Genomic DNA, 136,997 nt, shown 5'->3' with positions numbered 1-136,997 from the left:
TGTTTTGGGCACTCCGGTCACTTACTCTCGAGCGGCCTAGTGGGAAAAGGCTTGGAACTATAAAAGCCAATTTCTCTTGTTTGTAACTCATTCTCCCATTCATGGAATAGAAGTGGAGTGTTCTCTCTCTCCCTCTCTCTTGCAACTCTAATCTAGCATGTGTGGTGTGATTAGGGTTAGGGTTAGGGTTTGGGGAGTGATAATCACTTGTTCCTCTCTCTCTCTCTCTCTCTCTCTCTCTCTCTCTCTCTCTCTCTCTCTCGTGATTAGGCTAACCAACGCGATCCTCTTTCGTGGATATCCCACATGATCTTTACGAGAGAGCTTGCATCACCCATTAGATTAGAGCAACTTCCTCAATGTGATGAGTGCGAAAGGACGGCGGTGACAAGCGGCTATGGTGGAGCTCTTAAGCCATGCTCAAGCTCGGTGGATAGGCAACTTCCCACGACATGGTTAGGGTAGGATTTTCTTAACATTTTTCGCGTCGCCTCCGGGGAGCACCATACTTGTCTACGCCATCTTTGATTCAAATCCGACGGAGCCCTCGTATCCCGGTGCCAGGTAGGCTCTTTGGCATGCGGTTTTTTTATTTTTTGTTGTATTTTGATGTTTTGTTTAGTTGTTTTTTATGTTTTTGTTAAGATTCATTTATAGCTTTGTGTTTAGAGTAGGATTATTACTTGTTTGAGTAAAAAAACTTGTGATTTGGGTGATTAGAGAGCCTAATCAAGAAAGTTTTTGCTTAAACCTATACTCTTTTTGTTAATTTTTAGCTTAATCTTATTTTTTGCTTAATTCCTTTGCATAGGTAGGTTAGCATTACTAGATAGAACACTAATCAAATAAAAAAATAAAAAAAATAAAAAAACCATTGACTATCTCTTAATTTTTACTAATTATCACTAACCTACTGGTTAGTGTGATTAGTAGACTTAAAGAGAGTAAAAAACTAAAAAATTAAGCCTAATTACTTGTAATTAGACTAATTAGAGTGGCATTAGTGTTCTAAACACTTGCCTTGACTCAAATCTATGCTTAGTTCACTCCAATTAGGCCTTAATTAGCAAGAATTAGCACTAATTTGGTCTCTTTTATCTAATTTTCTCTCTTTTGAGTGGATTAAGTAGTGACCTAATCAGTGAAATTATTTGGGGTAATCACATCTTTGGATTAGCATAAACATTGCTAATTCACCTATCAAATCCCCATGCTTAAACTCCTCACCAATTAGGAGTAATTTGAGAGCAAAGAAGAGGGTTAAAGAGTGATTAATAGTGAGATTAAGAGAATTAATCCTTTAGTTAAGCTAGAGGACCTCTAAATTAGTCGAAATCCACTAATTTAGAGGTAGCCTCTACCTTTAGCCCTATCCCACCCACCTAGCATTAAAGAGGGGGTCTTAAAGAAGGGGTCTTACTTGTCTCCCACTCACTTCCCTCCAATTTAAAATTTCAAAAGTATCCCAAGTGTCGTTCCCAAGTGTCGTGGACGCCCAAGTGCCATGGACATTCCTTCCCGGCCATTCCTTCCCAAAAATATAAAAAAATATAAAATTAAAATTTTCAAATATTTTGAGGTGCTTTTGGTCTACCTCCCCAACTCACTTGGGTCATTTTTACATGCATAAAACGCCTCAAAAGACCACTTTTAACCTTAAGGGTGGGTTTACGCGCAAGGCAAAAGTGAGCTAAAACTCATATTTTGGACCTGCGCGTGCACCAGTGAAGCCTCTTTAAGCTTCCCCGCACACCATGGACACCTTTTAGTCATGGTTGTATGTCCCCAATGCCTCCATTCCATTTGGCGGCACCCCGGCCTCAATTGTTCATTCACATGTGGTCGCCATGCCACACATGCTGGCCGGGAGGGCGAAACAATCTTTAAAGAGCCCTCATCTAGTGGGGGCCCTCCATACATGCATCCCAGCATGCATAGACGTCCCAAGAACATTCACATACCCTCTTCTCTATCCACCACCACGGATCTATTCCCACCCCCCACCCTTGCAACACCTCCCCTTACGCCACAACTTGACATTCCAAGCTTAGCACAAGCTCTAGGAAGGGGAGTGTCACAACACTTGCACCCACAAACATCACATACAAAACCTATGTGGGTAAAAATTTTCAAACTTCTACCAAAATTCTACAGAGTTGGAGACCTCGTATTCCCTAAACCACTTGTGCACACTATAGGTGCCCCCCCACAGGGAAACCACCTCTTATGTGTTTCCTCTACCACGAACCCCATAGAGTGGCGAATTGCCCTAAAAAGAAATGTTTGCCAATGCAACCACACTGTCATGGATGTGGAATTGACCATTACTATAAGGAATGCCCTTTGCAATCAGTTTCTCATTCCATAGTTGAAGGCGTGTCGTCCCTCAACGTGTTTAGTGTTCAACATAGGAAGATATCCACTATCCCATTGAATGTCGTCACATGATTGCAGGGCAAGCTAAAGAAGAAGCCACATCTCAAAAGAAACAACGCTCTAAGCACGTTGGCCATGATGACGATCGGGTTAGCATCCACATGGGCTCAACGATCGGGTTAGCAACCACATGGGCTCAACAACAAAGACCACATCATCCTACTCCTCGAGCAATGATCGTGCCGAACTGCCCCTCCCCCATGCAGCCCACAAAAAACTCACCAACCGAAAAAAACGGCTAGCCACATATCCTAATGCCATCCTTGAGAAGCAACATCTTTAGGAGGCCCAAGCACTGGTAGAGCAGTACTAGTCTCAACTTGAACAACCGCCCGTTTTTGTAACATTTGACCCCGTTCCAAAGTGCGCGCTATCCCCCATTGAACCTAAACTTCCACACCGGGTCACACAAAAGCCCCCGCACCACTCTAAGCTGAGGAAGATCCGTTCGCCAACATGATGTTGACAAATGACAATTTTTCCCCTCAAGCGCCTCCTCATCCTCCTATGGCTATTCCACAAATGGCCAATCCCAAATCCCCCGCTCACATCGAACAACTTGATGTGAACACTGACACAGAGTCCGACAGAGACTCATGAGGTCCACACACCAAATTTGCTGAGGTATTTTATCCTCCTATTGCAACCACCTCTCGACATCCACACCTGTCAAATAAGAACCAAATTGAACTTCCATATACTATTGCTGGTCCACCCTATGATCAAGGCCCCATCCCTCAAGAAGCCCCTACTCATCAACGTGACCTAGCCAGCCTCTCTGCCTTCCTTTCCTCCCAAATCCACATACCCATTGGAACCTTGTTAAAAGGTAGTCCAAATTTATGGAATGATCTTTAGGATTGGATGGAACACAAACTATAGGCTTATGTGGAGGAGGAAGCTCTAGATTCCTCGGATGTATCTGAGCCCCATCATCCTGACTTACTACATCACCACCGCCCACAACACAAAGATGCACCAACAATTCGTGTCAATGCACTCGGACAATACTTTGAAGGTGATGACACAAAAGCAACATTTTCCATTTCCTATAATGGACATGTGGTCGCATCCTGGATGGAGGTGCTGGTGTAAGCATCCTCACACAAACATGTTGGGAAAACTTGGGCCAATTGATCCCACCAAATTGGTGATCAAGCTTGCTGACGGGGAACTCTAGAAAACCCATAGGCCTAGTGCATGACCTCAAGGTCAAAGTCTGTGACATGACATTCCACGTCACATTTGTGGTCATGGACTTTCGTAATGCCGCCTATGATGCCATCTTAGGTCGGCCCTTCATAAGACAAACCCGACTAATCCATGACTGGGACCTGCATCATGTCTCCCTCTGCAAATAGTCTCAAATGCTTAAGGTCAATTTATATACCTGGCACTCACATCCCATGGCCAAATCTCCCTTTGCTGAAGATTATGTGACCACCACCAGGACCAATGATCTCTTAATTTGCGAGGCTTTTCATCAAGTCCTTGATGATGCGTGGGGGCGCCATGCTCGATCGCTTCTGTCAATAGTGACGAAGTTGACCCCCCACGATTGTCTTCAAATCCTTGCTACACTTGACACCCTCCCAAGTCGCAAACTTGGCACACAATTTGTGCTCCTCCCAAATGGCCACAGACCATTCATAAACCCTACAAGGCCATTGCCTCACTTAACACCCTGAGTACAAGTGTAGCTCCACAACCTGAAACAACCACCCTTCAGGTCAGGATAGATTTATGCTTTAGCAAAAACATGCAAAGAAAACATGCCTTGCGGTCTCCCACAGCTAGCCATAATGTTTTGCCATTGTTTCTCACTAATTTCCCTATTAGGAGAATGGCAAGACAATAGTCTGGTGTGGCAAACTAGTTAGGCAATTCCATGGGAGACATGAATACTCCTACCAGAGGTTCAGGTTTCAAACACCAATTCTAAAGTGGTTGCGGGGAATGCTCCGGACTTCTCTCTCATGGTGGGCAGGCTTGAGTGCAATGAATATGCATCACTCCCTTCCTCACTCAGCTCTCACTTAGCATGTACACATGAGCAGAACTACAACATAATCATTCACTACAAAGTAACAGTTGACACGAAAAGGAAGAGTAATAATAAGGTTGCCCTTTGTTCCATTCCAGAAGTATTACAAAGTGAGACAGAAGACATTTGTAAGACTCTAACACATTACAAGCTCCATGATATGACAGTACGGCTCCAACATGGTTATAGTCGGTCGCCTCTACACCTATGACACCGAGGTGGTGCTCACGTCATGCATTGTGAGTTGACTGCTCCGCCAACTACGACTGACCCTTCCACTGCTATTGCATCGCTAGGTGCAACACCTTGCATGCCCGGTGATAGAGCTTCTGCTTTCCGGACCAGTTCCCTTGATAAATTTTTGCTTTAACTTGAAGAACATCTCTGGGGGAGTATGATCCGAAATGTAAATTTTGTCAGAGCAGGTGGTGCTTTTTTGAATCTTTTTCATCTTCTCTGCATGTTCTTCTGAACAACCCAGACCCCTGTTGGTTGCTTGTAATGTCTTTTTATCAAAAAGTCTCACCACTAGTCAGTGGATTTTGCCCCAGAATCTTCTTTTCTTCCATTGGTATTGGTCTCCACTCACGCTTCTCTGGTGCTCCATTCCTATGTGTTGATACTTGCGGGTGGTTGCATTATGGGTGGAAGCATTCTCTTTCCTTGTGAGAATAAAAATTGGGTGCATGAGTGCTCCAAGGGAAGAGGTTTCTGGGTAAGTATAGACTTTATTCTTTCTGCATTTTTAAAGTATTGTGCAACTCTATATCCACCTTCAGCAATTCAAAAAACATTACATGACATGCCTTAAAGAATGGATTGTCTATGCTGGCCCATGGAGTTGAGGAACTGTTGACTAGTCGGTCTTTTAGGCGTTCATTTTCTTTGCGTAAAGCTTGGTTGGCATCCTACAGCTTCCAGACCTCAGCCAACAGTTCACCTCTTTCCTTTCTGGGCACACCGAGTGACAGCATCTGTGTGTTTTCAGTGCTCAGCTCCGCATTTGCTCTTACTTTTGCATTCTCTGCTTGGAGTCTGGAAATTTCCTCCTTTGCCTCCTTCAGCTCTAATTTCCATTGTAGCCTTGTTTTTTGGGTCTACTGCACTTTTTTGCGGCTACTTGCCATGCTTCTTCTATTTGCACCTCAAGGGCAGCTCTGTAACTTTCCCAGTCTTGCGGGTCCTTCCTTTCGAAGCTAGTTTTCATTTTCCATTCACACTGTTGCAATTCAAGTTCTAGTGCATTCAACTCCTTGATGGCATCCATTTCAAATTTTGTGCCTCTTTCCAACTTCTGCTTGTATTCCTCTGCTTGGTCTCTTACCTTGTCCCTTTCTTGAAGTGCATCTCTTAATATATCTACATACTCTTTTGTGGGCGTGGCCTCTTGCAACTCCTACTGCAATAACTTGTTCCTTTCCACCAACTTCTTTGCTTCCTTCTCCCAATGTTCCGCCTTCTAGGTGGTGGACTTTAGTGCGTATATTAGACTCTAATCTTCACCTTCTATTTGTTTCCCCTTTCCAGAGGTACCGGTTCTGGGGGATCTATTGCTATTGTTGTTGTTGATGTTGTTGATGTTAATGTTGTTGTTGGTGTGTTTGTTGTTTCTCCCCATCATTTTATGATTGTTATCCTCTAGGTTATGGATGACTTGTTGGGGCTTGAAAGACATTTGTTCCTAGATCTCCACCAGAGCTTGCAGCACTTGATCCCATACTCTGCTTAATATGGCCTTTGTTGTTCTAATTACTATTGCTTTGGCATCCAACGAAAGACATAGAACTCCTTCTTCTTTTGGGTTCTTTAGGGCTTGTGCCTCTGACTGAGCTATGGCCAATGTTGTTGTGCTGTCTAGCACCTCATTCTTCAGACCTTGAATTACGTCAACCCAAACTTTGGCTGGCTTCTTGGCCTCTTCCAACACTAGTAGCCTTCCTATCTATGACTGGAGTAATTGCTTGTCATCGCTGGTAAGGGCTTTGATTTTCCTTCACTCAATTCCTTTTGGTCCACCTCTTTTGCAGCTCCTCAATTTGTTGCGCCGTTGATTGTGACTTGAGTTCTGGCTCCTTGGTCTTGTTTGTGGCACTTATTAGCATACCATGCTTCTTTTGGTTAAGTGCACTGAGCTGTGTGATGGTACTCCGTGCCTTTGTTTCATATTCCTCTACTATAGAGAGAGTATGTGAGAGGATCTTCCAAGGCCATGATGGTTAGCAGCCCCTTGTCCTTGTGAAGTTGCTGGCTGGGGAGTGCTGCTTCCAAATTTTCAAGTAATTTATCCTGGTGACTTGGCCCTTCCTATGCCTTCTGTATGTTAGTGTTGTTACCCATGGTTGTAGTTCTGTTGGTATGATGAGCTCTATCCTGGAAGGCATTTTCCCTTTTTGGGCTGCTTCTTCCTTCTTTTTCTGTTGTTCCCCTTCCTTCTTCTTCTTCTCTACTTCCTCCTTCCTTTTCCTTTCTTCCTACTCTTTTCTTTTCTCTGCTTCTTCAACTTTTTTCTTTATTTCAACTTCGACAGCAGCTTCCTGTTTCTTCTTCTCCTCTAGTTCTTTTTTCCTTTCTTCTTCTTCAGCCTTCTGTTTCTTGACCTCGTCCCAGTCAGGCAATAGTTCTTCATCAACTCTATTTTTCCTCTTTTTACTTGCTGTCTGGGCAATCTTTTGCCACTCCCCTCATCGTCCACATCGTCCTCAAATGAGTTGAATGTTACCTTGGGTGCTTTTAAAGATCCTACGGCTTCCTTGTATTTTTGCTTGTTTGAGACAAATCTTTCTGCTTGAGCGATTGCCCTTAAGTGTGCATGAACCACGATGGGCTGCTTCTTCTTTTCCCAGGTGGCTGCCCTTCCTCTTAGCCATATTCTGCTTGTAGATTTCCGCCCAGTTTATATTTTCTCCCACTTCTGCTACTCTGAGTAATCTATAATTTTTGTTGGACATGTCCAGCTTTCCCATGAACATGATGTTCTGTAAGAAGGAGACAAACTGCTCCCGTCGTTCGTTTGCTACATCTTTCACCTGGTGCATGTTACCTATCTTAAGGATCTCTTATCTACCCTTGGCTTCATGCTGGTATCTAGAGCGCCATAGTGCATGGTGCACTGCGTTTTCTAAAATTTTTATTGGCTCCTTCTCCTCCACATGCACAGTGTTGGTTTCCAAGAACTGATTGATGAGATTCGCGCCATCTTTTGGGTCTTGTAGCTCCTCCCACTATCGATTGAGAAGTTTTTTGAACCCGCACCTTTTTGCCCATTCTTGATGCTCCTGCTTCCTCAGGTCTGGTATGAACATGGGAATGCTTTGGCTCTTCTCTGGTTTTTTGTCAGACCTGAGTGTTTTGTTGATTTTTGGCATGGTGCTATTGTCTAGAAGAATGCTGCAAATGGTTGAGATTGGTTCAAGAAAGAGCACAGAATGAGAACGCGAGTGTTTGTGCTCTTTTGCAGATGTTTCCTCTTCTTGGCTTCCTTTTTTGGGGTATTGTCATTTTTGGCTTCCCTATTTTCGATGTGATGTGACCTTTGATTTACATCATGGCTGCCACCTCGGTTTAATGGAATTAACGCACTTTCACCATTTTCTTGCCTTACTGTTTGCAAGTGGAGATTTAATGATGCTATGCCACTTTTTGATTTGTTGCAGTACCTAGGGATTTAGTGGTTTGATAATTCTTGTAGACTGGAAACTCCCCCACAGTCTTGCGATTTATATGATCTTTTGCATTGACTTCTACTTCTTCTCCTTCTGGCGAGACTTCCACCAGATGGCCTTTATACTTCCTCATTCCCTAAAACCATTGACCATTTTCGAGAAGGGCATACCATCCAAGTTCTCTAGGGAAAAAGCATTTTGGCTGACCGTGTATTTCACTTTGAATGGTCGTATCCACTTGATCTTGAATTTCCCTAGATGGGGTCCCAGTTTGGCATTGTAAACTAACATAGAGTCATCTTTTCCAAAAATTCTATGCTTGAGATGTCTGTCTGTCTAAGACTTCCTTCTTTATTGCGTTATTTCTGCTTTTAAGGAGCTGATTTGTCTTTCTTCTTCTAAGGCTAGGAGCTCCTGTATTCTATGCTCCCAAGATTCTTCCATTAGAAGCCTCTCTTGAACTGCTTATATAAGACTAGGTACCACATATTCCATTGGCATGACTGCTTCCAAACCATAAACCATTTTAAATGGCGTTTACTCAGTAGCGACCTTGAATGATGTCTGAAATGCCCATAGGACAGCATCTAACTTTTGGTCCCAATCATTCTTGTTTGCATTTATGATCTTCTTCAATATCTTGGTAAGCACCTTGTTGGTAACTCCGCCTGACCGTTGCTCTATGCATAGTAAGGCGAGGACTTCTTGTGATTAATCAAGTATCTTTCCATTAATCCCTTCATCACATTGTTCATTAAATGTGATCCTTGATCACTAACTATTTCTACTGGCAACCCGTGCCTTGCAATAATGTCTTTGAAGAGGAACTTCACCACTTCTTCTGCGGAGTTGCTTTTCATAACCTTGGCTTCTGGCCACTTGGTTGTTGCCACGATCATGTATTTGTTGAAATATGTAAGTGAATGGGTGTGTGCAGGAACAAGCCCTTAGATAGAGACTGTAAAAGGGAGTTTGTAATTGAGTGGGTAGCAATGAAAAGATGAGAAGAATCTATTGAATGAGATAATCAAGGGTAGCATGAGTGAATGTAGGGGTGTGGAAAGAATCTAGGAAAAGGTGTCCCAAGATGTAGGGGAGGTGGCACAAATCAAGGAGAAATCAGTGGGATTAGATGCTTGGCACCTTGTGGATGTAAAATCTATAAATTGAGTCATTGGTCTAATGAGAATTTGCTGGTTTTTGAGTATCCATGCCTACATTAAGCTATTAGATTAATTGTGCACTAATATCGCCTTAATCACCTTTTAATTACTTGCTAATCATGTTGATCCTTGAATTTGATCCACCATAGCTCATTACATTGCTGCAAAATTAACATGGTATTAGAGCCAAGCGTAGGATTCATCTAATTTTTAAGCCTAATTACCCTGCTAATTATAGATTAGGAGTAATCCTTTTTAGTCTTTTTCAACTAACCTTCTGCACCCGCAGCTGGTGGAGGGGCTTGATCTCCCTCCAGCCTTTAAATTAGGGAAAAATCTCTTAGCCACATTTAGGTAGCATCCCCACGCTTCAGTCTACCACTTCAATTCATCAAATCACCGAGAGAAGCTGTCGGTTTTCTCGATTTTTTGAAGGTGCCTTTTTTCTAGAGAAAATCCTAGATCTACACTCCCACAAGTGAAATTAGTATAAATCCTCTTAACCCTAGGGATTTTCAAGGGTGCTCTACATGCCTATGATCTCATATTTTAGAAATTCATCAAGGAGAAGTGGCATCAAGCTCTAGATCAAATCTGCAAGTGACTTTGGTAAAACAAACATAAAGCATTCAATATTTCATCAAGTCTTTTGTTTTTGGGCTTGATCCTCTACTAGACTAACTACTATTGATGCCTTTGAAAGTATTTGAGCTCATTTGAACTCTAAGGCACCAGATCTGGCCTCCCCGTACACTCTATTTTTTACATACAAAATAGGAGATTAATCTCACTAATTAGTGAATAATTAGCACTAATCAGTGCATTTTGGTGCATCAAACTTACCATTGGGTATCTGATATAGATCTCTATCACTTTAAATTGTAATTTTAAGTTGGTTTGATGTCCCAGCCATCCAATACAATCCAACTATCCTTGGCTTTATGCAATTTTTGGTGTATTCATGCTTGTAAACCTATTGTAATCATCATTTAACACCAAATTGGAGTTGTAAAAGGGTAGACATTGCCCTTGAATCCTAAATTGGATCAAGAGGTAAGACTCTCTTCACATCATTCATGAGCATTGCACAAGAAGTGGCTAAACTGCAAATGCACGCTTAGTCGGATTCAACTTCAGCCTTGTGTCCCTACATCTCTGCAAACATAACCTTAAGTGATAAATGTGTTTAGCCTTATCCCCGGACACACTAAAATCATCCACAAAAGCTTTCATAAAATATGTCAGGTAGTCATAGAAGATTTCCTACACCATTCTCTGGAAAGTTGTTGGTGCATTCTTCAAGCTAAACATCATGATAGTTGCGACAAAGACCCCCCATTCAATGACAAAGGTAGTCTTTTCCTGGTCTTTGGGAGCTACCTTAACTTGATTATATCCACTGAAACAATCTAAGAAGGAATACATCTCTTTTCCGACAACCTCATCCAGTAGGGAGTCCGTGAAAGGGAGTGAAAAAGGATTTGAATTGGTTGTTGCATTTAGTTTGTGATAATCCACACATATTTATCTTCATGTTCTTTTTGGGAACTACTACAATTGGAGATATCCATGCAGCTTTTTCTACAGGTACAATGAAACCTACCCTCAATAGCCTGTTAATTTCTTCTTTTACTTGTTTGCATAATTTGGGTTCATTATGTACCTCTGTTGCCTGACTGGTATGGATCCATCTTTTAAAATGATGTTGTGCTAGAATAACTTTAGGGTCAATGCCCTCCATGTCTTCATATGACCAAGCAAAGATGCCTTGATACTCCTTTAGTAGTGATACTAGCTTTTATTTGAATTCATCCTCCAGTTCTAGGCTGATCTTTACATTCTTTTCTTCTCTTCCTTCTCCTAGATTTACTTCCCGTAATTTGTCCGAACTCCCCTTAGCTGCATTATTTCCCTAGTTTTCTTTCTGCTTCTTTACCCAATCCCGGATCTCCTAGATTTCTTCTTCTTGTTCCAAGTTCTGAGCCCACTGAATTTCTTCCATGGCTTTTTCTTGCAGGGTCTTGCTTAGCTTTGAGCTTTCTACTTTCCCAGAATTTGCTTCTAATTTCATTGATTGATCCTTAACCACTTCCGTGTTTTCGACCTTTTGTTTAAGTGTGTTGCCTTATTGCTTCCTCCACATTTACCATGTACAATGGTACTAAGTCTGGGTGTTCATTCACGGAGTATTTTGGTTTCTTCATCATCATCACAACCTTCTGACATGTTGTATGTTTCGGCATGGACTGGCCTCTAAGCAGATTTTAGTGGTCTCTTAGTATCCGTGATATCAACATACACCTTCCGCTTACCCTTTCTGATGGTAATTCTTTTTTTGCCACAGTCCTGCTTCACCTTACCATGTCTTCCTAGTAATACTTGGTAGGACCCAGTGTGGTTTAGCCAGTGTCTTCCTAGTAATACTTGGTAGGACCCAGTGTGGTTTTCTGTGTGGTGATCACCACTAGATTCACCTTGAAGTCAACTTGTTTGATTCTTATTGATACATTTTTGATAATTCCCTTTGGTACCACTATTCTGTGGTCAGCCATTCTTATGTTGAACTGAATGGGTTCCCACTTGAGGCCTAAACATAATGTGGTTTCTTCTATGATCACATTCACCCCAGATCCTCCATCCAGTACTGCATCATTAATGAGAACATTGTTAAGTTGAATTGTGACTTTAGCCACTTTGTCATCTCTGGTATGTTGGTGGTTCTTCTGCTTGCATATTACCACATTCCGGGGTCTCTTCCTCCACCATGTGCTTTAATTCTTTGCTAAGTCCTTCAATTCCTGCTAACAAGATCTTGGCTTTGAACCTTGGGCATAAGTCTAGTAGTTGCTTCAGCTGAACTTATCTATCCAGCATCAATGACATTACATTTTATTGCAACCAATTAGCATCTCTCTGGTTCTCTTCCTAGCATTCCTTGTTGAAGTGCTTTGTATGCTTGCTTTCATTGTTTCTGGAATATCTACAGGGATTTCTCTTGCTTCATCCTCCTTTTGCTTGCCTTGCATGTGAAGTTAATGGTTCCTCCAGAACTTCCTTGGCTTCTTCTTGTAGAAAAATTTTCGCGACCTCTATTCCCAAACCTTTCCCTTCCTGGAGGTCTTCTTTCCGCTCCCTCTATGTTATTACACCATGGGAGCTCTATTTTTCATGTTGTACATACAATTCCATGTATTGTGTTGTACATGTTATAGATTGAACAAGTTGGAGGTACCATGCATTCCTCTTTGAGGTGGCCATCTTGTTTGCATTGTGAGAAGAACACATTTTTTTTGGAAATCTGCTTTTTTACCCTTTTTCATTTCTTGTACCAGCTGCTTTACCTACTACATTAATTCTCCGAAACTTGCCTGTACCTTTCTGGACTTCTTCTTTTTATCTTTTTTTTTTTGCTACTACCACCAGAGTGTCTTGTGAAGAGTCGCTTTGAATCGTCCTCTTTGGTGGTGACACTCTTCCTGGGCTTCCTTTTTTGTCTCCTTTCTCAACTTCTTTTTTCTGCCCTTTTGGCTAACTCCACCAATTCCTCAAATTATTCTTCAGTTTCCGCTTGCTTTGTGCTAACTGCTGTATGAATGTCCAGCTTAAGCCCTTGGACAAACCAGTTTTCAGGAATAATTTGCATCCGAGGGTCCTGCCTCAAGCTCAATAGCTTCGTTGCATAAGCTTCCACATACATGTCCTCTTCATGAAGCTCTCTCATTTGATCACATAGTTGAGTTGCGGATTTGAACTTGTGGAATCTTCTTAGAAAGGCAATCATGACTTCTTCATAGGTCTGGAAGTGGTTGTCTTGATATCTTGACACCCACTCCGTTGCTTTGTCCTTAAAGGTATTGAAGACATCTCTGTGAATTTCACTTAGCTCTGGTTCTTCTAAATCTCGAGGTCTAGCCACTTTTCCCTTGAACCTTCTCGGGGGGTTTACTTGTGGTTGTTCTTATTAGTTTGGTTGCACCTCCCTTCCTGGGTTTTCCAAACCTGGTTGTGGTTATTCTTGTTGGTTTGGTTGCTCCTCCCTTCCTGGGTTTTCCAAACCAGGAGTGTGTGCTACTTCTCTTTCTTTGCACTCCTTTTCTTGGTCCGAATTGTATCTAAGTTCTAAAGCTTCCTCTTGCTCGCGCGGGTTAGGGGATATTTCCACACTGTCTTCTTACGATGTGAAGTACTCCCAGCTGCGTGCTTCTTAGAGGGTCTTTTGGAAGGCACTACTTTTCACCTCTTCTGGCTTCTTGCATATGAGAATGGCATGCTTGAATGTGGTTGGGTTGTGCGATAAGCAGCTCTTCATGTTGAGTTTTCCAAAGGGTTCCCTCCATATTGTGATTTCACCGTGTGTCTACTTCAAAGCCCTCATACCCTTGCCTAATGGTGCAGATTGCTATGACAATCAATTAACATTGCAAGCTTACAAGGCTACACTGCAGTACACAGACCATGAGTCTACACACGCACATGCCAGCACACTCTCCTCATCCATCTCTCTCTTTTCTGCAGTAGTTAATCACTCTTTTAAGTTGTGCCTTCTTGATCTTGGCGACGGCTCCAAGATAGTTACAGTCCGTCGCCTCTAGAGGTGTGACACCGAGGTGGTGCTCACGTCGTGCGTGGGTTGACTGCTTCGCCAACTGCTGCCCCCACTGACCCTTCTGCTGCTATTGCATCGCCAGGCACAATAGCCATGGAAAACGTGGGTCTCTTTAGGCAAACCCTCTCTTAAAACTGCCCATGCCAAAGTTCAATTGCCTAGTGGAGAACGCATACAAAGCCTTGGGTCTTTTACACAAACTATACATATTGTATCTAACCCATTGGTTTGTAAGTTCTATGTGGTTCCCACACAGATGAGACAAAAGAAGCAATCATCCTTGGCAGAAGTTGGGTCCAAAACGCTACAAGTACAATTAACTTAGCTGATAACACAGCTACCCTCAAGCATCCCTAGGGCAAGGTAAAAATGATCCTCTGGGATGGTGAATGCATCGACTCTGATCCTGTGCCCCCACCAACTTCTTCCACAAAGGGTATTCTCACTCCACCCACACTAACTAGTAAGTCTTCCACTGCCCCTGAACTACCACCACAACTCAACTCACCAAGAATATGGATTGGACTCCCGACCAAGAATGGTCTATAATGGTGGCAAGCCCACATATATCCTATGGTCCACCCTAATCTTATATTCTTAGAGGTGTGGAAAGATTTTGGAAAACCCACACTAACAAAAGAAGACACTTACATTCAAATCTCACATGAAATGTGTCTCATGAGTGTTGGGTATTTCATTTCTAAAATTTCTATTGGAAATAACCAGTTGGAGTGCATATTTCGTGTTATAGATGTAGGAGCACTCCAAGGCCGGGATAATAATTGGAAAAGAATGGAATGATGCCACTCACTACCAAATTAATTAGCGCAAAGAAATGGCCACCATGGAAATCAATGGCAAAAGGCCACTATCCTCGTATGTCCCCAAGAGGAAATGATACACACACCCTCACCCCCGGGGATTACCCTTCCCCCTCATGCCCCATCCTCACTGGCAGTCTTTCTTGTTCCCACACCCCATGAATCACCAAAACCGATCTATCGGCCACTGTCGACACCATCCACGAATGACAATCAAGCCTTCAACTCTACATTCTCTCGACCACCCACTCTGCAAGCACCCCGAACTCATATCTTTATCATGACAATCAATGGTGGGTTCCCAAGAATCTTCTAGCCGCTCAGGGATTCTACAATTGTTACACAGAACTATGGATCTCCAAACGGCCATCTCTAAAACCCAAGCGCAAAAGGCCAACTAAGCTAACAACCACCAACCCTAAAATAAAGCTTCAACGTTGGCTAGTCCTGGACCACCTACTATGAGCACAAGGCTACTATGAAGGCAACACTCGCCTCTGGCTACCCAAGCATGCCGCATGTGCTCATTTCCCACAATAACTCCCCAGAAAGCCGTAACAAAAGGTCCCATAACCATGGGTTTCGTGATAAAAAACAGGAGCAGGATGTAACACACACAAGAGAAGCAAACCCTAATCCATAACCATCAATCATAAAGAAGGAGAGAAGCCATAGTCACCATCTCTCTCACACACACAAAGGAGAACACAACATAGTGTTATGTCCACACTACAAAGTAAACCTAATGTAATGTCCACACCACACATGACCAGCTGGACGCGGTCATAAACACACCACACGATATCTATCTACCATACTGTCACTCTGTCAGCACCCATGTGCTATCCTCCAGCTGTATACGAGCTTGATATTTCAACACTCCCCCTCAAGCTCGACATGTCCATCTCTAGGACTCCCAATCGAGTACGGAAATACTCGAACTTATCCTTACCAAGTGCTTTGGTAAAGATATCTGCAACCTGCTCATCTGTCTGCACATATGTCAAATCAACATGCCCATCTAGCACCTTCTCTCTGATGAAATGATAGTGGACCTCAATATGTTTGGTCCTGGCATGATAAACTGGGTTGCTAGCAAGTTGAATACTACTCATGTTGTCACAATGAATGACAACTCTCATATCACTCTGTAACCTGACATCATCTAGCAACTTCTTCAACCACATAGCCTCACATGCAGCTATGGCTGCTCCACGGTACTCTGCCTCTGTGGTAGATAAAGCAACTGTAGGTTGCTTTTTACTGCTCCAACTCACAGCTCCACTACCAAGGCTGAAAACATAGCCACTGGTAGATCTCCTGTCATATGCACTACCGGCCCAATCTGCATCTGTATATCCATAGACATGCATGTCTTTTCCTGCCTCATAGAAAAGACCATAATGCGCGGTAGTTTTGACGTATCTCAGAATCCGTCTCACAGCATCCAAGTGAGGTTTACGAGGACTCTGCATAAACTGACTCACCAAACCAACTACATAACTGAGATCTGGCCTCGTAATGGTCATGTAGATAAGGCTACCAACCATTTGCCTGTACATGGTGATATCATCAAGCTCACCACCCAAATCAGCCCTAAGCTTCATGTTTTGCTCTAATGGTGTCAACATTGGTTTGCATGCTGTCATACCATACTTTGCCAGCATGTCAAGTGCATATTGCCTTTGCACCAACCATATACCATTGCCTGTTCTAATCACCTCAATGCCAAGAAAGAACCTTAAATCACCAAGGTCTTTCATATCAAACTCTTTGCATAAGGAGGCCTTAACCTCATCAATGCCTTTCCCACAATCACCTGTGATAATCAAATCATCAACATAAATGACTATCATCACGATACCATCATGTGTCTTCTTCACATAAAGTGAAGAGTCTACATTTCCAACCACAAATCCAATACTAACAAGATATCTGCTGATCTTGTCACTCCAAGCACGAGGTGCTTGTTTCAAACCATAGAGTGCTTTCTTTAACCTGCAAACAAAAGTCGGATATTTTGGATGTACATAACCTTCTGGCTGTTCCATGTACACCTCTTCTTGCAGTTCACCATTCAAGAAAGCATTCTTTACATCCATTTGATGTAAAGCCCAACCTTTTTGTGCTGCTAGTGCAATGATAGACCTCACTGTAGCCATCTTAGCCACTGGGCTGAAAGTTTCATCATAATCAAGACCATAAGTTTGCGCATATCCTTTAGCGACCAGCCTTGCCTTATGTCTCTCTAGGCTGCCATCTGACTTGCACTTTACCTTATACACCCATTTGCATCCAATTGCATTCTTTCCTTGAGGTAACTCAGCCAATTCCCATGTATCATTTTTATCCAAAGCATTCATCTCTTCATCCATGGCTTTCTCCCATACAGGCTCTCCAATGGCCTCTGTATAGCATGTAGGTTCCACATGCTTTACCATAGATGTCATGTATGCATAGTGCATAGCAAAATCTCTATATGTCAGTCTCTCAACTGGATATCTGACTCTCTGGGATCTCCGCAATGCATGCGGATCACTCTGTACACCTGTAACTCTGGCATGTGGTGGCACATATCTGTCCTGCCTAGCACCAGGTGTGCGTACAACAGGTATCCCGAGCTCCTCATCCAAACTCTCTGAGCTAGAGGACTCATAACCTGTGATTCCAATTCCTTCGACTTTCTTCTTGCCTTTATCCATAGCACTACTCCCAGTGCTCACACTCTCATGCCTCAATCGTCCTGACCATGGACGTACACTGCTACTACTCTCAGCTTCTGCTGCTGGCCCAGACATAGTAGTAGAGCTAGAACTTGCTTGTGATGGCAAGTTCACAGGTACATTAGCCTCAAGTGTGTCAATGACTCCCTCATCTCTTGCTTTGTACCAACTAGCAAGCTCATCAAACACCACATCTCGTGAGATGACTACTTGTCTAGTTTGAGGGTTATAACATTTGTAAGCCTTTCGATCCTGTGCATATCCAACAAAGACACATTTCTCTGCTTTAGGATCCAACTTCCGTCTTCTTTCATCAGGCACATGAACATAAGCTACACATCCAAAGACTTTCAGATGTCCAATATCTGGCCTGTAACCTGTAAGCCGCATCTCAGGCGTGCTTCCATGAATGGCTGCTGTAGGTGATTTGTTCAGGATATACACTGCAGTAGCACATGCTTCTGCCCAATAGTAATCTGGCATGCTCTTTTCATTGAGCATTGCCCTTGCCACTTCACATATGACTCGATTCTTTCTCTCAGCCACACCATTCTGCTGAGGTGTATACTTGCATGTCAACTGTCTTCTTATCCCATGCTTCCGCAAGAAATGCTCAAATGCTTTTGAGGTGTATTCACCACCTCCATCTGTTCTTAGACACTTAATCCAACAGCCATATTGTTTTTCTACAAGAGCTTTGAAATCCATGAATTTTTCCAGCACTTCACTCTTCTCTCTCAAAAAATATATCCATGTCATCCTGCTGAAGTCATCTATAAATGTCACATAGTATAGACTTCCTTTGATAGATGGGTTTTGTGCTGGGCCCCATACATCACTGTGCACTATCTCAAGTGGTCTATTACTCATGTTTCCTTCTCTAGGAAACCTCAACCTTGCCTGCTTTCCAAACTGACAGGCTTCACAAACATGCATATGTCCATCATATTTAAATCGAGGCAATCCACTGACAATGCCTCTTGTTTGCATGTTCTTTAATCTCTGTATATTGACATGTCCAATCCTCTTGTGCCACATGTCAATGTCCTGCACAATCCCATTGCTCTTTGAAAACATGGCTGAGCTCAATTCTGGTATGCCTGCATCCAATTTGAACAACCTTCCTTCCTTCTTGCCCTTGGCAATCAATCTACAGCCATGCTTAAAATCTTCCACAAAACAGCCTTTCTCATTGAATCTTACTTGTAATCCCTGCTCAACCATTTGGCCTACTGATGCCAAACTCTTTGTAATGGATGGTACATATAACACTTCTGACATATTTTTCACATTTCCATCATGCATCTTCAAAGGCACACTGCCAACATGTGTTATAAGATGCTGAGTATCATCTCCTGTGACCACATAACCATTTGTATCCAATGGTTGCATCTTCTCAAACCACTCACCATGACATGTCATGTGGTTTGAGGCACCTGAATCCATATACCATGACTCATCTCGAGCATTCTGAGAATCCATTGTCCCCATAACATGCTTCATTGCAAAAAGATGGTTTGAACTCCCATCATTGTTACTGGTAGATGCATAATTTCCATGTTGTGGTCTTCCATTCCTCGCATCATTCTGCTTTTTGTAACAATCTTTTGCCAAATGTCCAAGTTTGCCACAATAGTAACATTCAATCCCATTCAAATTTTGTTGAGGACCTTGCCATCGTCCTCTACCACGAGCACCTGTTCCAAATCTCCCCCTATGGGATTGAAATCCACGACCTCCACGTGATCCAAATGATGACTGTGAATTCTGAAAATTCTGATTTGATTGTGGTTGAGTAGACATGTCATTCCAACCACGTCCTCCACGGCCTCGAGGGGTAAATCTCCCCCTGCCTCGAGAGCCTCTAGATGAGTAAAAAACCTGATTTCTTGCATGTTCATCATTGCTTGACGAGGATGCACCACCTGTAACACTCAGACCACCAAGGCCAAGCTTCAATTCTTCCATAATGAGCAATGACACAAGCTCATTAAAGTCTGGCATTCCTCCCAATCTTACTGAGATGGAAGTGTCAAAGGATTTGTATTCTTTGCCTAAACCACGCAATGTGAGAGCAACCAAATCATCATCATCCATTGGGGCATGAATCGATGACAAGGAATCAGCATAACCCTTGATTTTCTGAACATACTCATGTATACTCCTATTCCTTCGTGTTACACTGTGAATCTGTTGCTTCAGTTGTATCTTCCTTGCACCAGTGTCTGTCTCATACATTCGGCACAATATACCCCATGCTTCTTTCGGTGTATCTGCATCTTGGATGTGAATAAGCAAGGCATCTGTTACACATATTGAAAAATAATGCAACACCTTCGAAGATCGCTCTACCCATTGCTTGTGAGCCAGTAACTGAGCATTATTTGGTTGAGGAGGTAGGTATGGCTCTGGATCTTCCTCCGAGACGAGACTCCATAACCCTTTGCCTTTCAAAAAACTCTTCATTCGAAACTTCCATACTTGAAAGTTAGTGCGGTCAAGCTTCTCGCCAACAATCTGTATCGGACCATCTCCCATTGTTGCAAAAAAATAGAGTAGATGTACCCTTTCGATTACAATGTATGAAGTACTTGTAATGCTCCAAATCTCTCCAAATCACATCAAATGCTTGAAAATTGTGTGCATTAACATCCCACAATGATTCACCAACAATGTACACTCGTACACTCGATCAAAGTTGAAACCAAATGATACTCCTTCAAAAAAAAAAAAATTTCTGGTTTTTTTCTCGCCAGAGAACCAGTCAAAGATCTTGCTCTAAATCCTTCAAATCTTGTCCAAATGCAATGATTCAACTTGCATTAGCTTCCCAACACATTGCTCCAACATATCCTAGAAGGGTTTGATCAAATTCTTCAAGGGGAATGAGAACCACCAATTTTTGTAACCTCTGGTTTGAATTTTTCTGCATCTGTCAGGTACCACCTCTCACTAAAAATGCTCTATCTCCTTCAAATCATCTCCAAATCCAAAACTTTTTGATTCAAAAGTTTAGCAACTCATAGGACTCTACTTGTACCAGAGGAATTTGGCCAATTTGATATAGACAAGGATTAATGCCTTGATTAAAAATGCTCTGTTTCTGGACAGACTTTCTGCAAACCTGCACACCTCTGATAAATCACTTCAATCAGCTCCAAATACATGAAATGAGCTGCAACCAAGTATCACAAGTCCTTAGCAATGTCTTTGCTAAACTCTCCAAGCTTTAAATCATTCAATTTGGTGTCCAAATGAGTGAATTGCATGAAATCAAATGAAACTGTCCATCCTTCTGCAGAGGAATGCGCCGCCTGCTCTTGTGGGCTGTAGAGAGAGGGGAAATCAAAATTGACTTGATAGGCTTGTTAGCAATGACCTAATCTACCTTGGGTATGAAGGGTTTAGCTCAATTTTCTCTGTAGCTCCTGCAATTGATCCTCCACGGGGGGTATGTCCACTGTTTGTGTGAAAAAACAAAAACTTTTACATAAATCCACTTTCACTTGATTTTGTTCAAATCTGTATGCATCAATCTGCTTCAAGATTCTGTATGTTGCTTGTGCCCACTTTGTTAATACATTTGCAAGCCCAAATACATGTGCCTTTGTGTATACATTTGCCAAGAGTATACATTCACTTCAAGCTTTCCATGAAAGCTTAGAGAAAAAACCAAAATTTTTCACTTGCTTTATGCACTTCAATCTTCACTGAACCTGCTCTTTGGCACCTGCAATCCGCAGAGGGGGTCTTGCTACACTTACCAATGGTCCTTAGCTCTCAGATCTGATGCCGGTGTGTGCTCCACAGCTTTTCCTTTGCTCCAAGCTTCAATGGCTTCCTTCACAGCTTTTTCTTCTTCTTCCCTCTTCTCTCACTCACTCACACAACTCAGCTAATGAGCTCTTGGCTCTGATACCATGATAAAAAACAGGAGCAGGATGTAACACACACAAGAGAAGCAAACCCTAATCCATAACCATCAATCATAAAGAAGGAGAGAAGCCATAGTCACCATCTCTCTCACACACACAAAGGAGAACACAACATAGTGTTATGTCCACACTACAAAGTAAACCTAATGTAATGTCCACACCACACATGACCAGCTGGACGCGGTCATAAACACACCACACGATATCTATCTACCATACTGTCACTCTGTCAGCACCCATGTGCTATCCTCCAGCTGTATACGAGCTTGATATTTCAACATTTCGCAACCCCAAGCATATCGAAGCCAACACCGCTGGGTGCCTACCAATATGCTCCAAGCACAAGGCTTCCATGAAGGCAACACACACATGTGGCTTCCCAAGCCACAATCAAAAGCCTCTCCTCCGCGTTGACAACCACCTCATTGCTTAAAGCCTTGTCGACAAACAATCCGGAAGCCTCGCCAACCCCACGGACCTTCATCACTCGGCAGCATTGGGTGCCCAAATGTCTCTTAGAAGCCCAAGGCTTCCATGATGGCAATTCCATCATTTGGCTCCCAAGGCATACCCCTCAGCAATTCGTCCAAACTACAGTACCTGCCCAATCAACAAAGATGGTTGGCAGGCAAGTCCCCTCCTCGTCAACAAAATCCTCCGCCGGACTTGCCCACACCCACAACCATTAGCACTCCAAAGCTCAATTCGCCCAACCCTTTCAACCCAAGGAGCCTTATCCACAAAGCTCCACCCTGCCCCTCGACTTGGTCACCAAACCAAGGGGCAGTGCTACACATGGCTGAGCTTATCCAACCACTCAAAGATAAACACAAAGGTAAGCTCACAACTCTAGCCACATGGGCCACTCAATACAAAACTCTCTTTAGGGGTGCTGACCAATAAACACATGCAAAAAAAAAAAGTCTCTAGGTAATTAGGATTTAGGTAATTAGGATTAGGTGATTAGAACCACGAGCACACCTTTTGCCCTCGCCCATGCACAACACCTGCAAATCTCATTGGGCTCTATCCTATGCGCACACACTGCATAAAGCTTCATCATCGACAGCCCCCCAAGTACATCTCTGGATGGGGGGACCATGGTGGGTGCTAGCTTGGTCCATGGTATGACCCATCGCCTGGATCTTCTTAATCACCCCTACTACACCCGAATAACTGCACTTCATGTCTCATCAATCCTACCCAAGACTTCTTCTTTGGCTCAACACCTATGGACCATCAACTCTCACTTCATGTCTCATCAGTCCTACCCAAGACTTCTTCTTTGGCTCAACACCTATGGACCCTCGCCATCAACTCTCACTCTTATCAAAATAGGATCCCAGCTCTCAAATAGAGAGTAAAGAAAATGCAATTGATAGTGATAAAAGGGTGTCACTTAAAAAAAAGATAGTGGTTCAAAGGAATCACTTAAAAAAAAGATAGTGGTTCAAAGGAATCACTTAAAGAAGGGTTAATAAAGCAAAAAAGATCATTGGAAATTTTATTCCATCGATAATGGGCACTTGTTATATAAAGGTCGCATTTGTGTACCTAAAGAAGAGAATATTCATGAGAATATTTTACTAGAATGTCATGACAATCCAAGTGCAGGGCACTCGGGAATTTCTAAGACCTATACACTTGTTAAAGGAATAGGGCCCCTTGGTTCTTTTTTTTTGGTGGGCAATCGCTTCGAGGCGCACTCATTGTTCTAGTAGCATTTTAGCTTGCTATGATTGAAATATTTTTCCATCTTAGCCCTATCTAGGGTCTCTATATTTATTAGATGTTGAGGATAGATTTTTGTGACATAGTAGGGACCTTGGCCTCAGTATTTGAGTTTTGGTTTGGTGTTCTTGACACTGTGTGTGTACATGAGTACCATGTCTCCTATCTATTTGAATTTGTCTGAGTTAGTCATCAAACCACTACTTGCACCATCATCAATCCATATGTGGACTTTGCTCTAAGGGGTTTCTCCATTTAGAATTCTAGAAAGGTGATTGGCATGAACATGTAATGACTCCTTTCTTACTATGGATTTCATGGTAGGCATGAGGAAAATGTCTGTAATTTATTAATTTATTAATGTCCTTGTGTACATGTATACTTTTCTACATGTCTATTAATTTATTAATGTCCTTGTGTACATGTATACTTATCTATTAATGTCCTTGTGTACATGTATACTTATCTACATGTCTATAATTTTAAAATTTATGAATGTCCTTATGTACATGTATACTTATCTACATGTCCTTATGTACATGTTAAATACTTAGCATTGAATAACCCTATGAATCACACTAATTATTGGTTATAAAAGTATCTTTAATATTTTTCAATTAAAGCTAAGAAGATTATAAGGAATACTTAAAAATAAAAATAAAGCTAAGAAGATTATAAGGAATACTTAAAAATAAAAATAAAAATTCAAAGGTTTTAATCATAGAAGAACTATACATGCAAAAACTTAACAAGATTTATTAAATTAGATTAACTATTATATTAATAATTATATATTGTTAAAACATAAAAAATATTGCTAACGTTATTAAACAATAAAATATTTTGCTAGAGGACAAATGCAAGTGCAAAATTATGTAAAGTTTGCTTTGTAAAATTTAAAAAAAAAATTGACTTCTTAGATCATCTTATATTTATTTTTTAGACGTGACTAAACTAATTTTTATGAATTAGGCTAAAGAATAAATACATTTTAAACTAAGAATAAAAGTTCCAGTCTTTAAAATATATATATATATATATAAATTCTTTAACTTAAAGAAAAGTAGTGCTATAATGGCTCTATATCAGTCTATGATTATAATTTTGTCAAAGATCCTAATGGCCTTAATTTTATGTCCTAAAATTGTAGCTCCTCCTCAACTCATTGGATACAAATGAGAATTGTTACATCGAGGTTCACAAATTTTCCATATGGAGAGAGATTTCTATTATATCTAAAGAGTTATAATGTCATTGTCCCTTCTCAAAATTAATGGTATATATGATGTAGGAGTATAATCATCATTAGCATCATTATCAATAACTCATTTATGGAATCATTTCTATCATCCAAAATTGTGACGACGTTTCATTGTTAGCATCTGAAAAGATGCAGGGGAGAAGAGGGCTTGAGCTCTTGCAAGCACACACACACTCACAAAACCCTAATAGAGAATACACAAGGTGAGAGGCTGAAAATCTTCTTCTTCTTCAACACACCATATACAAAGATAAGAGTACACACATATGAAAAGGTACTCAACCAAATACATACTAGGGTTCTCTATAGTGTGAACCCAACTAAATGAGCTGACGCTATAACTATGCCAGTCTTTAGAATGGCTGTCACACAGCCTGTCATCCCACTGGCCGCATATCACCCATGATCTCACCAACCATGCCAGTGGTGTAAGTGTGGGGCCTATCCCCCAGGTGGGTCATCATCAGTGTCCATCGCCTCACAGATGAGCTCGATATCTCAACACTCCCCCTCGAGCTCAACTCCATCTCATGTACATCAAGCGAAGCCCTGAATCTGCGGAGCTTCTCTGTACCCAATGCTTTGGTGAAGATGTCAGCTAACCTGATCCTGTGTGCTGACATAAACAAGGTCAATGTCTCCTACCAAGACCTTCTCTCTGACAAAATGGTAGTGGACCTCTATATGCTTCGTGTGAGCATGAAAAACTGGGTTCCTGGCCAACTGTATACTGCTAATGTTGTCACAGAAAATGACAACTTGTCTATCCACTGATAGACCCAAATCTGCAAGTAGCTTTCTCAACCAAGCTACCTCACATGCTGCCATAGTAGCTCCTCTGTACTCGGCCTCTGTGTACTGGTGGATAGAGCAACCTGGATAGAGCAACCGTAGGCCTCTGTACTCGGCCTCTGTATTGGATAGAGCAACCGTAGGTTGCTTCTTGCTGCTCCAAGTCACAGCAGCACTCCCCAAAGAAAACATGAAGCCACTAGTAGATCTTCTATCTGCCCAATCAACACATCTGTGTACCCATGTACACATATCTCTGTCCCAGTTTCATAAAATAGTCCACAATGCAAAGTAGACCTCACATACCTCAGTATGCGTCTCAATGCATCCAAATGCGGCTTTCGAGGAACCTACATAAACTGACTCACCAACCCAACAGCATAGCTCAAATCCGGCCTGGTGATCGTCATGTAGATCAAGCTTCCTACTATGTGCCTATACATAGTAGGATCCTCCAAAGTCTCTCCTGAATCTGCACTCAACTTGCCATTCTGATCCAATGGCACTCAGATAGGCTTACAGCCTGTCATACCATACTTGGACAACATGTCCAAGCCATACTGTCTCTGCAGTAATCCAATACCATGTGGTGACCTAATCACCTCAATGCCCAAGAAATATATGAGCTCTCCCAGATCCTTCATCTCAAACTGTTGTCTAAGCAAGATCTTTACATCAAAGATCTCTGCATCATGGTCCCCCCGTAACGATCAAGTCATCTACATAGATGACAACAAGCACAACCCCTCTATCACCGTGTCTCACATACAGCGAGAAATCTGCATTGGCTACATGAAAGCCAATAGTGACAAGATATTCAGAAATCTTGTCAGACCATGCTCTTGGTGCTTGTTTTAAGCCATACAAGGCTTTCTTCAACTTGCAAACATGCTCGGTGTGACTCACATCCTCATAACCAGGTGGCTGCAACATATACACCTCTTCCTGCAAATCCCTATGCAAGAATGCATTCTTTACATCCATCTGATGTAAAGACCATTTCTTTGACGCAGCCACTGCTATCACAACTCTCACTATTGCCATCTTGGCAACAGTGAGGGCTGAAAGTTTCCTCATAATCAATGCCATATGTCTATGCATATCTTTTGGCTACCAATCTAGTCTTACCTGTTTATGCTTCCATCACTGTTATGTTTTACTTTGTACACCCACTTGCATCCAATGGCTTTCTTGCCTTCAGGCAATTGCACTAAATCCCAAGTCTCATTTCCATATAGTGCATTCATCTCCTCATCCATAGCTTTCTCCCAACACACATTTCCAACAGCCTCATCAATGCATGTGGGCTCTACAACCTGTACAACTTTTGCCATGTATGCATAGTGATGTGCCACATAACCATCATAGGTAAACCTCTGCACAAGATTCTTCACTCTCCCAGATCTTTGCAGCTTTGCATTCATGGCTTCCATAGCCTTCTTTACACCAGGTGTTCTCATAGCTGGTATCCCAAGCTCCTCATCAAGGCTCATCTCTAAGCCACTAGACTCTCCATCAACATCATGAGAATGCCCTGCAGAAATGTCAGGCATACTAAGGGGCTCAACCACTTTCTCTTTGCCTTTATGTGATGTACTAATCACATTTGCAGGACCTGTATTATGACGCAGCCTGCCACTCCATGGTCTATTAACTGAACCACTCGATGAGGACTCTCCTAGTCCACTCAAAGACTGTGATTGCTGACTTGCATTCTGTGCAACCACATTTCCACTCACATCAGCCCCAACAGCTTCTTTTTCAGCAGCATACCAGCTGCTCATCTCATCAAAGACATCCCTGCTTACCCTCAACTCATGTGTAGCAGGGTTATAACACCTGTATCCCTTTTGCTCAAGGGAATATCCAATAAACATACATTTTTCAGCTTTTGGATCCAGCTTAGTTCTCAACTCATCTGGCACATGCACATATGCAATGCATCCAAAGACTTTTAGATGAGACAAATCAGGTTTTCTGCCAGTAAACCTCTCCTTTGGAGTTACATCATGTATGGCTGTTGGAGTCCTGTTCATGATGTAAACTGCTGTAGAAACAGCCCAATAGCTACGCGGCATATTCTTCTCTTCTGTCAATGCTTGCGCAATCTCAACAATGTGCCTGTTTTTCCGCTCAGTAACTCCATTTTGCTGCGGAGTGTATCTGCATGTAAACTGTCTCCGAATACCATTCTTCTTCAAAAATTCAGAGAACTCATTGGAGAAGTACTCTCCCCCTCCATCTGACCTTAGGCACTTTATATATTTCCCTGTTTGCTTTTCAACCATAACTCTAAAATTCTGAAAGTGAGTGAACACCTCACTCTTCTCCTTCATGAAGTATACCCACACTTTCCTTGTGTGGTCATCAATAAGTGTCACATAATACCTACAGCCTCCCATAGACATGGTCTTCGTAGGACCCCATACATCTGAATGCACAACATCTAGTGCATTTCTGCTCACATATCTGTTATGTGGAAATACATGCTTTGTTTGCTTTCCAAATTGGCATGCTTCACATATTCTCTGCATACCTTCAACTTTAAACTTTGGCAGCCCTATCACGATTCCTTTAGTCTACATAGACTTCATTCTTTGCACATTCACATGTCCAATTCTTTTATGCCAAATGTCTGTGTCTGCAACAATTCTTGAACCATTTGCAAACATCGCAACACTCACTTCAGGCATGTTTACATTCAATGTAAACATTCTGTCCACTCTGTTGCCTTTTGTAATAACCAACCTGCACTTGTCTTTAAAGTCTTCAACATAACAACCATCAGGGTTAAACCGAACCTGCAGACCCTGCTCAATCATCTAGCCAACTGAAACCAGATTCTTTGTTATGTTCAGAACATGAAGTACATCTGCAAGTACTTCACTTTGCCATCCTGCATAGACAATGGCACATCTCCAACATGGGCAATTGGATGAGCAGTGTCATCCCCTGTTTCCACAAAACCCGGTCTTTCAAGGTTTTTCATCTCCTTGAACCAATAAAAATTAACCAATAGTACAAAGATATACTAAAAAATCAGCCTAGGACTCACACTTAAGTCCCTTCCCATTTTTACTTGTAAAAATTATAAAGATATCCTAAAAAAATAACATTTAAGTGGTTTTCATTTTTACTTGTAAAAAATGTCTACTTAATTTCAAAAATATTTATGTATTTTAGTTATAAAATTTAGCAATTTTTTTTTCCTTTTCGGGCAAATTGTTTTTCTCCTCGATGCTTGTGTTCTGTTGTGTACACAGAAAACTCTCCCGAAGAAGACGATGCAGGCTTCTCAAGAAGACGGGAAGGCATACGTTCCATACAAGCTGAAGCACACCTTGACGGGCCACAAGAAGGCCGTGTCCAGCGTGAAGTTTTCCCCAGACGGAAAGCTTCTAGGGAGCTCCTCTGGAGATAAGACTGTGAGAATATGGAGCGCTTCAGATGGTACCTTCCGGAAGCTTCTGGAAGGGCACAGTGAGGGAATCTCCGATTTCGCATGGTCCTCCGACTCCCGCTACATCTGCTCTGCCTCAGATGATAAAACCCTGCGCATCTGGGATGCCCAGACTGGACAAAATGTCAAAACCCTGAAAGGCCACACGAATTTTGTCTTCTGTGTCAATTTCAACCCTCAATCCAACCTCATTGTCTCTGGCTCCTTCGATGAGACCGTGAGAATCTGGGATGTGAAAACAGGGAAATGCCTCAAGACCCTTCCTGCCCACTCAGAACCTGTGACTGCAGTGAACTTTAACAGGGATGGCTCTCTCATTGTCTCCAGCAGCTACGATGGCCTATGTAGAATATGGGACACGGCAAATGGACATTGCCTGAAGACCCTCATTGATGACGAGAATCCCCCTGTGTCTTTTGTCAAGTTCTCTCCTAATGGGAAGTATATCCTGGCCGGTACTCTGGATGACACTCTTGTAAGTTCTCTTCCTAATCAAATGTATGCTTGTGAAGTTTAAAGTATGCAGGAAGGTAAAGATTAACATGTGCATTATCTGAAGGGGGATGTGTGTGTAGGGAGAGAGAGTATATTAATGTCTTCAAAAGACCCAGAGAGTCTTTGAGACCATAAATGATAAAGGTAGTACAATATAGCAATGATGAATACTGAACCATGGAAAAGAAGAGAGAGAGAGAGAGAGAGAGAGAGAGGCAGAGAGAGAGAAAGATATATTAAACGTCTACTAAAGACCCAATGGGCCTATGAGACCAAAGTGATACAATAATGTCCATGGCATATCTCATCATGGAATGGGAAATGAAATAGAAACAAAACATAAACATAGCTATCTTGTTAGGGTGATACAAAACTGTCCATGGAAACTCATCATGGAATACTAGGAACATAGAAACATGAGAGCAACATGAGCTCCGAGTAGATGGTATACTACTCTCCAAATATCAAGCATGGGGCTAATGGGTATGGTCGAGAGGTCTCCCTTAGCTATGTCACGTGGAAAGGTAGCTCAATGGCGGTGGAGCATGTCCTGGATGTGGAGCTGATGAGGAGGGGGGGGGGGGGGGGCGTCGGCCACGCTGGAGTGCGGAGGCCTGGTCCGAGGTAACTTCTCTCGGTCGAGGTAGGTCCGGGGCAGCTTGAGGTCAGAGTTATGGGAAACGGGGAAACGGAGACGGAAACGGAAATGGAAACGGCAATTTTGAGGATGGGGGAAACGGAAACGCCACGTCATCCCAGGTTATCCTAAGAGGGGGGTATGGGGAAAGTCTATAGTGTACATACTACACTGTACATTTATGAATCATGATTTGAAACTTTAAAGTTGCATGAGAAATCAAAGCATTTAGAAGTTAGAACTTGGCATAATCACAAAATAAGCTAAATCCATCACTCAATCAAGAGTCAAGACCAAGTCCTTAGTATGCAGACATTGTGGTAACTCCTACCACAAAAAGGCAGACACCGACATCATTGAGGACAAGGAACTTCCCACAATGGAAGCAAATTACTGTAATGATGAACGGGCTTTCTAAAGTCCTAGTGCGTGTGCATGTGTTTTTGTTTTCTTATTCATTTGTTATGGGTACAACTAGCCATTACAAAAAAGAGTAAAATCAAATGTCAAAGAAAGCTACTCTCTAGAGTCTAGATAGATTCTAGAGTCCTGAGTCCTGACTCTTCAAGACTCTTCTATGCTATAGAAATAGCCTCATTCTCCTGAAGCTCATCCTCATGCTCCTCTGGTGGAGCTTCTTCCATGCCATCTTCATGTGTTTGACCATCGCCCTGTGCCTCCTCAACTACATCACCAATGATGGAGACCGTGTTTATCTCTGATTTATGAAAGCCAATGTATTTATCATGCGTATACTCATGCTTCATCTTTGTTAGCAAACACAACTTTGCATTAACAAAGATGAGCTCATCTGCTTTCTTGCTCCCAAGGCGATTCCTCTTCTTTGAGTGTATGTGACCTAAGGTACTCCATAAACGCTCCAAAGCTGATGAAGAGCACACTTGCCCCAAAATACGAATGGCCAGGTGTTGAAGCTCTGGCGTTTCTGCACCATAGTCTTTCCACCAAGTGACAGTATCAACATGAAACCTACAACATGACAATTTGAAAAACCACAATTACACTTTAAACATGAAATAAAGATTCATATGACATAGATTTAAATAAAGGTTTAAAATTCAGCTTTCAACCTGTCATGTTGTGCGTCACTCCATCCAAACATTCCCTCTTTGTTGCGGTAGTTTGCAAGCTGATCCTTCACCTTGCGTCTTTCCTCTGGAGTACCAATCAATCTTTGCAAAGTGGCATTCCAACCACGTATCACCTCACCGTCTGCTTGCTGCTGTCTCCCCTTATGTTGAAACTCTGGATCAAGCACATAGGCAGCTGTATGTAGTGGAGAATCATATTGGTTCCATCTACTCCACTGCAAGATCCTCCAACTCTTGTCTTCTATTTGCATCGGTCTCTATCAAACGGATGTTCTCAACCATCCGATCCATGGCCTCATAAATCTTCCCAATGTAAGGCACATCTCCATCAACATGCTTCAAAACCTTAATAATCGGCCAACATAACTTGAGAAGATGCTCTACAGAAGGCTAAAACTCATCCTGTGTAATAGTAGCATAGCAAAGCTGCCCAAGTGCTTGCATATGAGTAGGCCATGACTCCCAATCAGGGCATGCCATCATAGGGCCGGTCTCACATGAAAGAGACGATGAAGCATCACGAAACTGTATGCAAAGCGGGTGTCGGAGTACTTCAATAACTCTTTCTTTGCAAACCTGCGATATAATGCAAGAGAGTAATGGTGGTGGGTTATGAAAGAAACAACCTCTTTGCCTGTGTCAATGGTGGCCTTTACCCAATGTAACTTTTCAATGTCTTTAAGCAAGTTATTGAGACAATGTGCCATGCATGGACTCCATGTAATGTGTGGTTACCTCTGCTCCAATAAGGCCCCTGTTGCCTTGTTGGTACTCTCACCATCTGAAACAAATTGAACCACATTTTGTGGACCCACATACTCAACAACCTCACTCCATAACTCACATAGCACAGGAGCAGTTTTTTGTCTCACCCCAGCTTCTGTAGATTTTATGTAGAGTGGATTCTACATACTGCAAGAACGCCTTCTAATGAATGGCTGCGTATATCACTCCACTCATCAGCCATTAAAGAGACCCCATACGTGCTCCATTTCTCCTTTACAGGTGCAATGGCTTCATTGATGGATGTTCTCATTCTTAAGCAATCTCTTGTTACATGCACTCTGCACTCAGTGCATGGTGACAAGATGGCTCATCATCAGCAATGCAACAGTTGTACAGTATTAGAACCCAGTAGGATGATATTTGTCGTACGCTGTGACCCCATTGTACATCCTCAGTCCAGGATAAGTCAGGCACGAGCTACGTAGGTCATTCCTCAACCTTAGCAGGTCAGTCAGTCAATCAAGTCCCTTAACCCACTTGGAGAGAATCATTCATGCATGTAGAGTCAGTAGAAGCCTTAGGGTTTGCATCAGAAAGCACTCTGCATCTTGCATAATATGCATTCATATGCTTGTGCATCATTTAGAACATCCCAGAAGCCTTAGGGAATTTACTAGGATTTATCTGGTATTTTTTCCATATTTTATAGTATTTATTTAGCATTTATTATCATTTATAAATATAAACTTTATTAAATGACCAGCCAACTTGACCAACCTCCAGTTAGTATAAATAGGCTTGCATAGGGCTTAGTTTATCATTCAGTCTTCAGTGTGCTAAGAGCTTTCCTCCTCAGTCCTAGTTCCCTTGCCTTCAGCACTAGACTAGTCTCATCCAGCCCTTGGAGAGCTTGAGTTTGCTTCAGCCTACCTTGGTTCTCTAATGCATGCATCTTCAGCAGCCCTACAGCCATAAGCGCATCAGATCAGCCCCCTGAATCAGCAAGAAGACCTGCGTTTTCTGCATATCCAGCAGCCGGCCTGTTCACAGCAGTCCCTATAGTCTGCGTTTTCTGTCCTTCAGTAGCCCTACTGAAGGGAGATGAGAGTTAGGGTTTCATGTGGGAGACATACACAGAGAAGAAGGGAGAGAGAGAGACATGTGGGGATAAGTCAACTCATAGAATATGAGTGTGTGACTCCCCCATCACATGTATATTTGCTCTAGTACACATATTGCACTTAGTACATTAAAAGTACTAAGTGTACTATGTACTATAAAACACATGGGCTTGTACACACTATAAGGGTGGGCATAATGCCTTTACCCCAACAACCTCCCACTTAAAGGCAAAGTGCCCTTAAATGAAGGAAAAGAAAAATCAGCATGTACATGATAATACACAAGGCCATATCAAGGCTGAAACTGGCCTCATCCAATGCCCATCAAGTGTCTGCAATGAGCAAACCGCTCTGGAGGCAAACTCTTTGTCAACAGATCAGCTGGGTTGTCATCGGTATGAATCTTGACAAGCTGAATCAGCTTGTTCTCTATCACCTCTCTGATGAAGTGATACTTCACATCCACATGCTTCGTCTTTGCATGAAAGACAGGGTTCTTTGCCAACTGGATGGCACTCTGACTGTCACAATGCAACAATGGAATATCCCCTGTATAACCCAAATCAACCACTAACCGAGATAGCCATAATGCCTCCTTGCAAGCCTATGTGGCTGCAATATACTCGGCCTCTGTAGTAGATAAGGCAGTGCACTTCTGCATCCTGGATATCCATGACAGCACCTCCTGTGAATGTAAACACATAACCGGTAGTAGACTTCCGGTTATCTGGATGACCGGCATAATCCGAATCCGTGTAACCATGCACTAATGCATCCTGTTTGCCAAAGCATATGCACATATCCTGTGTGCCCTTCAGGTATCTCATGACACCTTTCACTGCTTCCCAATGCTTCTTGCCAGGTTTGGCCATGTATCTAGAAACCACTCCCACTCCAAATGCAATGTCCGGCCTGGTAGCAACCATGGCATACATGAGACTGCCACAAGCTGAAGCATACGGAATCTTGGCCATATCAGCCCTATCACTATCCGACTGTGGGTTGTCCATAGCACTGAGTTTCATATATGGAGGCAAAGGAGTACTAGTCTTCTTCCCCCCATCTATATTGAACCTCTGCAAAACTTTGCCAATGTATTCCTTCTGAGACAAATACAACACATGCTGATTTCTGTCCCGAAGTATCCGCATATCCAAAATGTGATTTGCATCACCCAAATCCTTCATATCAAAGGTCTGATGCAGCCTCTTCTTCAAGGCATCCATCTCCTTACAAGATTTCCCGGCAGTCAACATATCATCAACATACAAGATGAGGATCAATAGACTGCCATCCAAAGCTTTCTTGGTGTATAAGCAATGATCTATGTCACTTCTCCTGAAATCCTGGGATTTCATGAATGTATCAAATTTATGATACCATTCCCTTGGTGCCTGTTTGAGCCCATAAAGACTCTTTTTCAGCTTGCATATAAGCTTCTCCTTTCCATTCACTGCATAACCCTTTGGCTGTTGCATATATATCTCCTCATGGAGATCACCGTGAAGAAAAGCAGTCTTCACATCCATCTGAATCAAATCCAGATCATCATGAGCAACCAAAGCTAATACAGCTCTAAGTGTGGTCATTTTGTGTCACATGCACTCTGCACTCAGGGCATGGTGACAAGATGGCTCATCATCAGAAGTGCATCAGTTGTACAGTTTTAGAACCCAATAGGATGATATTTGTCGTACGCCGTGACCCCATTGTACATCCTCAGTCCAGGATAAGTCAGGCACGAGCTACGTAGGTCATTCCTCAGCCTTAGTGGGTCAGTCAGTCAGTCAAGTCCCTTAACCCACTTGGAGAGAATCATTCATGCATGTAGAGTCAGTAGAAGCCTTAGGGTTTGCATCAGAAAGCACTCTGCATCTTGCATATTATGCATTCATATGCCTGTGCATCATTTAGAACATCCCCAAAGCCTTAGGGAATTTACTGGGATTTATCTGGTATTTTTTCCATATTTATTAGTATTTATTTAGCATTATTTGCGTTATTGGGCATTTATAAATATTAACTTTATTAAATGACCAACCTCCAGTTAGTATAAATAGGCTTGCCTAGAGCCTCTTTTATTCATTCAGTCTTCATTGTGCTAAGAGCTCTCCTCACCCTTGCTTTCAGCCCAAGACTAATCCAGCCCTAGAGCCCATAAGCTTTCTTCTCCAGCCCCTTGAGAACCATAGCTTCAGCCCAGCCCTAGGCGCCTGCCTTCAGCATCATTCAACCCTGAATTCAGCACTCAGTTCAGGCCCAGAATCAGTCCACAGTTCAGCTCAGTTTAACGCTAGATTCAGCCTGCATATACCTGCGTTTTTGCACAGCCGTACAGCAGCAGTCTGCGTTTCTGTTCCAGCCGTACAGCAGCAGCCTTGCAGTCCCCTGTTTCTCATGCGTTTCAGTCCACAGCATCCTCTACACTTCAGCGTTTCTGTCCACAGCAGTTTCCAGCCCTGAAGGTTCAGTCTACAGCAGTTTCCAGCCCTGAATCTGTTGTTTGCATCAGTGTCCAGCCTTCTATGCATCATCCACACATGCAGCAGTCATCTGGTGAAGGTAACACAGCATTCATAAGTGTTTTCAGCATTCTAACATAGTGTAGAACAGTCCACCTTCTTCTTCTCTCAGCCTCAGGTGTGCAGCCCTTCCTCATGCCCTTGGGAAGAGTGCATAGGCTCGAGCGACGAGATCAGGTCATCGAGGTGTTTCTACAGCAGTGTACAGATCAGCCACTCTCCGATCCTCCGAGATCTTGCGTTTGGCTTATCTACAGTCCACAATCATTCTCTCTAAAGTAATAAAGCAAATACTATCTCGTTATCGGGATAGGGGGCCCTTCAGTGGGTAATTCGGGACCCAATCTGGTGTACAGTTTTCATATCTCTCTCTCTCATCTCTTTAAAGTTTGAAGTAATGAAATGGATTGCTAAACTCACGAAACTCAGGATACAGAAGACGGTGTGAGCATTTGTGTGACAGGATCAACCAATACAAAGACTTCCGCTGCATATCACATTTTGACCACTGGAGAGAAGATCTCATCAAAGTCCACACCATATTCCTGCTTGAAGCCCTTAGCCACTAACCTGGCTTTGTATCTTGGCTTTGCATCAGCAGGTGCAACTTTGAGCCTGTAAACCCACTTGCATGGCAAAACCTTCTTGCCTGTAGGCAAATGCACCAACTTCCATGTTCCATTTTTGTGCAGAGAATCCATCTCTGACTTCATAGCACGCTCCCAAAGAGCCTTGTCTTTCCTCTGTAAAGCCTCCTTATAACATGAGGGCTCCCCACAGTCAGTGAGCATCAAGTAGTCAACCCCTGGAACAAACCTGTCAGGGGGTCTGGAGGGTCTTGTGGACCTCCATACCCAATGACCATCATTTGCAGGTTGCTGTCCAGCCTGCATATCACCTATTGGTGGCTCCTGTTCCATGCCATAAGGTTGAAAGATCATGCCCGGTATCTCCTCTAACTGTGGGATATCCATAGGGATATCTTCTGCCATCTCTGGCTGTCCATTTGGACCATTTCCAGCACCATTTAAGGGCTGGTTTTGTTGCTGTAATGGCTGATTTACAGCCCTTGGTTGTTGTCCATGATGTCCATCATCATCAAAGATGACTCTGCCAGGCTCCTGTTGCCTTGCAGGCTCCTTATACATGCATGTTTCATCAAAAATGACATCATTGCTGCGTATAATCTTTCTATTCACTGGATCCCAAAGTCTATACCCCATTTCACCTCTGTCACCATATCCTAGGAATATGCATTTGTGAGACTTAGGATCAAGTTTGGTGCGTATTTCCCTGTGTATGTGCACGTACGCAACGCAACCAAACACTCTCAAGTGCTTGTATGACGGAGGCTTCCCTGACACCTGTCCATACTTCCTCTGGCACTTTCCCACCAAGCCTCGTGTTAGGTGACCTGTTTATAAGATGAACGGCTGTCATAACAGCTTCAGCCCAAAAACCATGAGGTAACGCAGCATGTGACAACATAGAACGGACCTTCTCCTGAATGGTCCTGTTCATCCTCTCTGCTGTTCTGTTTTGTGGAGGATCATAAGGAGTAGAGAGCTCCCTCTTGATGCCTTTAGCATCACAAAAGTCCTGAAACTGTTTGGACATATACTCTCCGCCATTGTTGGAACGCAAAGCCTTCAGTGTTTTGCCAGTTTGATTCTCAACATGAGCAACAAACTTCTGAAACACTGAGAATGTATCACTCTTCAAACGAAGAGCATAAACCCACACCTTGCGTGTGGCATCGTCAATAAAAGACATAAAATATTTTGCCCCTCCCAAAGAAAGCTGAGGCATCTCACATACATCTGTATGCACAAGCTCTAACTGAGCATCTTTCTGTCCAAGAGCTTTCTTGTGGGGGCACTGGAGTTGCCTGCCATATATACAATGCTCACAAAAAAGAAAACTTGAGAACTTTAGAGAAGGCAAGTAACCAAAACGAGACAATTGCTCCATTCCTTTGACACTCGTGTGTACCAACTGGCTATGCCACATAAATATTTCCGGCAGCTCGGTTGCATTTACATTAGCATGGTGACAAACACCAGCATGCATGAAGTAAAGAGTGTCCACCTTAGAGCCTTTGGCAACAACCAGTGAGCCCTTACTAATCTTCCACTTTCCACGACCAAATGTGGTAACATAATCAGCATCATCAAGCTGTCCAGTAGAAAGCAGGTTCTTCTTGATCTCAGGCACATGCCTGACATCATGGAGCATAAGCTGTGAGCCATTTGAAAACACAAGCCTCACATCACCTCTGCCAAGAATCTTGCATGCATGGTTGTCACCCAAATAAACTACTCCTTCATTGCCAGTAGTATACCTGACAAACAAGTCTCTGCAACCTGTGACATGAAAGGAGGCACCTGAATCAATGATCCATGAGTGCATACCATGACCATCTCCTGCAAGAAGTGAATGGGCATCAAGTGAAGACGTGAATAGGACTTCATCCTCACTGTCACCTGCATGTGACACATTGACTTCTTCAATCTTGACTCCACTTTTGCCCTTTGGCTTTGCATCTTTGGCTTCATCTTTGTCTTTGTCTTTTCCTTTGCCCTTTTCCTTTTGATCATTCTTCCATTTGTAGCATTGCTTTTTGATATGTCCCTACTTGCCACAATAATGGCATTCCAAGTCCTTTTTGGAGCGGGACTTGCTCCTTCTCCGTTCTTGGCTTTTACCCCTTTGCTGGGATCTCCCACGTGCATTCATTGCATTGGACTTTCCAACAGAGTTGTTCTTCTTGTTCATCTCCTCTTGAAGGAGAGCACCCTCAACATTTGCATATGACAGCATAGCATTTGAATTGCTAGTGGCTGTCCTGAATGTGTCCCAACTCTCTGGCAAAGTGCATAAGAGAAAGGTGGCTTTGAACTCATCGTCCATGGCCAACTTTTGATTGATGACCTGGCTGACAATACCATTAAACTCATTTAGATGGGCTGTCATAGACGCCCCTTCCTTCATTTGAAGACCTATGAGTTTCTTCAACCAATACACTTTGCTTGAGGCACTTTGCTGGGCATACAAGTCCTGCAATCTTTGCCACATTTCCCAAGCTGTCTTCTCTTCACGTATGCTGAAAAGTAAAGTGTCTGACACAGACAACATGATGGTGGATCTTTCCAGCTCATCCATATCTTCCCACTCTTCAGCAGTAAGAGAAGCGGGCATTACACCCCTTTCTTTGATGGGCTTGTGCTTCTTCTTCTGGAGCAACACATTATAGCACTGGGTTTGCCAAATGTCATAATTATGTGAGCCTTCAAGCTTCTTGATGTGAAGCAATGAAGAGCTCTCACCTGTGGTTGCCACGACTGCATAAATGCAGTCGGCCAGCATACTGATGCCCACGACTGATAAAAAGCAGTCGGCCAGCAGCCCTGAAGCCCACGACTGATGAAGATCCAGTCGGCCAGCACTGGGGTGCTCCTGGCATCATGTGGCAGCCCTCCCACCACTAGGAAAAATGGAAAAAAATAGGGAAAATACGAGGAGTGTGGAAAAATGGTAAAACACCTCATAAGGGCGGGCACACCCACAACAAAGGCCTTTGGGATGGAGAACTGCAAGCCTATTACTTCGCCGATGGACCCGAACACAAAGTTAACCGTTACAGATCCTTGTGAGCCAGTTGATGCCTCGCAGTACCGGAAGTTGGTTGGTTCATTGATCTGGTTGCTGAACACCAGATTGGACTTGAGCTTCTCCTTGGGGCTGTTGAGCTCTTTTATGCAGACGCCATTGAAGACTCATTGGGACGCAGGATTGCGGATCTTGCGGTATCTGCAGAGTACGAAGGATCTGGGACTCTTTTACACAGGAGGGAATGGAGTCAAGCTCCAAGGTTGGAGTGACTCAGATTGGGGAGGAGATCCAGACACGAGGAGATCTACTTCAGGATACAGTTTTACCCTCGGCTCAGGAGCAGTTTCTTGGAGCAGCAAGAGGCAGCCAACTATTGCCCTTTCTTCGACAGAGGCAGAGTATCGGGCTGCTTGTGGTGCTGCTTGTGAGGTTGTATGGCTGCGGAGGCTGCTAGGCGAGATTGGGTTTCCATAGAGGGAGCCCACAGTCATCCAGTGCGATAACCAGAGTTGTATAGCTATTGCTCGGAACCCGGTTTTCCATGCCCGGACCAAGCATATAGAGATACAGTATCACTTTGTACGTGAGAAGATCTTGGCGCGTGACATCTTGCTACTTTATTGTTCGACGGAGGACAATGCGGCGGACCTCTTCACGAAGTCTCTACCTCAGGCTACGCTCAGGCGGCACTCCAGCTCCCTTGGGTTGGTTTCACAGCCAGGAGCTGAGAGGGGGGTGTTAGAAGTCATCTCCTCTCTATTTGTATACACCAGGGCCTTTGTTGTGGGTGTGCCCGCCCTTATGAGGTGTTTTACCATTTTTCCACACTTCCCGTATTTTTCCCTATTTTTTCCCATTTTTCCTAGTGGTGGGAGGGCTGCCAGATGATGCCAGGAGCACCCCAGTGCTGGCCGACTGGATCTTCATCAGTCGTGGGCTTCAGGGCTGCTGGCCGACTGCTTTTTATCAGTCGTGGGCATCAGTATGCTGGCCGACTGCATTTATGCAGTCGTGGGATTTTTCTCCAGTCGTGGGCTCTCTTGTTGCTGGCCGACTGCCCTATCTGGGATGTATATATAGCCCCTCAGCCCCTACCACTTTCTCATTCAGTTTTTCCGGGATCTTGTGTATAGAGAAGAGTTTACACACCTATCTCTCTGTGTTTCTTGTGCTGTTTATTTTCTGCAGTCTACTTGCTCTTGTCTACCCAAGTTTGGTTATCATTTCCGCTGCATATTCTGACATGGTATCAGAGCCCTAGGCTCTAGACAGATCTTGGGCGTTTTTCTGAGCAAGAGGGGGAGCAACAGGTTGCTGATTGGTGGACTGTTTCGGGCTGAACGGGACGAGAAGGTGCAAGAGGAAGGCGGGCAAAGGTGCTGGACAGCCACTTGCAGATTTTCAGATTTTTTTTCCCACCCACCCACCCTTTCAGGTTACTCTCCGCGATGGCAGATTTACTAGAGATGGCTGAGAAGCACGTGAAGATTCCGACTCTCCCCACGTTCCCAGTGGATCGTCAGTTGGACGGGTCCAATTACGGCATCTGGAAGGTCATGATGGAGTCAGTTCTGGAGTCATATGACCTTGCTGATTTTATTATCATAGGGGTGCCACGGCCGGAAGCTGAGGAAGGGGAGTTATGATCGACGAGGAAGGACCGAGAGGCACAGGCACACATGTGGTTTCGTGTCAACGCCAGGGTCCGGTCGTTTATTTTCCTCAATTGCACACCACAAGTGATCAACCATGTGAAGCACATGACGCTGGCGAGAGGCATATGGGAGCACTTGGCTTCTTTGTATAACAGGGTGTCAGTGGTCACCCATGAAACGGATATCCTTGGAAGTGCAGATGCGGGTTATGAACCCTGCAAAGTCTTTGACGATGCGGGAACACATCAACAAGCTGCAGGCCCTTCAGCAGGAAGTCCTTCAAGTTGGGAAAGAGATATTATCCGAAGATATGGCCATCACGTTACTTTCCCACTTGCCTGGTCAGTATTCTGCTTTCTATTTCTCGTTGATCACGAGTGGCAGGCTCAGCACCATTACTTGGGAGGAGCTTGTGCCAATGGTCTTGGACCAGGAGGAACGTTTCACGAACCCTCCTCACGGCGGAGGTTCGGAGGCCTTAACTGGCCAACGGTCGAAAGGCCGTAATACCAACAAGGGCAAAGGGAAGGCTTCACCGGAGAAGTCTTCTGAGAAGAAGCCTGATCCAGAACGAGAGAAGCTGAAGGCCGAAAGATCTTGTAATGATTGTGGCGAGAAAGGCCACTACTGGAGGAAGTGCCCTAAGCGGACAGGGAAGAGTGCTGATTCCTCAGCCTCAGCTGCGAAGACTCCGGCATTTGTGCACTTAGAGATGGTGGACTCCGATGCTTCATCATCTTCGAGCGAGGAGGCAGTTGGCTTCACCGCGAAGGATACTCGGGAATGGATTCTCGACAGTGGTGCTTCCAGGCACATGACTCCATCCCGTGACTTCTTTCTGGATCTGAAACGGCAGTCAGGTCGTATCTTTATTGGCGATAACTCCACTATTCCGATACATAGTGAGGGCCCGATGGAGATTATTCCCGACGGCAAGGGAGGCAAGCATGCTTCCCGTGTTCTTTATGTCCCTGCTCTGGGTTTTCATCTTCTGTCAGTGCATGAGGACTGGCTTTCGGGTGGAATTTGAGGAGCATTCAGTTGCTCTAAGGGACTGTGAGACAGGCAAAGTTGTTTGGGAAGGCGGTGTGGAGAATGGCATCTACAAGCTCTCTGCACTCTCCTCATTGACAGGCTCTCAGGTCGGAGATTTGTGGCACTTTCGTTTTGGCCACTTAAACGTGGATGCTTTGCGGCACGCCTTCCGGGACCAGATGGTGGTTGGCTTGCCAGATGTTGGTAGTAGGCAAGGACGCTGCAGTTCTTGCATACGTGGTAAGCAGCACAGGGAATCCTTTCCGAAGCAGGCTTCCAGGCGGGCTTTGAAACCATTGGAGTTGATTCACACTGACTTGTGTGGACCACAGCAGATACCATCCTTGGGAGGATCTCTCTACTTCATGCTGCTTGTTGATGATTGTACCAGATTCACGTGGGTCTACTTTCTTTCCCAGAAGGACCAGGCTTTTGCTCGGTTCAAGGATTGGCACGTGATGGTGGAGAAAGAGTCTGGATATCAGGTTAAGACTCTCAGGGCTGATAAGGGAGGTGAATTCTCCTCGACTGTGTTTTTCAGGTTTTGCGCAGACCATGGCATCAAAAGGGAATTGGCCAATACCGGATCGCCTTCGGAGAATGGAGTTGTTGAACGTAAGAACAGGACTGTGGTGGTGGAGATGGCGAGGACCATGCTGGAGCATCGTGATCTTCCTCGTCCACTTTGGGGTGAGGCTGTGGCAACGTCTGTCCATACCATTAACCGCTCTCCGACGACTTATGTACCCCATATGACTCCATTTGAGGCATATTTTGGCAGGAAACCCGATGTCTCGCACTTCCGTGTCTTTGGGAGTGACGCGTATGTACATGTTCCGAAGAAGCAGAGGGGGAAGCTTGACTCCAAGTCCCGCAAGCTGGTATTTATGGAGTATAACTCTCTTTCCAAGGGATACAGGTTGTATGATCCAGAGAGGAATGAGATTGTTGTCAGCTGGGATGTGGTCTTTGACGAGCATGTTCCAGCATCCACTGTCGAGGAGCTGCCACTTCTTGGAGATCCAGAGGAGTCTGATGATGATTCCCAGTCTATCACTCCAGTTGATCCACCTCAGTCATCACAGGAGGTTGAGCCCGCAGTTGGAGTTGAGCCCCCGCGATCACAGGAGGCTCCACGATCTGTTCGAGTACCTAGGTGGTTGTTAGACACCCTTCGGGAGTCGGGTGTCACGGAGCTACCCTCCGAGTGGACCACAGAGGACGGCCCTCGAAGATCACATCGAGTCCGAGATAAAAGCAACACGGCGGAGCTTCTTCAGGTGAACTATGCTTTGATGTCTCGTATCATGCGGGACAAAGAGCCAACTTCTGTAAAGGAAGCCCTTTCACAGGATACTTGGAGGAAAGCCATGCAGGTGGAACTTGATGCCATCGAGAAGAACAACACTTGGGAGTTGGTACCGAGGCTGTCGAAGCGGTCAGTCATTGGTGTCAAATGGGTCTTTAAGACCAAGTACGCGTCTGATGGGTCGGTGGACAAACACAAAGCCAGGCTTGTGGCTAAAGGTTATGCTCAGCGGCCAGGCATCGACTACGAGGATACCTTTGCACCGACAGCGCGGATGACCACGATTCGGACCGTTCTTGCCCTTGCTTCTTCTCAGAGGTGGCCCGTGTACCAGATGGATGTAAAATCTGCGTTCCTTAATGGTGACCTGCAGGAGGAGGTGTACGTTGAGCAGCCTCCAGGCTTTATTGTTCCAGGATCGGAAGGGATGGTTTACAGGTTACGTAAGGCCTTGCATGGTCTTAAGCAGGCTCCCAGGGCTTGGAATCAGAAGATTGATTCCTTCTTTATTCGGACTGGATTTTAGAGATCGGTTGCAGATCCGAAGCTGTATCTCTTTCGGGAACGCGGCATGGTCACACTTATCATCCTTTATGTGGATGATCTCATTCTCACCGGCGGTCGTGTGGAGCACATTGGAGTGACGAAGGCTGCCTTGTCAAAGGAGTTTGAGATGACCGACTTAGGCTTACTCCACTTCTTCTTGGGATTGGAGATCTGGCAGACCCAGAGGGGGTTTTTCGTCTCTCAGCAGCGGTATGTTCATGAGTTGCTTGAGGCCTTTGGGATGGAGAACTGCAAGCCTATTACTTCGCCGATGGACCCGAACACAAAGTTAACGTTACAGATCCTTGTGAGCCAGTTGATGCCTCGCAGTACCGGAAGTTGGTTGGTTCATTGATCTGGTTGCTGAACACCAGATTGGACTTGAGCTTCTCCGTGGGGCTGTTGAGCTCTTTTATGCAGACGCCATTGAAGACTCATTGGGACGCAGAATTGCGGATCTTGCGGTATCTGCAGAATACGAAGGATCTGGGACTCTTTTACACAGGAGGGAATGGAGTCAAGCTCCAAGGTTGGAGTGACTCAGATTGGGGAGGAGATCCAGACACGAGGAGATCTACTTCAGGATACAGTTTTACCCTCGGCTCAAGAGCAGTTTCTTGGAGCAGCAAGAGGCAGCCAACTATTGCCCTTTCTTCGACAGAGGCAGAGTATCGGGCTGCTTGTGGTGCTGCTTGTGAGGTTGTATGGCTGCGGAGGCTGCTATGTAATATGCGGAAGCTTCGGAGAAGGAATCGGTACTTCAAAACTCAGAAAACAGCAGTCTTTTCGCGACGGAATTAACGCACAAACTGAAAGACGATGTGCTGAAAATAGAGAGAGAAGGGGGAGATGGAGAAGGACACAGTATTGGGTCCCAATTACCCTCTGTAGGGCCCCCACCACGGATGGTGTATTTGCTTTATTAGAATGATGTGAATCTGAAACAAATACAAAGTACTTGACCTTTTCTTGGCTGGAAAACCTGCCCTTGACCTTCAGTCCTTCACCCCTTAGCTTTAGCAATGTTCTTGGCTGTCCTGGCCCTTGGTTGCTTGGAGCTCTTGGTGAATTATGAGATGCTTCTAATGAAACTATGGGCTGGGCTTTTATACTTCCCAAAACATCCAGTCGGCTGGTTTACTGAAGACCCACGACTGAGTTAAATATAATATAGTGTTTTCACACTCTATTCCTTCTGTCCAGCCTGCGCATGAGTTCACACTGCTGTCCAGCCTTCTGGGACAGCACCCTGGCTGCTGGGCACCATGCGTAGAGGTGTAGGGCTGCCCCCCACACCTGGTCGACTGGTTGAGAAGGCCTCTAACCCTGTCGGCTGCCTCTCTTGCAGCCCTAGGGCTGGCTGACAGCCCCTCCAGCCCATGCCTTGGCTGGTGGGCATAGCCTTGGGCTCTCCTGGCCCCTTGGGGGTGGTTGGACACCTCCCCCATGCCCATACTACAAATGCAAGCTAGATCCTCCAACTTGGGGTAGCCCTATGGGCTGGCCCCATCTCTACATGCAATCCTACATGCCTACAGAGGCCTGGCATCCAGTTGCCAACCAGATACACAGAACATCTGACATCATTCCAGAGGGAGACTCACAGCGCGGACTGGCACTGCTTCATGTGCAGGACGGTGCACACCTGACCTTAGACTCCTGTGCAGGACAATGCACACCTGACCTCGGACGACTGAGATGGATCCCTGGCTGACTCGTCCCGGACTGGGCTCACATGGGACCAGTTCACCATCCCAGGTCCTGCACCTTCTGTACAGAATGTCTACGTGGCATCCAAGTGCGGGATGCACGTGACATCCCCTTCTGCTTAACTTGACGGAAGCTGCATAGCCTCCAAATAATCCGTCAATAAAGCCGGATAGTCTTCGAAAAATTCCTTGTCTAGCCATACCGCTTCATGAGTTCCTCGGTCCTGAAACTTCGTGAGGAACTGTCGTAGTCTTCGGCCTGAGCCATGCTTGAAACGGTGCAGAAGGATCTGTTCTGGAACCATTACTTCGGCTTCATCAATGATGTCTGGTTCCGCTTCGTCTTTGACCTCTGAAGGGGGTGGACCTGCATATGGCTTTAACCAACTGACATGAAATACATCGTGCATAGTCCAACTCGGAGGTAGCTTTAACTGCATAGACACCTCATTAATCTTTTTCCGGATGGGGAAGGGTCCGAAGCTCCTGAAAGACAACTTTGGGCATCGCTTGCCCACCTGCTTTAATCTTTGCTTCATAATCTGAAGATATACCCAATCTCCTTCCGAAAACTTCATGTCCCTTCGGTCTTTATTGGCCTGTCGAGTGTAGGCCTCTTGCGCTTTAGCCAACCTGTCTTTGACGGACTCTAGGATCTCTTGGTAAGACTCCGTCACTCTGTTCGCCTTCGGTACTGAAGACGAGGTCCTGGTTAACAACGACTGGAAAGGCCTTCCAAACGCTGCCTCATATGGAGTCCTGCCAATAGCTGAAGAAAAAGAGTCATTTAAAACAGCTTGAACTAAAGGCAAAAACGATTCCCACTTACCTTGCTGATCGTGGACATAACACTTCAGCACATCAAAGGCCAACTGGTTGTATATTTCTGTCTGGCCATCTGTCTGTGGGTGGAATGCACTGGAAAAATTCAACTTAGTACCAAAATTATCAAACAATGCCCTCCAAAAATGACTGGTAAACTTGGCATCTCGGTCTGACACTATGGTCCTAGGAATCCCACCAATCGGGTACCAATGCCGAATAAATAGCTGGGCGACATTCTCGGCGGTCACATTGGCCCTGCAAGGAATAAGCATCACAAATTTGCTGAACCTGTCAACAATAGTCAAACACTGTGTATTACGCTTACTCGGACTGGGAGGCAGATTTGTGACAAAGTCCATCGAAATGTCTTGGAAAGGACCCTCAGGAATTGGCAAAGGCTGTAACAACCCTATCTTCTTTCCACGAGGAGCTTTCACCTTTTGACAAATGTCACAGCGTTGTACATAGGTAAACACATCACGCCTCATCTTTGGCCAATAGTATTGCCGTTCTAATTTCTCCAAAGTCGAATTCATGCCCCTGTGACCACCTGTAATGGCGTCATGGGCATCATGGAGAAGAGCTGCCCGGAATGATTTCATGACACACAGTCGGCCTTTGTAGTAAAGCCAACCATCGCGTATCAGAAAATGGCATGGTCCTGTGGCATCCAATGCCTGTTCCCACTGCGTACCGAATTCCTCGGAATCCGCGTACGTGTGCTTCATGTCTTCTAGTCCTGTACCAACAAGGTCTAGTCTAGTGGTCTGAATCGCGGATACTTGTCCCTTCCTGCTCAAAGCATCGGCCACTGGATTGGCCTTTCCTGGAAGGTACTCAATCATGCCACCAAACTGCTGGAATATCTGACTCCAGCGGTGCTGTCGATCACTCCACTGTGCACTTGGCATTGTCTGAATCCAGCGCAATGCCTGATGGTCAGTGCGAACCTCGAAGTCACGGCCATACAGAAAATGTTTCCAATGTTTCAAGGCCTGAATGACTGCTAGGAGTTCACGATCGTAGACTGAGTAATTCTTTTCGGCGGGCAGTAACTTACGAGACATGTAAGCTACTGGATGACCATTCTGTTGCAATACACCTCCAATTGCGATGTTACTCGCATCGGTGATCACCTGAAATGGTTCGTCCCACGAGGCAAGGGCTAGACAAGGCGCTTCAGACAAAGCCACCTTGAGGTTCTGGAATGCCTCCAACGCTCGTGGAGTCATTCGGATCTTTTGCCTCCTTGTTTTCACTCCCTTTAGCAGATCGGTGAGGTCTGCCGAGAGATCAGAAAACTTGTCAATGTGGGTGGAATATGCCTGGCATATACCCACAAATGATCTAATGTCATAAGCAGTCTGAGGTACTTCCCAGTTAACAATCTCGGCCACTTTAGCCGGATCAAGTCGAATGCCTTCGGCACTGATTATATATCCCAAGTAATGTACCTGGAACAGATAAAATTCTGACTTCTTTTCATTGATATAGAGCTCGTTGCTTTCTAGCAACTTAAGGACTTTCTCCACATCAATGTCATGCTGCTCAACTGTAGCTGAAAATATGAGTATGTCGTCCAGAAATATGAACACACACACTCCGATCAACTCCCGGAAAATACGCATCATCATGCGGTTAAATGTAGCTGGGGCGTTCGTCAATCCAAATGGCATAACCACAAATTCATAGTGGGCCCGTTTTGTACGGAAAGCTGTCTTGGGGATGTCCCCCTCAACAATCCGAACCTGGTGGTACCCACTCTTTAAATCCAATTTAGAGAACACCTTAGCTCCATTCAGCCTCTCGAGAATATAGTCAATTCGAGGCATCGGGAATCTGCTTTTGATAGTCAGCTTGTTGAGTGCACGATAATCGACACACAACCGAGAAGACCCATCTTTCTTCTTGACAAACAAGATCGGTGCTGCAAACGGCGACACGCTGGGGCGGATGAAGCCAGCTTGCAACAATTCTTGGAGTTGGCGGTCCAACTCCGATTCCATTGCCTTAGAAAGGCGATACGGAAACTTGCTCGGGGGTTCCGAGCCTGGGAGGAGGTCAATCTTGTGATCCTCCGGTCTGGACGGGGGAAGCTGGGGAGGGAGACTGTCCCGAAGAAAAATCTTCTGGAACTTGTCATGGAGAACCGAGTACTTCTCGGAAGCACTGGCCACCGTCTGGGCTGTCTGGATGTAAATCATCGCACACTGTGCGCCTTTCCTGACTGCTCTCTTAGCCTGCAAGTGGCTTATGAGCGGAAAGTTTGGAATACCTGGCTCACACTTAATGGTCACAGGGGTGTTTGACACATTCCGATCGATCTGGAACGTGTGCTTGTCCCACTTGACATCAGGAAGGAACTTGTGAAACCACTGGATACCCAAAATTATGTCTGCTCCTACAAGAGGGGCAACCATAAAATCACGCACAAACTCTATGCCCTGAATGACTAATTTAGCACCTAGAGCTTCATACTTGACGCTCGTAGTCATACCTGTGCTAAATCCCTCAACTTGTTTGTTCACCGGAGTGAGCTCGAAGCGGGCACGCCTAGCGGCCTCTTCCGTGATCACATCCTCCGTGCTGCCGCTGTCAAACAAGACGACGACTCTCTGGCCACCTATGTAGCCAAAGGACTTGAGCAATTCGTTGCGCTCATACTCCTGGTCATGGGCGCCCTTCTGCTTATCTTCGAGCTCCCGGCTAATAATTGCTCCAACTGAAGCACCGGGGGTTGAAGAACTAGGGGTAGCCGCTGGGATCTGTGGCGGAGCTGTGCTCACCACGGAAGCTGTGGAGGCGGCGGCGGGCTTTGGAGGCTTCTTCGGGCAATCCCGAGAAGTATGTCCTTTTGTGTGACAAAAGTAACATCTTCCCTCCTTCCTGTACTGAGCAAGCTCCTCAGCACTCAACTTGCCACCTGTCTTGCCTGCCTCCGCTTTCTGGTCTGGAGTAAGCTTAGACGCATTGTTCGAGTTCTTGGAGCCAGAGGCTCCCGGGCTCTGTCCTGGGGAAGACCCCGTCTGGTTCTGGCTTTTGCCCCCCGAGGTGTTAGCCTTGGGAGAAGCCGGCTGGGAAGTCTTGGGCTTGCCACCATTGTGTTTCATTTCTGCACTCTGCGCAAGCGAGAGTGCGTCCTCAAAGGTGGCTGGCCTAAACATACGCACCTCCCACTGGATTTGCGTGTCCAGGCCATACAAAAACTGCCCTTTCTTGTCCGCATCAGATAAGCCTAACTGTAGACACAAGGTCGAAATTCTATTGGCAAACTGAAGGACTGGTTGCGCGTTCTGACGCGCTCCCCTGAACTCGTCTTCGAGTCGCTCAAGGTAGTGGGGCGGTAAAAACCGCTGCTTAAGGTCACGGACGAACTCGTCCCACCCATAAGCTGCCATACCTGATCTGGTGTGGGCATGAGCCCACTGAGTCCACCAAGGAATGGCCTCACCTTCCAAATACCAACTGGCTAAGATCACTTTGTCAATATCTGTTTTCCTAACTGCGGCAAAGTAAGCTTCAAATTGATGTAACCATGAATACAGAGTAGTGGGATCGAGTTTACCATTATACTTACTGAAGTTCATTTTCTCGGGAAAATGATGCGAGGGCGCCGCCGGTGTCAATCTGGCGTCCAAAGCTCGGAGGTAACGCTCGTGTTCCACTCGTCGCATGGCTTCGTCTTCTCGTTGTCGAATCTCCAATGCCCGTATCTGCATCTCAAGCAAGGAGCTTGACTGCGGCTGTGACCCCTCGAGAGGGTCCCTGTGACGAGGATCTGGTATCTGGGGTACGGAAGGAGAGGGAGGAGGAGATGGAAAACGCGACGCTGGAGAGCGAGAACGCTCCTCCAGAGCCAAAATCCGCGCCTTCTGCTCGTCCAACTTGGTTGTCTGGTCTGCGATTGCTCGCATCATCTGCTGGAACATGTCTTGTACACTCAAGCCGGGTGCCCTAGCTGGGCTGCCTGGTGCACTCTGGTCCCATGGTTCTGGTTCTCTCTCGTCGCCAAAGCTCGCCATAGCGGGAATCTGCAATTCTTTTCCGGAACGCAATCTGACCATCCACTATCTGTGTGGGAGACTTCCGGAGGCTTCCGGAGGCTAAAAACCAACCGTCCTTCGAGGGACAGGAGTCACTCCGAAAGGGGTAGTCCACCGGCGTCTAAAAACCAACCACACGAGCGAAAAATTTTCTGGTTTTCTTTGCTGAATCTTCGTCCTTGAAGTAGGCTCTGATTGTTGGGTTTTACACGTCTGTATGCACCCACGGGAGTGCTAGTGATCAGTCTAGGACCACTGGGGCACTTTTTACTTCAGTTAGTGGAGGTTTTTTCCCCCAGTTCACTCTAGTTCAGTTTATTAGTTATTTGGTCCACCCGGCACACTTATGGCCGGCCCATGTGAACCCTTATCTTTTAGGGTCACCTTTATGTGGTGGGATTGTACCTCATTTTTAATATAGAATCATAGGAGCTGCACGACTCACTCTCTCTCTCACTGTGTGTGTGTGTTTGCTCTACTGTGTGCTAACCCTAATCCTTTCCCGGACCTTCATTTGGTATCAGAGCCTGGAGAGTACCCGTCGTCAGTTGCTGCTGCAGCCCGCCATCAGAGAGAGCTGCCCGTACTGCTGCTGTGTCTACCCGTACTGCCTGACAGCAGCCCGTACTGTTGCTACAGCTCTGCCCTTGACCAGAAGTCGCCGCCGCCAGCAACTCAGCAGACCAGGCCACCGCCTGTTGCTGTCTCCAGGCGCCGTACAGTCGCCGCCCTCCTGCATACTCTACGCTGCCCTCCTGCAGCTTTGCGCCGTACAACTGCTCCAGCTCCAGCTGCTACAGCTCAGCTCGACGTTCAGCCAAGCCAGCTGTCTGTCATCAGCACCTGCATATGTACCTGTAAGTGAATCTTCAGTTTGGGTTTTCCTTCTGTAGATTGTCTCTGCAGGCATTGGCAGAACATTTGGGTGCAGGTATTTGCAAAGCAGTTGGGTGCAGCATTTTTTTGGGCATTTCCAGGGTTTACTTGCTGCAAGGTTGGTCAGTTGGTGCATTGAAAGCACATTCAAAGGACACAGCTTGCAGGCAATTTTTGAGGGTTTTTGTTCTTTGCACACAGGTTGATACTCTTGTAGAGTATTTTTTTCTGCTTGGAAGTCTGCCAGCAGAGTTTGTACACATTTGGGCATTTGCAGGCATTTGTTCTGCATACAATGGCTGCTCCAGGGAATGATGTGTTCACTTTTGTGTCCAAAGAGGACAAGCTTGATGGGACAAACTATTCCTTGTGGAGTTTCATGCTGAAGAATGTGTTGGTCGCCAAGAATCTTTGGGATTATGTCAGTGGGGACGAGGCACGTCCAGTTCCTATTGCCCCAGAGACTCCTCCGCAGGGGGGTGCTCGTGGGAGAGGAGTACAGGTGCAGGTAGCCCCAGTTCAAAGGACAAACGCCCAAAAGGCTTGGGATTCGAGGGATGCACAGGCACTCTCATTGATTGCTTTGTCGGTCCAACGTTCCATTATTCCTCATATCCGGTCTGCGGGTACATCGAGGATAGCGTGGACGACATTGGAACATATGTATGCAGCCAGGAATGAGGCTCGTATATCCTTCTTAAAGAAGGAATTGGAGAATGTCAAGATGCATGAAGGAGAGGAAATGAGTTCACATGTGAACAAAATACAGGATTTGCGTGAGCAACTCATCAATGTAGATGAGATTATGTCAGATGCACAGATAGTCTCAAGGACTATGGATTCTTTGCCACCATCCTACCTCTCTTTTCATACTTCTCTTTCTCTTTCCATGCGACATGCCCGGGAACCGTTGACGTTCCAAGACTTGGTTGGGTTGTTGTTGCAGGAAGAGCAAACGAGGAAGAACTTGGGGGTGGATCAGGCAGCTGCCGATAAAGCTTATGCTGCTGATCATAAAGGCAAGGGCAAGTTTCAGCCCAAGTCAAAAGGTACAGGTGGTGGTGGCTCCTCACAGGACACTAAAGGGTCTGATGGACAGCCCAAGAAGAAGGGCAAGTGTCACTATTGCAAGAAGCCAGGCCATTATATCATAGATTGCAGGAAGAGGATTGCCAAAGAGAAGGAGAAGAAGGACAAGGAGTCAGGGATGTCTGCCACAGATGCCTCTCATTCCGTAGCATCCACTGAGACTGCTTCCTATGCAGTAGACAGGGATTATTGCTTCTATACTTGCAGTTATGCACCCTCTTTACATGCTCTCAGTATGACAGATCATGCTCGTACATGGTACTTTGACAGTGGTGCTTCAAAGCATATCACATCTCGCAGAGAGTTGTTTTGTAATGTAAGCCCTGCCCCTGTTGGCAAGTCAGTTCAGTGTGCCAACAATGCATCCTACCCAGTTCGTGGCATAGGAGAGATCCAGTTGACAGCCATTGATGGCTCCATTCTTCGCCTACAGGATGCCTTATTTGTGCCAGGCATCAAGAAGAACTTGCTCTCCATTTCTTCTATGGCACAGTGTGGCTTGCATGTCAGTTTTGATGACGATAGATGTATTGTCAGAAGCAAGGGGACGGAAGGTCTACTGCTTACTGGCACATTGAGCCATGGGTTGTATCAGCTTGATACATTTCAGCCTATAGATCAGTCCGCTTATGTACTCACTGATCGTACTCCATCTATGGTAGATGCGGAGTTGTGGCATGCACGCATGGGGCATGTCAATTATGGCAGCTTATTGTTGCTTCAGAGACATTCTATGGTCAGAGATTTACCTCTATTGGAGAAACCATTGGATCACATATGCGAGGGATGTATTTTGGGCAAAATGCATCGCTTCTCTTTTCCCCGTGATCAAGCTTTGAGGGCAACACAGAAATTGCAGCTCATACACAGTGACTTGTGTGGTCCGATGCAGACCAAATCATTGGGTGGCTACTTCTACTTTGCCACATTCATTGATGATTTCACTCGGATGTGTTGGGTGTACCCTTTGACTAGAAAGTCAGAGGTCTATGATGCATTTCTGGTTTTTGTTGCACTTACAGAGACTGACTCTAGTTGTAGAGTCAAGACCCTACGGTCAGACAGAGGGGGGGAGTACATGTCTTCCCGGCTGAATTCTTACCTCGTTGGAAAAGGTATTCAGCATCAGTACACTACAAGGTACACCCCTCAGCAGAATGGGGTAGCGGAAAGAAAGAACAGGTCACTTATGGAGATGGCCCGTTGCATGCTTAAGGGCAAGAAGCTACCACATGTGTTTTGGATGGAGGCCATCATGTGTGCTTGTCATGTATTGAACAGATGCCCTACCAAGGCACTGAAGACATTGACACCTTTTGAGGCTTGGTATGATCGCAAGCCTACAGTGTCACATTTCCGTACTTTTGGGTGTGTTGCATATGCCCACGTACCGCAAGAGTTGCGAAGGAAACTAGATGACAAGGCCACTAAATGCTTGTTTGTGGGGTACAGCCGTGAAAGCAAAGGTTACCGGTTGTACGACCCCTCCTCCAAGAAGTTGTTTGTCAGCAGGGATGTGATTTTTGATGAAAAATCAGAATTATCCATTGCTGATTTTGATGCTTTTCAGGCTACAAATGATGTCTTTGAAAACCTACTGCCTATGGATTTCTATTCCACAGATGGGCAACAAGTACATGATGCTGAAATTCAGCCGGTTGGTCCACCTATGCATGCTGAAAATCAGCCAAGAGCTGAACCGAATATTCAGCACATGGTACCTCAAGAACCCGTTGCAACACAGGGGGCAAGGCCGATACCGAGATGGTATCTTCGTACCTTGCAGGACAGCCATCTTGAGGCACCTCTTGTTGGCCGCACTCGTAGAGAGACAAGGTCATTTGAGCATGCAGATGTTATTGACATTGACATGGTTATGGCAGCCAGTTTACAGGATGATGATGAGCCTGATAGTTATGAGGATGCATGTGAAAATGTGCATTGGAAAACAGCCATGCAGGCTGAGTTTGATTCTATTGAAAAGAATCACACATGGGATTTAGTTGATTTGCCCAAAGGCAAAAGAGCAATTGGTACCAAATGGGTCTTCAAGATCAAGAGACACGCAGATGGCTCTATTGACAGGTACAAAGCCCGTCTCGTAGCTAAGGGCTATGCTCAGAAAAAGGGCATTGATTATGAGGAGACTTTTGCTCCTACATCCCGTATGACAACACTTCGTTGTGTAACCGCATTGGGTGCACATCATGGTTGGGTTGTTCACCAACTCGACATCAAGACTGCATTCTTGCATGGGGACCTCGAGGAGGAAGTTTATGTACAGCAACCCCATGGTTTTGCAGCACATGGTCATGAAGGCAAAGTATGCAGGTTGAAAAAGGCCTTGTATGGTTTGAAACAAGCTCCTCGAGCTTGGTATGCAAAGATAGATGCCTTCCTACTTGACCAGGGCTTTGTGAATAGTCCATCCGAAGCCACTTTGTATGTTAAAAAAACATTGACATATCTGCTGATCATCAGTCTATATGTGGATGATCTCTTGCTTATGGGATCACATGACGATGAAATTGCAGCTTTCAAGAGGGTATTGCAACAGACATTTGACATGTCTGATTTGGGGCCTTTACATTACTATTTGGGCATCCAGTTTGTGCAGAATGATAGGGGTATTGGTATGATGCAATCTCAGTATGTGGATACACTTCTGAGAAAGTTTAAATTTCAGGATTGCAAGCCCATGAGCACTCCTATGGAAACGGGGCTGAAACTGTCCATCCATGATGACAGTGATTCTTTTGATGTTACCACCTATGCACAGGCTGTGGGCTGCCTCATATACTTGTGTAATACGAGGCCAGATATTCAGTTTGCAGTCTCTCAGCTCAGCAGATTCATGCACAGCCCACATATGTCACATTGGCAGGCTGTCAAGCGTGTATTCCGTTACTTGCAGGGCACCAAGACCTTTGGCCTATGGTATGCCACAGGGGGGTCTATGCCTCTACATGCTTACAGTGATTCAGATTGGGCAGGTGATTTTGACTCTCGCCGTTCCACGAGTGGGTTTTGTTTCTTTCTTGGCTCTTCATGCATTTCATGGTTAAGCAAGAAACAAACCACAGTTGCCAGTTCATCTTGTGAGGCAGAATACAGAGCCGCATACACTACTACAGTGGAGTGCATTTGGCTACGCAGGTTATTGACTGATATGGATGTATTAGTAGAGGAGTCTACTACCATTTACAGTGACAGTCAGAGTGCCATTGCAGTGGCCAGGAATCCTGTGTTTCATGCTCGCACGAAACACATCGAGATCCACTATCACTTTGTTCGGGAGAGACTCCATGCAGGTGATATCAGTCTGATCTTCTGTCCTACAGATCAGAATGTGGCAGATATCTTCACCAAGGCACTTTCCAGAGAAAAGTTCGAGGCTTTTCGCACTGCCTTGCACTTACAGCCTCTTGGTGCTTGATATTTACAGTGATCACATATCACTCCAGGGGGGTTTGTTGGGTTTTACACGTCTGTATGCACCCACGGGAGTGCTAGTGATCAGTCTAGGACCACTGGGGCACTTTTTACTTCAGTTAGTGGAGGTTTTTTCCCCCAGTTCACTCTAGTTCAGTTTATTAGTTATTTGGTCCACCCGGCACACTTATGGCCGGCCCATGTGAACCCTTATCTTTTAGGGTCACCTTTATGTGGTGGGATTGTACCTCATTTTTAATATAGAATCATAGGAGCTGCACGACTCACTCTCTCTCTCACTGTGTGTGTGTGTTTGCTCTACTGTGTGCTAACCCTAATCCTTTCCCGGACCTTCACTGATACCACTGTAATATGCGGAAGCTTCGGAGAAGGAATCGGTACTTCAAAACTCAGAAAACAGCAGTCTTTTCGCGACGGAATTAACGCACAAACTGAAAGACGATGTGCTGAAAATAGAGAGAGAAGGGGGAGATGGAGAAGGACACAGTATTGGGTCCCAATTACCCTCTGTAGGGCCCCCACCACGGATGGTGTATTTGCTTTATTAGAATGATGTGAATCTGAAACAAATACAAAGTACTTGACCTTTTCTTGGCTGGAAAACCTGCCCTTGACCTTCAGTCCTTCACCCCTTAGCTTTAGCAATGTTCTTGGCTGTCCTGGCCCTTGGTTGCTTGGAGCTCTTGGTGAATTATGAGATGCTTCTAATGAAACTATGGGCTGGGCTTTTATACTTCCCAAAACATCCAGTCGGCTGGTTTACTGAAGACCCACGACTGAGTTAAATATAATATAGTGTTTTCACACTCTATTCCTTCTGTCCAGCCTGCGCATGAGTTCACACTGCTGTCCAGCCTTCTGGGACAGCACCCTGGCTGCTGGGCACCATGCGTAGAGGTGTAGGGCTGCCCCCCACACCTGGTCGACTGGTTGAGAAGGCCTCTAACCCTGTCGGCTGCCTCTCTTGCAGCCCTAGGGCTGGCTGACAGCCCCTCCAGCCCATGCCTTGGCTGGTGGGCATAGCCTTGGGCTCTCCTGGCCCCTTGGGGGTGGTTGGACACCTCCCCCATGCCCATACTACAAATGCAAGCTAGATCCTCCAACTTGGGGTAGCCCTATGGGCTGGCCCCATCTCTACATGCAATCCTACATGCCTACAGAGGCCTGGCATCCAGTTGCCAACCAGATACACAGAACATCTGACATCATTCCAGAGGGAGACTCACAGCGCGGACTGGCACTGCTTCATGTGCAGGACGGTGCACACCTGACCTTAGACTCCTGTGCAGGACAATGCACACCTGACCTCGGACGACTGAGATGGATCCCTGGCTGACTCGTCCCGGACTGGGCTCACATGGGACCAGTTCACCATCCCAGGTCCTGCACCTTCTGTACAGAATGTCTACGTGGCATCCAAGTGCGGGATGCACGTGACATGCTAGGCGAGATTGGGTTTCCACAGAGGGAGCCCACAGTCATCCAGTGCGATAATCAAAGTTGTATAGCTATTGCTCGGAACCCGGTTTTCCATGCCCGGACCAAGCATATAGAGATACAGTATCACTTTGTACGTGAGAAGATCTTGGCGGGTGACATCTTGCTACTTTATTGTTCGACGGAGGACAATGCGGCGGACCTCTTCACGAAGTCTCTACCTCAGGCTACGCTCAGGCGGCACTCCAGCTTCCTTGGGTTGGTTTCACAGCCAGGAGCTGAGAGGGGGTGTTAGAAGTCATCTCCTGTCTATTTGTATACACCAGGGCCTTTGTTGTGGGTGTGCCCGCCCTTATGAGGTGTTTTACCATTTTTCCACACTCCCCGTATTTTTCCCTATTTTTTCCCATTTTTCCTAGTGGTGGGAGGGCTGCCAGATGATGCCAGGAGCACCCCAGTGCTGGCCGACTGGATCTTCATCAGTCGTGGGCTTCAGGGCTGCTGGCCGACTGCTTTTTATCAGTCGTGGGCATCAGTATGCTGGCCGACTGCATTTATGCAATCATGGGATTTTTCTCCAGTCGTGGGCTCTCTTGCTGCTGGCCGACTGCCCTATCTGGGATGTATATATAGCCCCTCAGCCCCTGCCACTTTCTCATTCAGTTTTTCCGGGATCTTGTGTATAGAGAAGAGTTTACACACCTATCTCTCTGTGTTTCTTGTGCTGTTTATTTTCTGCAGTCTACTTGCTCTTGTCTACCCAAGTTTGGTTATCATTTCCGCTGCATATTCTGACACGTTTGTCAATGCCCGACTCCGTGCAAGATGTGCAAACACTGCACCAAAGCACACAAAGTGCTCACAGTTGTTCTCCCAAAGTTTATCTCCCACTGCGGAAGCACGAATGCAACTCTACTCCCACTGAATGTGATAAAATCACCAAAATCTGGTTGCTGCAGATTTATGACAGCACCTTAGATGTGCTATGTTCCCCTTCCAAAGTACTGTACAACAGTACTAAGTGCTCACCAATGATGTACCAAACCTGTACTGGCAAGTACAGCAGCTGAAAATGAGCCTTTTCCTCACTCAAATCAGTGTACAGCCATGCCAAAACTTGTACAAAGTTGTACCAAATCTGTACCAACAAGTACAGCAGCAATAAATGCTCTCCTGGCTGTCCAAATGAGTGAAAATCAGACCTTGACAGTCCCCACGACTGCATACAACAGTCCCGATCAGAAATTAGGCAAAAGCCCCTTGACTGCAAGTGGATTTCTGAGGATTCAAGGCATAAAAGTCTTCCCTGCTGCTTTGCCAAGCTCAACAAGCACAAAATCTTGAAAAGCCCCTTGATTCAAGATCAATTTCTGATGATGAATGGTACATTAATGCACATGAAGGCATCCAGAGTCTTCACAATGCTTCCCCCTGGCCACATATACATCCAATACATAAAAGCCCCTTGATTTACTGACACATTGAGTGCTTGACAGGCATCAACACATTGCCCAAAGCATCAAATGCCAGTGCCTGCATGCAAATCAACTCAATTGGCACAAAAGCCCTTTGATTTGCACTCCAATTTCCTGCAATTTTGGCCTGAATGTGAGATTGCTCACATCATACAGCATGTATGAATGCCCAATGGCACAATTACATCAAAAGCGCCAAATTTTGACATCCAATTTCCTGTAAATTGACTCGGAATGTGACCAATGTCACCCAATTTTGCCAATTTTGCTCAAAATCTGAGCCATTTGGACCTGTACCTGCTCAATTGATGAAAATGAACAAGCAAATCCCAAAATTGAAGGCAAATACCTCTGAAATCAGCTGATTTCTGTTGCAGAAAAGGGGGGGGCGTCAAATTTGCTGACTCGTGAAGGAGATGCTGCTGCTCTGGAGAGTCGTGCAGGTGTGAACGACTGAGAGTCGTGCAGGTGTGAACGACTTTGTCCGAAGGGGCTACGTGTGGGCGGCGGGAGCTATACGGGGACACGTAAACGTGCCGGAGGCGCTCTGTGGTGGCGGGTTGTGCTCGCCCAGCCTGGCTTTGACGGCTCGCTCGTAGGCGTGTTCGCCTGAGTATGGACGCCCGCCTGCCTGCATGCGCGTATCCGCCCAGTTGAAGGGACTAGATGGTGGCGGCTCTAATATCGCTATTGGTCCTGTAAGCGCACAAACGCGCACAAGTGATGGTGATGGCGAGGGCAGGCCTGGCTCTGGCAATAGCTGCGGCTGCGAGTGACAATGGTGGCCAACCTTGCTTGTTTAAGCGCAGACAGGGTGGCGCACTTCTCCAATGCTGGCGTACCTCGAGCTGGTTTGCCCTGTTCTGCACACAGCAGCTTCACATGTGCCTTAGCACCTACACAATCTTCTGCCCACGCAGCACACCCAGGCGACCAGTTCTGATGCAGCACGCAGGTCCGTACAGTACACGCAGGCTCTGATACCAGTTGAAGGGAGATGAGAGTTAGGGTTTCATGTGGGAGACATACATAGAGAAGAAGGGAGAGAGAGAGAGACATGTGGGGATAAGTCAACTCATAGAATATGAGTGTGTGACTCCCCTATCACACATGTATATTTGCTCTAGTACACAGTGTGCACTTAGTACATTAAAAGTACTAAGTGTACTATGTACTATAAAACACACGTGCTTGTACACACTATAAGGGTGGGCATAATGCCTTTACCCCAACACCTACACTCTGCGTTTTTCTGTCCAGCATCAGTACAGCCTGCGTTAACAGTTTGATAGCAGTTCTTCCTTGCGTTTCAGTCCTACAGCAGTTCTACAGCAGTTTCTCCGCCTATATGCATCATCCATACATGCTACAGCCATCTGGTGAAGGTAACACAGCATTCATAAGCATTTACAGTATTCTAACATAGCTTAGAACAGTCCATCTCCTTTTCTCAGCCTCAGGTGTGCAGCCCTTCCTCATGCCCTTGGGAAGAGTGCCTAGGCTCGAGATCAGTTCATCGAGGCGTTAAAGAAATAAAGCAAATACTATCTTGTTATCGGGATAGGGGGCCCTTCAGTGGGTAATTCGGGACCCAATCTGGTGTACAGTTCTCATATCTCTCTCTCATATCTCTTTAAAGTTTGAAGGATTAAAGTGGATTGCTAAACTCACGAAACTCAGGATACAGAAGATGGTGTGAGCATTTGTGTGATAGGATCTTCCAATACAAAGACTTCCGTTGCATATCACATTGGTATCAGATTCAGATTGTCCACACACACCGTATCCTAGCGTGGGGGCATCCTTGGATGGTTAGATTGCGTCCGGCACGACCATCGACTTCAGCATCATGTCTACAGAAGAGAGTACTCATCAGCCGGAAGACCTCTCCCCCGAAGGAGACCATGTTCTTCCGCCTACAGCAGACACCATAGCTCTTCTTAGAGCTCAGAACCAGCTGCTCATGGAGCAGCAGCACGTCCTTCTACACCTCCAACAGCACCCGACTACATCTCCCTCTTCTTTCACATGGAACAACAAAGGAGAGAGGATGAGGCCCGAAGGAAAAGAGAAAAAGCAGAAAGACGGGACTATGAGGAAGCCCAACGCAGGATCGACGAAGACCGGCGTCAGGTTGAACTTGCCGCTCGGGAACACCAACGTGAGCTTGATCGAGAACGTATGTTACTCGAGCACCAATGGGAAAAGGAGGCCATACATGTGAGGTATCAACAACTCTCCTCAGTCTCCCCAGTCATAGGTGTCACCAGCCAGCAGTCCGCAGCAGCATCAACCACCATCATTCGCAGTCAACCAAACTTCAGTCAGTATGATGGTAAGTGTGATCATTCATCAGTTAATCAATTTATTCATCAGTTTAATGCTCATTTTCCATAAGCTAGGATCACAGACCCACAAGACAAAGTCCACTTAGCGGCTCCCCATCTCATTGGTGAGGCAGTCACTTGGTGGCAGCATTGGTCTAGTATTCATACAGACCAGGCCACACGTGTCACAACCTTTGACTGGGACATCTTTGTCCATGACCTAAAGACCAAATTTCTCCCGCCCCAGTACATGAGCGGTCTGAAAGACGAGTTCTATGGACTCAGACAGAACGGATCCCCAGTGCTTCAGTTTTCCGGTAAGATTATTACTTTAGCACATCAGTTAGGGTTATCTGAGCAGGCTAAGATGGAGCAATTCATTCGTGGATTGGACTCTAACATTCGGTTGACAGTTCGTAACTTTGAACCAAGTACATATGACTGGGCTCTGACTCTCGCTCAGAATGAAGAAATGAAGATGAACGGAGGCAAGCCCAAGCAGTCATCTCAGTCCAGTACCAAACCCCAATAGGGGAAGGGTAATTCGTCTTCTAAAGACACTAAGATAGACAACAGTCCTCGCTCTAGTTCAGGGGGTAAGGAATCCAAGCCTAAGAAGACCCCTGAGGAAAAGGCTCAAGCAGTCATCACTGGAGGCTATCTTCCTCCAGAGGAGCAACGACAATATCAGTTAGAAAATAGATGTTTTTTCTGTCATACCATTGGGCATGGTAAGAAGGATTGTCCAAAAAGACAAGCGGAGCAAGCCTCCAAAGAGCCTTCTGTCACAGTTGCCGCAGTATCCCCCGCTCCTCCAGACCTGCCTGCTACCACCAATGCGGTTCAGATCTTACCTTCTATGCATTCCATGCCATCCGTGGTACTTGATGCTAAGCAGGAGAGTGAGGCAACAACCACACAGAAAAGCCTGATCCGAGCTTATGGCTCTGCCAAGGGCCGCCGACAGTTCATAATCCTTTTTGACATGGGCAGTTCTGAGGACGCCATCTCTCCCCAGTTGGCTACCAACATGAGCTGTACCTTAGTGCCCTATCATTTGGAGGTAGATGCGTTTACACCTGGTCTCCGCACCCACATCTCTCAGAAGGCACAGCAGTTTTCTTTTCAAGTTCAAAAGACCTCCTTCTAGCGAGAATTCATTGTCTCTCCTCTTTTGATATGTGACATGATCTTAGGAATCCAGTGGTTTCGTCAATATAAACCTATTCCCAATTGGGGGCAGGACACCTTTATTATCTCTAAAGGTTTTCCTGCGCCTGTCATGATTCGGGGGGGATAGGAGCATTCTTGGCATTCCTATGATTTCTCATCTCCAGGCCCGACGAGCTATGTGCAAGGGAGCAGCAGGAGCATTAATCTATGCTCAGACAGCTTCTATCTCATCAATAACCGTTGTCTCATCATCTTCAGTCCCTCAGTTAGCAGATCTCCTTTCTCATTTAGACATTTTTAAGGATGATCTCCTACCCAGTATCCCACAGTTAGCAGAACCTCCTAGCAAGTTTCCCTCTTGTCTTGGAAAGACAAGAGGGATGATCTCCTACCCAGTATCCCATAGTTAGCAGAACCTCCTAGCAAGTTTCCAAGACTTTCAAGGGCAAGTTGGAACAGCAATCAGTTCTCAAACATTTGAAACATGTTCCTTATGGACACATTTTCACAGTCACCCCACAGACCACCAAGCACTTAAGTGGCTCCCGACAATGCCAAGTGCCCAGTGGAGTGCTCAGCACACTAGACAGGGTTAGCTCTTCCAACAAGTTGGAGGAATGATTAAGTACATCCCTGGTCAGCATAACCCAGTAGCAGATGTTCTTAGTAGAAAGACCAGCATCCCGACCAGTCAGGAGTCTACCATTCTCAACATCTCTGGAAAAGACTTAGAAGATTAGTATGTCGATTCCGCAGAGTTTGGTACTCAACCGAGTTTAGCCCTCAATTTTGAGCCTGGCCATCATTCAGTTCACAGACAGGCATGTAAGTTTAGACGAGATATCCACTTCAAGGAAGGGGATTGGGTCTCTCAGTGCATCATGAAACAAAGATTGAAACAAGTGGGCAAACATTGTCCCAAGCTTTCATTCCATAGTTTTGGCCCTTTTCCAATAGTCAAAAAGTTAAGTGATGTCTCCATGAAGTTAAAGTTGCCTACCAGTTGGACAATGCATGATGTTTTCCATGTTTCTTGGCTAAAACCATATGTTGGTCCAGAAGTGTTTGATGTTTCAGATGAACAGCAGCTAGACGTGGTAGATGAAGCAGAAGTTATTGAGCCTGAGCAGATCCTTCTTCATCGATGGAAGCATGGTTCCGGTCAACGGATACGTCAGTTCTATACGAAATTCCGAGATCGAGGCACCCACGAAGCCGTATGGCTCGACGAGGAGTTCTTCCAGGAGTACCCCCAGTTGTTGGCGGACTACTTGGAAGCCATGAACCTGCCACCAAGCTAAGCAGGAGGGAATGTCACATGCACTCTGCACTTAGTGCATGGCGACAAGATGGCTCATCATTAGCAGTGCAACAGTTGTACAGTATTAGAACCCAGTAGGATGATATTTGTCGTATGCCGTGACCCCATTGTACATCCTCAGTCCAGGATAAGTCAGGCATGAGCTACGTAGGTCATTCCTCAGCCTTAGCGGGTTAGTCAGTCAGTCAAGTCCCTTAACCCACTTGGAGAGAATCATTCATGCATGTAGAGTCAGTAGAAGCCTTAGGGTTTGCATCAGAAAGCACTCTACATCCTGCATAATATGCATTCATATGCCTGTGCATCATTTAGAACATCCCAGAAGCCTTAGGGAATTTACTAGGATTTATCTGGTATTTTTTTCATATTTTATAGTATTTATTTAGCATTTATTGTCATTTATAAATATAAACTTTATTAAATGACCAGCCAACTTGACCAACCTCTAGTTAGTGCTTGCATAGGGCTTAGTTTATCATTCAGTCTTCAGTGTGCTAAGAGCTTTCCTCCTCAGCCCTAGGAGTTCCCTTGAATTCAGCACTAGACTAGTCTCATCCAGCCCTTGGAGAGCTTGAGTTTGCTTCAGCCTACCTTGGTTCTCCAACGCATGCATCTTCAGCAGCCCTACAGCCATAAGCGCATCAGATCAGCCCCGTGAAATCAGCAAGAAGACCTGGGTTTTTTGCATATCCAGGAGCCGGCCTGTTCACAGCAGCCCCTACAGTCTACGTTTTCTGTCCAGCAGCAGCCCTACACTCTGCGTTTTTCTGTCCAGCATCAGTACAGCCTGCATTAACAGTTTGACAGCAGTTCTTCCTTGCGTTTCAGTCCTACAGCAGTTCTACAGCAGTTCCTCCGCCTATATGCATCATCCACACATGCTATAGCCATCTGGTGAAGGTAACACAGCATTCATAAGCATTTACAGCATTCTAACATAGCCTAGAACAGTCCATCTCCTTTTCTCAGCCTCAGGTGTGCAGCCCTTCCTCATGCCCTTGGGAAGAGTGCATAGACTCGAGATCAGTTCATCGAGGTGTTTCTACAGTCGTGTACAGTTCAGCCAATCTCCGATCCTCCGAGATCTTGCGTTTGGCTTATCTACAGTCCACAGTCATTCTCTCTAAAGAAATAAAGCAAATACTATCTCGTTATCGGGATAGGGGGCCCTTCAGTGGGTAATTCGGGACCCAATCTGGTGTACAGTTCTCATATCTCTCTCTCATATCTCTTTAAAGTTTGAAGTATTAAAGTGGATTGCTAAACTCACGAAACTCAGGATACAGAAGACGGTGTGAGCATTTGTGTGACAGGATCTTCCAATACAAAGACTTCCGCTACATATCATCTCTCTCCCTCAAGGCATCATAAGAGGGTGGAGTGTATGCACCACCAAATCCTGCAATTTCAGCCACCATCTCTTTGAAGAATGGTGAGCAGGCAACATTAAAAGAGATTCCACAAGAGTAGAAAAAACGTGCTACAGCAGCATCAACATTTACCTTTCTTTGTGGATGCCATGCTGTGTGAAGAGTGGATTGCCTAGCCTTTCCTTTGGGAGGACAAGTGTAGGCATTTCAAATGAGCTTCCACCCCAAGAGACGATGCAGTATGCAAAGAAGTGGGTGGATGTGCAGATGTAGCACTTACAGGAGTCCATGAGAAGCTGAATGCTGAGTTGGAGCACTTATTGTATGCTCCTTGCGCCGAGTATTTGGTGGAGGGGGAAGAAGTGAAGCTTCGCGTTCCATTCTTTGTGCATCTGCTGGAGCAATCTTCTCGCATTTACCCATGCCAAACCCTGGCAAGGCAAGCAAATGGGCTTCAACCCGCTTTGGACAGCCACCTCTTTCCATACCACAATATCGGCAACGAAATCTTGTTGCCCCACCTCTCTTGGAGTCATATTTATTAACAATGTCCACCTGCTGCCACCAATAGTCACTCTGGGTGAATTCCTTCTTATTCTCTCTCTCAAGATGTGGCTGCCTAGATGCCATGAATGATGAGAGTGACAAAGAAATGCGTGCAAGAATGTGGATGGAAAAGAAAAGGGCAAACACAAGAATGGGTACAATGTGCAGTGTGCGGCAAATTGCAAGAAAGGAAGAGGGAAAGCAACTTTTCTCTACAGAGGGAATGGAAGAAAGAAAGGAAAGAAATGGATTGCTAGTAACTACAGAAACTTCAAAGTTCAAAGAGAGAATCGACATTGGACAGGCTATGCACTGCTATGGAAAAATGAAGATTTCTTTTTGCTATTTTTTTATCTCCACACGTGAGCGCCAGGACTCGAAGTTGATTTGGGGCTTTTTTTAAAATCATTCGAAGACTAAAGTCCGTTCGAACTTCGAAGGGCGTTTTTTTAATATTAGGGCTTTTTTATCCTGGCGTCGCCTTCGATAAAGATTTAGGGCGTTTTTAAAAATCTTCGATCTGCCCGCCCGGTCCATTTTTGCTCACTTTTGTTGGGCGTTGGGGAGCGCATTGTCCAGGTGTTTTTTTTTTTGGCTTGCCTGCCACGTGGCTTGAGACCCCACGAAACGGCCCATTTATGGCTTGGGAAACGTTTCTGGTTGGAGAGAAACGTCGGAAACTCGCCGTTTTATGGCGGACGAAAACGTTTCATGGACTGAAATGTGTTTTTAGCCCCAGCACTGCAAGAAATGACGTTTCCTCTCTCAAAACTGGGTGTTTCCAGCGTTTCCCGTAACTATTCTCGAGGTGGGTCCACAAGATCTTCTGTATCGGTGTCCACCACCTCCTGAGTCCGGAAGAAACTGGTGATGGTTGGTTGGTGAGGGAGGGGGCGGGGTGGTTGGTGGGGCCGAAGCTCTCTGAAGAAAGTGTCCTTGTGTTTGCGGAGCTCAAGAAGGAAGAGGCCTAGGCAACGTTGGTTCGGGAAGTCAATGATCGTAGAGACCCATAGATCGCATAGTATACCGGGCAGCGGCATATGTAATGCTCCTTTGTCTCAACCTCTATGTGGCATAATCGGCAAATCCTCTCCTCTCTGGGTCTCTTTATGAGCTTCTCGGCTTTGAAGACGTGCTCAGTTCTACCTATCCCCACTCTGAGGTGGTGGGATGAAACTCGTCTCTGGCCAATTGCAATCCGCATGGTATGGGACATGTGAACACTCAGGTAGCCCGGTTGCTGGATGAATCCATCCTCAATGAGCATGAGGAAGTGATCTCTGTAGAAGTGCATCTTCGTTGGGAGCTCCGGAGGTGTGATCCATGTGCAATGGGTGTAGAGGTTGAGAAGGAACATGAAACATTAGAGGAGCATCAACCCCCAATAGATGGTAAACCACTGTCCAATATATCGAGCATGGGGTTAATGAGTATGGTCGAGAGGTCTCCCTTAGCTATGTCACGTGGAAAGGTAGCTTGATGGCGGTGGAGCATGTCCTGGATCTGGAGCTGATGAGTGGATCGCTGTCAACTTCTACAAAGGACCAAAGGGTCTATGAGACCAAAAGTGTTATAATGTGTCCATGAAGTGATTGAATCATGGAAAGACCCAACTAGAGCTGAATGAAAAAACAGCCATACAAGTGCCAATGGTACAATTGTTACATGCGCGGAAGCTCTGTGTCTTCTTTCAGCCCTAAGCACTTTTCATAGGAACACATAGATGCAGCCATGTAGAAGCAATGGAGAGAAGAGAGAGAAAAACGCAGAGTTTTCACCTAATCTACTATATCTTTATATTATCAATAGTGTATGTATGACTATACAAAACACGGTGGCTTGAAGCACAACTAAAAAGGAATCTTGACTATGCTAACCTATGACCAAATCCCAAGAGGGGATCTTGATGATCAAGACAATGTCATGCTATGCCTTATATAGGCTCATTCGATGCTGTGGAGTAGGCCGACCTGTTGTTGGCCAGTAGAGACGACAATAAATGCTGTTGGCCAGTAGAGAAGACAATAAATCTTTTAAATGCTGTCGATCCTCCACATGTGTGGACTGCCGTTGAGGTCGACTGTTGTCTAGTCCCTTGGACTTGCTCCTGTGCCGTCTTGAGCTTACAAAAGCCCTAATCAGTCTGATCAATCAACTGCCAAAGTGTCAAATCCCCACCGGATCTCCTCGTAGAACGCTCCTGGTTCGAGACTCCAAACCTGCAAACAAACAAACAACAAGAAGGGGGTGCAGGCCTGACTCACCTCCCTACCATGACAGCCGTGGGCAAGCCCCCAGTCTTGGCTGTCCCCACCGAGCCACGAGCTGAGCTAACTAGGTTGACGTACTGACCAATCTCCTCGCGACGTCCCATACCGCCATGAAGCTACCCTCATGGGCCTCGGCTGCGTAAAGCAGGTGCACGTCTGCACTAGATCCAGGCTCCAGACCATAGAGCTCTCACAAATCTTGCGAGAGACTATATGACTAATGACTAACCTTGGCCACCCTTTTATAGGCTCTTGGCCGGTCATTGGACGTCCACACTTGGGCGCCCGCCCGTCCATACTTGGGTGCCCGCCCGTTAGTCTTTCCCTAACTCAGCTCGCCAATCAGCCCGCCTAGCTCCAAGCTTCCCCAAACCTCGAAGCTAGTCTTACGTGTGCGTAGCACACGGTAGATACACACTGTGCACATGACATACTCCCCTTCCTCTAAGAGCTCACTAAAAAGCCAGGGTAATCTCTCTGAAGAGTAGTCAATGTCTCCCATGTAGCGTCCTCCTCAACACGATCCTTCCACTTGATCTTGTATTCCGTGATAAGTGTATTACGCAATCTTCTTTCCCGAAATCCAAGAATCTTTTTAGGTTCGTGCGGAACAACTGTCATGTCCTCGACATCTATGATTTCTTGAGGAGTAACTAACTGGTCTGTTCCACCCAGTACTTCCTTAAGTCTATTGACATGAAATACAGGATGAACTTTCACATGAGAAGGCAAATCCAATTATATGCAACTGAACCAATCCTTCGTGTAATACGAAATGGTCCACAGTATCTAGGGGATAATTTCGGAGATCGACCTGTCCGTAAAGTCTCGGAATCTTTCGGAACTCGCAAATACACCATTGTTCCTTCAGAGAACTCTCTGGGTGAACGATGTCTATTAGAAGAAAATCTGTCTCGGTCTTGAGCACTTCTAATAGATTGCTTCGCAACTTGTAACATTTCTTGCATATCTTGCAAAAAATTACGTGCTGCATCATGCTGAAGTCTTGATAATCCTACTGTAACAGGTGATCTAGGTTGAAAACCATACATAAGCATGAAAGGACTAAAACCTGTACTCGTATGCTTAGTACTGTTATATGCAAATTCTAACATAGGAAGATAATCCTTCCATGAACTCTGTCTTTTGGATACATATGCTCGAAGCATATCCTCCAAAATTTGATTCACTCTTTCAGTCTGGCCATCAGATTGAGGATGATTTGAGAAATTCAAATTCAAAGTTGTTTCCAACTTCTCAAAAACAAGTTTCCAAAAATCACTCGTAAACTTAGAGTCCCTATCACTGACTATGTCCTGCGGTAACCCGTACAATCTAAACAATTGCTCAATAAACTGTCGTGCTAACTGCGTAGCTGTAATAGTCTTCTGGGTTGGTAAAAATCTAGCCATTTTTGTCAAGCGATCTACCACAACCTAAATATAATCGTGGCCTTGATGTGTTCTTGGCAATCCGGTAATAAAATCCATGGAAATACTTTCCCATTTATTACGTGGGATTTGCAAAGGATGGAACAACCCAGTCTGTCTAAAGCGTTCAGCTTTATTTGCCTGACAAATTTGACACTTGAGAACATAATCTTTTACATACCCTTTCATCTTTGGCCAATAAAAAGTGTGTTTCACTAACGATAGCGTCCTGTGTACCCCAGGGTGTCCAGCAGAAGGGGCGTCGTGACACTCCTTAAGAATGGTGGACCTAATGTCCCGGATTTGTGGTACACAAATTTTGTCATTACGGAATAGTAAACCATTCCGAATCATTCACTGGCCTCCTGCAACCTGAATGGTAGACTGCTCAGTCATTGAGTCTTGGTCAATCAATGAGCTCCCGTCCTGGATCTTCTGCCAAAATGGACCAAAATAACTATCAGTCTTGCAAAGCCCTCTCAATGACTGAAATAAGTCAGTAGAAATCTCGGTGAACGACAAAGTATTCACCTCTCTGATTCGACTAAGCGCATCTGCAACACTATTCATGGACCCTTTCCGATAACGGATCTCAAAATCAAAATCTTGCATTAACTCAGCCCAACGAGCTTTCCTTCCTCTCAAATCATCCGCATCACACACATACTTGATTGATTGATGGTCAGTCAATACCACAAACTTGGAGCCATATAAATAATGTCTCCAAACCTTGAGAGCATAAATCACAGCATAATGTTTCTTCTCAAGGGTTGGCCAACGAGATTGAGTGTCGTCTAACTTTTTACTTTCAAAAGCAACCGGTCTACCATCTTGAAATAGAGCAGCCCCCGATGGAGAAGTCACTGGCATCAGTTTCAAGAACATAAGGCCGACTAGGAGCGGGTAATGCTAAGATAGGTGCTTCCTTGACTTTATCTTTCAAAAGTCTGAAGGCCATATCCAAATCGTTATTCCAAGTGATAGGTTGATTTGACTTACGTCCACGACCTTTCAATAAGTCGGTCATCGGTAGAGTGAGCTGAGAGTACTCCCGCACAGATTTCCGAAGAAAAATAACAAAACCGAGAAAAGAATGAAGTTGTTTCACTGTTTGCGGTATAGGCCAGTCCAGAACCTTCTGAACTCGGTCATAGTCAATGCCCAATCCATCTCTAGTGATCTTGTGTCCCAAGTAAATGATGTCTGTCACATAAAAAACTCACATTTACTTAACTTAGCATATAGTCGATTCTGTCTTAAAATAGATAAGACAATCGTGAGCTGTCTAACATGATTCTCAAGAGTACGACTATATATCAAAATATCATCCAGGAACACCACCACAAATTTCCCCAAATATTCACGAAAAAGATCGTTCATCATTTGTTGGAAAGTGGTTGGAGCATTGGTTAATCCAAAAGGTAATACGAGAAACTCATAATGGCCATACCTAGTCCGAAAGGCGGTTCTTTTGACATGCCTTTCATGAAAACGTATCTGGTGATAGCCAGTACGTAAATCTATCTTCGTGAAATATTTCGCTCCTGCTAACCGGTCAATCAGGTCATCTGATCTAGGGAGAGGATAACGGTTCTTAATTATCAGCTTGTTCAATCTCTTGTAATCTATACACATTCTCCAGGTATTGTCCTTATTTCTCCTAAGCAACACAGGTGCACCCCAAGGTGATTTACTTGGACGGATCTGGCCCATCCTCAAATAATCTTCGAGTTGTTTAGCCAACTCATCTTCCTCAGCTTGGCTCATCCTGTAAGGTGGAATACTGACAGGATGGGCACCAGGGATCAAATCAATACGATGATCTACTGCCCTTTCAGGTGGTAAACCCGATGGCAGTTCCTTATTAGGAAATACATCGTGAAACGAATCAAGTATCTTCTGTAATTCTTTGCTTTCAAACACACTTAATTCATTGACATCCATAGAAGGTATGAGAAATGAAGAAAGTGGAATCAATACACAATGGAAAGCGGTATACAAAGAAGAATCCATTATATTTCCAAAATCAACTGTATTTACAAGAGGTCCCTGAGAGGAATGTATACAATCACCTAAAATACTATACTGGGTGGTCCTATGCTGAAAAGAAAAAATATGACTAGACCAATCTATCTAAACTTGAAGAGTCTTAAACCACGCAATCCCTAATAACAAGTCTACATTTTCTAGGTGCATAACATAGCATTCCAGAGTATCTTTGTAGTCCTGAATCTGGATTGGAAGCATCTCCACCTGTCGATCCTTCTCGCAGGTAGGCGTACCTCATAGGTATGATCGCTGGGTCTCGTATCAAGACTCAATTTCTCCACAAGTTTGTAGTTAACAAAATTGTGTGAGCTGCCAGGGTCTAGAAGAATGTGAATTCTATGGCCATTCACTTCTCCATAAACTCGGAGAAGATCATGCAAGCCAAATACTTTAGAGTTGAACAGACAATCAGAACACGTACTAGGGCGAGAAAGTACAGTAACTGACGTACCTGTCAAAGACAACTGGTTAGCTGCCTTTGGCTTGGGTCCTGCGTTGGTCTTTGCACCCTTTTGCCTCGGGCACTCGTTACGCATGTGTCTTTTTTCTTCGCAGATGAAACAACATCCCTCTTTCTTGAGCTTTAAAGCCTTAAGGAGTCGTTTCTTCTTCGCTGGTGTCGAACTTGGATTCTTCGAAGGTTGGTCCGAAGACTTTCCTTCAGTCGTGTTAGCCATAGGTGCGGAGAACTTTCTTTTATACTTGTTCCCTTGCTCGGTAACGGGTTTAGACTTGGAAGAGACCATTGTATCATCATAGATACGAGCTGAATGAATGGCCTCGTCCAAAGTTTTGCATTTGTTATTTTTAACCTGTAAACGGTATGAGTCTGGTAAACCAGCTACGAAAAACCCCAAAAGAGTAGTGGGATCCATCTTTGTAGCTTTCATTTGCAAGTCCCTAAACTTCTGGAGGTACACCTCATAAGTGAGGTGCTCCGAGGTCATGGTCAAAGTGGTAAACCGGGCAACAACATCATAATCATTCTCTTTCTTGAGGAATTCCTTCTTGAAGACGTCTTCAAATTGTGCCCAAGTTGTTGGCTTAGGATTGAGTTCCTTCCACCAAAGCAAAGCTTTGCCTGAGAGGAAACTTGCTGCTAACTGGATCTTTTTTCCATCATCATATGGATGAAACTGAAAATGGACCTGCCACTTATGTAGCCATGTGTCCACGATCTCCTTGGTACGCTGCTTTTGCTCGCCCCCGAACGGTTCCGGAGTAATGTTGGGGCCTAAAGCAAAGGCCAAGGTATCCATACCCGAAAGAGTAGAGAGGGTAGTGGTCAAGAGAGAGATGGAGTTTTGCAAGGCTTGCATCTGGGTGGCAATTTGTGCCTGACGTTCCGAAGAAGAAGCCTCGAGAGCAACTTTAAACTCTTGGAAATCTGATTTTGACACATAATTGTCAAAAAGATCGGCATCGGTATCTTCCGTAGCCGGCAAGCCTTCGCGTTCGACAAGGGGCTCCAACTCCGATTCTTGGGTCGACATCGTGAAGAGGGCAAGTGGAGAGAAAATTCGATCTTTGCACAATAAAAGTGCAAGTGAACTTGAGAGCTTGAGAGCTTGAAAACTTGAGAGAGGTGTGGCAAGAAGCCCACTTAAGGGGTTTATATAACTGTCCCCAAAAGCTACTTGAGCTTTTGCTTTTGTGTTTATATATATATATATATATATATATATATATATATGGATATATATATTCTGCTTTCTTAAAAAAAAACACCTTTAAACCTTAGAGGAGACCTTTAAACTTTAAAAAAAAAAGTTTAATCTAAAAAAAAATCAAAAACACCTCAAATCGGCGAAGGCTTTCTTGGATTTTTTTTTCTCTTCCCTCCTGGATTTAGTGCTGACGCCACCTTGCTGCCGTTGCCTATCGTGTTGCCGTTGCCTGCTTTTCTGCCTGCGCTTGAGTTCGTACAGGTGGCCTGTGCCTGGGCCTGTGCTAGCCTGCCTGTGTAGGCATGGCCTGGGCGCCTGCCTTCATAGGCCTGGGCGCCAGCCAGCATGGCTTGGTCGCCTGCCTGCGTAGGCATGGTCGCCTGCCTACGCTAGCTTGGCCTGCGCCCTCAGCTTAAACACTTGCACCTGCAGCACGCGACCAGCAGCACCCGGCCAGCATCCGACTGCGCATACTACAGTCGGCGTCCTCTCTCTCTCTCTCTCTCTCTCTCTCTCTCTCTCGCGTGTAACCAAAAGCAAACGTGCTTTTTTTTCTGTTTTCTCACACGACTCGTTCACTGCACAAGCATCTTCAGTCTTCTTCTTGCAAAGCAAATCAACCCTACTAGAGCACCTTCTCCATCACGGGTTCTTTGATGAAAAAGCACATACTATCTGGAAAAAAACAGCAGCATGCATAACAAAACAGCAAGCTTCTTGAACAATTACCTTTCTTCGACCTCATCTTCTCTACCTACCGACTTGCTCGTTCATGAGGCACGCTCTGATACCACTGTCAAATCCCCATCGGATCTCCTCGTAGAACGCTCCTGGTTCGAGACTCGAAACCTGCAAACAAACAAACAACAAGAAGGGGGTGCAGGCCTGGCTCACCTCCCTACCATGACAGCCGTGGGCAAGCCCACAGTCTTGGCTGTCCCCACCGAGCCACGAGCTGAGGTAACTAGGTTGACGTACCGACCAATCTCCTCCTCGCGACGTTCCATACCGCCACGAAGCTACCCTCGCGGGCCTCGAGATTGCTGCCGGCCGCCTCGGCTGCGTAAAGCAGGTGCACGTCTGCACTAGATCCAGGCTCCAGACCATAGAGCTCTCACAAATCTCGCGATACTCTATATGACTAATGACTAACCTTGGCCACCCTTTTATAGGCTCTTGGCCGGTCATCGGACGTCCACACTTGGGCGCCCGCCCGTCCATACTTGGGTGCCCGCCCGTTAGTCTTTCCCTAACTCAGCTCGCCAATCAGCGTGCCTAGCTCCAAGCTTCCCCAAACCTCGAAGCTAGTCTTGCGTGCGTGTAGCACACGGTAGATACACACTGTGCACATGACAAAGTCTAGGGGTAGTCCTATCCATGTGGCATGCACATGACCCCCCCCCCCCCCCTGCTAAACTTGATGATGGGCTTCCAACTTCTGACTTTGGATGATGGTCATCATCCCTTTGTCTCCTCATGGATTCCCATTGTCAAAAGCCATGTGGAAATCCACAAAGCAACAGTATATCTGACGCTCATGACCTGTTCCCTCTTGAATGATCCCCTATAGCGTGAAGATGTGATCCAGTGCGGAGTGACCCCTCCGGAAACCTGCTTGCCCTAGGGCTTTAAGTCTCTGCTCCTCGGTGATAGAATGTGCAGCGGAAGAAGGGAAAGTGGAAACACAAGAGAGAGAGTGAGAAAGAAAGAAAGAAAGAAAGTTATATTAACGTCCACGGGAGGCCGAATCCGACCTATGGGACAGATCAGGTACATCCATTTACATTCCACTCTGGGTATCGATGCCAAAGAGGCATAAAACTGAAAAAAAAATAACTCAAAATGAACTCTTAAGACTCTTAAGAGTTTAAATTACAATGGGTTCTATTGCATCTAGTTCGAAATTGATGTTCAAAATAAAAATAGCTATATTTCATCCATGGATGGATTTGCTCTTGAGGGGGGTGGGGTATGGAATTCTTTAATGATTGCTTGTCCTCCTCTGTATATTGCCCATTTGCCATTCTTTCTTGCTTCTTTAACTTTATTCAGCTCTGCCGATCTGTTCTTGAGTTGTAGCGGGGTGAGTTCATCAGCTATCCATACATGTAGTCCAACCTTCTTTTGCTATGGCCTTTTAAATAAAGCCTTCACATGCTAAACCGAAGCTGTTTAGCCTTTATTTTGGTGAACAGAGAAGTTATATTGTGCACAAAACATTGGAAAATAGGCTTATTCCCTTTTTCTTTTTTGGTGTGTTTGTGTGTGTGTGATAAATAGGCTTATTCCTTTCAGAGAGATTCAAAACAACTTCCCCCCCTGCCCCCCCCCCCCCCCTTAAAAAAAAAAAAACAAAGAAAAACTCAAAGGCGTACACTGTAGAAACCACCTTATGTTTGGTAAGGAAGGAAAACCATACTCTTGAAGGGGGTCAGGAAGAAATAGTCATTCATGTTCTTTAAGGCTTAAGAGCTTTTTGAATTTTGCATCTTTTTGAGAGCAATAGTCTTATTTTTTCTCCTCAAGATCATCTTAATCCCTGGTTAATATTGGCCTCAGTCCAGTTCGGGATGTAGCAGTTATATCGTGCACAGAAATTGGAAAATAAGCTTTTTTCTTTTTTCTTTTTTTTTTGGGGAAGGGGGGGGGGGCGGGGGGGCGATAGACTTATTCCTTTCATCGAGATTCAAAACAAGTTGAAAAAAAAAAACTCAAACGTATACACTGTAGAAGCCACCTTATATTTGGTACCAAAGGGAACCATATACTTGAAGGGGGTCAGGTAGAAACAAAGGCCTGGTACCCTCGTGAATTTTGCATCTTTTTGAGTGAGCAATTGTCTTATTTTCTCTCTTCAAGATATAGTTGACTTTCATACACAAAGCCAAGGCTCACTTCAACAAGTTTGTTTTCTTTCTTCAGCGATTGTGGAACTATAATACAGGAAAATTTCTGAAGATCTATACAGGACATGTAAACAGGAAGTACTGCATGTTCTCCACTTTTTCAGTTACGAATGGGAAGTACATTGTCAGTGGTTCAGAGGATTGCTGTATATATCTTTGGGATTTACAATCAAAAAACATTGTGCAGAAGCTAGTGGGTCACACAGATGCAGTGTTATCTGTGTCCTGCCATCCAACCGAAAACAAGATAGCGTCGGGTGCACTCGAAAATGACAAAACTGTCAAGATCTGGGCTCAAGAATAGATGTAAGATAGAGTGGATGGTTTTTGTGGACTTGTCCTTATGATGATAGTAGGATTCCAACTTGGTTGTGTTTCGTCCCATGTACTGCTGAATGACTCATTGACCCTTGTGTAACCTGGTTCCTTGCTAATATATAAAACCATATTCTCTTAAAAAAGAAAATAGAATTCTAACGAGGTTGGAATATAATGCTTTGGGGATGTAGAGATAACAATGTCCTCATCTCTGCTCTTGGTGTGAGTGCTATATGGGTATTGAAGGTAGACGTCCAACCTAACATCTTGGAGATTTAAGGCTGAGAGTATGAATGAAGATATGATAAAGGGTGCATTGTGTCCTCACTCATGTAGAATTTGAAAGGATCCCTGTCTACAGCTCTTTTCATGGCTAAATAGGTTGGCAGGTTGGTTACCTGCAAACAACTCAAGTTCCATGAATGTGAAGTGTATTCTTGTTTCGTGATGCCACTTGCAAATATGTATTCTTGTTTCCTAGTCTGCCCCTTCTTTCTTGCAATGTAGTTCTTCTATTTTGAATATTTTTATTGCTCATGATCAATTGAAGTAACTCAGATTGATTCTGAAGATGTATCTTTTACTTGGAAATTTAATAAACCCCATTTCTATGTTGGTTATGGTTTCAGTACTCTCTCTCTCTCTCTCTCTCTCTCTCTCTCAATGATTTTGAGTTTTCTGTTAGCTATATGAAAACATGCTCCGACCAAGTGCTTTGTAGCTAGTGATTATACAAAATCATGGTGGGTACAATACTAGATCCAGCTTCATTGCTAATGTTAATGATAAGGACAACTTAACATGAACACAACACATCAAGTCATATTGCTATTCATATCCCATCACAATTGGGCTTCCATGTGTAATGCTTTATACCACACTACACCAACCACCTTGACCACTCATAAAGTGCCTAAGGACTTTTTGACCCATTCTACATCCTTTTGCACCATATTTTGTCAAAATGAACCATATAACAACTCAACCATACAAAGGACTTTGCTCCAACATTTCAGTCAATGGTAATAATCAAGCTTTCTCTCTTTTTTTGAAAACAAAAAAACTTAACATTCTTAGAAATTTATTGCTAAACCAAGTACATGGTGTAGATGATATTTTAAATTAGACGTATTCACAAAGCCAATTTCTTATGGAATGTCCTTCAAGCATTCACTCTCTTACTGACTTTCCACTTGCTAATGAGATCCCCTTACCATCCATGCATGCTAGGGTTTTTGTTCCAAGCTCATAACTCACCCTAGGGCCTTTGGCTACCAAGTCAAATATGATACTATTGCACACAAATCGACATTGGGCACAGCCATAGATCACGCAAAATTTGGTTGACTTCCCATAGGTCAACTTGTCTAGTTACACCAAAGGCTACAATAATTTCAATAGAGGAAAATGTTGACTGATGTAGCCCATTGATGGAGCGATGTGAATGAAGTCCATAAATGCAAGAATTTTTCATGTCAGTAATAGAGGTTGGACAATTTTTAAGTTTAGTTGGCCTAGTGTGAAAACTAGTCACTTGTATTTAAGTTATTTTTGACAATAACCAAGGGAAAATCCTTCACTTTCTTCTGTCTTCTTGCTTGCTTGTATGCTTTTGAATTCATGCTTGCCAGATGGATGCATGTTTGAATAGGTTTGATTGTAGGCTTGTGTCTCCGATTAGCTTCTTCTTTTTGTGCTTTTTGTGAGAGAACCAACACGAAGGATTATCTCTTCTTGCCTCCATTTAGGCATTGAGAGCTCTCCCTTCACCCCTTTGGCAAGGGACATCCTGGTGTGATAATAGAGAGTACGCACCCACATGGGAAGTTACATTTGCGGCTCAAGGAAAAACCCAACGACACATTCTTCGGCAAGGCTAAGGTAAGCCTTGACTTGCTTGAACATATTTGGTACCATTGTCGGGGAATAGCTTAGGACTTAGCCCCATTTTTTTGTCCATTCCAAGCTATTAGGATCACCCATTATTGTGCCGGTGTTGATTAGGAGGTCTTACTCCGAAAAACATACGATTTTGGAGCATTGAATGCATTCGTTTGTTGCTTTTGATTTTGATTTGAAGTTGATTTTGCATTAGGACAATCTATGTTCATCTATAGATAGGGTAAAAACCTATTTTTTTGGTGATTTGCATGAAATTGGAACCTAAGAGGGTTAGTTTTCATTGCTTTGATCCAACAATTAGTTTAGCAATTGTGATTAGGGGTGGAATCTACTTTAAAAACATGAGCATTGAGCTCCATTAGGTTGAATTAGAGCGAAATTATCAAATTTTGCTTATGTATTTCATGTTTTTTCATAACTTGGTCATGCATTATTGAATTGGTAGAGTAGAAGCATGCTAAACTATTAAAAACAATAAAAAAACACTTAATTAGTTACATCAATACTATTAAATAGGATTAGGATCATTAATCAAATTTCATTAAGTTTAAGATCTCTCAAAAACCACAAAAAACTAGGTCAACCTACCTCTCGGGTAGGGGACCTGAGCCCATAGATGGGAATCTGGACACGTGAGCCATGAGACTAGAACGTGCATGTGAACCGTGAGCTTGGACATGTGTGGTGTAAATTGTTAGCCTAGACACAAGCCGTGAGCTTGGATACGTGAACCTGCATACCTCATATAATATGGACCAATAATTGCACCTACAAAGACATGTATGAACATACCTATCCATACCTCATATAATATGGACCAATAATTGCACCTATAAAGACATGTATGAACATACCTATCCATCTCCTTGGGAAGATTTTCTTGTCATACAATATGTACCAGCTACAATTTCCAAGGAAAATTCTTATCCTTTATAATTATTAGGGAATTAGGTACACTTATTATCCCAATAAGTGCACACCACCTTGTCATAGGTCCAATTCATAGATCTCTGTGTCCCAAATATGCCTATTTCATACAAGGGAAGTACGTGAGCCGACTAGTCCTATATATGTGAATCTATATATGTGAGCCAAGAGATGTGAACCTAGACATGTGAACATGCATACGTACATAAGCCTAGACACGTGAACCTATGACCTAAGCCTGGAGACACGAGTCTAGAGGCATAAACATGGACATGTGAGCCTAGAGACGCGAACCTACATAAGTGAGCTTGCAACAACAGACGTGAGCCCAGAGGTGTGAACCTAGACATGTGAGCCTAGTAAAAATAAAAAAAATTAGCTTTATTTAAAAGAAAAAACTAATATGAAACCATTCTCAGACCTGATCTTGAAACACCTAGTACCTTTGATGCAAACTCGTTGATGCAAACTCGTTGATGCAAACTCGATGCAAACTCTCGATTCGGACTAATTATTGAAAATGATGTATAGTCAATTGTAGCACGTTAAACCACATCTCCTTAAACCCCCCAAGCCTTCGATCCCAACAACGACCAACACCCAACAGAGTGCTCCCCAATTAAGAAGGCTAGACACCTTCGTATCCACCTTAAGCTAGAAGCTTTGGGAAGAAATAAACTAATGAAACACAGACATGGACCCCATGTGAGCATTCGTAGAATGTGTCCTCAGTTTGTAGTAGTGAGATTGGAGGAGGAAAAAATACATTGGAAACTGCATACCCCATCCCCATAGAGAAAGAGATCCTATACCTTGAAATCGAGGTCTCATGTAACCACTTTCTTATGTTCCACTGCCACATGAATACGCAGAAGACATGTGAAGGACTCATGTACTTAACTAGAACTCTAGTCCCCCCAACCAACACCAGCTAAAGTCTTAGTTAAGGATATGATCATGGATGAGCTAACATAAAATCTGCTCAACCATTTAGGCTAGTAGTGGTAGGATCAACCCCAAGGGAAACCTAATGGTCGACCCTAGCCAACACCTCAAGCAAGACACCCATATCTATTCCCCATGGGAGAGATATGGTTTGGTATGTAATCTGTCACGTCAAAATCATACAAGCACAGAGAGATATGGTTTGGTGCATAATCAGCCATTGCTGCTGAAATCATACAGTTACGGAGTGTCTAATGCTGAGGCCTAAACAACAACAAATTTGTGCTCATTGGCACCATGACACATCTCATTGTTGGTATTGGTAAACCTGGCACCCCAACCTATGCTCCCGATGCCAAAGCAACCACTAGCCCTACTGCCCATACTAAGTGCTTAACAGGCACAAGCCCTAAGGCCTACATATCAAAACCCCATAACGAGGTATGTATAGACCGCCACCAATGCAATATCGCGAGGTATGTATAGACCACCACCAATGCCATACCCACCTACGGGTTTACCACCCCAATCGGTTCCTCCTTACTGGTAAACCTGGCACCCCAACCTATGCTCCCGATGCCAAAGCAACCACTAGCCCTACTGCCCATACTAAGTGCTTAACAGGCACAAGCCCTAAGGCCTACATATCAAAACCCCATAACGAGGTATGTATAGACCGCCACCAATGCCATATCGCGAGGTATGTATAGACCACCACCAATGCCATACCCACCTACTACGGGTTTACCACCCCAATCGGTTCCTCCTGGAACCGCACCTGTAAAATAGTACTGGTGACTTTATTGGCGGACTATGAGCTTAAGAAACATCTTTATGCATTAAGATTAATCTATGCATAGACCTTAATCTATACATTGAGCTCTATGCATAGAGCTTAATCTATGCGTAAAGCTTATGCATAGAGCTTAATCTTAAGTATTAAGCTTAATCTTATTGCATTAATCTTATACATTAAACTTAATGCATTAAGATTAATGCATAAAGCTTTATGCATGCATTGAGCTCTATGCATAAGATTAAGATTAAGACTTAATCTTAAACATTAAGCTTAATCTTAATGCATTAACCTTAATGTATAAATCTCTATGCATAAGCTTAATGCATAGAGCTTAATCTATGTATAGAGCTTAATGCATAGATTTAATCTCTATGCATAGAGCTTAATGTATAAATTAATCTATATGCGTAGAGCTTAATGTATAAATTAATCTCTATGCATAAAGCTTAATGTATAAATTAATCTATATGCATAAAGCTTAATGTATAGATTTAATCTCTAGGCATAAAGCTTAATGTATAAATTAATCTATATGCATAGAGCTTAATCTATGCATTGAGCTTAATGCATAGATTAAGCTCTATGCATAGAGATTAATCTATGCATAGAGCTTAATCTCTATGCATTAAGCTCTATGCATAGAGCTTAATTTATGCATTAATCTTAAGTTAAGCTAATCCTAAACCTCAGCACCCAAGGGTGCAATAATAGGTAGATGAAAAGCATAAATGCTTACCTCTTTTTGGTGAAATTGAAGGAGAAGATTAGTCTAGGACCTACAAAACAAAGATTAAACAAAGTCATTAGTAATACAAAACCCTAAAAGCTTAATGCATAGATACAAACCCTAAATAATACAAGCAAAAGAAAGCTTACCTCTATATTGTCTAGCTAAAAGTGATGAGTGCTAGAGTTATTCACTTGAGGGGAGGTGTTGAAATATGCAAGTGAATGGGTGTGTGCCGAAACAAGCCCTTAGCAAGAGTTTGTAATTGAGTGGGTAGCAATGAAAAGGTGAGAGGTATCTACTACTGATGAGAGAATCAAGGGTAGCATGAGTGATTTTAGGGGTGTGGAAAGATTCTACGAAAAGGTGCCCCCAGATGTAGGGGAGGTGGCACAAATCAAGGAGAAATCAGTGGGATTAGTTGGCATCTTGTGTATGTACAACCTATAAATTGAGGCATTGGCCTAATGAGAAATTGCTAGTTTTTGAGTACCCATGCCAACATTATTTTATTAGATTAATTGCTCACTAATCTTATCTTAATCAAATGCTAATTATGTTGATTCTTGCATTTGATCCACCTTAGCTCATCATCTTGCTTGCATTTTATCAGAAGAAAGGAATCTTCTCAGCATCTTTCCTTTCCCATGTCCAACCCCCATCATGCTATATATAATCGGAAATCTCTGAGAGTGTAGGTTCTGAAAATGAAAACTCCGGCAAATTTGGAGCTGATTTGCTAAAAATTTTCCATGCCCCCAAATTTTAAAGGAATATTCTCATGTGAAATCCGGCCAAGCATGTGGAGATCCTGTACAACCCATTCCACACATGTATGGACCATCCAAGGCCATGATCTATAACATCATGCATGGCCATCATGTGGATAATGCATGTATGTCCAGGATGCACATGATAGCATGTATGTCCATGATGCGTCTATGTCCATGTCACATGCTTACATGGACATGTCACATGACATGGACATGTCAAGTGCCACATCATTAGGATAGTCCACATAAACAAAACCCATGGAGCCAAAGCTCACCCAAAAAAAGCTTGCCAAAAAAATTCCCCTCTAGCAAGGACCTTATCTTGAACTTTTATGGTTGGTTCCATCCAACTTCCTATTGATGGTTGGTTCCATCCAACTTCCTATTGATGGTGGTGGTCAAGTCCTTGTGGGCTACTCTAGGTTGTCTTATTTCTCTAAATATTCTCTAAGTATTATGAACTTCTATAGTTGGTTCTATCCAACTTCCTATCGATGACAAATGATGGTGGTCAAGTCCTTGTGGGCTATTGTAGGTTGTGTCATTTCTCGAAATCTTCTCTCAAAGAACCTTTTTTCCTTAAGCTTGTCTAGATCTTGATACCATGTAAGAAAATACACTAACCAAACCTTAATCATAAGATAAAGTACATAAAGCAAGAGATATCATTCGGGTAGTCCACATAAACAAAACCCATGGAACCAAAGCTCATCCAAAAAAGCTCGCCAAAAAAATTCCCCTCTAGAAAGGACCTTATCTTAAACTTCTATGGTTGATCTTCTCTAAATATTATCTTGAACTTCTATAGTTGGTTCTATCCAACTTCCTATCGATGAACGGTGGTGGTCAAGTTCTTGTGGGCTATTGTAGGTTGTGTCATTTCTCTAAATCTTCTCTCAAAGAACCTTTTTTCCTTAAGCTTGTCTAGATCTTGATACCATGAAAGAAAATACACTAACCGAACCTTAATCATAAGATAAAGTACATAAAGCAAGAGATATGGAGAATAAAATTGAATTACTATTGCAAGCCAAAGTTATAACTTGATGGTGTTATACTCCAATGATAACATTTTAGGTAGACTTAGGATACAGGATGTCTTATACATATAAGGATGCACTACAAAAATGAAGGTAGATCTAAACTGAATGACCTCGATATGAAATGAGGACGGTTAGTTGTATCATAGGTCGATCAATGTTGGACGGTTAGTTGTATCATAGATCTAAACTGAATGACCTCGATATGAAATGAGGACGGTTAGTTGTATCATAGGTCGGTCAATGTTGGCCACCTTATGACATGATTGGTCAAAATGCGCTGAACCAATTACATCCCGATTGTTGGAACCTTATTAGACTATAATGGAGACCTACAGTCTCAATGTAGTTTTCGGACTCATTTGAGGTTGTATGGGCACCTAATTTGGGTGCCCAAATGAGCTCCATAATCCAAGGACAAGGTGAAGATCTCCTTCTATCCAAAAGCATGACCAATTAGCCTATACTAACATACATCCTACTTGGCATGGTACGCCAATGTATTCTTTAGACTCATTTGAGGTTGTATGGGCACTCAATTTGGGTGTCCAAATGAGCTCTATAATACAAGAACAAGGTGAAGATATCCTTCTACCCAAGAACAAGGTGAAGATATCCTTCTACCCAAGAGTACAACCAATTAGCCTGCACTAACACATGCATCCTACTTGGCATGGTGGTGCGCCAAGTCTACATAAGTTGTCTCTCCTAACCATCATCTAGCCACACATGGCTAATAATATCCGATGTCTAAATTGGGTGCTCTCACAATGGCTACTTCTCATACAAGGGGCCTTACAAAATAGAGCAACCCGTCCACCTGACAGTGATGATGGTGGAGCATTGATTTTCAATAAAGTTTTAGTCAGAGGAGGCATGATATAGTGTGTATTGCATTTTTCAGTTATTGCAAATATATTTATTTTCTTTTAATGGAAAGCAACATAGAGGCTTTTTTGAGAATAACTCAACCACAATGATCCACATCATTGTTTCATCTATTAGCAGTATTTATCGCCATTGGAAAATCATTACATTTGTGATGATTTGTATATCTACATTGGCATTGCATTAATACACGGGCTAGGTAGAGTCACTTGTGATTAAGCATGTCACCAAAGAAGAAATGGCCCCTTTTCTACAAACGGGATGGGTAGTCTCAATCGTGAATAAGTTGAGAGATAATTCAAATGCTAGGATCAATTTTTACATACGCTAGTGTTTCTCGGAATGTGTTAAGTATATTGACGGGTAGCTACATATAAAATATAATGATAAGACGCAAAAATTGCACATTAAGGGGATGTAGCTCAGATGGTAGAGCGCTCGCTTAGCATGCGAGAGGTACGGGGATCGATGCCCCGCATCTCCAAGGGAGTAGGGGTTATCCTAGTGAGAGACGTTTTTTTATTCCTCACGTACTACGCAAGCACGTCCAAACATTTACTACGCAAAGTAAGTTACGGCAAGTTTTTCTTCTTGACTAGCATTCACAATATCTCCTAGTGATACTCTCTAGATGATCCATTTTCGTGGTCAATGTTGAGGTTATCAAACGTGCTATGAGGATGTACATAGTACCAAAATTTACAAGCAACAAAGTAGGATGCACTATTGAAATGTGGGTGCTTCAACATTATTATTATTTTGGTTTGTTGATGATGAAAAAGCAAGGGTTATATAGCATTAAGATACACTACCAAAAAAGGGAGGGTTGGTTCTTGTTAGTGAGGATGTAGAGAAGTGATTGCTCTTACCAAAGAAATAGTCTAGATAGTGAGGATTACGAGAAATGATTGCCTTTCCAAAATAAATCAAAGCACTCCAAGCTAGTGTGGCACTAGTTCAAGTCTATATAAACACATCACAGACTTTAGTTTTTGGTTGTGAGCATTCATGCTGGAAATATGGAGGTCATATCCCTTAAATGAATCAAAGTTTAAGGTTTTTCGAATAAAAATTATTTCTACTATTTCCTTGTCATAGTAATGCAAAGTTGCATTTTTTTTGAAATGTGATTCTTTTAATTCCTTAGAGTCCAAATTTCTTAATTTGTTGTTATATGCCAAACATAACACTTATTTCTATCATCCATTTTGCATTATTACCTAAAGTTCAACTCCCACAAGTTAATATATGCATGCAAAATGGTTCCACATTTACCTTAATTTATCTAATAAAATTATATTGTCTATTAGATTGTGTATTTTTCACATGTCTACTTTACAAATCTTCATTCATTCCTTTTTTCTAAAGGTCCAAGGAGAAGGACCACCATCTACATATGTTAACTTATATTAGTTGCTACCATAAGTAAGCATAAAATACAGATTGGATGATGTACTCATTCTCTCCATGATGAGAAAACTAGAGTTAAGATCATTAAATTAGTTTTAGCTATAAACATCAAGTGGCTTTAATTTTTGGAGTACATACCCTAGGTCTTTTTCAATTTAAAAGTCTTTTTAAAAAAGAATGCTTGGATGCCTTACATTGTTTGGATGATTGTGTATAAATTTAAGTATTATACACATCATGGACATAAATACACATTAACTTACCATACACATCATGGACACGATGGTGTTTGGATTATGGTGTATAAATTTAATTACCATACACATCATGAAAATAAATACACATCAACTTACCATACACATCATGGACATTAATACAAAATTAACTTACCACACATTATGGGAGACACTAAAGATATCATGAACATACAATTATGAGCATATCATTTTGGCAGACCATATACATAATTGATACAGCAAACATGACAACCATGGCAAGCTGGCTAGCATCTTGTATACATCCTTGAGATATCTTTACCACATGATCCTGCTAGTGTTCCTCTTCCTCTATAATAACCAAATATGGCATCCATAGCAAGTAAGCTAGCATTTTGCATACATGTTAACCAAGGTATTACTAACACCAAGGTCTCTTTCCACATATTGATATAGCTGTATAACATCAAGGTATGATATTTCTCATCTTATGTTTCTACTCCTCATTTGCTCCAATTTCTCCTCCTTTGTTATTACTATTGTTAGTGCTATTGCTCCTCCTCCTCCTTCTATAACTGCTACTAGTTCTTGTTGCTATTGTTGGTGCTACTGCTCCTCCTCCTCCTTCTATAATTGCTACTAGTTCTTGTTGCTATTGTTAGTCTCTTCCTTCTATAACTGCTACTAGTTCTTGTTGCTATTGTTGGTGCTACTGCTCCTCCTCCTTCTACACTACTAGTTCTTGTCCTCCTATTCCTCCTTTGTTATTGCTTTCTCATAATAATCCCCCTTCTTAGCCCCTTACTTTTGGAAGGTCATGGCTTGGCCATCTACATATCACATGCATAGTGCTAAGGATAATGAGGTCATACATGAATAATAGAAGAATTGGGCCATTATCATCTCTCCTCCACCAATTTTTGTGGCTTGGAAGGGAATAGAGTGGTGGAGGTTAAGCGCGCAGTAGTGGCGTGAAATCTACTGGGATGGGATGGGTGACCTCCCAGGAAGTCCCCCCCCCCCAGTTTCCAATATGGTATCAAAAGCCAGGGAGGGCATGTTGGGATGTTGTTAGCGAAGCTGGTTGACTTGGCGATTCCTCTTGGTGGAGTTGAACGAAGGTTGAATGCGTGTACGACTAAGAATGTTGCATCGCAGGTGGGCATATGTTGGAATAGCCAGGTGACATATCTTTGAGAGCAGGGATACCTCTAAGCTAAGTGTCGTTAGAGCCTCTGGGTGCCCTACATCCTAGCAATTCAAGGAGGGTGTTAGAAGGTCATGGCCTACTGGCTGTCTATATAGGCCGTCTATATACCACATGCATAGTGCTAAGGATAACAAGGTCATAAATAAATAATAGAAGACTAATCATCCCTCCTCCACCAATTTTCGTGGCTTGGAAGGGAATATTGTGGTGGAGGTTAAGCGCACAGAGGGTGAACACTACTGGGATGGGTGACCTCTCGAGAAGTGTTCCCCAAATTCTAACACTTGTTAGTACCAAACCTTCTCCTACTCCTCGTTTTGGCGGTTGTTATTGTTGTTTCTCTTCCTCCTCTTCCTCCTACTCCTCCTTTGCACCATATGTGGGGTACATTCAATTATAAACTCCTTTGCTATTGGTTTTGGTGGTTGCTATTGTTGTTTCTCTTTCTCCTACTCCTCCTTTGCACCATATGTGGGGTACATTCAATAATAAACTCCTTTGCTATTGGTCATCCTACTTCGCTCCTTCTCCTTCTCCTTCTCCTCCTTCTCCTCCTCCTTCGCTCCATATGTGTCAACTAAGGTACTTTCAATAATAGGCTCCTTTTCTATTTCTCCTCCTCCTCTCTTACTTATGTATTTTTTCTCCTCACATGCTTTTGAACATCCTCCTCTTGCTACATTTGCAACTACAACCATTTTTTTGAAATAGTAGAACTTATATTAAGGATTTAGTAGACCAAATACAAAATAAAAATTCTATTACATAGGCCAGTGGTGGCTAGTAAATCTAACCCCCTACTGATATTGTCCAAAAAGATATGACGATAAAGGATCCCTAAAGCTCCTCATGTTTATGGTCTCCCAATAATTATCAAGTAGGTCCAGGACCTTTGAAGCCAATTATCAAGTAGGTTGAGGACTTTTTGAAGCCAATTCACATATATCTAGTCTCAAGACTCCCCCTATTGATTGTAAGTATATATTTACAATTATACTTTCCACAACTGCTAATTGTGTTACTGTTACGAAGCTCAAATTCTTTACACAACTGAGGGCAATTTCTCTTCAAATGGGAGGACTATTATGGGTATAAAATTTATTATATTTTTGATACTTAATATTTAAGAAAGAATATATGCTTGAGTAATATACATGCAAGAACCAAACCCTAAGACGAATGTGTGAGAAAATTATTTAAAGGTTGATACGTGCACAAGGAGCACTTTAGTTTGATTTATTTATTTAAAGGTTATACTACATGGTGCAAATGGTAGTGCGCCATGATCTTGGTGTATACATTTTATTTGCCCCTTTTGTGTATGGGCATGGACATTTAAATTGTATGTGCACATTAATAAAGTTTCCGATGGAAGGCACGTAGGTGTGAATAGGATAAGTGCCTTGCCAATTTTGTAAAAGGAAAGCCCAAACTTGCACGTGCACTCTATTATTGGATCAAGGGCTAAATTTTGAAATATGATTAAAATACCCATGTCTTGGAGAGAGCCTCACACATGGGAGATTAAACCCAATCTTGTATAGTATGGTTATGGTTTTTATATCTCTCTTTGTATATGTGTTTTAATTATTTTTCATTTGCTATGACAATTGGTAGTTAAAAGGTATTTGTTGAATTGAATTATATTAATTTTTACTCGGAGACAAGATCCGTTTCAATGGTATTAGAGCTTTGGCAAGTACAAAGGACATATCTTCAAGGTTTTAAATCATAAACATATTTTTGAACCAATCCCAAAAATTCAAGGTATGCCTTTTCCCTTGTTAAGCTTTGAATTGGTTTATTTCAAAAGAGTATGTAAATAGTTTAAAAGCCATTACGCCTCTACCATACCTCAATCGTGAGGTGTATAAGTCCTTTTCTAAGGATTTGTGTAAAAGAGAAGGAAGCTAAAAACCCTTGGGTAAATGATTTGAAGGGTTTATGTGATTTTTGTGGGCCATTGGTTGGAGAATTAGATCAAAGGCTTGGAATTCATGTCACCTTTTCTCCCAAAACCACATCTATAAAAGCAAAAACTCTCCTTCTTCATGAAAAATGATTTTTCCCAATTCTTTAACTCTGCCAAATCCAACCATACAGATGGAATCATCAAGAAAAGGAGGTTTGGTTCCATAGTCAGATTGCTAAGCCAATGATAGTGTCATATTTCTATCATGGAAAGTCTACGGTCAGATTGCTAAGCCAATGATAGTGTCATATTTCTATCATCAAGAAAAGGAGGTTTGGTTCCACGGTCAGATTGCTAAGCCAATGATAGTGTCATATTTCTATCATGGAAAGTCCAGGATTGCTCTCAAGTCAATTTTAAGAAAAAGGAAAAATCTTTTTTAATAGAGAATAATTGATTAATTGGGACTTAATCAAGTTTGGATTCCCAAATTGAAGGTTATTTCCTCAAGCAAAAGACAAAACAATTTTTTTGTCTCCTCTCCTCCATCAAATCGATTGGTGCATCTCTCTCTCTTGTTGTTTTGGCCATCGGTAGGTTGCACATATTTAGTATTATAAGTTATAAGCTTAAATCTTGTTGTTGCATGACGAATGAAGATCAATACAAGGATGCAACAAAAAAGACACTTAGGGCTCTTGAAAAGAGTTCCAAGTTGTAGATGAATGTGGGAGAGGGCTTGACAATAATCCCACATGGGAACTTTTGGGAGTTCTAGAATTTTTGTATAAAAGGTGGCCCATTTGAGAGCTAAAAAAACTCTTTGGTCATTTGGTTGAGAGGCTCATAGAGAGAGCTTGCTCCATAGCTCCTTCTCATGTGCTCTCCCAAAGCTCTCCATCTCCATTCATGCTTCAATCTTGTACTCTCTATTCTTTACATTTTCAATCTTGTACTCTCTATTCTTTACATTTTCAATGATATGAGGTTATGGTCTACACACTTGCTAATCTAGATTTCTTAATGATGTTTTGATGCTAAAATCTGATTTGTAGAGTGCATGTGATGAAGCTTGTGCATGAAATGATGTGTAGTTGAGGCTTGTGTGATAGATCTTTGCATGTTAGGTTCTTTGCATAAGTTACATTTTTGTGCTTAAGTGTAGCCTAATCTTGATGCTTTGATTATGTTAGATTGATTGCTTGAGTGTTGAAGAAGGATTGAGTAGGACTAGAAGTCATTAGTGTGTGGTTAACTCATCTTCTCCCATTCTGGATAGCCTCTATGCGCTAACCGGGTTGCATTCACGGATTGACAAAGTGTGTGGGTTGGAGTGTAGCCTCCGCTATGCTATGATGTCCCAAACAATGGCGCCGCTGCCGGGGAACGCACACCTAAGTTAGTGAAGGGTGTTAACCTTCTTACTAAGTGCTCCATTGATTGCAAAATCGTGGATTAGGGTAGATTAGAGTAGAGTTTGCAAGGGCATTGTGAGTGTGTGATCTCAAGGGCGCCTTGTGTGTTTTCGTTTTTTTTATTAGAAGCAAAAAAAAAAAAAATAACCCCATTGCGGTAGAGTAATCCCGCCATTAAGTAGGTTCAAGTGATTTCTGTTTTTGTATTTTCTGACGTAGAGGCTGTAGGAGGTGTGTCGTTGGAGGCGCAACAAAAAAAAATAAAAATAAATAAATATATATATATATCTATTTATTCATATTTATATACCTTGTAGCGGCCGGTGTATAGCGAGGAGGTAGAACATTGGAGGCGGCTTAAATATATATATATATATATATACACACACACACACATTGGAGAGGCTGTGGGCGACTAGTGCAGTGAAGGCGGCTTTTCTTTTAAAATATATATATATATAAATATATATTTCTTTATATACAGACGTGGCAGCACTGGTGGACGGCCTGGTGAAAGTGAAGGTTGGCGTTGCATCGAAGCGCTGGCGTGAAGCACTGGTCGAAGGAGTAGACGACGGCAGCTCTGAGGCAGAGAGGAAAGTGGGAAGCGAAGGAATCGAGTGCTGCACTGGGGGGCGCCTGCAGAGTGGGCGCAACCTGCAGACGGTGGCTGGAACGTGGAAGTGAGAAGAAGGAGCAGCTGGAAGCGGCGGGCAGCGTTGGCTGGCGTGAAGCGTTGGTAGAAGCTGCAGGACGACAGCTGGAAGTGGGAAGCGAAGGCTGCGGGTAGAAGCGCTGGCGTTAGCTGCATCAAGGCAGCTGGTAGAAGGAGTAGACGGCGTAGAAGGAGTAACGGTGGCTGGAAGAGCAACGGAGGCTGGAAGAGGAAGCGGTGAAGCGTGTGGAGGCAGTTGGAGGGCGCCTGAGTGAGCAGGAAAAGGCAGCTGGCAGTGGAGAGGCGGTGCATTGAAGAATCGGTGCGCCGGCGCAGAATCTGGGCAAGCGATGGAGCGTGGAGGATAAGGTAGGTGAAATTTTCAATTTTTTTATTTTTTTATTTTTATTAATTTTTCATGTTTTTTATATTTTTAAATAAAAAATAATAATAAAAAATATAAAATAATAATATTTTTTTTAAAAAAAAGAGAAAAAGAGATTTAAAAAGAAAAAAGAAGAAAAAAGAAAAAGAAAAAAAAAGAAAAAAATAATTAAATTTATTTTTTTTTAAAAAATAACAATTTTATTTTAATACCAAACCTTAGATTGGAAAGAGATTCGGGAACTCACGTGGAAAGGACAACCATTATTCATGGAAGTGTTCTCAACAAATACAGCCAAACCAGGAGAGACAGCCTTTCTTGGAGAAACTGTTGCTCCTCCCCTACGAGAGTTCACTAGAGAGGGACCTTCAACATCCAAGTGGACCACTGCTAGTAGCCCAACTCTAGCACCAAGATATCGTCCTACACCAAATGTGCGACCACCTGTCACACCACAACAACATCTTTCTCACTATAACAATCGGAGGGTAGGGGAGCCAACTCGGCCTCCCATTAATGCACCTCCTGAAATGCGTGTGACAAGATCTTTGGAGGGGTTTGGTGAGGCTGGTAATAGGGGACCCACACCAATTTTTGATGCATGTGGACCATCTTTCCAAAGAGAGGAACAATTCCCACTGAGAGTGAGAGGCCGTAGGCCCTATGATGAGTATTCAAGACAAGTAAGGCCATCAACTCTTCAGAAACTGGTAAAGAAGTATGAAGGGTCGGGAGATCCATACGACCATGTAGTAGCATTTAGGCAAGCAGTTCGAGCTGAGCAAGTGGTTGATAAGCATACTCAAATTGAAGGATTTGGACTCACTCTTGAGGGAAAAGCCCTGGCTTGGTTTCAGGCATTAGAGGCTTCAGACAAATCTTCTTTACGAGTTTTGGAAGAGAGATTCATTGCTGCTTTTTCCTTGATGGGAATTCAACATGACACGGTAGCACACATCTACTCTTTCAAGCAAGGCGAGAATGAGAGTGTTAGAGACTGTGTAAATAGAATGAAGCAGTACATTAATCGTTGCCCAGAGGATGAGAAGCCCGCCCAAAGTCGATTAATTTCTCTCTTCTTAAAACGACTCAAAAATTCAACACTGCATACACATCTCTATGCGAAGAAGCATACAAATTTCAATGAGTGTTGCCATGATGCTATGGATTTCACCAATAACTTCAAATTCCAAGATGGTTCTGGCCCAGAGGTGAAACCTAGAGATCAGTGGGGTGATGACCAAAGTTCAGGGTCTAGTGCGCTAGTAAATCCAGACCAGATAGCTAACCTAGTACTAAGGAGATTGGGACAGACCTATCGTCCACCCATGCAGCCACAACAACAGCAACAGAGAGTGAGGAGTGTACTTCCTACAGGTCCTTATCTTTGTGGAGCATGTGGCGGTAACCATAAAACAGAGGAATGTAATACCTTTTCTCCTCTAGTCACAAACCAACCCACAAAAAAGTGGTGCCAAGCCTGTGCTTGGAACTTTACCCATACCACACAGGAATGTACTCGCATTGCGAGAATGAGACAGGAACGTGAGCAGCCAAGGAGTGGAGTGGCTCCACAAATGTATCAACAGTATACTAATTTTGAATGTAAGCCACCGATGGCACAAGAGCAAGCACGACCTGTTCTTGGTGCTCAACCTCCTGCTCCACGGACTGCTCCTATGAGGGTTGTTGACTACGACAATTCAAATATGTGTAGAGACTTGGTAAACCCAGGCTATGAGGAGGAGGAATACACATCATATTCATCCAAAGAAAATATCTTTGAAAGCCCCGCGTACCCAAACCAAGCACTGGAGACTCAACCAGGGGAACAAAACTCTTTGATGTTGCTAGGCGGCTACCAACCTAGGACTCCAAGCCCCTCAGGTCAATGGCAGCCAAGGAAAGTAGAGGCCAAACCAATGGGCCCCTGTTATGAGTGCAAAGAACCCCATTGGGCTCGTGATTGTCCACATCGCTCAAGGCAAGCGTCTCGATCCAATACAACGGTACAACAGTTTCCACCAATTGAAAGATATTGTCTAGGGTGTTGTGTAGAACACTTCCCAAAAGATTGTGTGCTGAAACCACATGAGGAAGGCACCTCTCAACCAAAGGTCTCACTCAACCTTGTAGGCGCAGTTCCATCACCACCTTCATCTGAGAATGAGGATGTCGTGCCACTTAGAGTCATGACTAGATCACAGACACGAAACGTCGAAATACAAACTGATGAGACACCTCGAACTAGGGATGCAAAGACAAATCTAGTGGACAAGACCCTACAATCCAATAGAAAAAAGACCACTAGGAGGAAGAAGAACCGAAACAAGCGAACTAAAAGTGCATCCACTAGTTCTCAAGAAGCCTCTAAACAAAACATGAGGGATAAAACTTTTACATCCCAAGAAGTGCATGAGGAACATCAACCTCAAACTGAGCCTAGTGCTAAACAAGATGAGGCTAGTACGATCGAGGATAGTTCTGGGGGTTTTGTTTTTGTGGATAAAGTGAATGAGACTCTAGATGCCATCATTGATGCTCATAGAAGTTGCATTGCAGCTTTATCTGAGCTACCCAAGAAGCTTCAAGAATACCCAAACCCTTGTGAGGAGAAGATCAATCTAGCTGTACATCAGCAACTCATTAGGGAAGCTTAGTCAATACTTGAGGGACCACCACCACCTATTCCTCGGGGCCCGACCTCTCTTAAGCCAACATTAGAAAAAACCATACCAGAAGTGTCATCAAGTCGGGAAATGAAAAGTGAGCTCATTTCACAAGCTCATAGCGAAAGGTCTGCACCAATTGACACCCAATTGAAAGGAGGTAATCTGCCACCACCTAGCCTTGTCTTCCCATGCAATGATGAAGTTATTGATGCTAATGAGGACATGGCAAATGAGATGTGGGCCGCAGTTCATGAGAAAGTTAATGAGAACATGTCTTCTATTAGTTCGCCTCCATTCTCTGAGGTGGATTTTACCAGGGGCACGGAAAACAACTTTAGACGCCCAAGCATCCAGGAGGAAGTTCAAACAATTGTTTCTCCTAGAAGTAAGCATACAATGAAAACCTTACCATCATATCTGGGAGAATATGAGAACTGTTCTCAAACTTGAGGATACCCTCCATGCATAAAAGGTTGACAAAGGAGAAGGATATGAGTATGGTGCAAGCTACTTTGTCAGCACAAGTGGCTTGTACCTTACCTTTGCTTGATTTGATAAAAATTCGACCTGAGTTGTGGAATGATATTGCCACATGTTTGTCAGAGCAGGTATTGCTACAAAAGTGTCACCATGAGTGTACTATACACCCCGAGACAAAACATGTAATGCCAGTTCCTATCAACAAAGTAGGAAAATTTTGTGAGGACGATCAGGGAAATGCTACCCTCCCATTAGAAGTGCGAAAAGTAGCTTCAACTGCAATACTTGATAGTGGTGCAGGAGTGGGCATTGTGACAAGGTCCATTTGGGAAAAATGGGGCAAACCGGCTATTAGGAGTACAAGGATGCGCTTGCAGCTAGCAGATGGAAGCTTAGAACATCCCCTTGGGCTACTTGAGAACATATTGGTCACCACATGTGGGATTGAATATGAGCACACCTTTGCAGTAGTGGATTTTGGAAAACATCCAAACTATGAAGTGATATTGGGTAGACCATTCATGCGACAATTTCAAATGATTCAAGATTGGGGATACAATTATTTGTACCTCCGACATGATTCTGTCATCACAAGGGTCAACCTAAGGAATCACTCATATCGTGATGTAACAAGGTCTCCAATAGATGAGTTTGATTCTGCTTCATCTGAGGGCTCAAGAGTTACATTGTCAGATGGGCGAGAAGATCTATGGATGTGTGGAGCCTCATGTAGGGGTTTCAACACTGAGAGACTTAAGGGTAATCGAAGTGTATCATACGAGGCATAATGTAAGATTCCTCCCCCAACCCCTTTTTGATGTCTAGTATCTTCCCCTGTAATCAACCCTCTTCAGAAATATAAAGACCCTGTTGCTAACTATTTTAGCCTAGAGAGAGAAAAATTATTCTAGAGAGAGAATATTCAGATTTTGAATATTTTTGGATAGAAAAATATCTCTTATAATTCAGATGAGTTCCCCTGAAACAGAAATTCAAAAAGAATTTTCCAATGTGCAATTGGAATTAATTGGAAATAGGTATAAAGAACCTTAGTCTAAGGGTCTAGATTTCCAGAAATCTTTAGACTATGGTCCAATTAAGGTTCCTATGGACCAATAGCATCAATCCATGTGTAGGGAGGAGATAAATCCAACTTGTAAAAAGAAAATACCCAAAAATGAGTAAATGCTCACATGAGGTGAAGAGTTGAAAATGTACAAGGATTATTAGTAAAAAACTATGAGCAATATTAAAAATATGACATATGTAAGGAAGGGGAATTCTTTAAAGGAGGTGCATATTTCACATAAGATGAAGAGTTGAAAATGTACAAGGACTATTAGTAAAAAACTATGAGCAATATTAAAAATATGACATATGTAAGGAAGGGGAATTCTTTAAAGGAGGTGCATATTTCACATAAGATGAAGAGTTGAAAATGTACAAGGATTATTAGTAAAAAACTATGAGCAATATTAAAAATATGACATATGTAAGGAAGGGGAATTCTTTAAAGGAGGTGCATATTTCACATAAGATGAAGAGTTGAAAATGTACAAGGATTATTAGTAAAAAAACTATGAGCAATATTAAAATGATTCCATTATGACACATCTGTAAGGAAGAGGAGTTCTTTAAAGGAGGTGCATATTTTACATGCTTGAATGAGTTTTAAACTCATAAAAATTGAGATATTTCATCTCTCCTCTCTCCTCATTCAAGTCTAGTTCCAAAAAGTTAGCTTAACTGATCTAAAAATGGTCAAATATTGACCAAACTGATTTAGAAAATTCTAGAATCAGTTTGTTTGGTTAGGAGCTCAATTTTTCCTATAAATAGAAGCCTCCCCCTTGTTGAAAAAGGGATAGTGTTTATGCATCGTTACTCTACTCCACCTAAGCCAAGAACTGTGAATTCATTTAATAATTCACTAGTTTTTGGAGCTTCCCTCTTTCTTCAATCCCTATTAGTGGCTCCATCAACATACTTAACCAATTGATTGGTTGGGGGCCTCTACCGTGAACAAAGAATCAAGCAAGTTGTAAGGTAATTAGTGAATATTGATCTTTCTATAATTTCTCAATGTTTCTCTCTTCTCAACCCCTCTCAAGCTTGAGAAGTTTAATTGGTATGGTTTTTTTTTAATGCTATTGAAGTTTGAATAGTAGTGAAGAGTTACATAATGCTATTGAAGTTAATTTTCATTTATGTTTAAATTCTAATGATTTTTATGTAAATTCTCTCTCTCACTCAAGAAATGGTCATACTCATGAACCGTTCTCAATCCAAATCAAGCTTTTCATAAAGCTTTTCCTTAACCCAAGATTAAGCTATGCTTGAGGCCAAATTAATGGCTTTTTTCTATGCTTTTAGTTTATGTATATTAATGATTCAATCCATTATGGATTGATAATCCAATTAGAGATCATTTTAATTATTTTCTTAATGATAAGCTTTATCCCTTAGAAAAATTGTCATAGCAGCGGAGCTATGGCAAAATTTTTATAAAAATTATGCATAAAATAATTTCATTCAAAGCATAAAAAGAGGACTTCCTACCATATTCTAGGAATTATCATCCTAGATTAATTGAAAGAATTTCATTACAATCATGGAGAAATTTAATTTTAATATTATGCATAATGGATAAATTTTTATATCAAAAGTGTTATTTTTACCATTTTTATTTCATGCATAGAAGTATGCATAATGGATAAATTTTTATATCAAAAGTGTTATTTTTACCATTTTTATTTCATGCATAGAAGTATACATAATAGATAAATTTTTATATCAAAAGTGTTATTTTTATCATTTTTAATTTTCATGCATAGAAGTATGCATAAAGGAAAATTTTTATATCAAAAGTGTTACTTTTATCATTTTTAATTTTCATGCATAGAAGTATGCATAAAGGAAAAATTTTTATATCAAAAGTGTTACTTTTATCATTTTTAATTTTCATGCATAGAAGTATGCATAAAAGAAATTTTTTTTTATATCAAAAGTGTTACTTTTATCATTTTTAATTTTCATGCATAGAAGTATGCATAAAAGAAATTTTTTTTATATCAAAAGTGTTACTTTTATCATTTTTAATTTTCATGCATAGAAGTATGCATAAAAGTTGATTATTTTATTATAAAAGTGTGACTTTTATCATAATTGAATTTCATGCATAGAAGTATGCATAAAAGTTGATTATTTTATTATAAAAGTGTGACTTTTATCATAATTGAATTTCATGCATAGAGGTATGCATAAAAGTTGATTATTTTATTGTAAGAGTGTTACTTTTATCATATTAGATTTCATGCATATAGGTATGCATAAAAGATATTCTTTTTACACTAAAAGTGTGATTTTTCATCATAAATGGATTTTATGCATAAGAGAATTTTTTTTATTCTAAAAGTGTAATTCCTACCAAATTGAATTTATGCATAAGAAGATGCATAAAAGATTGATTTTTTAATTCAAAAGTGTCATTCTCATCTAAAATAAATTTATGCATAGAAAAATGCATAAAAGATTGAAATTTAATTCAAAAGTGTCATTTTCATTTAAAATGAATTTATGCATAGGAAGATGCATAAAAGATTGATTTTTACTTCGAAAGTATTAATCTCCTTAAATAGAATTTATGCATAAATAAATGTGTAAAGAAATCTTATATCAAATGTAAGAAATCTCTTGTATTCTATAAATAGATAAGAGATGTGATAGGATGTGATAAGAGGTGTGTTAAGAGGTGATAAGATGCTTATGAAATAAGTTACGAGGTGATAAGATGAATTAAAATGTGTATGGGGGGATGAGGTAAGAAGTGTATGTGATAAGATAAGATGTATATGGGTTGTGATAGGGCGAGAATGGATGTGAAGTAAAAGATTAGATGTGAAGGTATATGAGGTTATATAAATGGGAATATGGAAATGGATGTATGTATGTGGATGTGTGAATGTAGATGTGGATGTAGGAACGTGAAAATGGATATATACATGAAGATGTATATGCATAGATGTGAATGTGGATGTAGATGTGGATGTATAGATGTGAATGGATGTGGATGTATAGATGTGAATGGGAATGTGGATGTGGATGTGGATGTATGTGAATGGGAATGTGGATGTGGATGTATGTGAATGTAGATGTAGATGTGGATGTATAGATGTGAATGGATGTGATGTATAGATGTGAATGGGAATGTGGATGTGGATGTATGTGAATGTGGATGTAGATGTGGATGTATAGATGTGAATGTGGAATGTGGATGTGGATGTATGTATGTATGTGGATGTAGATGTGGATGTATAGATGTGAATGGAAATGGGGATGTGGATGTATGTGAATGTGAATGTAGATGTGGAAGTATGTGAATGTGAATGGATGTGGATGTATAGATGTGAATGGGAATGTGGATGTGGATGTATGTGAATGTGGATGTAGATGTGGATGTATAGATGTGAATGTGGAATGTGGATGTGGATGTATGTATGTATGTGGATGTAGATGTGGATGTATAGATGTGAATGCGAATGTGGATGTGGATGTATGTGAATGTGGATGTAGATGTGAATGTATAGATGTGAATGTGGAATGTGGATGTGGATGGATGTATGTATGTGGATGTAGATGTGGATGTATAGATGTGAATGGGAATGTGGATGTAGATGTATGTATGTATGTGGATGTGGATGTATGAATGAGGACGTGATAGTGGATGTATGCATGTGGGTGTGGATGTATGGATGTGGATATGGATGTGTATGTATGAATGTGGATACGGGATGTGGATGTATAAATGAGGATGTGAAAATGGAGGTAAGCATGTAGATGTGGATGTATGGATGTGAATGTGGATGTGGATGTGGATATGGATGTGAATATATGATATGTGATGTGAAGGAATCTGAAGTGAAGAGATGGAAAATGATGTGATTGGATGAGTATATATATAAATGGAATGTGGAATAAGTAATGTGGATTAATGAGGGATAATGTGGAAAAATGAGAGTTAATATAGAAACTGTATTTGTAAACTATTGTAAATGCTGTTTGTAAATGGCTGTTTTATGTCAAGAATGCTGGGGAAGCATTTTGACCGTCTTGTGATTAAGGTCATGGTTAAAGTTGCAACTGCTGACGGAGAGTCAATGGAGGACGTCTCGCGTAGCAAGGTCGGCCGAGGTCTTGACCAGCCTCGGTTCGATTAAAATGGTGAGCTTCCGGTACGGTGGATGAGGGACCAAGGAAGCGGCCTATGAGTGAAGCGCTAGGTCACCTGCGAAGGATCCTAGAGGGTGCTGACCATACGGTGCTCGGGCTCTGGGTCGCCTAGGATACCCACGCGTGCGTCGAGGAAGATATTGGAACAAGGAGTAAGAGTTGTTTTGTGAAAACGGGCATGGATCTGGTTGATTGACCTTGCTGGTCTTCAATGGATGAGTCCATGGCTCTTTATATGGATCTGTTGGTTGATCTTGCTGATCTTCAACGAGAGTCCATCTTGATTTTTATAAGTGATTATATTGCCGAGTATTATGGGCTAGGAACTATTGAAAAGGCCCCTGTGTGGACAGGTGGTGAGCGTTCTAGTTGCCAATGATGCCATAGATACTCTGATGAAGGAATGATGGGAAATTATGAATCAACTGGATAAATTGGAAGATTGTGATCAGTGGTACTATGGTTTCATTAAAGGATTGTTTTAAAGTTAGCTAATGCTAAGAAAAAGGCAATTTTCATATTGGGTGTGTAAGTGGTGTGGCTAGTTTTATGTTTGCATGAATTTCCGGCTAGGGGGCCTTGGAACTCTTTTCCTTGGTACCCGGGACAAAACCTAACCAAATTCCAAATTGGATCCCATCACTACAGTGGTTGGGCGGTTGGCTAACCCATGGGATCGGATGGGGTTAGGCTGGACTGATGGATCCGTAAATCGAGACTCAAACTTTTGTTTTTACGATAGAAAAAAAAATAAAAATCCCGGACAGTAACTGTTCTATGGATAGGAATCAACGGCTGTGCCTCTTGAATGGGGAAAAAAGCATTGATCCCAATGATCCAAGTGCAAGTTTCTTCCTTGATTTGACCAAGTACCGTTAAAGGTGCAGTCAGATCAGTTGATCCGTAATGATCTTGACTACGTTAGAGTAAAGAGTTATCCTGGTGGAATTGCCCATGCTTTTCGGGTAAAGGAAGTTTTTCCGGTTTCGGTTTTGGACAAACCGATGGATTAGTCTCTTGTCCGGATATCCGTGGGCGAGGCCCCGAGTGTGAGACCCCTACCCGCACTTGATGTGTTACTTCCGCTGCCAGTATCCTGAATCCGTTGCTCGGTGGGAACAGGGATCTCACACATACATTCCACAACCCTTCCCTGAGCATTTAATTGATCCATTAGAATGGAGTCATGTCCTTGCAACATTATCGACATGTGCTTTACCGAAGCCAATTCAATTTTGTGACTTAGATGGATATGATATTATTCCTATACGAGTGGTACAACCACATGCCCTTCTAGATGATTTGTACTATAGAGATACATCCACAACAGCTATGCATGTCGAGGAAGTCTCAGTAGAGGACTTAACACTCGAATCTGCTAATGATGCTGATAAGAAAGATGGATGGGACTCTGATTTTAATAATGATGTGACAATCCCTGAGGAAGAGTTAGGAAAGGCACGCCTACTCTTGAGAGGAAGGGAGGTTCAGGTAGAGATCCCTCGAAGCCGACCTAAACGTAAATGTTGTAAGAGCCATAAGAGAATCAGTAGACAAGATGAGCGGGAACAAGGTGAGAGACTACAAAAAGAAAAGGAGGAGTCTAAGAGTGAAAACTCTCGACCACCACCTCACTTCTCAGGAAAGAATGGATATCTATGCTATGTCCAAGCACAAGACAGTATCAAAGACCAAGTCAAACGATCAGATGGATTCCAAGCAGGGGAAAAGCTAACAACTGTTAGCAAAAATCGTAAAAAAACGAAGAACAAAAAACAAAACTCAAGTCTAAAACCGATTCAAAAAAGAGTGTGGGAAGTGCAAAGACAACGGTTGAACAAAAAAATCCGATGCAAGATGGCAAAGGAGAGCTCAAAACTGCATGGTCTTCAATGAGTGAAGACTCAAGTGGACAAGAACAAGGTCTAAATGTTCCTCCCAATTTCACACAGTACACTCTTCAAGATCGGAAGATTGTTCTTCAACAGCCCATGCGACAAAAACCGAGCATGCCAGGGATTTCATACGATGGTCCAGAAGATGCAAAAAAGATTGATATTGCTAAGCCAGGAGAAGAGCCTCGCTATGTGTGACTTGTCCTTAGATGAGGAGAAGTTATTAATTCAAACAATAAAGGAGTATCGCGATGTTTTTGCTTGGAGTTATAAAGACCTCAAAGGAGTTGATCCAAGCATATGTCAGCATACAATACCATTGCGAGAGGATGCAAAACCCTCCAAGCAACGTCCTTATACTTACAATGAAAACTTCGCATGGAAGATAAGGAAAGAAATAGACAAGCTCTTAGAGGCAGAATTTATCTATGAGATTGAACACACTGAATGGGTCTCCCCTATTGTAGTGGTGCCCAAGAAAAATGGAAAACTTCGAGTATGTGTAAACCTCAAGAAGGTAAATGCAGCTACTGTGCATGATCATTACCCACTTCCAATCACGGATCATGTTCTGGAACGAGTTGCAGGGAAAAAGGCATATAGTTTCTTGGATGGATTCTCCGGGTACAATCAAGTGTCAATTGATCCAAAGGATCAACACAAGACAGCCTTTGCTACTGAAGATGGCATCTTTGCCTATCGTGTTATGCCATTTGGTCTAACAAATGCACCAGCGGTTAATGAGTCATGTATTCAAGGAGTACCTTAGGCAATTTCTTGAGATCTTCATGGATGATTTATGTGTTCACTCACAAGAGCGTGATGATCATATAGAACACTTGAGACTTGTGTTTCAAAAGTGTCAACTTTATCGTATATGCTTGAACCCTGACAAGTGCAAATTCATGGTAAGACAAGGGAAAATTTTGGGCCATATTGTTTCTCGCAATGGGATTTCAATAGATATGGATAAAATTGATGTCATTGTCTCATTACCTCGGCCTATCAACCCTAAAGGGGTACAAACATTCATGGGACATTGTGGCTATTACCGTAGATTCATCTACATGTATGCTGTCCTAGCCAGACCATTATATGCTCTTCTTGTAAAGTTTAATTGGACTGATGAGTGTGAGGAATCCTTTGAAAAGTTGAAGCAAGCATTAGTGACTGCACCCATCTTACGGGCACCAGATTGGAACCAAATCTTTCATGTCCATATTGATGCTTCAAACTTTGCAATTGGATGTATTTTGGCTCAATCGGGTGAACATAATAAGGATTTCCCAATCTCATATGCTAGTCGACAGTTGAACAATGCTGAGAAAAATTACACCACAATAGAAAGAGAAGGATTGTTCATGATATATGCAGTGAAAAAGTTTCGCCTTACCTTTTGGCAAACAAATTCATATTTTTTGTGGACCATCAAGCATTGCTATATTTGGTGAATAAGCCTTGTGCAACTGGAAGGATAGTAAGGTGGTTTATCATCCTTCTTGAGTTTGATTTTGAAGTTGCAGTTTGAAAAGGAACAACTCATCTAAGGGCAGATCATTTGTCTCGAATCACCTCTGGCGAAGCTCCTGTGGGTGTGGATGATGATATGTTAGATTCAACACTTTTCCTTGTAGAGACAGCTCCTAGATGGTCTGAATCCATTTTAGAAATTTTGACAAGTGGGCAGATACAACTAGCAGGTCCTAATGTGGACCTATGGCGACCATTCAAGTTAATCTCAGGGAGATTATATCGTCAGGGTAATGATGGAGTGTTGAGGCTTATACCTAACCCCGACCAATATGAGGAGATCTTGGAATGGGCACATGCGGGTATCGATGGAATCCATGCATCAGCTACTACTTGTGTGCGACGTATATCTCAAGATGGGCAATGGTGGCCTACCATGCATGCAGATGCTGAAACATTTGTTCGTAACTGTGCTTCATGTAAAATTCAGAAGCCAATTCATAATGTCACATTATTCCAAATTTCAACTACACCAAGTTGGAGTAAGTATATTGTGGACTATCTTCAGCATGGTCATACGGATCAAAAAATTCCTAAACATCGAAAGCATGCTATTAAAATTGAAGCGGCAAACTATATGCTGATAGAGGGCCAACTCTACAAGAGGGGCAAGGATGGCAACTTACGCATGTGTGTATGTGAAGCTGACTATCTGAAAATCTTAACTCAGGCACATGCAGGTGTTGGGGGTGGACACTTTTCGGGCAATACCACAGCTAAGTTGATTAGGTGGTCTGGGCTTTGGTGGCCAACCTTACAAATGGATGCCGAAGAATATGTGAAACGTTGTGACGATTGTCAAAGGACCAAACCTCCCATCACAAAGGACAATATGGCATTGCGGCCTATGTTAAGCACACGTGCTTTTGCAAAATGGGGTATTGATTTTGTCGGTCCCATTAAACCTCCAGCTCGTAACACGCATGCTGAATATATTATAGTCGCAACTGACTATTTGACCAAATGGGTTGAGGCAAAGGCAACAGTCAAAAATGATGCCAGAACCACATCCAAGTTCTTGTATGAGTACGTGTTTACACGCTATGGCTTACCTATTGAGATTGTTAGTGATCAAGGTGTGTGCTTTGTAAATGAAGTCATAGAATTTTTGCTTCAAGAATTTATGGTAATTCACAAGCGTTCTGCACCCTTCATTAGTTGGCCATATCGAATTCATCTCCAGATACCTCAGTTATTTTGACCTCGATATGTCCATGGGTCCAATACCTAAATATTCCCTAGGATTTCTAACTCACCACTTAAGATATTCTTCTGGGAGTCTTAGGTCATGACCTATTCCAAGGTCCAGATCTCGAGACCTCGTCTAGTGGTGGGAATCCAAGAAGGAGGTTGAATTGTTGAAATATTGAAAGCATGTGCAAAAGAGCTATGGAGGCTCAAAGACTACAGCCAACAAAAGATCAAGACCACACCCAAAGAATGGAGCTTTGCTACCATATTAATATCAAACTCACATAGTAACAATAGAGCCTACAACAAAACCACTCGAATTAAGATCTTCCCAAAGTCCTAAGGTAGTAAATCACCATAAGAGTAGATGGGGGCTCTCTAACATGAGTGACGAAGATGAGATTATACTTAGAAATGTTAATTAGAGTGGATGAGAGCTCTCTAACACAAAGATGAGATTATACTTAGCAATGCTAATCATAAACTTAAAGAAAATGGATTAATGCTAAGCATGCATAAACACAAGCAAAACAAGCATAGATGAGACTTGACATAAGTATTCCACAAAGCAATCACAAACTTCTCATTATCAATCAATAGAAGTACATGATTATATAGGCTCGCTAAGAACTCTCCCATGACCTAAGTGATGATACCAAGGGCATGCCACCTATCCCTATCTAGATCTATCCTAGGTTAATTTCTCTTTAGTAGTTGGCATTTAACGAATGGAAACAACCTTAAACTTTATGTCTATATCAAATAATAAAGCCTAATGTCACCTAGACTAATGTGCATATACACACATGGATGCTAGATCACATAGATCTTTCAACACACTCGTACATTTCAAAAAAGGTTCTAGGAGTGAGGGATAGTAACAAACAAGTTTATTACTAAACATTTGCTCAAGTAGAAAGTATTTCTTGACAAGGGGTCTTTTTGATAGACAAATGATATCTTAAAGTCACATTGACAAATTATTACCATTGCAGTGTTAGTATGTTGAAGTCATGGATACCTTGTTAAGTGCATTCTTGGGACTTGATTAATCTCTTTTGATTTGGTGGATTTTATGTCATACATGATTATTTTGATAGAAAATTCTTTCAAGGGCGGTGGATGTCTTGTATGAGTCTTACACCTTGATGTTAAGGGAACACACTCACTCTAAGTGTGAATCTTGTGTATATTTGTGACATCAACTAAGTTTGTAAAAGGGGTCACCCTTGGTTATAAGGTACCATAGGAAATGTTTTAGGGACACACTAGATGGTGCTAGAATCTCGGTGGCATTAAGGATATTAAACAAGGAGGTCATGGATATATCATAATAGCTTTTACCATTTCTTACTAATCACTCTTCTAGTGACTCATGGCCTTGAAACTATCCTTGTACTTGCTACATGGGTATGTATGACAAGGAGAGAGCCATGACCAACATCGCCACTCTTTAGCTTACTAAGTATTACTTACTATATGTGTGGTTGAATGTTTGCTTATTGCCTTGAAGGTCTTTACTAGGGTTTCTGGCATTCAAATCTTCCTTAGATTGGTCTACTATGTGACACTTGGGAAATCCTTTCGTAATCAACTCAAGTTTAACATATTCTATAGAATCTTCAAAATAAGAACACCTATAGAATAACAGTTTAACATCTAATATTCGTTTCATGTTTTTTTCAATGCTAAAATAACATCAAAATTGTCTCAAGAATTTTGAAAACAAACATTTCCATGTAAAAAGATATGATTAAGTCATATCTTTTTACATTTCCATGTAAAAAGATATGATTAAGTTATAGCTCTCATGAAAATTATATTATAGATTAGGAAACCTTTCACAATGCACCCTACCAAATGTCAAAAGAAAATCTATGGAGAATTAAGGACTTGGTTCAACTATTCACACAAAATAGATAGAAAATTAAGTGGAATTGAATCGAACTTGAAACTCATTTTTTATGATAAATTTCTTTATATTCTAAAGTCAATCTAAAAGTTATGCAAGAGGTACAATTGAGTGAACTCTCTATTGTTTCTTGATATTTATGCTAGAGCAGTGGCCTTTCAACTAGATTGGGCTCCAACAACAAGGGATCTAACTTCTCATTGGAGGTTCTTTCCACTTTCGGAGGTTGAACCAACTTTGATGATAAAAATTAGAGGCTTAGACAAAAAGACTTGGGAAAGCATAGAGGAAGCACGTATATGATTCATATATATGGCTTAGCTTGGTGAGGTGCATTAATCTTAGGAGTTAGCATAAGAGATCCACTCTATAATGTTGAGGTATCCCCCTTATGGCACCTGTCTTGTGGCGTAGATCTTGACAAGGGTAAGTGTACAGTTGAATTGCTAATCATCTGGGCTTAAGAGAGAGAGAGAGAGAGAGAGAGAGAGAAGAGAGAGATTGCTCTGTACCTTAGTTACAAGGGGTTTTGAGGCTTATACATGGTGCGTACCCCTTAGGGCGACACTAGGTTGGTGTAATTGCATCTTGAATTCGAGAGCATCAACGGCATCTTTAGACACTTGCCCCAATTCGGCACGCTGATCTAGTGCCTGGCTTGCAGCCAGGTGTTGCTGAATTTCATTGATTGCTGGCATTTTTATCAATCCAGAATCAATGTAAGCGGATTCTACATACACATGCCAGTCACACAAAGAAGTATTAAGCTGAAATCCTTGCAGCATTGTGGGCGATCGGAAATAGAGTATAAAAGCTCACCAGAGTGGGTGCCTAGCCAGAGTATAAGGGCACACACGAGCAGCACCACGGGAATCAGATGCACAGTCTGCTCCGCCTTGAACCTGCTGGCGTGCTTGCAGGTCTTGCTGTTCTCGTAGCAGTCGTGAAAACCCTTGGCGGCGGCGGCGGTGGCGGCGGCAGGAGGAGCGTCCAGGGTCGCCACGCTGATGCTGCGCTGGATGGGCGTCGGGGAGGGGATGGAGGGGGAGAGAGCCGGCCACATGCTGGGCGATGCGTTGACTCCGCCGGGAGAGGCCGTGATTGATAATCCGACATGCTGATGATCAGTACCGTCGTTACCACGAAGGTGCAAGCTCATGCTGTGAGATCTCTGCATACTCGAAACGAGAGAGAGAGAGAGAGAGAGAGAGAGAGAGAGAGAGAGAGAGACTTCTCTTAGCTGCTCAGAATCACACACAAGGGGAGAGATCAGAGAGAGAGAGAGAGAAGCTCAAATTACACACAAGGTAGCTTGGTAGTTACGTCAACTGCTGGAGATTCTTGGAGTACTGGGAGCTCAGCACTTTCCCAAAAGGAAAAATAAAAATGGACACCATCGTTCAGACCTTATCTTTTGGCGCATGCAATGAGCTGGCCCAGCCTAGCCTCGTGCACGACAACTTCCAGCCTGGCATAGACGTGCATTACGTGCATCCCTCTCTTTAAAATACAAACAGATTTTCTCTCTCTCTCTCTCTCTCTCTCTCTCTCTCTCTCTCTCTCTCTCTGCATTTATTTATATAAGAATGTCACATCCATCTTTCTTTTCGGGAGGGTGCATTTGTGCGTGTGTACTGCCACCCGTCATGTAGTCCCGAGGTATCGAACCCGAGTCTTCATCTTAGGCGGGTTTCACAAGCGTCCGGGTGAGTCTTCATCTTAGGCGGGTTTCACAAGCGTTCCCGGACGCTTGTGAAACCCGCCTTAGAACTTGTCAGCTCTATGAACTTAGCTGCACTCCCGTCGGCTAATATCACATCCATCTTATTTAGAGAAGTTTAACTTTGCATTAAGAGAATATAAAACATGGACTTACTTTCACAACCCAAGCTAAAGAGGAAATAAGTGGTTTTCACCGAGCTAAGGGAGTTGAATGGGGTAGGCTTGAAATTTGAAGGCCTATCCTAGACTTGACTTGAAGGCTCAGAAATGACCTTTGACTTGATATAGACATTTTGAAAACCCATTATCCAATAATTTTGCTTCAAATAGCCTTCTTTTCATACCAAATTTTTCAAAAGCTTGGGCTTCCCCTAAAGGTTAAAATGGCCTTCAAATTTACCCTATGTGGGTGGGGTAAAGGAGGGGGGGAATCCTCTATCAATTCACATAAATACTACTCCTCTTGCATGTATACAATATGTAAGTCCCTTAATTAAAACAAAAAACCCTCCATGTTTGAATGTGTTATGTTATATGTATATAATGTGACCACCCCAAGCAAAGAGAGAGAGGTGGGCATATTGGAGGATGAGAGAGATTTGAAAAGTAGAAGCCCCTCTCTATGTATCTCTTTATGCAAATAGAAACAATACTTGAAAATTCCTATTTTACTATAGAGACTTATGCACAAAGTCATATTCAAGGCAAACTTGGTAAGCCAAACACATTTTTTAACACTTTAAATGAAAAAAAATCGTTATATATATGTGTTTTCGTGCAAAAGAGAACATTATATATTGTTTTTGCATGTTTTTTACTATCTAACAACCACTGCCATTATCTATTAGGGCATGCCAAGATGTGTGGATTGAGCTTGGAGGTGAGTTGTGTGCTGGATTATGTTAAAAATGGGTAATCTTTGAAATGTGGGCTTGGTCTTCATGGTATGTGTGACACCTCTTTTTACACTCAAAGTTTATACACACACACACACACCCACACATATATATTGATTCTTGTCATGATCAAATGGCTTAAGTTATTCAAATATCTTTATATGAATATATGGTTATATGTTTGAGAAACCTTAAAAAGTCATAGATAATTTATATCATATATAGAAAAATCAAGTACGATAAAAATATATGTTTTATGTTACAAACATCCAAAAATCAAGTCGACTTTTATGTACAATGTTGTTTTAGAAAATGGCTCACATGGAGTTGTAGTGCATGGAGTTATAGACTAAGGATGCTCTAAAAATTTTAAGTACCAACATCCCTCATAGCCTGAGAGATATGGCCATCACAAGTAACATCACCAAATCTTATACTAGGACAGTCAGGATTGCTAGACACTCACACAACATAATGATTACACATGTTAAATGATGGTTATTAAGTGTTTGGTTGAGATTATGCACGTTACCTTTTTAGCTTATAAGATATTTGATTCTTTGCTCTTGATGGATTTAAGAGATTAAGAGAGAGAGAGAGAGAGAGAGAGAGAGAGAGAGAGAGAGAGAGAGAGAGAGAGAGAGAGAGAGAGAGAGAGAGAGAGAGAGAGAGAGAGAGAGAGAGAGAGAGAGAGAGGAGAATCAAATGATGTTTTTAGTGAGTTACATATTAAGGTAAAGAGGGAGATTTTAGGTTACAAGTTTTAATGATTTACAGGTTAAGATAAAGATGGAGATTGAGATCACAAACCTTCTTAATAAAGGTACCAGTGTGGATGTGAGACAAGTCCTAAAAGTTCTCTATGGAGGTGAAGGTAGACTTGAGATTATTCCTTTATATGAAGATTGTGATTATGATATATCCTCTATGGAGGTTGAAACAGTCTTTGTAGAGATGCAAACGTCAGCATGATAGCTTGGGGTTGGTCGGCTTGGATTAAGTTCATTATAGAGTGTCATGGCTACCCTTATTCAAACTTCTTCATCTTTAAGAACCATGCTCTTGAAGCGATACAATTTCTACTATTCTTGATTCTTTGTTGTTGTTTGATTCTATCTTTTTTTAAAAAACTTGAAAATTGTTATGAATGAGGAAATCTCATGAAATTGAGTGTTATTGTGTAGTTTGTTTATTTGTATAGGTGGATTATTTTATGTTATACACCGTGTAGATACTCATTTGGTGGAGAGCAAGAACTGGAGGATATAGTTTTTTGATCATGCCCCACACTAGCAGGTTCATGTGATCTTCCTCTTTCCTCTTGTGTTCAAGGAGCAGTTAGAGATGGGATGTGGTACAAAAGCTTTATCCATTTCTTTCTAGAGCTCCTTTTTCTAGAAAAAAGGGGGTTTGCCTTAAAGATGGGGTGTGGTACAAAAGCTTTATCCATTGCTTTCTATCGCTCCTTTTTCCAGAAAAAAGGGGATTTGCCTTAGAGATGGGGTGTGGTACAAGCCCACTTACATGGGCATGCCAAGCCTTGGGGAGGCCTTGTTATTTCTTCAATAATAGTAGCATCATTAATGATGTGGTGGCTTTATCCACATTGCTTTCTAGAGCTCCTTTGAGTCTAGAAAAAAGGGGTTTGCCTAAGAGATGAGGTGTGGTACAACCCCACTTACATGGGCATACCAAGACTTGGGGAGGCCTTATTATTCCTTCAATAATATTAGAATCATTAATGGTGCGGTGGCTCCTCTTATGCATGCCATACCCACAAAAAAGGGCACGATTATTGGAGGATGATGATACATATAATGATGATTATGGTTACACCCATGAGAAATCATTATGACTAGTAATTATCATGCTCCTTTTGACTATGGTTGGTAGACATTTTAAAAAATAAAAGATATTGTACATGCTAATTACATATTATGGTGTTCTTTTTTATTGTCTTGCTGGTATAACTTGTAATGTCCTTCCTCTTATGTGGAATCAATGACTAGGATGATGATGATGATGGATAGGCATTTTGCACGCATTAGGAAGGATAAAAAACAACCATCATGTGCCCTTGTGGATGATGAGTGTGAGGAGGGTTTTTTCATATAAGTTACATTCAAACACTTGGTGGACATCAAGGACAATTGTGAGGAGGGTTTTTTCATATAAGTTACATTCAAACACTTGGTGGACATCAAGGATAATTGTGTAGACCTTCCTTTGTTATGTTGTGTTTTATTTTTTGTTACAATCCAAGTATGTAATTCTTCATTAAGTGAACTCAAGAAGTAAGATGGTTTCATAGAGGGATTTGCACATCTTATGAGTTTCGATAACATTAAAGATGTTATGTTTATCCATAATGTGCTACAATGTATGTCAACACAAAGCTTATAGATGTTATGTTTCACGTCCCATGCAATTCTACTATGATGTAATACAATATGTAATGATGAGGAAAAGTGGAGTGTGAAATACTAATAGGACCTTCCAATTACAAAGACAAAGTTTGGAATACTGCACCTAAGAACTTCTGTTTATAAAGATATGCAAAAAATGAATTCTCTATTATATGTATAAATCAATCACATTAGGGGACCTGTCATAGGTATCTATTATATGGGTATCTATTATATGAATAAATTAATCGCGTCAGGGGGCTCAAAGGTCTCAAAAATGGATTTTCTCTTTCTAAAACCTTCTCTCTCTTTGTAAGCTAATATGAAGTAACAATTTTTATATTTAGCATATGCATAGGCCTTGTAGATGGTATGTGTAGATGCCTTGTAGAGGTGGTAAGCCAATAAGAAGTAAAGCATTTTTATGCTTATGGACTTCAAAGGCCACATCATTGCATATGCATAGGCCTTGTATGTAGTATATTAAGTAATGAAAAGGGATTAGAATATCTTGAAATAAGTACCTCTTCTTTGGATCTCTCTCTTCCAAAATAAAAACATATATTTAAAGATAATATCTTAAAGCGTCATACTCTTCTCTTTCATTTCATCACAAAGCTCATATTAATGTTTTGATATTCTTTCTACCTTAAGGTATTTTTATGCTAATGATTTCTTAACATTAATGAAATGTTTGTTGACATTTCATTCTTAAAGAAATAAGTCTAACACTGATTTTTTGTTTACAAATAGGGGAGAAAATGAAGCCACCAAGGTTAGAAAAACTCGAATTACAAAAATATAATATGAAGCCATTATTTTAGTGTGATATTTTAGTGTGAAGAAAGAAGAATTAAGGCCCTCATGCTATGCATAATCATATGCACTTTTTGACTAAAGAAATTTAATGGGTCTTCTAGATGTGCGACATATAGAAATAGGAGAAGAGATATTCAAGCATAGAGAAATAAAAAGCAAAGGAAGTATTCTTTTATAATAGATTATATGTGTTGCCAAACGATTCCTCACCCGGGTCATCTTGAGGACTTGGCTTTAGCAATCAAGAACAATCATCTTGAAGAAGCCTTTCAATCTTAGACACATGCTTTTGTCAAAATCCAAGGTAAGGTGTAGTAATAAGCATCCAACCAGCCCATGTAGCACACAGTCTGCCCAAGACCCCAAGGAAGGGGCACCCACGACGACATAGATTGTCATCGATCCCACGATGACATAGCTCATCCTCAGCATTAACATCCCATTCGGCTAGTACACTTGCGAGAAATTTGGTAACCCGGCACTTGTGTTCATTTTTGCATCATTCTTTTTGCATCATTTATCATTTGCACTCATGGCATCGCCAACCCCGACCTTCGAGGTACCTTAGGGGGTGTTTTTCGAGGGCATGTCACATTTCTCTGACTTAACACAAGCCGAGCTTGCTCATATGTGGCAAGAAATACATGCATGTCAGACAGATGCCACTCGTTCTCCGCTCCTCTGACAACCCACTTGGCACACATAGATCAGTCACAGTAGGTTGAAGATGACCCACATTTGGGAGTGGATGACATAGATCTAAACACTGCCCAAATAAACTTAGACACGAAGGACCTCTTAGACACCTAGGAGGATGATGTCGTAGATGCGCAACCCAATGAGGTTCCTACAGAAGAGGTTTCATATGAAACCCTCTTGGCATTGTTTAAAAGAACCCAGACTTTATAGCAAAACCAATGAGATATCTCGAAAGTCCTTTGGGACATACACCACCATTTGTGTTGTGGGAGAGTGACTTAAACCCATAAATATGATTGCAATGAAGAAAATATTAAAAAATAAATAGAACAAAATCATATACTCAATACTCAATTGTGGGAGGTTGACTTGAACCCATAAATATGATTGCAATGAATAAAATATTAGAAAATAAATAGAACAAAATAATATACTCGATACTCAAGATTGGGTCCAATCTGTCCTGACACAAGAGTGAGCCATGCTTCCTCTCGGTGTACTTAAATATACTTCATGGATGGCCTTTGGGGCTCAAAAATAGTATACTTTTACAAAAATGTCGACTTCAGGAATAGTATTCTCAAAAGTGGCTTGCTTCAAAAATAGCTTTCTTAAACGTGCAAGCTAGGCTTCCTCTTCAAAACAGGTGTGAGCCTTGAACCTTATAAAAGTGCACATGCCTTGAAAATTAAAATATGCACTAGGGATCTTTCACATGTTCCAGTTAACATAAATACATTGTCAATAAATATGAATAACGTCCAAATAAATTAATAGCGCTTGTTGTCATAAAATCAAATATTATTTATTGATATTCAAAATTTATCATCTTAAAGTATATTTCTTGATCATCACCAGCTCGCCTCCATTATCCGGTCCAATGATATGCACTTCCATCTACTAACTAATCAACTAATAAATTAATTGATTAAAATAAACATCCATGTAAAATTTCATATCAACAAGACGATGCAACCAATACTAAACCCATCTAGGAGAATTCATAACACAAAAAACCTAGGAATATTAATATTCCATGAATTCTTTTAAGAATCCATAATTTACACAACATGGGAATATATAAAATATTCCATGAATTCATCCTCATAACATTGAGAATCCTCAAACGGCGGGTGACCTTTATATTTGACCAAATATCTATGATAAACATTGCCTTTTTCTTGTGGTTGTTTTCTCACAGTCTAAAATAATCTCTGTTCCATGATTTATGAATCTTCATCTAATATAGATGGGTTGTCATATACTAGATAGGAAGAGGACCTCGAAATGGTTTTAGGAGACTAATGTGAAAAGAGTTATGAATATAGGTGGGTTGTCATATACTAGATAGATAGGAAGAGGACCTCGAAATGGTTTTAGGAGACTAATGTGAAAAGAGTTATGAATATAGGTGGGTTGTCATATACTAGATAGATAGGAAGAGGACCTCGAAATGGTTTTAGGAGACTAATGTGAAAAGAGTTATGAATATGCCAACGTGATAGAATATCTAGACGATAGGCATTGTCATTTATTTTGGTCAGAACTTTGAATGGGCCATAAAATCTAGGGGCTAATTTAATTACAAGATGTTCAATGTTGACACTTTTGAGTCTTATTTTTTCAATACGAAGTCATACATAATCACCTTGATTAAAATAAAATGGCTTGTATTTCTTATTTTCTTGGGTGGTATATTTTGTTTGAGATTTAGATATAGCCTCATGTACTTGAAATATACGGGTGTGATCTCTAGTGGCAGAAGGAACAATGTGTGAAAGTCGAGAAGCAGGTGAGCTGAGTGTGGTGTATTATTTTAAGCAAAGTGGAATAAATGAAGATGTTGATCCCAATGTGCTGGTGTGGAGATTGTGTAGAACCTCAATAAATCTAAGATAGTACTATTAATAGCTTTAGTCTGGCCATTACTTTCAAGATGAAAAGCAGAGGTGAAATCAATTTTGAATCCTAGATTTGAAAATAAAGCAATCTAAAAGTGATTGCAAAATCTAGAGTCACGATCAGACACAATGACTTTAGGTAGACCATGGTGTGTAAAAACATGTTTAATAAATAGTTGTGCAGCTTGTGAAGCAGTCAATGTCTTTTTGCATGTAATGAAATATGCTTGTTTACTAAATCTATCAACAATAGTCCAAAGCATATCATTTCGTGGAGAAGTAACAGGTAAACCAGTGAAATCCATAAATATTTCTTGCCAAAACAACAAGGACCTTCTGGAATAGGCAAAGGCATAAGTAGGCCATGCTGTTAGTACTATATTGTTTTGGACATTGTTTTGGACTATTGTTGATAGATTTAGGAAGCCATGCAGAAGTAACAGGTAAAAAGTCAATATTAGATAAAATGGAAAAAATCCCTCAAAATGGGAATGTATTTAAAAAATTTGTTTTGGCCATAACTTGAACATGCAAACTCCAAATTTGTCAGACAAAGTAGATCTAGATTCTACTTTTCAAGCTCTTTCCAATGATATGTCACATGAATATGTTTTGACAAACTTTTGGATGAGTTTACCATGCCCCCACTTTTTTCATGGGAATGGGATTTTTCCCACTTTATCTAATATTGACTTTAAACCAGTAATGAGGCATAAGTAAGCCATGCTTTTTGTCATATGTACTATATTTAGTTTCAGATGATTTAAGTTTTCTAGTTTCATATGCAAGGGGATGACCATCTTGCATGAGAACTGCACCAATACCGGATCCACTAGCATTAGTCAACAAGGAAGAAGGGTCTAGAAAAATTGGGTAATCAAAGCATAGGGGTATGTGTAAGAATATGCTTAAGCATATCGAAGGACTTTTTTGGTGATTCTCCCCAATGAAAAATAGTTTACTTTTGAAGAAGTAAGGTCAAAGGTAATGAAATCAAAGAAATAATTTTTTTGTAATAACTGCACAACCCTAGAAAAAAATGAACTTCAGTCACATTCTTTGGAGTAGGCCAAGTCTTGATAGTGTGGACCTTTTTGGGGCCTACTCTAATTCCTTCAGCTGATACAATATGACCTAAATATTCAATTTCTTTTTGAAAAAAAAAGGAACTTTTCTCTGGATTAGCATATAACTGATTTTCTTTCAAAAGGTTGAATACAAAGGTAATATGTTGTTTATGCTTGAATACAAAGGTAAGATGTTGTTTATGCTCTTTTTCATTTTGACTGAAAACAAGAATGTCGTCAAAGAAAACAATGACAAAATGTTGATATTTCAAGAAAATATGATTCATCATTCGACTAAATGTTGTAGGTGCATTAGTAAGACCCAAAGGCATAATAAGAAATTCATAATGTTTGGATAGAGTACGAAAAGCAGTTTTATATTTGTCAAATTTGTGCATTCAAACTTGGTGATATCCAAATTTTAAATCTATCTTACTAAATACAAATGCACCATAAATGCACCATGAAGTTTATCTAATAAATCATCAACACGAGAAATGGGATATCAATTTTTAGTAGTAGTGAATTTATTCAAAGATCTATAGTCAATGCATATACGATAGGTCTGGTTCTTTTTCTATGCTAAGAGAGTACCAGGGCATCGAAAGGAGAACTGCTAGGCCTTACTTAGGCCTTATGAGTCCTCGATCTAAAAGTTCTTCTATTTGTTGTTGAATTTGATTTTTTCTATAGAGAGCTGGTGGTTGACTACCAGGGATGATCTCAATTGTGTGGTCTTCTGGATGAGATGTAGGTAGACCTGGGGGTAGATCATTAGCAAAAGAGTCTTTGAACTTATCTAAAAAGATTTGTTGACTGGGTGATAAAGTGTGGTTAGTTACTTCTATTTCGTGTATATATATATGTAGGCCTTGTCTCATTTATGTAAAGCATGTTTAGCTTGTGTGTGTGATAGTAGTGGAAAAAGTTCATTTGTGGCATCATTTTAAAGAGTTAAAGTTTCATTTTGGTGTGTGATCCACATTGTGTGACAAGGGTTGAATTGATGTGACAGAAAGGCATATCCATAATTATGTCACTAGTGTGCAATGGTGTAATCCCTTTTCTCTTTATAAGGACCAATGACAATTTCTAGTTGCCTAATTTCCTTGGTACCATTGTAACATGTACCTTGGAATGTAGATTTAACCTTATAAAGTGATGGGTGTGTTTCTTATCGAAATTTTTTAACAACACGTTTTGAAATAAAATCATGCATACTACCATCATCATGTCACACAGTAATATGATGACCATTAATTTTACCCTTCATCTTAAGCAAATAATAGAATGAAATAGGGTTACTTGGAATATCTCTTTTTTCAGGATTATCATCATCATGTAGTGTGTCTTCTTACCAATTTGGAGCGTAATCACCATCATCATTGGGCATGTCTTCAATGTTGTGTAGTTGAGTAGTTGTTGGTCTAAAATTCTTCCAACATAGAGTAGCAAAGTGGCCTGTTTGGTTGCACTTGTAACATGTAGGGCGAGGCTTCGTTGTTGCAGTCACAGACTAATGGGCTTGGGTTGAGATACATTGTTTTGATCATCAATAGTCTTTACATTTTGAGTGGGATTTATGCATGTGTTGCTAGGTGCTAGCCAATGCTTTCTATTTGCATTAAAATTGTTAAAAAAAACGTGGTCTAGTGGGGTTACCATAATGACAAGGTATTGGTTATCAATTATTATTGAAACCTGAGGGTTTCCCGATTGTTGGATGAAAAAGTATTGAATTGTTGAGGGGTTTTGTGCAAACCTCTTTTGTGTTCTGCATCATGGGCTAAAGAAATAGCTTCATCAAGTGTGTAGAAGGTTTGAACATATTTACCTCAACTAAATAGTCTCTTCGAGTCGTGATTCATAACGACATTGGATTGTATCTTTAAGGACTTCTTCAAGCATACGGAGTTGAAGTAGAGTTTGCCAAAATTTCTCCATGTATTGTGGTATTGTCTCATGATCAGACATGGTCAAAGTATCCCATGCACGACGTGCTTTAAGAGCAAACTGAGGTGGCAAAAATCTAGACTTCACTTTACGTTGGAAGTCTACCCATGTAGTTGGTTTATCTGCTTTTATGAAGAACATTCCACCATAATGATGAGCAGTTAACCATTTAGTTTTGGCAGCACATTTGATCTTATCTCTTTCTAAAAAAGTCTCCTCAGAGAGAAATAATCATCCAATTGACTTAACCATGAAAGCACGAGATGAGCATCCTTTTTACCAATGAATTTGATAAAATAAAAAGTACAATAGCTAATATTAATGTCCTTTGTTTGTTGAGCATTGAATGTAGCCTTAATAATTTTGGCAATGTGGTCATCTTTAGTTTGTGGAGTAGCAGCTCCATTACCATCAGATTGTTGCTCAAGAGTGCGGCACTTTTGTTGTTCATCTTGAAGTAGTTGCTTGAGAAGTTGAATGTGATCTTCAAAAGTTAGTGGTGGAAGTGGTGACTGTGTAAATCCACCATCTCAGGTATTGGTGTTGAGAGATGTAATCGTGGTGTTGTGTGTATGTGGGAAAGCACCCTAGAGGTGTTATGTGTATGTGGGAAAGCACCCTAGAGGTGCAAGATATTGTGGCAAGATAGGAATTCCACATGTAATATTGTATGGTGTGTGAGTGTTGACTAAAAGAGTGGAAAAGGGAGTGCCACATGGATGATGATGTGTAAAGTGGGATAAGGCTAGAGGGCCTATATCATTGTATGGTTCATTGTGATATAAAAAAGAATTGAGTGTTGAGTGTGCAATCCCCCTCTCTCTCTCATGGAGTGTGTGCAATCCCCCTCTCTCTCTCATGGAATTGAGTGTTGAGTGTGCAATCTCCCTCTCTCGCTCATGGAATTGAGTGTGTGCAATCCCCCTCTCTCTCTCATGGAATTGAGTGTTGAGTGTGCAATCCCCCTCTCTCTCTCATGGAGTTTTTTAGTGTGGTATAACCCACCTTAATTATGTTGCTTAATCATTGTCTATCACCATGATCAATCCCATTTTTAGATTGTTTTAACATGGTATCAGAGCTTGGGTGGGCTCTTGGTCATGGTGGATATTTATGTATAGTTTTTCTTGGTTATGTGTTCATATGATTAAGCATTATTTTCAGTTTATTATGGAAAAAATTAGCACACTCATATTATCTTTTGGATTTGCATTTCTGAGGATTTGAGAGAGATTTGGAGCTACCATTCTCAAGTTTGAGAGGAGATTTGCAACAACGAGGTTGCATAGAAGCTACCGCCCAAGAGAGTTTTGCAACAACGAGGTTGCATAGAAGCTACCCAAGAAAGTTGCAAATGGGAGTTTTGCAAGATGGAAAGCCTGCTCATCATCATGGAAGCTGAAAATGGAGATTTCAGCAAGTGTGAAGACTATGGAGTCTTCGATGTCATCAAGGAGAAGCTGCCCAAGGAGATTTGTGAAGGTATTTTGGTGTTTTTGCCTCTAATTTGGTATTTGAGCATGGAAGAATGTTCATATTTGAGAAGGGTTGCTATGTGTGGGATTTGTGGATCCCACGGTTCTTTGCATTTGGGCAAAGAGTGTAAGAGGTGCAATGCTTGTCTAAGAAGGGACAAGCAGTTATGGGCTTGGAAGAAGTCCATGGTTGAGCACATTGGAAAGGGAAGATGCTCATTGGTATGCTCATCAAGTATGGGCAATGTTGGGAAAGCAATTGGGGCTTTCAAAAGGTTTGCACCTTGGTTTCTTGAGAGAAACCAAAATGGAAAGGTTTGCACCTTGGTTTCTTGAGAGAAACCAAAATGGAAAAGCACCCTTGAATGGATGCATGCATTGAAGGAAAAGCATGTTGATTTGGAGGCCATGAAGGCCATGTCAATAGTCATGGAAGACCTCAACTTGGAGGTCTTGGAGAGGCAAAGTAGCAATGGGAGATGCTATGGAGTTTTGAAGCTATTGAGAGAGGTGAAGGGCAGCATCATGCATGAATAAGGCGAGCTTATAGCAAAATGGCTCTAGAAGCATGCTGTAAGTTCAGCCGGTGAGCTTTAAAACCCATGATGATGGCTATGTGAACCGAAAGAGATATGGCGGGCTCAGGTTGCACAGGCAGAGAGTAGAGAGTGGCATTCAAGAAGGTGTAATTGGTTCATTGTGCAACAAACTATGGCATTGACGGTAGAGTTTATAAAAAACTCGCATTTCTAGTAAGCACGTCCACTGGTCAGCCAGCATGAGAGGCGAAAGAATCATGAGGGAGTGCTTGACGACCAGGGCAAGAAGGACTTGTAGGCTGTGGTGGTAGGATGAGCAGACAATGGCGCCATGGAAGAGCTGGCAAGCTCATAGCAAGCTACAGCAGTAGAGCAAAGCTTTGGAAGGTAGTAGAGCCAGCAAAGAGACGAGCAGGTTGATGAGCGGCCAAAGCACAAAGGGGACAATCAAGGCAAGGCTATGCTACGCTGCCAAAGGGGCAGGCCGCAAAGCTGGCATAGAAGCTAGCAGAATTGGCTTGGATGGAAGTTACAGCAACAAAGGCCCCAGACAGCACTGAAGGTTGCACTATTGAACCTGCAGAGCAACAAAGAATGAGAGCGATGGTTTCTGAAGGCAAGGAACAGAATCATGTGCAGTGGGTAAATGGTGGTGATGATGAAGTTTTAACAAGAAGAAGTTAAATGCCCTGCTGATGAGCATGGAGATAGATGCAAAATGGAACAGCAGCCCACCACTAGTTTGGTGGGATCTGGAAAGAGAACGTGTGTGTCCTCAATGTTCAACCAGGAAGATGAAGACGCCAACACAATAGTTGCGAGGCATCCCAACTCTGCAAAAGACTGGTCGAGATTGTCAAGAAGGAGACGACGACGGATTGCTCCTTATTTTGTGGCTCAAAACCATAAGGGTCACAACCTTAGCCGCTATTTTTGTGGTGCATATTCTTCCTACATTTTTTGCCCATAGTATGGTTTAATATGCAAAATGTAATTGTATCTCCCTTAGGCTCTAAAACATTGAGCAAATATTGGCTTCAGCCACCATGGATGCTTTTTTGCATTGGGTCCGCTGCTTGGCTTTGGCCAAAAAGGCTTTGTTATTTTTATTTTCACCCATAATTAATGATGGACAAATCGTCCCCGAGCCTGTGTGCTCAAAACGAGGATTTTTTTTGTAATCACCCATGGTATGAGGGTCGCACTGCCCGAGCTCACCTAGAAGCTCGAAATGGTTGTCGTGAGATGTGTGCATGAGCGATGCATGTGTGAGGTGCATGCGCATGGGTTTGTTCCCACCCAAACTTCCATGTTCAAATCGGACTTAGTGGCTCCGCTGTGAGCGAGTCCGCTCAAAATGGACTAGGTGTCTAAGATGGTAGACATGCGCACACATGTTTGGTTGATGGACACTCCAATGTATCATTGAGGGGGAGTGTTGAGAGGTAGCGATTGCGGTTGTGCAATGCTACATTGATATGGGTGATGGGTGAGTTGTGGAACACCTCGATTAAGAGGGGGTGTTGAGAGATGTAATCATGGTGTTGTATGTGGGAAAGCACCCTAGAGGTGCAAGATATTGTGGCAAGATAGGAATGCCACATGTAATATTGTATGGTGTGTGAGTGTACTAAAAGAGTAGAAAAGGGAGTGCCACATGGATGATGATGTGTAAAGTGGGATAAGGCTAGAGGTGTGGTATAACCCACCTTAATTATGTTGCTTAATCATTATCTATCACCATGATCAATCCCATTTTTAGATTGTTAACAATTGGTAGGAGTGTCGTTGATGGGGTGGTTGAAATCAACTCTCGAATCCATGGGTTTGTAAAGGAGAGGCTTAAATTGATAGGGTTAGGTAGCCAAAACTTGGCTTGAATGCTTGGGAAAACTCTCAAAAAAAAAATAGAAAATTTCAAGAATTTTTTGATAATTGTTTTGGAAATTTTTGGAAATTTTTGGGCATGAAAAGGGAAATTTTGCGTAAATAAAAGAATTATGGAGAAATAAAAAGATTTTTTGGGGGTTCTAGGATTTTCTTAACTCTAGGTGAATTTGCAAAGGCTAAATTAAGAAAAAAAAAGAAAATTTTGGATGGGGTTGGGAGATTTTATAAGAAAGTCACTATAGGCTTTTTTTTAAAGGAAGAAAAAGCTAAGTTTAAATAGCTTTTAGGAAAGCTTTAAGCTTTACTTAATAAAGCTTATGCAAAAGCTTTATAACGGCAATGCATAGCACGCAATAAATTTTACAAAGTAATTTAGAAAGAGAGGAACACCGTGTCGTTGGAGAGAAGAGGAAAATGAATCATCACCAGAGAACATGTTGAAGGTGGTTTACACCTCCAAGCTAAGGGAAATTCATTTGTGGAATCTAATTGGAGAGAGGGATTGGAAATAGAACGATGGTTTTTGGATTTGAAGTGGTTTTCAAAATGGAAAAATGGTTTTTCACTTTGAATGGACCATTGGGTAAAAGAGTTATGGGTTTTTGTTACCCATTGGGTAGAAATCAAGCTTCTTGAAAATCCTTAGGCTTTTCTATGCTTTGAATGAAAAGTTTAACCTTAGGCCAAGCTCTTTATCCACTAGGTCTTCACCACGGCTTCAATCAATTGCAATCAAATGGATTTGATACCACTATTGTGGGAGGTTGACTTGAACCCATAAATATGATTGCAATGAATAAAATATTAAAAAATAAAAAGAATAAAATAATATACTCAATACCCAAGATTGGGTCCAATCTGCCCCCGCATGAGTGAGCCACCTCTTAGTGTTCCTAAAAGGTGAATTTGGGCATGTTCCTGGATTCATCTAGGTATATAATTCAGTTGTCGTAGGACATGTAGATTTCACATTCTGAAGTTTTTGTCTGAGTTGCGGCGGCCAGTTGATATTGTGCTAATTCTTTCTATCTTTAACGGTGCATTTGCCCTATCAACTACTTATTTGCTGTACTAATTCTTTCTATTTTCTACTTTCGTTAGTGCTAGGCTTCATTATGGCTGAGTTTGCCCTGCATCTCCGGAGGTTTGACATAAACTCAGTACGAAGGGCTTTGTGTGAATATATGCTCTTATGTGTGTGTGTGTGGAGTGCGTGTGTGAGAGCATATCTTGATACAAAGTTCTACACCCACCGTTGGGCACTGATGATGTTAGTGGGGATGTCGTAGTATCTAGTCCATACTATGCATAATGGAGTTGATAGATATATAGTCTTGTGGGTTGACTACAATGAGTATATAACATGCACGTTCCTAAAAGGTAAATTTGGGCATTTTCCTGGATTCATCTAAATATATAATTCAGGCGTTCGTAGCGGACATGCAGATTTCACATTGTGAAGTTTTCATCTGAGTTGTGGCCAGTTGATATTGTGCTAATTCTTTCTATCTTTAGCGGTGCATGTGCCCTTGTTGTACTAATTCTTTCTATTTGCTACTTTCCTTAGTGCTAGGCTTCATTATGGCTAAGTCTGCCTTGCATCTTTGGAGGTTTGACAGACGCTCAGTACGAAGGGCTTTGTGTGAATATATGCTCTTATGTGTGTGTGTGTGTGTGTGTGAGCATATCTTGATACAAAGTTCTACACCCACTATTGGGCACTAATGACGTTAGTGTGGGGATGTCGTAGTATCTAGTCCATACTATGCATAATGGAGTTGATAGTTATATAGTCTTGTGGGTTGACTACCATGAGTATATACCATGCACGTTCTTAAAAGGTGAATTTGGGAATGTTCTTGGATTCATCTAGGTATATAATTCAGCCGTCGTTAGGCGGACATGCAGATTTCACATTGTGAAGTTTTTGTCCAAGTTGCGGCCGGTTGATTTTGTGCTAATTCCTTCTATCTTTAGCGGTGCACTTTCCCTATCAACTATTTATTTGTTGTATTAATTCTTTCTATTTGCTACTTCCCTTAGTGCTAGGCTTTATTATGGCTGAGTTTGCAATGCATCTCCAGAGGTTAGACAGAAACTTAGTATGAAGGGCTTTGTGTGAATATATGCACTTATGTGTGTGTGTGTGTGTGTGTGAGCATATCTTGATACAAAGTTCTACTCCCACTATTGGGCACTGATGGACGTTAGTGGGGATGTTGTAGTATCTAGTCCATACTATGCATAATGGAGTTGACAGTTATATAGTCTTGTGGGTTGACTACCACGAGTATATAACATGCACGTTCCTAAAAGGTGAATTTGGGCATGTTCCTGGATTCATCTAGGTATATAATTCAGCCCCGTCGGGCGGACATGTAGATTTCACATTGTGAAGTTTTCATCCGAATTGCGGCCAGTTGATATTATGCTAATTCTTTCTATCTTTAGTGGTGCATTTGCTCTATCAACTACTTATTTACTGTACTAATTCTTTCTCGCTGTGTGTCTCTTGTGTGTGTGTGTGTGTGTGTGTGTGTGTGTGTGTGCGTGCGCGCGTGCGGGTGTGAGAGCATATCTTGATACAAAGTTGTACACCCACTATTGGGCATTGATGATGTTAGTGGGGATGTCATAGTATCTAGTCCATACTATGCATAATGGAGTTGATACTTATATAGACTTGTGGATTGACTATCATGAGTATATAACATGCACGTTCCTAAAAGGTGAATTTGGGCATGTTCCTAGATTCATCTAGGCATTTATATATATATATATATATTTCATGGGTGGCCTTTGGGAGTCAAAACTGGTATACTTTTACAAAAATGTTGACTTCCTCAAGAATAGTATTCTCAAAAGTGGCTTGCTTCAAAAATAGCTTTCTTGAACGTGCAAGCTAGGCTTCCTCTTAAAAATAGGTGTGAGCCTTGAACCTTAAAAAAGCGCACATGCCTTGAAATTAAAATATGCACTAGGGAGCTTTCACATGTCCCAATTAACATATATACATTGTCAATAAATATGAATAGAGTCCAAATAAATTAATGGCGATTGTCATCACAAAATCAAATATTATTTGTTGATATTCAAAAATTTCCATCTCAAAGTATATTTCTTGATCGTCACCAGCTCGCCTCCATTATCCGGTCCCATGATCTGCACTTGCATCAACTAGCCAATCAATTAATAAATTAATTGATTAAAATAAACATCCATGTAAAATTTCACATAAACAAGACCATGCAACCAATACTTTCCACGCATGTATGGATTCACCCGCGTACGAGTAAAGTAAGCTATGAATTGCCTGAGTTAGAAAGGTGTCCCAATCTAAACCCGTATAGGAGAATTCATAACACAGAAAAACTTGGAAATATAAATATTCCATGAATTCTTTTAAGAATCCATAATTTACACAACATGAGAATATATAAATATTCCATGAATTCATCCTCATAACAGTTTGGGGGGCCACCCAATAGACCTACCATTTCCTGGTTGAGTTCCCTTAACCAAGCAGAGTGAATTTCAACTCTACTCTACGAGATTCCGTGCGATCCGCATGAAGGTAGTCCGTAGAGTCTGCCACATAGTTTGGAGCGGCTATGAACATCTTAAAATATCTCAAAGTGCCTGTCATGAGAATATATTTTAAGTCCTCTCAAAGTGCATGTCAATCATGAGAATATATTTTAAGTCCTCTAGAAAAATATTATTTATCCCCTCTTGTGCGTGGCCTCTCCCCACACAAGAGTATTTCTTTATTAGCTTTCTTTCCACCAAAATTAGGCCATAACCCCAAAATATACAAAATGTGCTTTTTAGAGAGCACGGCACTCTTCTTTTACAAAAATAGAGTGTCAAATATTGGGACTAGGGTAAAGCCATAGGCTTTAATAATTTCCACATTATAAATGTATCTTTCCTAAAGTTCAAAATGGAAAAATCATTTGCTAAGGTTGCAAGCTACTATGCTTGCCAAAAATGAAATGTGATGAACCAAGACATTTCTTCCAAAGTAAACTCTTTAATTCCCATAGTCTTCATCACCTGAAAATATAAGCCCAATTAATAATTAAATTAATCCCACAAATATTAAACAGGCACAAATCATAACCAACTCATGACTACCAGGCGTAAGTACCCCAGGAATCACCCTGCCATACAAACCTAATTGAAATAATCATATATGGCCTCAAACATACGTCATATACCACACGTATTAATATTTATAGTGGCATCACCCACGATATTAACCTAGCCAGCATGACGCAAGAGTAACCTAGGCGTCCCTAAATTACTCAAGAGGGGATAAATAATATTTTTTTAGAGGACTTAGGCGTCCCTAAATTACTCAAGAGGGGATAAATAATATTTTTCTAGATGTCATGAGAATATATTTTAAGTCCTCTAGAAAAATATTATTTATCCCCTCTTGAGTAATTTAGGGACGCCTAGGTTACTGTTGAGGGGATAAATAATATTTTTCTAGAGGACTTAAAATATATTCTCATGATAGTGCCGGTCTTTGGAGGGGAGGAAAAATAACACAACAAGGATGTAGTCAATATATTTTTGTAAAAATGGTCTAACCTACATAACCTTAGGCGTACACCTGAGAAATATAGAGCGGTTAAGACTATCCTGACATTGTCAGGAAAGGCATACAAACGGTGGATTAGCCTAGTTGATAGTCCTAGATAGCCTTGCACTTAGGTCGAGCTTGAGAGCACATTCCGCAAGGAATTCTTACCTATGAATGAAAGGTCATGGCTTGAATGGGATAGATGCTCCATGATCTAGGCATAACAGTCATGCAGTATATTTCAAACTATCGCAAGATAGTTTTGAAATTTAATGGAATCGATGCATTCCAAATTTATGCATGGCTTAGAACCTGAGTACGAAATATATGTGCAACCCAAATAACCTAAAGACCTCGAGAAGCAATCAAGTACGCTCAGGTATACGACGATATATCTCATAGATCAGTTTTCAGACAACAGTCTCGGGAGAGTGGGGCATCAAAATTTAAAAGAATTTTTTTTCAAAATAACAAGAGAGCAAAGGGGGCCAAGGGGGCCACTAGATCAAGAGACATAAAATATCTCACAAAGAAAGGAACCCCACAGACATGCAAAATAAAGAGCAATATGAAAAAGCAAAAAAGGATAATGTATGCTTTCACTGCTTCGAACCTAGACATAGTAAGGCAGCTTGTCCTAAGCTAGTGCTAGATAGAATTCAATGAGCCTAAGAAGGATGCTAAGCCTTCTAGGCAAGTACACATCATGCAGGTGTTGCCTCTCTAGATTGCAAAGTTTAGAGAGATGACAGTCTATCACACTGATAGCACCCACGCCTGTAGTGTTACACAAGCAATAAGATAGCCATCGTTTGGGCCATATGATTTGATTCAAATGCATAGTTCAATCAATGACCATAGAGTCATCATAATGCTCGATGTGCCACATACAATTTTCTTAACTATTTGTTGGTTAAGAAATTGAAATTTTCTAAAACCTATAGCAATCATAAGTGCATGGTCTCATTGGCAAATGGATTTTATAAGATTGATCAGGACACGGTGGTTTTAGGAGTGCCTATCTCATTCCAGGGTTATGTGACCAAACTTGACTTTCAAGTGATGCACTTGACTAGGGATAATGTGATAGTAGGGAGGGAGTGGTTATTCCACTTGGGCCCTGCTAGCCTGCATCGTAGTTACCAGCACAATAGCTTTGCATTTATCTATGAGGGTAGAATCATTGCATTGCATGGTGAGCATGATCTGGCAGCATCAATGTTGATTTCTTCCATGGAGTTGTACCATGCCATTGAGCTTGACTAGGTTGATGAGGTATATTTTTGTACTCTTTGTTTTGAGGATGTTACCGTTTTTATAGTTGAAATAGAATACATTGATGAATTTGGCAGAGACCCACTATTTATAAACCCCGTGTTATTCGCATGATCAAAACATAAAACAGTCCAAAGTCAAAAATGAAAATTTAAAAAATCAAAAGTATGTAATTACTTTAACTTGTTGATACAAGAATATATGGATGCTTTTCCCAAAGACTTGCTAGATGGTGTTCCATGATTGAGGTCTGTTGATCATACCATTGAGGTATTACCTAGTTCAAAACCAATAAGTAAGCATGCTTATAGGCTTAGCCACTCCGAAGCACAAGAGGTGGAACGACAATTGACCGACTATTTGAAGAAGGGTTTTATTAAACCTAGTTCTTCGCCTCCATTCTTTTGGTAAAGAAGAAAGATGGATCTATGCCGATGTGGATAGACTACCATGCTCTTAATCAAATAATGATTAAAAATAAATATCCAATGCCTAGAATTGATGAGTTATTTGATATCAATTCACTGGAGCCTGATATTTACTAAGATAGATCTTAGGTAGAGCTAGCATTAGGTCCTTATACAAGAGCAAGATGTTCCCAAGACTACATGTAGGGCTCACTTAGGGCATTACAAGTTTTTGGTTATGCCATTTGGCCTAACGAACACACCAACAGACTTTATGACATTGATAGTGTTTTACATCCATACTTTGGGAAAATTCTTGGTAGTTTCCCTAGATGACATACTTGTTTATAGTAAGTCACAGAAAAAACACTTACAACATTCACATCTAGTGTTTGAATTACTTAGGAAAATTTTACTATTTGCGAAGAAAAGAAAACGTAACTTTTTTACAAAGGAGATTCACTATTTGGGCCATATTGTGTCTGCCGAAGGACTTTGAATCAACCTAGAGAAGGTGGAATCCATACTCAAATGGCCAAAGCCTAAAAACCTAGAAAAATCTAAAGGACTACATGAAGATCACAATCACATTGACTGATTAGTTAAAAACAAAAAGTAAATCAATTCGTTGTTGGGAAGAACTCCAATGAAAGAAAGAATTGATTCCATTGAGACTGATCAGTTAAAAACAAAAGGTAAATCAATTCGTTTGGGAGAAGAACTCCAACGAAAGAAAGAGCTTTGAAAAGCTTAAGGTTAGATTTCTATCACACTTATGTTAAAAATGGTTGATCCTAATAAGTCATTTGTCGTAGAAATAGACGCTAATGGGGAAGTCATTGAGGCAGTTTTAATGCAAGGGGGATGCCCAGTTACATTTGAAAGAAAACGCTTGATCATGCCCTGTGTAATGCCTCGGTCTATAAGTAAGAATTACTTGCAGTAGTTCTTACTTTTAAAAATTGGCGACATTATTTATATGGTGCTACTTTTGAGTCCGTATGGACCATGAAAGTTTGAAATGGCTTTCTAGTCAAAATGAGTTGAAAGGTAGAAAAGTAAGGTGAGTGGAGATCCTACAAGAGTTTGACCTTCAACTTTGCTGAGTTGCATGCCAATGGTGAACAAGTTGAGGTTCACCATATTCAAGAACAAGTTCTTCGATTCACTACCGGGTCACCCTGGGGTACAAAAGACCTATGCACTAGTTAAAGATAATTCTATTGGCCTAGTTTATTCAAGACTTTAAGCTAAAATGCAAGGTCAATAAGCATGAGCGTCTCAAAGTTGGAGGTTTGCTACATCTGTTAGATATTTCCAAAGGGAAATGGGAGAGTATTTCCATGGATTTTATCCCTGAGCTACCTAAAACGAGTCAAGGATATGATTTAGTTTAGGTGGTGGTGGTTAGATAGGTTGACCAAAATGACCAAGTTTATTCTTACTAGAAAGGAGGTAAAAAGTCTTGATCTAGCTAAATTATTTATCGAACATCTCTACAAGCTATATGGCCTACATGTAGATATAGTTTTTGATAGAGATAGGAAGTTTGATAACCACTTTTGGAGGGAAGTCTTCAAAAAGCTGGCTATACTCTCTGAGTATGAGTACGACCAACCATCCACTTTCTGAAGGTCAAACATATATAGCATTTGTAGTGCATAGGATTGTGCTAAAACGTGTGCTAACAAGAGTTGCAGGAGAAGTGACCTTTGAAGAGGGTGACTTTGTTTTTTGAAGTCCGAAACTCTCAAGACAAGAAAGTGTCAAAAGCTTTCTCCTATATATTGCAATCTGTTTAAAATCCTAAAGAAGATTGGTAGCATAGAATACAAACTTGATTTTCTAGAGAGATCTTGAGTACATCCTATTTTTCATGTCAGTATAATACAAAAAACAATGGATCATCAAGATAATGTAGTTACTCCTAACATCTTGGGAACTTATTGAACCATCATCTCTTTCACATGAACCCAAGAATATTCTTAGATTTAGAGATAGGAACACGAGGCATACTATGTACTGAGAAGCACTTGTCAAGTGGAAGGACAAAGAGGAGGAAGCATCCTCTTGGGAATGCTTGAGTATGCTTACCAAAAACTATCCTGAATTTGTTTTCACGGACAAAAACTCTTCTTAAGGGGGAGGTAATGTCACGTAGCTTGTAATAGGTTACGTAGGGCTCGACTCGATATGGATCCCGATTGTCAAAGAGCAATCAACAAGAGTGTCCGAGGTTCAAGGGTGAGACACCTGGGTTGGAGGACTATGAGCAGTCGAGCAAGTGTGGGTAGGTAGGCCACTACATAAGCCTGGAAATGTGGATCTTATCCACAATTCCTCTATGGCCGAGTGATAAACAAGATCCCTCCTCGCCTCCCTCATCTCAGTGGCTATGGTTTCTTGCTTGTTGAGATTTCAAGCTCAACATGAGCTGACACTCACGAGGCGCCTGTGTGACTATTCGCGACATTTACATCACTGGTGTGGCGGGTTTGGTAGTTGGCACCGACATATCTTCACAAGAGATTTTACAGCTAGACTACACTGACTAGTCCACACCTACCCATGCCACTTTACCATATTCACATTATGGACCACTTTTGTATACTCTAGTATGTGTTTTAGTCACTTTATCTCCTTTGTAGACCTCTTTTGCTGAAGAATAAGAAGAACAATTTTCAGCCTCTCACCTTGTGTGTTCTTTTCTAGGGTTTGTGAGAGTGTGTGTGTGCTTGAAAGAGCTCAAGCTCCCTTCTCCCCTGCATCTTTTCATGGTATTAGATCTTGGTTCATGCTAAGAGCTTCATCTACTCTTTCCCCTTTGTGTTGGCTACTACACCTTTGTCGAGAGCTCTTCGGGAGGTGCTGGCAAATGAACTCCGATATTGAGGAGCTTTCTTTGCAGGAGCGAAGCTTAAGGGAAACTATATTTTAGGCTAAAAAGAAATTTTTGGGCCAAGAATGCATTTTGGGCTCGTCTACACCTCCGTTTTTTAGTTCGCAGTCGGGCGTTCACAAGACCGCCGGCAGTGTGGGTAAGTTTTGATTCTCTGTAGAATTTTATTTTTGGTACTATAGGAAGGGTGATTGGTTGTGCTGCAAACACTGTGTATACTACAAGGATGTCTTACAAGTGCTATTAGGTGTATGTATGCAAGTTGAGGTCACTTGTTGTGATAGTTTAGGTGTAGCATAGTACCATTGTAAAAGAAAGAATACAATAGTTTGTGCAGGTCTTTATTTTTGGTACTATAGGAAGGGTGATTGGTTGTGCTGCAAACACTGTGTATACTACAAGGATGTCTTACAAGTGCTATTAGGTGTATGTATGCAAGTTGAGGTCACTTGTTGTGATAGTTTAGGTGTAGCATAGTACCATTGTAAAAGAAAGAATATAATAGTTTGTGCAGGTCAAACAATAGTGCTATTTTTTGTGAGTTTATGTTGATAAGTTGTCAAAAGATGGAATTAACCAGATTGTTGTAGAGAAGCTTGATAAGAACAACTTCCATGCTTCGAGGTTTAGATTGACAAATTTTATGATGGGAAAAGGCTATTGGGACTACGTTGAAGGTGAACATGAGGAGGCACTAGAGATACCAGAGATTAATCCAATTGCTGTATATGTAAAAGAATACAAGGATTGGAATCAAGGAGCAAGGAAAGTCATGTATTGGCTTTCTATTAGCATACATAACTCCATGATTGGGCATATACAGGATGCTAAGTCACCTAAGGAGACATGGGACACCTTGGTGAAGCTGTATGAAAGTAACACCAAGGCATGAAAGATTCAGTTGAAGAACGAGCTTCATACTGTGGAGAAGAAAAACATGTATGTGAATGATTATGCCTTGAAGATCAAGGGCATTGTGGAATCCCTTGCATCATTGGTGTTTCTATTGATGATGATGATAAGGTGGAAGTATGTCTACATGGTCTCAGGTCCCAATACAAGGCATTCAAGACGTCTATTTAGACTTGGGAAAACATTCCCAACTTTACAAATTTGGTATCAATTTATGCTGATCATTGAAGAGAAGAATTTGGGTGAAGATCAATAGTCTTCACAAAACAAAAACAATTCAGAGCAACAGGCCTTCTACACAAGTTCAAGTAGAGGATGAGGAAGAGGTCGTAGACGTGGTGGCCGAACAGGTAATCATAATTATGGTCAGCAAAACAGCAACAATAGTCCCATGAATCAGACAACAACACACAAGTGGAAGAGGCTAGTTTAGAGGCAGGGGGAGTCAAAGAGGTCATGGTAATTGACAAAGGTAGTATAATGATACATGAGGCTGTTTTTACTATGGTAAGCCTGAACATGTGCAGGAAGATTGCTATAAGAAGTAGAATGACATGCAAATGGAAAAGTGCAGCAAAATAACTGTGTCCTCCTCTAGTAGAAATAATGAGGATAATGAGAGGTTGTTTTTTATGCAACATATAGTTGATGCTGTGTCTGGGAATAATATAGCAAGGTGTAAGGATGATGTATGGTATGTTGATTTAGGTGCTTCAAACCACATGACAAGTCATGATGGGTTCAAGGAAATGAAGAGTTTTGAAATTCTAGGTTTTAAGACCATATTAGGAAGTTTGGAAAAAACCCATTACTTTGGGAATTTTCTTTTCAATCTACTTTTTAGTGTATCTTGAGTATACCAATTCCAAAGTTGTCAAAGAATGTAGATTTAGAACCTACTCTTGAAGAGCTTTCCAATGATATGTCACATGAGGGGGTTTTGACAAAATCTTAAAAAGGTTCACCATGCCCCCATTTTTCAATCTTGCAAAATGGGAATTGGGATTTTTCCAAACTCCCTAATATGATCTTTTTTTGTTGAAATAGGGGATGACATTGCTCATCCGATTGCCCATGTTGGATATGTGTCATTGTCTATGCACTATGGTAAGGTGAAGTACCTTGCAGATGTACTTCATGTTTTGAACATTACAAAGAATCTGGTTTATGTTGGCCAGATGATTGAGAGAAGGGTTTGTAGGTGCGGTTTAACCCTGATGGTTATTATGTGGAAGACTTTAAAGATAAGTCCAGGTTGGTTGCAAAAGGAGACGAAGTGGGCAAAATGTTTACACTGAATGAAAATATGCTTGAAGTAAGTGCTGTTTATACAAATGGTTCAAGAGTTGTTGTAGATACAGACATTTGGCATAAGACAATTGGGCATGTAAATGCGCAAAGAATGAAGTCTATGCAGACTAAAGAAAGTGTGATAGGGCTGCCTAAGTTTAAGGTTCAAGGTATGTAGAAAGTATGTGAAGCATGTCAATTTGGAAAGCAAACAAAGCATGTATTTCCACATGACAAAAATTTCTATGTCTATGGTGGCTTTAGTTACTATGTAACATTCATTGATGAGCACACAAGGAAACTGTGGGTGTATTTCATGAAGGAGAAGAATGAAGTTTTCACTCATTTTCAGAATTTCAGAGTGATGGCTGAAAAGGAGTCAGGAAAGCATGTGAAGGGAGAATACTTCTCCAATGAGTTCTCTAATTTCTTGTGGAATAATAGCATTGAGAGACAGTTTACATGTAGATACACTCCGCAGCAAAATGGAGTTGCTGAGAGTGGAAAAACATGCACATTGCAGAGATAGCATGACCATTGTTAGCAGTAGAGAAGAATATGCCGCATAGCTATTAGGCTAAGGCTATGTCTATATAGTAGTTTATATCATGAACAAGACTCCTACTACAGCCATACATGATGTAATGCCAGAGGAGAAGTTTACTGGCAAGAAACCTGATTTGTCTCACTTGAAAGTTTTTGGATGTATTGCATCTGCACATGTGCCATATGAGTTGCGTACTAAGGTGGATCCAAAGGAAGAAAAATGTGTGATTATTGGGTATTCCCTTGAGCAAAAGGGATATAGATATTATAATCTTGCTACACATGAATTGAGGGTAAGCACGGATGTTGTATTTGATGAGATGAGTAGTTGGTATGCTGCTGAAAAAGATGTTGGGGTTGATGTAAGTGGAAATGTGGTTGCACAAAATGCAAGTTAGCAATCATAGTCATTGAGTGGACCAATAGAGTCCTCAAGCGATGGTTTTATTGATAGACCATGGAGCTGCATGCTACGTCATAATACCAGTCCTAGAAATGTAGTGGTACATCACATAAAGGCAAAGAGAAAGTGGTTGGGCCCCTTGGTATGCCTAATATTTCTGCATGGCATTCTCTTGTTGATGAAGAGTCTAGTGGCTCAAAGATGAGCCTTGATGAGGAGCTTGGGATTCCAGCAACAATGAGCACAGCTGGTGTAAAGAAGGCTTTGGAAGCCGTGAATGCAAAGTTACAAAGATTTGGAAGAGTCAAAAACCCTCTCAAGAGCTTGACTTACGATGGTTATGTGGCACATCATTATGCTTACATGGAAAAAGTTGTGCAGGTTGTTGTAGAGCCCACATGTTTTGATGAGGCTATTGGAAATGTGTGTTGGGAGAATGCTATGGATGAGAAGATGGATGCATTGTATGGAAATGAGACTTGGGATTCGGTACCATTGCCTGAAGGCAAGAAAGCTATTGGATGTAAGCGGGTGTATAAGGTGAAACATAACAATGATGGTAGCATAAGTAGGTACAAGGCTAGATTGGTAGCCAAAGAATATGCACAGACGTATGGGATTTATTATGAGGAGACGTTTTCCCTGGTTGCAAAGATGGCAATTGTGAGAGCTATGATTGTGGTGGCTATAGCTAAAGGCTAATTTTTACATCAGATGGATGTAAAAAATGTGTTCTTGCATGGTTACTTACAAGAAGAAGTGTATATGGATTAGCCACCTGGTTTTGAGGATACGTCACCCAGAGTATTATGTAAGATTTGTAAGGCCTTGTATGGGCTGAAGCAAGCTCCACAAGCATGCCATGACAAGATTATTGAGTATCTTGTCTATTGGTTTTCATATGGCAGATGCAAATCACTCTTTATATGTGCGCAAGAGTGATAAGGGTGTTGTCATCATCACCATCTATGTATATGATCTTATTGTTGGGGGTGACAACTTGGAAGAGATTAAGCATGTGAAAAGTCTTCTCAAAAGGAATGACATTAAGGATTTGGGAGACCTTTGCTACTTTTTGGGCATTGAGGTCATTTGCACACCTGGTGGTATTTGACTATCACAAAGACAGTATATATTGGACATGTAGTCCAAGTATGGGATGTATGGTTGTAAGCCAATCTCGGTGCCATTAGATCAAAATGGTAAGCTCAGTGTGGATGCAAGTTATGTGTTGGAGGACCCCACTATGTACATGAAGATTATGGGGACTTTGATCTATGTCATGATCAGCAGGCCAGATTTGAGTTACACTGTTGGTTTAGAGAGTCAATTTATGTAGGTTCTACACAAACCACATTTTGACAATGTGTGGCGCACACTTCGGTATTTGAGGACCACTGTTGATTATACATTGTTTTATGCAACAGGTATACCATTGGAGCTATATGGGTACACAAATGCATATTGGGCAAATAGCATCTTAGACATGAGATCTACCAGTGGATTTATGTTTTCATTGGAGAGTGTTGTTGTGACATGGAGCAGCAAGAAGTAGCCCACAATTTCCTTGTCAAGTACAAAGGCAGAGTATAGAGAAGGTGTGGTGGCAGTGTGTGAGGTAGCTTGGTTACGAAAGCTACTTCTGATTTTGGGTTGCATGTGGAGAGAAAGGTTGTCATATATTATGACAATCTTAGCAATATACACTTGGCCAAGAACCCAGTTTTCCATGCACGGACAAAACACATTAAGGTACACTACCACTTCATCAAGGAGAGAGTCTTGGCAGGCGACATCGAGTTGGCCTACGTCAGCACATAGGATTAAGTTGCTAACATCTTCATGAAGGCCTCCTTGGGAGATGAGAAGCTCCATAGATTTTGAGATATACTTGGAGTTCATGATCTGGAGTTGAGCCTGAGGGGGGGAGTGTTAAGATGTTAAGCTCAACATGAGCTGACACTCGCAGGCACTTACATGACCATTCGACATTTACATCACTGGCAGGTTTGGTAGCTGGCACCAACATATCTTTGCTAGAGATTCTACAGTTGGACTACACTAACTAGTCTACACCTACCCACCCCACTTTAACGTGTTCACATTATGGACCACTTGTATATACTCTAGTATGTGGTTTAGTCGCTTTATCTCCTTTGTAGACCTCTTTTGTTGAAGAAGAAGAACAACAATTTTTGGCCTCTATTATGGCTCACCCTAACCCTCCTTGAAACATATCCAACAAGAGATTACCTGGTGAACCGTAACTGTCGTGACTCGATGTTTCCAATAGCCGAGCTCATAACACTTGAGGTCTCCAAGCTCTACAACTCCTTGAGAAGCAATTCCATCGTGCCTCCTGCCGAGCATTGTTACACCGTCACATTGCACTACAAGTATTCGTCCCCCTCCTCTCACCTCACTTCACTCACACACACTCACTAGCATGAATTAGGGAGAGAGATTAGCAAGAGGATTAGCAAGAGTAAGACACAATTGCACAATGGGAGAGTATGTTGTATTATGAGAGAAATTCACTTATATACATGGCCATAAGTGTTCAAACTCACTTAAACTGTTGGCCGACCCGCCGAGAACTTTAGGCTCATAAGAGGCCTAAAGTTATTACAATGACTACTCTCATAATACGTCCATGTAGTACATCACTTGGGACTTCATCTTACATGCTACCATACGCTCTTGAAGTGGGAATCGCCATAAATACTCCGTTGCACCATTACGGGCGCCCATCCAAGTTATAGATTTGGACACCATTGCTTCATATCTTGAATGTATGACTCTTTGGTGTATCTACCTTGACTCCTTGATGTAAGATAATGGTGGTAACCCTAGGAATGGGTTAACATCCCCCCTTCCTAATGGCGATCGCGTCCTTGTGATCACGTTGAAGACTTTTGTGTGGGGAGAATGGACAAGCTTTGTCGATGGCCTTGATGTTGAGTGAACTTCAATGGTCTTAGTTCCTCTGGAAGGAATAAGAAAAGCTAGTTAGTGAATGAAAATTTTAGTGGTTTATTGGGAATTCCTAACGGGGTGGGGGTGGGATTTTTTGCGAATGATTACATTTTTATATTTGTGTGAGCCTTTTTTTTTGTTTTTTGCTCACTTGTTTTTTGTAATCATAAGCAAGGGTACATGCGATTTGTGTTAGTGGGGATGCTAAGAGATGTTAATAATGGGAGAGAAGAGAGGGAAGGATCCGAAGAGGAACATAGACATAATCATCAGAATGAGATGGTGATTCTCAGTTCCTCATTTGATTCATTGAAACGACATTCATCATTTAAAAAAATTGGTCGTCAATTATGTCCCTTTGTGTGGCAGGATTCTTGTCAAATGTTGTTGAGTAGGACTTGTTCCTACATGCTTCTTCCCATGTGCTTTTTTATGTTTTTATGTATATTTAAGTGCTCTTATAAAGCAAATATACATTAAGTATAAGATTTGAGTTAAATAGACTCTTATTAAGCTATCACTTTTTGTTGAA

The 136,997-nt window shown here is 42.1% G+C and overlaps 3 protein-coding genes and 1 non-coding gene across 4 annotated transcripts; 2 read left to right on the top strand and 2 right to left on the bottom strand.

Moving 5' to 3' along the window:
* The first annotated feature begins 28,363 nt into the window (after positions 1-28,363).
* LOC147604024 (uncharacterized) lies at positions 28,364-75,836 on the top strand. Its single transcript, XM_086795085.1, has 2 exons — positions 28,364-29,109; positions 75,387-75,836. The coding sequence occupies exons 1-2, from the start codon at positions 28,459-28,461 to the stop codon at positions 75,672-75,674; spliced, it is 939 nt and encodes a 312-aa protein (XP_086651211.1). The 5' UTR covers positions 28,364-28,458; the 3' UTR covers positions 75,675-75,836.
* On the bottom strand, positions 30,338-31,914 carry LOC147604025 (uncharacterized). Its single transcript, XM_086795272.1, has 6 exons — positions 31,792-31,914; positions 31,614-31,705; positions 31,376-31,454; positions 31,145-31,268; positions 30,858-31,053; positions 30,338-30,774 (listed from the first exon to the last, which is right to left on the bottom strand). The coding sequence occupies exons 1-6, from the start codon at positions 31,912-31,914 to the stop codon at positions 30,342-30,344; spliced, it is 1,047 nt and encodes a 348-aa protein (XP_086651398.1). The 3' UTR covers positions 30,338-30,341.
* An 8,264-nt stretch (positions 75,837-84,100) lies between the features above and the next one.
* On the top strand, positions 84,101-84,173 carry TRNAA-AGC (transfer RNA alanine (anticodon AGC)). The gene has a single exon. It is a non-coding gene; the product is annotated as a tRNA-Ala (tRNA).
* A 21,659-nt stretch (positions 84,174-105,832) lies between these two features.
* On the bottom strand, positions 105,833-107,097 carry LOC147604022 (uncharacterized). Its single transcript, XM_086795229.1, has 2 exons — positions 106,620-107,097; positions 105,833-106,530 (listed from the first exon to the last, which is right to left on the bottom strand). Exons 1-2 carry the CDS (start codon positions 106,975-106,977, stop codon positions 106,337-106,339), a joined length of 552 nt encoding a protein of 183 aa, XP_086651355.1. The 5' UTR covers positions 106,978-107,097; the 3' UTR covers positions 105,833-106,336.
* Positions 107,098-136,997: the final 29,900 nt, after the last annotated feature.

This window comes from Cibotium barometz, chromosome 62 (assembly GCF_041138505.1).
Source record: "Cibotium barometz isolate CiBa-2024 chromosome 62, ASM4113850v1, whole genome shotgun sequence".
In the NCBI taxonomy this organism is placed as follows: Eukaryota; Viridiplantae; Streptophyta; class Polypodiopsida; order Cyatheales; family Cibotiaceae; genus Cibotium; species Cibotium barometz.
The sequence above is the reverse complement of the archived record's forward strand: the minus strand, read 5'-3'. Positions and strand labels throughout refer to the sequence as shown.

Excerpts from the sequence above, each read along its gene's own strand:
- LOC147604024 (XM_086795085.1), top strand. The coding sequence starts at position 28,459 with ATGCAGGCTTCTCAAGAAGACGGGAAGGCATACGTTCCATACAAGCTG. Across the intron at positions 29,110-75,386 it reads GTACTCTGGATGACACTCTT|CGATTGTGGAACTATAATAC; the intron begins GTAAGTTCTCTT and ends TTCTTTCTTCAG.
- LOC147604025 (XM_086795272.1), bottom strand. The coding sequence starts at position 31,914 with ATGAGAACATCCATCAATGAAGCCATTGCACCTGTAAAGGAGAAATGG. Across the intron at positions 31,706-31,791 it reads CATTAGAAGGCGTTCTTGCA|GTTGTTGAGTATGTGGGTCC; the intron begins GTATGTAGAATC and ends TTATGGAGTGAG. Across the intron at positions 31,269-31,375 it reads TGCTTCATCGTCTCTTTCAT|CCTTCTGTAGAGCATCTTCT; the intron begins GTGAGACCGGCC and ends GATGAGTTTTAG.
- LOC147604022 (XM_086795229.1), bottom strand. The coding sequence starts at position 106,977 with ATGCAGAGATCTCACAGCATGAGCTTGCACCTTCGTGGTAACGACGGT. Across the intron at positions 106,531-106,619 it reads CTGGCTAGGCACCCACTCTG|AATCCGCTTACATTGATTCT; the intron begins GTGAGCTTTTAT and ends ATGTGTATGTAG.